Source organism: Zingiber officinale, chromosome 4B, assembly GCF_018446385.1.
Source record: "Zingiber officinale cultivar Zhangliang chromosome 4B, Zo_v1.1, whole genome shotgun sequence".
NCBI lineage: Eukaryota > Viridiplantae > Streptophyta > Magnoliopsida > Zingiberales > Zingiberaceae > Zingiber > Zingiber officinale.
In genome coordinates, this window is record NC_055993.1 from 133,493,873 (window position 1) to 133,624,082 (window position 130,210).

General features: G+C 39.0%; 2 protein-coding genes and 1 non-coding gene across 3 annotated transcripts; all 3 read left to right on the plus strand.

Moving 5' to 3' along the window:
- The first annotated feature begins 8,398 nt into the window (after positions 1-8,398).
- LOC121978718 (BAG-associated GRAM protein 1-like) lies at positions 8,399-10,157 on the plus strand. Its single transcript, XM_042531021.1, has 3 exons — positions 8,399-9,194; positions 9,844-9,891; positions 10,011-10,157. Exons 1-3 carry the CDS (start codon positions 8,982-8,984, stop codon positions 10,155-10,157), a joined length of 408 nt encoding a protein of 135 aa, XP_042386955.1. The 5' UTR covers positions 8,399-8,981.
- A 13,512-nt stretch (positions 10,158-23,669) lies between these two features.
- Positions 23,670-120,388, plus strand: LOC121978719 (BAG-associated GRAM protein 1-like). Its single transcript, XM_042531022.1, has 17 exons — positions 23,670-24,008; positions 24,657-24,715; positions 32,306-32,381; positions 57,843-57,971; positions 58,061-58,107; positions 79,999-80,104; positions 80,202-80,318; positions 92,843-92,872; positions 93,010-93,109; positions 93,210-93,316; positions 97,542-97,685; positions 97,753-97,857; positions 102,679-102,825; positions 102,932-102,985; positions 119,552-119,615; positions 119,719-119,780; positions 120,078-120,388. Exons 1-17 carry the CDS (start codon positions 23,670-23,672, stop codon positions 120,195-120,197), a joined length of 1,806 nt encoding a protein of 601 aa, XP_042386956.1. The 3' UTR covers positions 120,198-120,388.
- Positions 72,156-72,261, plus strand: LOC121978878. The gene has a single exon (XR_006111210.1). It is a non-coding gene; the product is annotated as a small nucleolar RNA R71 (small nucleolar RNA).
- Positions 120,389-130,210: the final 9,822 nt, after the last annotated feature.

Genomic DNA, 130,210 nt, shown 5'->3' on the forward strand with positions numbered 1-130,210 from the left:
CTCTGTCTATCTTATGAGCACCATAAGTGCCTCCACCACACTAATGCTCAACCCTTGAGTTTGATGACAATCAATTTCACCTTCATTTGATATAGAACTTACTTATAGTTGAAGATTCACTCCACTTTATTGATCCAATCAATAGAAATTTCTATTTGTGATGTACCAAAAAATTCAGGCAGATCAACTGGAAATCTGAGATCTCTATGTCGATCCTCTCGACCACGTACCTCATGATTTTCAAGATTATGTATCGCCACCGCTACACGCTGGGCTAAATTGTTGATTTGCGTCTGTAAATCCTCAATCTTCACACGTCGGGTTAAATCTACGATTTGTCTTTATACATTCTCAATCACGTCTTGGGTGCTACGACCACGGTATGAAACTTTCTCAGTCGAAACTTATCTGTCATGACCACGACAACCTTCCATTGAATTTGATGCTAAGCTTCCTCAATCAGACACTGTTAGCTCTGATACCAACTGACATCATGCAGGATAGCGGTTATTCTATGGGCTGACAAGAAGGGAGTTTTGAGAAGAAGACAAGAAGAGATAACCGCTTTCTTCATATCTTTTTGAAAAAAAAAGAAATTTTATTTAATATTTGAGGATTTATTTCTTAAACAATTAAACATATGTTTATATAAATTACAAATTTAAAAACTAAATAAAGAAATTTTTTTAATATATGTACTATAATTCTTAACTTACAAAGAAAGAAAAAAAATTCTACAAGAAATGAAAAATTATTAACACATTCACAATGCTAAAATTCTGACTCAAAATATAAAAAAATAAAATTGACCAAATCCTAAAATACTAAAAAATCCAAAATTATTAAAAATAATAATAAAAATCTTGTATAGGAGAGTGAAACTCTTGGAAACCTACAGGACAGCATCTTTATGCAACAAAATTGAGGTTGATACAAAAATTAAGACTTGGATGCATGTGAGTTATATAAGATTACGATTGATTGTAATCTTGTATAGGGTTTGCACTTTTGGGCAATAGCATTAGAGATTGTGTATATGACTATATGGGGGCTTATCTAAATGATAGTTCATAGAGAGCTTTCGGCATTGGCACAAGGTTCTGGGTTGTGATCTACATGTAAACTCAATCCCAAGCTTTGTGAATGCTTGAAAGAGAAAATTGGAGGTATGCTTTTGCATTGATTTTGATAAGGCTTTAGCTCCAGATGAACGGTTGAGCTTCTTTGAGATCCATAAGAGAAATGATCAACTGGCAAGATGGACTAGAAATAAAAAGAATGTTCAACTGACGATAAAGCACAATTGGTTGAATTGGATTTCACATATTAACATAGTTGTTACTTATGTAAGTGGTTGCTCTAATAAATCTTGAGGTCAATTTTTAATAGGTATAAAATATCTTCTTAGGTGTCTGATCTTCTTATACAAAAGACCGCTATACTAGGACAAATTACCTCCTACGATTTACTTGCTTATATTTAGTCGGGAGGCTGACGATATTGGACTGCTTGAGATCCTCTCAATTGGTTGAATGTTGAATTAGCATGATGAACTAGGAGGGTACTCAAGCGAGAAGGCCCAACATGTCGAGTGGTTGAGTGGGGCAGAATTGGTTGAGTGAACTAAATAGGTTAGCAACGGTCAAGTTGATTGGACTAAGCAAGTGGAGTAGGTGAGTGAACCAAACAAGTTGAGCAGATTGAGAAGGCTAAGCAAATTGAACGGGTTAATCATTAATCTAGTTAGATGGGAGGAGTGAGTCGAGTGAGTAGTACATGCCAATCAAGCTCAACAAACCAAGTTTGGAGGAACCTAATATGTTGGACAAATTGAGGAGGTAAACATATAAATAATTTATCTTTTCCTTCACCTTAACCCTTTATTTTCCCCCCCATTAATCTACTTATTTATCATCAAATCTATAACCTTTCTTTCCAAACTATTTAAGGAAATAGACACGCTTTAATTACTTTCATATTGCTTAAAAGTCACATCCAAACTTTTTATTATGGTCAACAAAAAAAAACATAAAATTGATATTTGTCCCTGCACGATTATTATAGTAGAGAGCGAAACCAAAATAAATGTGGTCTAATTAATGAAAGACTCCAACTAATACAACCGATGATGTCGATCCTTCTGCGATAATTGAGCTATTTTTATAATTGTCAATTTTGACTGAGTCCTTTGCCTAATTAAGCTGTGGTGTTTTATTCGACGACTTGCACACATGCAGAAGCAGCCAGTAATCTCAGTATCTGTTACTAACTATAATTTTCATGAAGGAAAAAGCTGTCGAAAAGTTTGCCCCGGAGAGGCGTAAAGAAGTAGGCATCGCGTAGTCAATTAAAAATAGAGAAAAGAACGAACAACAGAGACGTCTTACCTGCATGGTGCATCACAGCAGTTGGGGAAAAACACAGAAGACTTCTATCGTTGACCTTGATCTCAATTAGATTAAAAATATAATGGCCGGTGGCATCCAATGAGGTAGTCTTAATCTAATGACAAAAAACATTATAATTTATCTTCTATCTCTAACTGTGAAACCTCTCCCTTTCTCATGTATATACCCTTTCTCATCATTTTTAATCGACTTAATTGGAATGAGAACAGGGTCATTACTGATTGGGTTCGTGGATAGAAAGTATAACTTATCATTTTCTGGTTTCTTTATATTTGAGCATGGTTTCTCTCAATTCTTCATTTTTTTCCCCCTACTGATGGACTTCATGAAGAATCGCCTAATTCTTACATCAGTAGGTCCCTTGACCTTTCACATGTATATTCCAACGTCAACATGGATGTTATTGATTTGCAGAAGAAAATTAAGGAGAATCAAGATGTCAGTACCAGTGTCAGATCGAAGGAGTTTGTCAGCACTGTTTCTGATCACGAGTCTTCAATATAATTGATCCCAGGTTCAAGCGAATTTTCTTGTTCTTATATATGAACTAGTGGCTCCATTTTAATTATGCCAAAAATCGATAATTTCCCTTGGCAATTTTAGGATTTATTCAGTGATGCAGACTCAATGATGTTTCCAAGTAATCCGATCTGAGCAAAGTAATTGTTATTGATATATTTGACAAATAATCTAACTTAGGTTCGCCAATGTTACTAATGTGTGCATCGATTTTGTAGGGATTTAGAAGTGTACATGGAGTTTGATCCTGTTTAAAAGCTGGAGATGACGTGCTGGGTAGGTAATTGGGCGAAGACCTCTGGGTTGAATCGAAAACTCTTGGTTGGTGTGCTAAGCTCCCTGCACACACCCAAACGAGCCAACAGAATGTTAGCAGCAAAAACCAAGGAAGGAGTCCTTGGCGAAGACTCTCCGACCCTCAAGTTAATGTAATGCCCGGACGGGAAGTCAAGCAGTTGGAATGAGTAATAGGATGCACGTAGTGTAACGTATCAAGTGTGCGTACGTTTTCATCGGAGAGGACCTCCTGTTTATATATCACCTCTACGACCTCTACAATCATGAGGTGATAGAGAGTATCATGTGTCAGAAATTATCGTGCAGTGGAATATATGCATCTTGGAAGGCGTATAGCTAGTCCGAGGAATCTTCCGCTACTTGTGTACACCCTTTTTATAATTGATGTCATTAATGAGGCGGTTGAAGAAATATGCGGTCATAATGTGTTGACTGCGAGGAAACATAATTGCATTCCAGGAATGTTCCTTGTGCACCCTTTTTATAATTGATGTCATTAATGAGGCGGTTGGAGAAATATGCGGTCATAATGTGTCGACTGAGAGGAAACATAATTGCCTTCTAGGAATGTTCCCTACATCACCACAGAGGAATATTCTTTGACAAATGGTTATTATTCTTTGACAATGTGGTTCCCTAAGTATGTCTCATTCGGGAGTTGACCTGCCCGGGCGAATAATAAATGGAACCTTGAGTTTTATAAGGCTAGCCTTCACTTGGAAATGCTCTGATATACGTGTGTGGTAATGTTGGAGATCTGAGTGAGACACAACCCTGTCCTTAGGGTTGCTCGAATATATGCTGGGAGTCTAGAGATCTGAGGGAAGATCTGAGTGAAATACCGCCTTGTTCTTAGGGCCACTCGAGTATATGCTGGGAGTCTGGAGATCTGAGTAAAATACTGCCCTGTTCTTAGGGTTGCTCGAGTATATGCTGAGACTCTGAAAATCTGAGTGAAGCTATAAAAATGAGTCTATCAGGGTAGGACGGTTCTATGACTGTCCGGTCGTATGCTTGGGTTGTGTGCGTCTGGAGTATGAGGAATTGAACTCCAAGAGGCATGAATGACCTCTTGGTTGGACGACCCTATGACTGGAGGCTGGTTCTTGATTACTGAGGTAATATCTCGAGCTATTTAAATCTGGTCGAGTTTCTGAAAGTTACCTAGCCTGCTTTGTGGGCTAAGGGTACTGAGGCATGTAATTGATCATTCTTTTAACCTGGTCGACCATACATAGGAGGGTAGGAAGATGAACCAGAAAGTCGACATATTTGTGCGACCATATATGCGGTTGTACTCCAAATGAAAGGTTGGATAGCTAAGGCCCGACCAAGTATTCTCCCGGCCGTCCTTTGGGCCAGCCAGGACATGAATAGTGAGCGGTCGGATACACGAAGTGTTAAAGTGCCTTTGTCCCTTACGCATGATTGGCCCTTAGATTGACTACCCCTGAATTAAGGTACCTAAGTACTAGGCTAAAGGATAGGTCTCTTTCAAAAGTAACATTTTAATTGTCACCTCTCCTTGACTTAGACCGTTACCTTATCTTGACTTGGACCCATGTCAGTTTGGGATCCACTTTTAACACCCCCTATCACAGTTCATGACTCGATGAGATCAAGTTGTAAATTGGAGGACATGGCATGACAAAGTAAGATGGATTGGTTCTGTGTGATTTGAAAGGTGCATAACGACGTACGTGGAATCAGAGGTGAACAAAGAAGGATGGTATGAAACTACTAAATGATTGAAATTTTTTGGCATGGTGGACTTTAGAATAAAGGAGCATCGAATTGTTTAAGACTTAGAGGCAAGTTACTTTGGACAACATCATCGGGATGATGTTGAAGACCTAGAGGCATGCAAGTGTGTTTGAGCTAGCTACACCATTGAGGATAATGTGAAGGTTGAAGGTTTGGAGACAAGTGTCTTTAGGCAACATCAATCGTGATGATGAAGGTTGAAGACTTAAAGGCAAGTGTCTTTGAGTAACATCGTTAAAAGCTTGAGGGTGAGCGTCCTTAGGCAACATCATCCGAGATGATGTGAAGATTGAAGACACAGAGGCAAGTGCCTTTGGGCAATATCATTTGGGATGATATAATTGCTAAAGGCTTGAAGGTGAACCTCTTTAGGCAACATCATCAAAGACGATGGGAAGGTTAAAGACCTTGAGGCGAGTGTCTTTGGAAAACATCATCAACTTTGATGTGAAGGTTGAAGATCTAAATGTGAGGGTCTTTAGGCAACATCATTGAAGATGATGTAAAGGTTAAAGTCTTCAAGGTAAGCATCTTTGAGCAATATTATCCATGAAGACGTAGAGATTGAAGACTTGGAAGCTAAATGAAGAGTTGTGAGATTACACTTTTGTGCAACACCATCAAGGATGGTGTGTATGGCAACACAGGGTTTTGTCTACCTAGTGGTTAGTTGAGAGCCTTCGATGTAGGGCAACATATTTTGAGTCATAGCCGATGGTTGCGTTCAACCTCAAGTTTTACATAGGATCTACAAAGGTGTGAGGTTCTAAAAAAAATATAGATCCGTTACATTAACGGTAAATAAGTCGTTAGTTCCTGAGAATCGATCCCTGATCATTAGGTCAAAAATGTCATGTGTCTACCGTCTGTGCTACGTACGGGGTTGGAGGTTTAGTTGACTCAGGAGTTTATTAAAAATTATCTATTCTAAGAACATAATGCTTATATTTGGGCTCAATAAAGTTGAAACTTGAATGCGATCAGAGCATGTGATGCTTAACATGGACTCGGCCCACTAGCAACTATGACAACATGTGGATTTTTACTAATTAAAAGAAAGGCATAGTGTGGTTAGATTTGGAAACCATAGACTTGGTCAACTAGCTAAGTAGCTAGTAGTGATTGGCAATGCTTGGCTATTACAATTTTTAAGCTAGAATGATAGTCTTTGAGCGACAATGACGACTGAACTAAGTCATGCAAGGGTTTTTGGCAATCATGAAGTTGTCTTGCTGGACAGGCCGCATACATGGAATTAACAACTGTGGACTTGGTTTGCTAGCTGGTCAATGCATGTTGGTTGCCATTTACTCTCTTCATTTGGAGTCCTTAGTCCATGATGATTCAATCCTCAATCCATTTAGGACGTGTTTGGTTCAGGGTTATCGCTGATAACCTTAGTTGGTTATCAACGATAACCTTGTTTGGTTTAAGTGAGCCAATAATTAGTCCATAGGCAGACAGACCTCAATAATTGTGATAAATGAGCCAAACTATTACCCAATTATGGTGCGATTTTCCTCCAGTGAGATGATAAATTTAAAAACTCTGACCATTTGGATAGATTTCTACAAGTGCTTCTCGATTTACTTTGATGATCAATTGAAAATTTTCATGAGATCAGACCGATCATCTTTAGAATTAGTTGGTTTGATACCTGAATTATCAAAAAATAAAAAAATAAAAAAAAAGAAATGATTATTGTAGGATCAGTAACATAACTAAGGATATAATGAATCAAATATTTGTAATGTTTGGTGTTTGACTTAGGAAGAGTTTGTTTATATTCGTTCAACATATATAAGATCAATTAAATGAATAAACTTGAATAACTTATTAAACTAAATAAATAACTTGAATGCATATGTGTACATGAATAAAGATTGTGAATTGTTCAAGAATAATATTTATGAACAATATATCCGAACAAAACTTATGATCGATGCATGTTCATCAACATATCTTTATTAAACTCATGAATAAATAAAAACCCTCTCACTATGAACAAACAACCTTATGATATCAAGCTCGCTAACTAACTAAAGAAGTTTTAAAATGTAACAAGCTTGAATTAAAACCTCAATAATATTTAAATGAACTAAGATCAAGCCAAAGTTGAATCAAATTCAGAAAAATAAACAAAGTGAAGCTGGAACAACCATTTCAATGACCTAAATTATTTTAGACTTAATTTAGTTTGATTCAATTATCCTATGAAACAATATTAAACAAAATAAAACTTGACTCATTTACAACCTAACAAGAGGGGGTGTGAATAGCCAAAAACTTAAAAATGCAATAAATCAATTATTCTTGTGACAAAGTTAGACATATGAAATGGAAATATAAATTCAAATAAAAGTAATGGTAACACATTATTTTTTGATGTGGTTTACATTGAGATTCTACTCTATGGTTTATTGACTTGTTAGGTGAATCATTCTTTTAAAAAGCCATTAAAATTGTTCTTCTTCAAAAAGGAGAAAACCATGTGAAAAAAACTTTTCTTTTTACAAATATAAAGTTAGTAAAAAAAAAAAAAAGTAAGACTAGTATGCAAATAGAAAACTTGTAAGATCTCGAAGATAAAGATTTTAAACTTTTGGGTTTCAATAAGAGTATTTAAAAACTATAAAAATAACAAGAGGATGAGGATTTTAAGATGTACAAGTGTTGCTGTTGAGATCCCATTTGCTCTTCTATTTATAGGCTTCAACAGAGCCTGGACACAGTTGAATTCTATGCCAAATCTTTTGCAGTCGAATAAAACGTTGATCACAAATGCTTTTATCTTCCAATGACTACTCTTTAGTCGAATTAAAACTTGTTCAATTGACTTAGGACTATTGACTCAAATCCATAACAATAAACTCTAACTCAACTAGTCGACTCATCACATTCTCTTCAGATATTATTTTCAGTTGACTCAAACTAAGTTTAGTATCCAAATAGATTGACTCAATAAGTAGTCATTAATCTTATCCATCTCATAGATACTTTGCGAGTTAAACTCAAAACCTTTTCAGTTGATTCAATTCAAACTCACTTCAACTGGAAATTGAAATATTATGCGCAACTATCAGTGAATTGATATATAATGTTGACTTTTTGCTTAATTTATTAAATTAATATAAACAATTTATATCCAAAGGTGTGTAAAGAATCATCATGGTCTCATGCATTCGAATGGAGTGCTAAGTAACATGCAATGGAAATCACACAGTAGTGTCTTTACAGCAACACCACGCCATCGAGCTCCTTGCAGCACTTACCTTGTTCTCTCACCTTTCGGCTCTTGAAATCATTCCTATCAATACTTACTTTCATCACGCACATGAGGGCGCCACGCGCAGTTAAGTGTTTAATACTCTTTTCAAAAGGATTTAAAGTTGAAAAAGATCATCAGCAATGGAAAGGGGAAAAAAAACAGAAGTTGTCAATTCGCAGCCAAGCCTTGCTGCCACAGGGGCCGTGAGCTTGTGTCCGTTGCGGCTGTCGGTTCGCAGTCAGGATGTGTGCTTGTCGCCGTTGTGACGGTTGATTTGAGGCCAGGCTTGAGCTTGCAAGCTCACTGCGGTGTTGAGTTTGCTCTGAGAGACGAGATAAAAGAATGAAAAATTGGTTCTGTTTAATTTTGAGTAGATAAGAAAATGTTAATTCATCTTTTTAAAAATTATTTTTTCTGTGTAAATTAAAACATTTGAAAGATGACGCATCTAACATTTGAGGATTACATCTGAACATTTTTCAGAAAGAGCGTGACTATGTTCTAAGAATTCTAAAGAGAGAGTGTTGGAAATTTTAAAATAAGAGGTGTTTTCTGGGCATTTTTCAGAGTAAATGGCAACGTTCAGAAAACGTACTTTTGGCTATTTTTCGGAGAAGTGACATTATTTAGAATGGACATTTTATTCCCACTCACCCAACCGACGACGATTGGAGTTAGTTCTCTAGAAAGAGCCGTTTGATAGCGCAAACAACGAGGAAGTGCGAATGCTGCTCGATTTCCTCTTCCCGTCGTGTTGGGAGGTCAAGGTGGCGCTCTCCTCTGCCCTCCTCGTGATCGCTGCCTTCTTAACCTGGGGGAATACTTACGCGCACGCAGCCCTCAGTCGAAGGAGCGATCACCCTCGGCCTCGCCGTGGAAATAAAACAACGACGGCCGAGACCACAGAGATTGTTCTTGAACGCGAGGACTACAAGGAGGTCATGTTCTTGCCATCGCATTACTCTGTTAATTGGCTTTTGAGCTTGTTCTATTCTTTCTATTCCGTAGTTTTTCTTTTACTTTTATTGCTTTCTCATTTCAATTTCATCACTCTCATCTTATTGCTACTATAAACCAGTTTCGTAAAAAGTTTCTACACCTTTGAAAGATTTTCAAAAGGAGAAAATATAGTGGTTTTAGCCTTTTAGGGGACAACTCACCTTATGAGTACATAGGACATGGAGTAGGAACTAGAAGTTCTGAACCCAGAAAATATTTGTATTTATTCTAGCACAAGTTACTTGTCAGAAAACCATACCTTTCATACACTAGATTATTTCATCACGATTCTCTTGCAAAATAGTTCTCTATGAAAACATTTGTTTTCGCTGCATATTTTTTCAAATATCTTTCCGCTCTGTTTAAAATCCCTGATAAAAAAGTTTAAATTAAAATTCATTTTGATTATCCTGGTCACTACCCCTCTAGCGTCTATTTTGATAGAACAGAATCCTCTTTTAGAGGGTTTCATGACCGAGTTATTTGGCTATTGGTGTTTTTTCATGTGCCTAATGAGTTTGTTTAAATGTAAAAGTAAAAAAAAAAAAAACTACCTTTGTTTCTGATGTAAGTTCACTTGTTTTGTAGACGCTTCTGTCAGAAGAAGATTCACCGTATTCTGCATACTTGGTTAAGGTGATACTAGTTTTATAACTGTTACTTTGCAAAAAGTCTCATTTTTGACCTTTTAATACTGATACAGATTGGCAAACATTTTATCTTTAAACACTAATTAATATATGCTTGTAATTTAGTTGGAATTACTAGCTGGCAAGAACCTATCTGGATCAAACCTGGATGGCACATCAGACGCATATGCGATCATTACTTGTGGCAGTCAAACAAAATATAGGCAAGTGTTGTCAATTTTGTCGAGCATTTTAATCTTCTGCTATTCTTGAAAATTTTATGATCAAGTAGTCTGAATCTTACTCTCAGCAATTTTTTGTTTAACTTATCTGAAATTTGTGGCAAATCTAAAATTTGTGGCAAATCTATGTTTATGATCTGTTATGATTTACAACATCTAGTACCACATGAAGGTATACAATTAGGAATGTACCTATCCTCCTGAAATGCCTACTATCTGCTGCTTGTACAAAGAAATGCAATTTTTGCCCATTCTCTTTTATATTCTACCTGTTTTTGGTTAATATTGATATGCTAACCAAATCTAGGTGTTTCTCTTCTTTTATAGCTTACCCATAACTATCTTGGCAACACACGTCAATAGAGATTCTGTTCTTAGGAATGATCTGAATATCTCATATAATCTAAGATTCACTGTATAATATAAAAAAAAAAAAAGGAATAGAAAGTAGACAAGTCCGAATTTAGATATCTTCACAATGACATGATATTGTCCACTTTAGGCCTAAGACCTCATGATTTTGTTTTTGGGCTCTACCTAAGAGGTCTCAGACTAATGGAGATATCTTTCCTTATAAATCTATGATCTTTCCTATGTATTTTCAATGTGGGACTTTGTTTGTAACCTTGCAACCCAACAATCCCCCCTCAAACGAAGGATCACAGGCTTCCCACGTCTGATCCTCGTGCCCCTCGGTCTACCCGACATACTAGGACTTCCTTGCCTAGCCGCAACTAGAACTTCCTGCCCGGTGTCTGATCTTCTTGATTCAGACATAGGAGCCCCCACTTTCTAATATCTATTTACATGACTCAATTAGACCATAGCTCTTGTACATAGTCGGTGGTTAGACCTTTTGATACCAATTGTTAAGACTAAAAGGAATTTTGATATCTTCACAATGACATGATATTATCTACTTTGGGCCTAAGTCCTCATGATTTTATTTTTGGACTCTACCTAAAAGGCCTCATACCAATGAATATATCTTTCCCTTATAAATCCATGATCTTTCTCATGTATTTTCAATGTGGGACTTTGTTTGCAATCTTGCAATCCAACACCTTGAAACCATGACTAAAGAATAAAATATCATTTCATTTCAGTCAGTAAGAGCATACAATCCACCCTTGGAACACACTACAATAAGGTTGGTATAGCCCCCAGGGGTATAGCCGAGCTGGTCGCTGGTGAAAAAATTGCCACAATATAGCAAGGGCTGAATTTGCGACAACCGCGAAATACCCTCTCACTAGTTGGCTTGCTCGGTACCTGATTTACCCAGCTGTATCTAGCCGTGGGGCTAGCGATACTGGGCCTCTTGGGGTGAGCATCACTTTTTGCCACAATACAATCAGGTTGGTATAGGTAAAATCTACATGTTTCACTTGAGCTACTTAAAATGGACCTAAGTACTACCATGTGAGATAGAGTGGACAAGATATATAGAAGGTACAGAGGGCTCATAGTGGATGTGGAAGTTGAACAAAAGAAATATTCCAGCTGTCAGCTATGGATTTTTTAAACTAAAATTTAGATTCTCTCTCTACTAAATTTGAAAAGAAAGTGATTTCTTTCTTCCTCTCTTTCAATTTGGAAAGCAGTTAAATTTTCTCTCTGATGGGCGAAAATCGCAAGTCACGGCTGTCATCAAGTAATAAAAAGATCGATTTCACAAGGCTGTAAGATTGAGTACCAATCGAAATCGTGAAGCAGGTTATCTAGAAAATCACAATTCATAAGAGTTTGAGAAAGAAAGAAAATGAGTTGAGCATGTGTGAGAAGTCGAAGAAGAAATCCTAATTAGGGAAACTATTCTAGGATTTTGGTTTCGCCACGATGATTGGTGACCTTCTATTTACTTTCCTACCTCAATGTTTGTTTGCATACAGGTGGTCTATCCCGAGATACCAATATAGACTTTTGGAATTCTACCCGTGTGCCTACCCAAACTCGATGCCTACTTTCAAGATGACCTTATTAAAATGACCACTTTCTCAGGAGGCTATTTTCACAATGCCATATGGTCCTCTAGGTGCCATACCCTACTTCGTGACGTTGAATTGGGGCAAACCCATTAAGCTTCGTGATAGCCAATAGTGCCCTCAGATTTGGATGGTTAATGTGAGTTAACCAAATTTAATACTAGTCAAAATCTAGTCAAACATAATCAACAAAAGTGCTCAATACTAAAGATGTGTCAATCTGAATACTGAGAGCTGCTAGTCTAGTAAAGAAGGTGGAGGAGCATAACTCATGCTCCAAGACCTGAACATCTCCATCATCTGAAGATGTCGGGCTTGCTGCTTCTCCAATCTCTGAAACTTAATAACTACAGTCTGCTGAACACTGGTGACTGACTCATGAATATTGGTGACTGATCCCTTAAGTATGATCACTCTATCTTCTAAAGTAGGGGTAGTTGGAGGTGGAGGAAGCTGAGGAAGGTATGAAAAGTCAAAATCAGGTAACTCCTCCTCTGCTAGTGCTCGCTGAAGCTGAGACTAGTTTCTCGTTCTCCATAACCTGATATCATCTCTATCTACATGTAGCCTAGCTAATGAAATGTTTCTAACACTTACTAAGTCAAACTCATTTAGGGGTGTAAATCACCCATATTGATATCAATCCCTAATGAAGCTAATAGTGAAGTCAGAATATGACAGTAGGGCATTTGCACCCTCCTGCTAGTGCTGATGCGAGATGAGTATATGTGAAAACTAATATCTGCATCCAGCTTATGACAAAATGCATGGAATGTTCGTATCTTAGTAACATCCCTAGTGGTCAAGGGTAGAATGCAAGTCATTAAGACTCTGTGCAAGGTATATTCCTGTATCCTAAGTTTGATAGAATTGAATTGGCTCACTGGGTACCCTCTCCTAAAAAAAACACGAGTGCATCGTATCTAGTGTAATATGGGAGTAGAGATCACCAAATGACAAATCCTTAGGAGGGTAACAAAAATGTAGATGATGAATGTCTAACTCCTAGATGCTCCCTAATGATAGTAGGACAATATAATATCCCTACCTACAACTCTATTACTATAAGTGATGTCATCAATCTTAACCATACAACTCGACACACAATCCTGTGTTAACCGAGCTAGTACAATAAACTAGGTTAGCTAATCCATAATACTCAATAACCTTTATAGTAGATATGCATGACCTCCTGAAAAATATTCTATTAAGATATATGGTATGGAAAGGTATGTATGATGTAGAGAAAAACTTAACCCTAAGTTTCTCTGTAGGAAATCTAATATCAATGCTAGAAGTATTAAATGTACCAACCTCAGTGGTCTCTCTTAATCCTATCAACATAAATAGATAATTTATTTCTAAAATAACTTAAATGAAAACAAGAAAAGTTTGGATATTACCTAGGCATTTTTTGACAACTACTATAAGAACTTAGGGTTATTTGACGACTAATATTAATTAATAATTTTCATTTTCATTAATTAATAATTTAATTTTAATTAAATCTTAAATAACCCTAAGTTTTTATAATAGTCGTCAATAATGCCTAGGTAATATCATAAACTTTCCTTGTTTTCATTTAAGTTGTTTTAGAAATAAATTATTTATTTATGTTGATGGGATAAGGAGAAAGATCACCGAGGTTGATACTTCTAGTACTCCTAGCACTGATATCAGATTTCCTATAGAAGAACTTAGGGTTATATTTTTATCTACATCATACATACTTTTGCTTGTAGATATCGTTATAGGACATTTTTCGTGAGATCATGTATACCTACTATAGAGGTGATTGAGTATTATGGATTAGAGAACTTAGTTTATTGTACTAGCTCGGTTAATAGAGGATGTACGCCGAGTTGTACAATAACTTGGTTATAATTGATGACATCACTTATAATACTAGAGTCGCAGGTAGGGATATTATACTTTCTCTTGTTATCATTAGGAACCATCTAGGACTTAGAGATTCATTATCTATATTTTTGTTATCCTCCTAGGGATTTGCCATTTGATGATCTCTATTCCCATATTACACTAGATATGATGCACTTGTATTTGTTTTTTTTTTTTTTTTTTTGAGGAGAGGGTACCCACAGTGAGCTAATTCAACTATGTCAAACTAGAATACAGGAATATGCCCTGTACAGAGTCTTAGTGACTTGCATTCTACCCTTGACCACTAGGATGTTGCTATGATGTTACCATTCCATGCATTTTGTCATAGGCTGAATATAGATATTAGTTTGCACATGTTTCATACCATCATATACTCATCCAGCATCAACACTAGCAAGAGGGTGCACAGTCCTACTGTCATATTCTAATTTCACTACTAGCTTCATTAGGGATTGATGTCATGTAATGTTACACCCCTAAATGAGTTTGTCATGGTAGGTGTTAGAAGCCATTCATTAGCTAGGATACATGTAGATAGAGATGATATTACATGGAGAAGGGGAAACTAGTCTCAATCTGAGCCAGCACTAGTAGAGGAGTTACCTGATTTTGATTTTTCAGACCATCCTTAGCTTCCTCCACCTCTAGCTACCCCTATTTTAGAGGATAGAGTGATCATACTTAATAGATCAGTCACTAGTCTTCATGGGTCAGCCATCAGTGTTTAGCAGACTGTAGTTAGTGAGTTTCAGAAATTGGAGGAGCACTAGCAGACCCAACATCTTTAGATGATGGAGATGTTCAGATCTTGGAGCACGAGTTACACTCCTCCACCTCCCTCAGTAGACTAGCAGCGTATTCAGATTGACACCTCCTTAGTACTAAGCACTTTTGTTGACTATGTTTGACTTGATTTTTGCTAGTTTTGACTTTGGTTGACTCACATTGACATACAACCTAGTTGACTTCTTTCTTGACTTAATCAAATCGATCAACTAGGAGTAGTCTCAATCATATTTATGTTAAAATAGATGCATGCATTCTTGGACTATCGAATTTTTGTTTGTTGTTTCAAAAATGCCTAATACTTTGCTGCAAGTTTTAAATTCCATAATAATTCCAATATTCATGCTCAAGAAAAGTTTTTTTTTTAACATTTTTCAAAATTTCTTTTTAAAAATTTCCATTAATTCCTTTCTAAAATATCTTTTTAAAGTTTTTTCTTTTTTAAAATTTCCATTAACAATTTTCTATTATAATCTTTTTCAAATATGTTTTAAAATTGTTTTCAAAATTTTTTTCTCAAAATTCTTTCTATCTTCTTCGAACTTCCATTTAAAATCCTTTTAAATTTTTTTTTCTATCATTTTCTGTTTAACTTATCTATTGATTTTTTGATATATATATATATATATATATATATTGTCTTATTTTTCAAAAAGTCCAAGTATTTTTCAAAAATTTCTAAAATGTAAATCTCAGGTCTTAAGTTAAGGGGAGGGTTTTGAAAACTTATTTTTGCTTTATGTTTACTTAACTTTTAATCAGGTTGCCATAATAAAAAAAGGATGATTGTTGGTACAGGAAGCACCAGATAATCAAATATGATTTTAATAATGACAAGCTGTGTTGTGATCTAACAAGATTGATCAAGTGTGGTTCAAAGGAAAGCTTAGTGTGTCAACTGAATCAGATACTAGACAAAGGAAAACCTTAGTAGGTCAGTTGGACCGAATACTAGGCAAAGGTGGAAGACCTTGCAAATCGAGCACACTAGACAAAAAGTCTAGACTCGTCAAATCAGTTGGACCGAATACTAGGCAAAGGTGGGAGACCTTGCAGATCGAGACACCAGGAGGAAAGTCTAGATAGGTTAGCAGACCGGATGTCTAGCAAGTCGATGGGTAAGCCAGGACCAGACATCGAAGGAAGCCCTGAGGTTAAAGGATCAGATGCTAAATAGAAAGTCCAAACAGATTTGGAGGACTGATGTTTGAAGGGAACAATAGGAGTCGATTTGATCTAGGGTTTCATGGGAAATCCAAAGTTAAGACTGGATAGTTGTAAGATTGTCACCATTTAATATTTACATATATGCTTATTATGCTAACTCTATGGTGCAGAAACTTGAGATCAGAAGTTGGCCGGAATAGTGAACTCCTGGCGCCCGAATGGCCCGAACACAGGCTATCGTGCAGATGAGGTGACACTCTTCGATTGGTTTGCACACGTCAGCATACAGACGCCTGGAGATGGACACAGTCGGATATAGCTTCGTCAAGTTCATGCCACATCAGCAGTCTACTCTCTTGGAGATGGATAATTCACAATGGTGTCAAATTGGATTAGGCTGGGTTGGGGGGCTCGAGGTTGGTCCAAGCGCCAAAAATCACTTTTAAAATAGGCTTCAAACAGCAGTTTCAGCACAACTTTTGCTACTGTCTCATACTCTTGTTCTGCTTTGAATCTTTAACCCCAGAGCTTCCTTCGATGTCCGATCCTCGTTGACCCATTGACTTGCTAGACATCCGGTCCATTGATCCGTCTAGACATTCCGCGTGGTGTCTCGATCTGTCAAGTCTTCCACCTTTACCTAGTATCTAAGACCTACTATGACTTTGCCTAGTATCCGGTACAGATCTACTAAGGCTTTTCTTTGAGCTACTTGCACACTTGATCAATCTCGTTAGATCATAACATAACTTAATTTTGGACCTTCATCTATTATCAAAATCAGGTTCGATTATCTGGTGCTCCCTACACTAACGACTATATATTATTGAAGGACCAAGGATAAATCTCCATATATTAATATACTAATAAAGTGAGGGCATTGTTGAAGAAAGCATTGCTTAGTGTGGTAATTATTATAATTATTTTATCATTTTCTAAATGCAGTTCACAATTTATTATTTTAAATTTTGTAGGTTTTTATGGATGTAGTCCCTACCCTGGTTAAGTTGTCATTACTTGGCATCCCTTTACCTAGAGGCTGCACCTTAACCACCCACCAAAGACAACATCTTTACACACCTACAAGAGCATCATACTCTGGTGAATATCCTAGCTGCATTGTCCATATGAAAAGAATCCAAGAGTTTTCAATGCAGAATATGCAACTAAATAAAAGGCTTCAAGAATTAGTTGAAATTATCTAAAGAGAAGACTTAGACTCAAGCTAACCACCCTTTATAGTTCATCCTCATTTTGAACTAATTGTTTTTATACAGATGACTAAGAGAGGATATGACAGGAGTCACTATAACTAGGGATTTTGGTTCCTTTAAGCATGATATAATGATTTAAAATTTTGATCCGTGTCGAGGTTTTAAGACCGGAACGATACGATTTTGGTATCGTATCATGTTATGCTGCTACAATTTCAATATTGTTTTATTTTTTAAAACATTAATATATATTAATTAAAAATTATTGTTATTAATATTTAATTGTTATAAGTGCTCACTATTAGTTTTATTTTTTTTATTATTCTCAATACTTCAAATTATTTTTTTAAATTTAATGTAATTTTTAATGTAATTTTTTATATTTAAAAAATATTTAAAATATATTTAAAATTGTCGATTTAGTTTATTGATACGGGTTGGTATCGAGTAGGTTTCGGAGATGACGGGAATATTCTGGTTAAGGTAGTATGGAGGTAAAGTTGAGATAGGAAAGCAATCCCCATCTGGTTCAGTTGATCATCTAACTATTGGGTCTTGCTCAGATGACTCTAGTGTGAAATACTTGGTGGGTCAACTTGAACGAATATTAAAGTTCTTTGTGAACATCTGGCAAGGCAGAGCCCAGACAAACCCAGAGATACTTAACCTTATATATATAGCTCTCGATATGCGTTTGATCGGGTGAAGGCCAAACGGAAATAAGGTTCTCTGTGAACACCCGGTTGGGCAAAGCCCGGACGGATCAAGAAATGCTCAATCTTATATATAACTCTTGATATACGTTCAGCCGTGTAAGGCTAAGCGGGCAGAAGGTTTTTGGTACACACTCAACCAGACAAGGGTCGTGCGGGCTTAATAATATTTCGTCTCATAAGACTCTTTATACATACACCATCGTTCAGATGAGAATAGATTAGACATATAACTCTCTAAATATGCCTAGCCTGACAAAGGTTGGACGTGTTTAAATTACCCGAAGATATAGTATCCCTAAAATATAGTTCTAACATACATGCTTTATTATATGATTCCTCAAGTGAATTTATGGCATAATATGTGTATTATATTAGTTTCTAAGCAGGTTTTTATGGGAGCGGTTGAGATACATCTAGCAGGCAAATAACATACAACATTTGTTGGACCCAGATAGGCCGGCAAGAGGGGAGATGAACTGCGAAATAATTAAAAAAACCTTCCTCGACTTTCAACTCAAATTAGTAGTGCAGTTAAAAACAAAACAAATGAACAACTTGAAAAGAAGAGGCCAAAAGAGTTACTTGGTTACAACCGGGGAGGTTGTTAATCCAAGGCAAGTAAACGCACTAAAAATCTCTTTCTTTGAAGGCGGAGAAGCCTCTTACACTCGTTGGAAGCTCAGAAAGTAGCTAGGAAATGAATACAGTAGTTGTTTTCTATTTCCTAGGTTCAACGGTCTTTTTCTAGTCCTTGGAAAATCTTATCCGAGGCTGGAAGGAGCCTCCAACAGACTAGAAGGCGCCTCCAGCGAAGCAAGAAAGGATAAAGCTTTATCCTTTTCCAACGTTCACTTTTGTCCAGTCGAAGACGCCTTCCAATATAGTTTGAAGGCGCCTTTCATAAAGGCTTGAAGGCGTCTTCAGCAGCTGCTTCCGAGCTCCACTTTCTTTCTCTTGCTCTTTCACTGCTCCTCTCACTTAGGTGATTTAGGCCAACCGGAATAGGGCTCATCCGAACCCATTTTCGGATCTTCTCCTCGAGCAGACTTCCTCCTGGCTTCTCGTCCCTCGGACCGCCGCGCGTGTTCTTCTCGTCTATCGGTGTACTCTTCTACAGCACCTCATCCCTCGGATGCACCGAGCACCTCGACTCCCTTCCCATGCAATCCTTCTCGCTAGCTGCGTTTTCCGCTTGACTTCTTGTGTTCCTAAACTCCTACACACTTAGACACAAAGATCAAATACAACAGGATCTAACTTAACTTGGTTGATCACATCAAAACTACCTTAGGGTACCAACAATTTTCCCCTTTTTGATGTGGGCAACCCAAGTTAAGTTAGGATAAACCAACATAAAGCAAAAAATAATTAATTTGTAATTATTCAACAAAGTGCAAAAATTTTAAAATTACTACATTCCCCAAGACTTAATCTTTACTTCCCCCTTTGATCACATAAAAGAGGATACTTAAAAAAAATTAGTAAGGTCAAAAATAAAAGTTTAAGGAAGACAACCAAAAAAAACTTTTAAAGTTTACGCCTGAAAAAAAATTGAGTTAAGAAAACAAGTAGAAAACAAACAAAAAAAATTTCTTAAAAAAATTTCTAACTCTTTTAAAAATTTTAAATTTTATGAAATAATTTCTAAGTAAAAAAATTATTTCTAGATAATTTCTAATAGTATTTTTTTGACAAATATTGACAGCATTATTTTAATTATTATTACATGCTTATCATTTTGTCATTTAAACTTTCATTTCTATAATTAGCTTTCAGGCTGTGGCGAGGTACTAGGCCTTCTAGGTTATTGGAACTACAACTACTTTCTAGACAAAGCCTCTTAAAGAAATTTATGTTTAATTTTCTCTCTGAAAGTCCTAAGTCCATAAGAAAATTAGTCTAGATATGATTAAATTAGTCTAGATATGATTTTAGAATCCAAAATAAATTCCTTCTAACTTGATTAACTAAGAATTTCTTAGTTACATATTTCTTTGAAATTTTTCTAATTTGACCCTTATGGTATTTAAGATACCAATTTAATCCATTATATTTTCTAATATGTTGAATATTTGAGCATGCGTGATTTTTCAAATGCTCTATTTCTTTTTGCAATTTTTCATTCTCAATTTTAATTTTATCGAAGTTCTCTAATCGACAAGATTTAGCTAGAATTGATTTTAATTCTTTATTTTCTTTTTCTAACATACAATAATTCTTTGTTAATAATTTAACAAATTGAAATAATTTGTCAGGAGGAAGAGATCGTACCTGACTTACCTTGTCGATCCCGTGATCCGAAGCTCCCCCCTGAAGTACTGCTTTCTTCCGATGTCACTCCCCCTTCATTGATGCTTTTGATGCTCATTTCGGACGAGCTTGCTTCGTCTTTGTCTTCTTGGTGACTTGCTACTAGCGTAAGTCCGGCGAAGGCTTCTATCTCCGATTCGGACGACGTTTCGTCGCACGTTGCCTTTAGATTTTGATGCTTCTTTTGAATTGGTCTTTTTTCCTTGCTCTTTAATTTAGGGCAGTTGTCTTTCAGGATGCCCATTTAGGAGTTCTAGGGAATGCATTAAGTGCGTACTTTAGCGAATCTCAGTTACTTACATTTTCTCCGAGATTCGTGAGTCTGGTGATCAGCTCCTTAATTCTTGAGTGAAGATGAGCAACGGTTTCGCCTTCTTCCAGTTTGATGTTGCTGATATGGTTTTTGAGTAGATCCCATCTCGCGAGTTTCGTCTCCTAGGTTTCTTCGTGTAGTTCCAGAATTTCTCCCAGAGCTCCTTCACAAACTCGTAGGTTCCGATCTGGTTGACTTCTTATAGCGGTAAAATGCTTAGCTAATAGAATTCTGCTTTGCCGTTTGTCACGAAGTCGGCTTGCTCCTTTTTGGTCAAGTGGTATTTTTCTTTGCCTTCAGGTGTTACAAAGCCAAATTCCATTATTAAAAGCAACTTGAAATCAGTTTTAAAAAATACCTCCATATTTTTCTCCAGTTGGCGAATTTCCTCTCGAATTTTGATGGGTTGATGTTCGGTCCGGCCATCTCGTGTGCTTCGTTCGGCGGTTAGTCCTCCTGAAGCTGTTGGACTCTGATATCACTTGTTGGACCCAGATAGGCTGGTAAGAGGGGAGATGAACTGCCTGTTAATAAATAATAAAAATATCCTTCCTCGACTTTTAACTCAGATTAGTAGTGCAGTTAAAAACAAAACAAATGAACAATTTGAAAAGAAGAGGCCAAAAGATTTACTTGGTTACAACCGGGGAGGTTCTTAATCAAAGGCAAGTAAACGCACTAAAGATCTCCTTCTGTGAAGGTGGAGAAGTCTCTTATACTCGTTGGAAGCTCAGAAAGTGCTAGGAAATGAATATAGTAGTTTGTATCTATTTCTTAAGTCTAGGGGTTCTTTTATAGCCCCTGGAAAATCTTATCTGAGGCTGGAAGGCGTCTTCAACAGGTTTAGGGTTGAAAGCCTTCAACAGGTTGGAAGGCGCCTCTAGAGAAGCAAGAAAGGATAAAACTTTATCCTTTCCCAATGTTCACTTTTGTCCGATCGAAGGCGCCTTTAGTGTTTGAAGGCGCCTTCCATGAAGGGTTGAAAGCGTCTTCCAATAGTTTGAAGGTGTCTTCCATGAAGGCTTGAAGGCGCCTTCCAATAGCTTGAAGGCGCCTTTAGCAGTTGCTACTGAGTTCCACTTTCTTTCTCTTGCTTTTTCACTGCTCCTCTCATCACTTGGGTGATTTAGGCCAACAGGAATAGAGTTCACCCGAACCCATTTTCCGGCCTTCTTCTCGAGCAGACTTCCTCCTGGCTTCTTGTCCCTCGGACTGCCACGCGTGTCCTCGCCCACCGATGTACTCTTCCGCAGCACCTTGTCCCTCGGATGCACTGAGCCCGTCGACTCTCTTCCCGTGCAATCCTTCTCGCTAGCTGCGTCTTCCGCTCTACTTCTTGTGTTCCTAAGCTCCTGCACACTTAGACACAAGGATCAAACACAACAGGACCTAACTTAACATGGTTGATTACATCAAAACTATCTTGGGGTACCAACAACATTTTGACAGCCTAACATGATTGTCGGGGAATATTCCCTTGAAAACTCCTTTGAAAACTATTTGGTTTCCCATTGATGAATTAGTTATAACAACGTTCTCCTCCAACAACCTCTGTAATGGTGCGAACATAAACGACAAAAGAGGTACATCTGTGGATAGGAAAAAGATTCCTCGGACTATCACGAAACACCCAGGTTGTACTTTCTTTCATCACCTAACAAACTCTAACAAACTGGAGATCACATCACCATTGTGGAGGTTATGTGAGGTGATATAAAAAGGGAAATCCTCTCTGCTGGCAAGGTACGCAGACATTTGTATTTGAAGTCCTACGTTCTTGCACTTTCTCTACTGTACTTCTTCCATTGTCAAGAGAGGAGACTGATTTGAGCGTCAGAGGGTCTAGCCAGGGATTCCTACCGCGATCTTAGGTCACTAACGTTTTGTTGGCTCATCTGATTATCGTAGGATCGTTGAGGAGTTCCTTCAGATCTCAAGAATCTTATTATTCTTCAACCAACCGCCCATCGAAGCCAGCGCGCCATCTTATAACCTTTAGATAGGATCAAGTTTGGCGTCGTCAGTGGGAATCTTCTCTTGAATCTGAAGCTACAAGATGGAGGAGGTTGGAAAACTTAACACCGTCACCTTTGTTGGTGCAGCAGAGCCGGTAAGAGGGGGTGAATTGTCTACAAGAAAAAAATAACCCCTTCTCGTTCTTTTAATTTGATTAGTAGCACAAAAAAATAACAATAATAAAATAAATAACTACTTAAAAAGAGTAGGTAAAAGTTAGTGTTTTACTTAGTTACAATCTAGGTGGTTGTTAATCTAAGGCGTTGAAAAACACTAGAAGATCTCCTTCGTTGAAGGCCGAGAAGCCTATCCGTGGGTGATAGCTCAAGAAATGACTAGGAAAGTTAATACAGAAGTTGTTGAATATTTTCTAACTCCAGAGGCCTTTTTATAGCTACTGAAAAATCCTATTCATGGGTGGAAGACGACTTCAAAAGGGTTCAAGGCACCTTGAAGTGGATAAAGTTTTATCTATAACTTAACGGAAACAAACGGTTACTTGAGGCTAGTATTGTTCACTGAAAGCGCCTTCCAAGCTTTTGAAGGCGTCCTCGCACCCTTCATGGAAGACGCCTTCAAAGCCTTTGAAGGTACCCTTGTACTATTCATCCGAAAATGGTTAACTTCCCTTATTAACCATTTTTCGCTTCGCTTGCTTAGGTGATGCTTCGGCCGTCCGGAATTGAGCTCACCCGAATCCAACTCCGGTCTCCTCCTCGAGCAGCCTTCCTCCTCGGCTTCTCGTCCCTCTGACCGCCGTGCACGCTCTTCTCGTTAGTTGCGTCTTCCGCTCGACTTCTTGTGTTCCTAAGCTCCTGCATACTTAGATACAAGGATCAAACACAACAAAACCTAACTGAACTTGGCTAACTACATCACAACTACCCGGAGTACTTACAACCTTAACGCAGGAGGAGCTGGAGTTGCTCATCAACGGCAGAGCGTAGAAATTACTTCAACAACAACAACAAGCCAACACTGGTAGTATGTTGCCACCACCAAATCTGGCAGTATCAACTACCGCTCATCAAAGGGAGAGAGGGGTTGAGGAGGAGGGTCCTGCTCGCTTGCTCTCTGCGCCTCTCTCACCAACTCGACACCCCCCGAGCACTTCTCCGTACACTGTTTGAACGGATGGGCCAAGGAGTATTCCAGGAAGCACCTGTGCGGGATAAGCACAAGGGAAAGGCCGTAGCAAGCCATAGCTCCCCAGAGCGGATCGTCACCCCATTCTCTCAACGGGTATTAGATGGCCCATTGCTAAAGCATTATCAAAATCTGAATATAGGGGATTATTCGGGGACAACCGACTCAGAAGATCATCTTCTCAAGTTTGAGAACGCTGCTCTCCTTCAACAATTTACTGATGGCGTTAAATGTCGGATGTTCCTCACTACATTTGGCGGAGCAGCCCAAAGATTGTTCAAACGGTTGCCAGATAACTCTATTCGTCGCTTCAAGGACTTCCGCAAGGTATTTCTTCACCACTTCTCCAGCAACCGGCGATATCACAAAATCCCTTGGAGCCTCTTCTCACTTAAACAGTGACCCAAGGAGACTATTCGAGCCTACATCAAGAGGTTCAATCAGGTGGCTATGGATGTTTCCACGCCACCACGGAGATTTTGGTAAGTGTCTTTTCTCAGGGACTTATTGATAATGATTTCTTCATAGATTTGGTTGGAAAACCTCCAACCAACTTTGACCTGCTAATTGAACAAGCTATTGAATTCATCAAGCTGCCCAAAAGAAGGAGGGTGCTACACCCACTTCTGCTCCAGCCCTCGAGCGCCTAGTGGTACCTACTCCTCCACCCAAAGGACCTCGTGCAGGGCCGTTAAGATGATGTTAACGGAGCTAGTGCGAGAGATATTGTAATTGGCTATCACAGCCTTAATTACTAGCGCATCATCATGGGGTATTTCTACTCTCTCTAGATCTCTAGGCCCGAAGCTGATTTCGGGCTCAGTCGCCTGCTTTGCATTGTATCTGATTTCATGAATGACCAAACGCTGAGCGTGTGACTTCCTTACTTGGTTGGAGTCACCATCAGTTGGCCCCCGACTATCATGCTGATATTACCTCAAGCGGCATTACTACGATTTTCTTCTTGTCGGGCAGATGACTACTCTTGTTGCACTCGGGTGGGCATTTGGGCTTGCCCAGCCGGGAGTTGTAAGGTACTTGGTTGTGGCTCGGTCGCCCGATACTCAATCTTGAGCGGGTTATTTCGTCGTGGGTACAGTCGGCGATTTAGAGCTAGAGAACGACGACGATATCTGGGATTGCCTTCTCACTGATTTTGCAGAGTATAACAATCTTCCGTATTGTGAGTGGTTGTCTGATGATACATACACAACCTTCGTGGGGCTTCTCGAGGAACCCCCACGTGTTGTACGACTTGAGGTCATGACTTTGGATGACGATACTGAAGGACCTACACGAGGTCCTTTGGGTGAAGGAGTAGGTGCCACTGGACGCTTAGGGGTTAGAGCGGAAGCGGGTGTAACCCCCTCCTTTTTTCGGGCAACTTGAGCTTCTTCAATATTGATGAATTCAGTTGCCCGTTCAATCATCGGGTTAAAGTTAGTTGGAGGTTTTTTAACCAAATCTTTGAAGAAATCTCCGTGGTGGCCGTGGGAACATCCATAGCCACCTGATTGAACCTCTTGATGTAGGCTCGAATAGTCTCCTTGGGTTACTGTTTAAGTGAGAAGAGGCTCTTAGGGGTTTTGTGATATCGCCGGTTGCTGGAGAAGTGGTGAAGAAATATCTTGCGGAAATCCTTGAAGCGACGAATAGAGTTATCTGGCAATTGTTTGAACCATCTTTGATTGCTCTGCCAAATATGGTGAGAAACATCCGACATTTAACGCCATTAGTAAATTGTTGAAGGAGTGCAGCGTTGTTAAACTTGAGAAGATCTTCTAGGTTGGTTGTCCCCGAATATTCTCCTATATTCATATTTTGATAATGCTTTGGCAATGAATCGTCTAATACCCGTTGAGAAAATGGGGTGACAATCTGCTCTGGGGAGCTATCACTTGCTACGGCCTTTTCGTTGCGCTTATCCCGCATAGGTGCTTCTCCTAAAGATTCATGGAGTACTCCTTGGCCCATCCGTTCAAACTATGTGCGGAAAAGTGCTTGGGGCGCCAAGTTGATGAGGGAGGCGCAGGGAGCAAACATGACCCTCCTCAACCCCTCTCTCCCTTTGATGAGCGGTTGTTGATACTACCGGATTTGGTGGTGGCAACATACCACCAGTATTGGCTTGTTGTTGTTGTTGAAGTAATTTCTGCGATCAACTCCAGATCCTCCTACGTTAGATGGTATTGAGTTTTCTAACCTCCTCCATTTCGTAGCTTCAGATTCCCACAGATGATGCTAACTTGATCCTGTCTGAAGGCTATGAGATGATGTGCTGGCTCCGATGAGTGGTTGGTCGAGGAATAATAAACTTCTCGAGATCTGAAGGAACTCCTTAATGATCCTACGCACAATCATACAAGCCAACAAAGCGTTAGTGACCTAAGATCGGGGTGGGAATCCCTGGCTAGGCCCTCCGATGCTTAAGTCAGTTTTCTCTCTTGACAGTGGAAGAAGAATAGTAGAGAAAGTGCAAGGAGGTAGGACTTCAGATGCAAATGTCTGCGTACCTTGCCAGCGGAGAGAATTTCCCTTTTTATATCACCTCATATAACCTCCGTAATCGTGAGGTGGTCCCCGGTTTGTTAGAGTTTGTTAGGTGATGAAAGAAAGTACAACCTAGATGTTTCATGATAGTCCGAGGAATCTTTTTCCAACTCATCTATTGCCTTTCAATTGCCTATATAGTAATCGTGAATTCATAACATATGGATCATCAACCGAAACTCCTCCTCTAAATCACTTTACTGCTCTTGGGGAAATTCATATTATTCAATTTGCATATCACCAACTAAGAATTCTTATACATCTATATTACATTGTAATTGCTTTGTAATCCATATATAGGCTCAAAGCATTTAAAAAGTGTCATGCAAGTATTCGGAATCTCATCTTTTAGGTTACTTGCTTATTCATTTAGATCAAGGGTTGCTTATATTTCTATTTGTGTTCCCCATATCAGTATACCCAGAAGAGGATGGAATATTTGTTTCGGATACTTCTACTACATTAGCTCACTTCCCCACAGCAGAATTTGCATCAAGCAAATGATCGTCTCTGAGATATTCCATATCTCAGAAGAATTTCTTTAGCAATATGATCGTCCTCCAAAAAAAAATTACAAACTAAGTAAACAAAGTTACGATATTACAATCAAGTGTTGTTGTAATTCAAAAAGCAAACAAAAGGGTAGCCCAGTGCACGAAGCTTCCGCTATGCGAGGTCCTGGGAAAGGATCCATTGTACGTAGCCTTACCTTATTTTTTTAAGAGGTTGTTTCTAGGATTTGAACCCGTGACTTTTTGGTCACAAAGTAATAACTTTACCGTTTTGACCGAAATCCATTGATGGGCGTATGCTATTTGGATTTTTACAAACTTGCAATCACTAAGAAGGGTTGAGTGAGAAGAAAATACATATGGTGTTAAACTTTGGTTATGATCAAAGAATAACATGGGTATGGTGTCGGGAGATCAACACTACTACGGGTCTCGTCTGATCCTAGATTTGGCCTTACGTGAGTCTGATTTTTCGGAAACTAGGACCACGTTCTAGCTGAAAGTTAGCATAATAGTGGAGCACCTCTTGAGAGGCCAAAATAAGCAATGGACAACACCGTTGGACTTCTTGTATCCTCGGAAAGCTACTAGACCTAAAATAAATGCAATCGGACCTATCTAGGTTGGTTTTGATTGAAACCCACTAATGGGCCTAGAGTTTTTGGATTTCTGCAAACTTATAACCACTAGGAATGGTTGAGCGAGGAAAAGATATATATAATGTCAAACCTTGGTTCTGATCAAGGAAGAATGTAGGCATAGTGTCTGGAGATCAACACTACTACGAGCCTAGTTGGATCCAGATCTGGTCCTCTGTGGGTCTGATTTCCTGGAGACAATGACCACATTCTAGCTAAAAGTTAGTATAATAGTGGAGCACCTCCGGAGAGGCTGAAATAAGCATTGGAGGGCATCATTGGACTCTTTGTAGCCTTAGAAATCCATGGAACCTAAAATGAGTGCAATCTGACCTGTTTAGGTTGACGAGTGAGTTTTGATTGGAATCCACTGATGGACTTAGGCTATTTGGATTTCTGTAAATTTGTAACCACTAGGAACGGTTGTGTGAGAAAAGGTTCACATGGTGTCAAATCTTGGTTCTGATCAAGGAACAACATGGGCTTGGTGTTGAAGATCAACACTACTACGGGCTTGGTCAGATCCAGATCAGGTCCACTGTGGGCTTGGTCTCCCAGACACCATGACCATGTTCTAGCTGAAAGTTAGCATAATAGTGGAGCATCTCTAGAGAGGCGAAATAAGTAATGGAGGACATCGTTGGACTCTTTACAACCTTATAAACCCACGCAACCTGAAATGAGCAATCAGACCTATCTAGGTCGATCAGTGGATTTTGGTCGAATCCACTAATGGGCTTAGGCTAGATTTATGCAAACTTATAACCACTAGGAAGGGTCGAGTGAAGAGAAGGTACATATGGTGTCAAACCTTGGTTCTCATCAAGGAACAACACGATCCTGGTGCCGGAAGATCAGCACTACCACAGGCCTAGCCTGATCCGAGATTAGGCCCTATGTGGGTCTGGTCTCCGAGAAACTAGGACCACGTTCAAACCGAAAGTTAGTATAATAGTGAAGCACCTTTAGAGAGCCCGAAATAAGTAATGGAGGATACCATATTACTTGTGTTGTTCCAATCTTCCCTCACAACGATGGACAACATTAACACCATTTGTGTACATTGTATTTTTACACATTATAGTCCAATTTTACAAACTGTAGCAAATATTATACGTACATCACTAAATCTTTATCTGTTTTCTTCTCAATATTCAGTTCGTCAAATTTTTCTTCAACATCGATATTCTTCAACATCATTGTCCTTCCTCTTTAACGTCTTATGATAATACTCCCACTTTCTACTTACTCCCGCTTTTGCTCACTCTTTTGCAATCCCACCAAGCTGCATGAAGAGGTAAGGTAAGCAGGAAGAGGTTCGTGATGACGTTGTATTTATAAGGGTAGGAAGAGATATAGTAAGCATGGAGATCAATATCATGTAGCGGAGAGAGAGGGTGAGAGACATGATGAGATCACGTGTATCCGAACCACAGAAATTACTTTCGAATTAAATTTTTTGATAATTTGGCTTAAATGCATTGGAAACCGGCGTGTGGAAAGCTAACGTTGGTGGGAGGGTTAGAACGGGAAGACTAACTCAAATATGTGTGCTCTTTGGTAATTCTCAATCTATGGTGTGTGATTTGGGAATTTTCCAACTCTGCGTGTATCCTTTGGTGAATTCCCAATATTTTTATATGAAGATATTTATTTTATTTATTTATTATTTGTATTAAAATTAGATATTTTTCTATTTTTTTTATCAAATAATTTTCTTATATTAATTTAGTTAATAGTATAATTAATATTTATTGTGAATTATTTGTTCTTTTTACTATTAATTTTTTATAATGATATGTAATGATACCAAAATAACAATCTTATAATCCATCCTGGAGACACGTATGTTGATAAGATAATCGATTTTATTGGTAATGTTTGCATTGTGATATAATTGGATGTGATAGTGAGGTCACATGCTTGAAATAACATTTTGTTGGTGGATATTTAGATGTTTCTAAATGTTCAAAAGTTTCTTAAGAAATTTATTGTACAATAAACGAGGAACTTGATGACAAAAAAAAAATTAAAGTATAAAGAACAACGTGATGTTTCTTTAGAGAACCTGTCTATCAAACTCAATATGAATATAAGCAACATATATGATATAGTGGCAATATAGTTTGCGCTAGTGGAAGTGGCTCAACAATTACAATAACATTAGGTAGGAGTGCAAGTATTTGTGTTACTTTAATACAAGGTGGTATTAGTCGTTCTTTGCTTTAATGGGAAGAAAACGTACACATGATATTAATCCATTGGTATTCCCATACCAAGCTAGAAAACATACTAGGATTAATGATGCCTATATAAGGGAGGAGAAGAAATCAATCGGTCAATGTATTGTTAAATTTTTTTTATTTCAATCAAATTCCCCCAATCAAACATCTAAAAATTTGATTTCTATATTCAACCTCCAACTCCAAATGAAAGACATCAAGTGGATCCTATCATGCAAGAAGTAATGGAACTTATATAGGGTTACGTTTATGTGTGATAGCAGAACAAGACCTACATAGAGGAGCCTTATCAACTTTCTATTATACTACAATAGAAAGACAATATTTCATAAATCTATTGATGTAATTGTAGATTATCAAGAGATAGGTGTAGAACATGACTTTAAGAAGGATGGAGAGTTATTGGAGCAAAAGTATCAAATATTATTTTGGACACCATATGCATCACACTGTATTGATTTGGTGATGACATATATCGGTAAACTTAATATAGTGAAGGTAGTGAAAAGAGGTCAATCGTTAATAAAATTCCTCTATAATATCATTGGGTTCATGGATTAATAAGAAAATTTATTGTTGGGGAGATTTTTTTATCGGAAGCAACTAGGTAAAAAAGTCGAATTGAAGGCTATATTCACTTCTGAGGATTGGGAAGCTTCTCGATACTCTAACATGACTAAAGGTAGGGAAGTGCAAAAACTTATTATATCTGTTAGATTTTGGGATTATATTATAGATATTCTTATAGTTGTAGAGCTCTTTTACATCGTTCTACGTAAAGTCAATATGAACAAGAAACCACAAATGAACAACGCTTACCATCTAATGTATATAGCAAAAGAGAAAATTAAGAGACATCTACAATCACCAATTAAGTATCAATATTATATTGATATAATCACTGCAAAATGGGATAACCATGTGGGAAAATATATTTTACAGATGTATATTTTTTAATGATAAAGAATTTTTAATATTGCTATTAGTAATTATATACGTGTAATTATTTTAGGTTATTATCTCAATTTGACATATCAACATCGTAAATCTTGCCACATATGAAGATTTGTTAGTGGCTCGCAGAAATGTAATATCAAGAGCAAACAAATAGAGAATAGTTAATGAGATTATTAATGAAAGACAATTATTTCGATAGGCATATGGTTTTTTTAGTGATTCTTTAATAACGTCAGGTAGATATAAAATAGATGCAAATAAATATAGTAAAAATTATTATTAATTATTGTCAACAAATATAAATACTATTTAAATTTTGTTCTTATTTATGTTATAGTTGAGTGATGGTTACAATATAAATCAAACTTCAAATTTGAAAGGCTACGGTACAAATTCTCTCACAGACAATGTATTCAAGTGGTTGCAAAAAAAAAAAAAAAAGAAATTGGTTAATTTGTTGCCTCATCCATACAAAAGTATGAAATCATCTTTCTTATTGTTATTTGCAGAAGTTGGTCTACGCTTATTATAATATGCATCTTCAACTAAGAGCAATAACGAAAAGAAAGAAGAACAATAGACCTATTTGATATTGGATTTGTTCAAACTGAGGATGATCTAATAATGAATTGGAGGAGTATTGTTAAGTTTGAGAATATATTAATGAAACAAGAGATCTACCTCAACCATCTCAATTTCTTACTAATTGAAAAAGTATAAGTTAGACGGAATGTCGGTGAGGAAGATGATGAAGCTTTTGACTAAGAATTTAGATTTTCTAAATTTCGGCCCTGACATTCTCAAACATCCCAACCCTAAACTCAACCAAAGTTCGTAGAGAACGACAAACATAAAGCTCTTGCAATTTTTATTAAAGAGAAAGTAAAAGGCAAAACTCCTACATTTAAGGGAAGGTGTCAATTGAGAATTAGTGAAAATCCACTCGATGCAATTGATGAAGAACATGATGATAGTGATGAAACATCATCCGACTAAAAGTTTGAAATGATGATAGTGATGTCAATAACAATGCAAGTAAGTACTCATGGAAGTGACGACAATGGTGATGCATTTGGTGGTTGTAACATTTATGTTCCACTGACTTCAGCACAAGATCCTTGGACATGTGAGAAAGGATACACATATGTAACCCAAGATGATGATCATGGAATTAGAACTATTAAGAGTTAGTATCAATGTCTATATAAGGGTGACAAACAAAAGCAAGCTCATAATTATCGAGATGTTGGTGAGTCTAGCTAACATTGATTTTGGTCTAAGTTATACTCTCAACTTTCTTTTCGGTCTTGGATTGAAACCTCAGCATGGTCAAAATTTTAAACCATACTAGACAATGATGCAAAGATAATGGATTTGTATCAAATTGCAAAAGCATGATTATTTCTTCTGACTGTTGATTGATACTTTTGAAATTATCAATGTTATCAAAACCCATATTTCTTAGAAAATTGACAAAGTAACTTTAGTTGCAGTATAACTATTTGCACACCCAGTAAAATATTCTTGTTTTCTGTAGCAAAGCTATACAAATGTTTCACTGACCCTATTTTTGGCAAAATCTTGAGTTTGAAAAGGTTTTTTTGTTTCTGGAAAAATTTAGGTAGTTGATATAAACTTGTAGCCAATAGATCTCTCTTCTCTACTTCATTGAACCATTTGATGTTTGAATAAACATTTGAAGGCATCAAATTTCCCTCATGCAGCTCAATGAAACCTTGCTCTAGAGATCCGTTGTGGGGAGAAGAGTTCAATTTCTTTGTTGACAAGCTCCCTATTCAGGTTACTCAACTTCCCTTTCTGATATGTCTTTAAGGATAACATCTGAATACTTTATTAAGAATGCTATTATTGTCTCACAATAAATCCTATCTGTTTAGCAGATGAGCAATGTCTCTAAGTTTAATGCAAGAAAATTAAACTCAATCTCTATCTTATTCTAGTCGGTCAATAAACTGGTGATGCAAAACTATCTGGAGAAAACAAATAATCTATGACCCAATATGTAGGCCAATAATTACAAGTACAAAAAGTTTGAGTATTGCCAAGAAATTAGTTAGACCACATTCAGCTATAGTCAGTGTTTAAAGTACATGTCCATTACCGTAACAACCATTGGTTGACCAGTGATGTATGGTCGAACATTATGACTAGTGGTCAATACTTTGATCCTTGTATTCCTCTAGTTACATTCCACACACCATGTTTTATATGTCTATGTTAAATGAAATAGAATTATAATTGACGTTTTACATCATAAACACCAATATAAATATTAACATGATGACACTACTCATCTTATTCACACACTCATCTAAAATTCATTCATCTCAAAACCATTATACAAATATTTAATATGATGATGCTACTGATATTGCCCACCTAATACTGATCTAAAAGCTGCCAATCTAGTCGGTGGGAAACTTTCGTGGGACTGGCTAGTCACCTCCAAAATTAGTCATTTTAAAGAGCTGGATACTTGGATTACCACAAAAAAGCTGTCAATCTAAGACTCGTACTAAGTAATTTAGAAATCATTTGGCATCTTGGAGATTTTGATGGACATGCAACAATATCTTCCATATTCATTGTCATCCTCTTATTCTTGGTCACTAACTAATTTGGTTTGGCTATAAATTGGCCAAAGCAAATCCAAATCAACTCCTCCTATTCTAACCCCACGTAACCTTAGTCATCACACCTACTCGATTGGTTTAATTTAAACTCAATCCAAATTCTACGCAACACCCAAATTCTATTCATTTATTTATTTTTGACAAATTGGTTCTAATGTACCTGGGGAAGCATGTGCGGGTAAATAGTCTCTTCATCCCCCCCGCACGAGTAGGAACACCCTTCGGCCCCGCGCAGTCTAGATCTCTCAACTTAATGCTCGTGCACATGAACCGCCTCGAGCGAAGGCATCTTTGCCTAGCTAATTTTCTTCAACCTCAACCTCTAACAACTCTTGACAGTTGCAGTCATCATACCTTGCGACTCAAAACCTCCCCTGCAAGGCAGTATGCATCTAATGTGATATCTGGCCAACTACCCAACTACGCCAGGTGTAAGACTCTATCGCTGTCTCCCCTCATCAACTATACCATTCGGGACTACCATGGTTGATGCCTTTAACAAGTCTCGCAAGCCTTCACTAGTCACATTGCATCTCACTCTAGAATAGGTCATAAATAGCTGGTCAACAATGCTTTCAGTGTATGACCTCCTACATGACTCCTGCACGACCCTTCATGTACGTAATCGGCTTCTTGGTCCCGTAGACATCTTAAGAGTGGCCCCGCACTCCGTCAAGAAGACAGAACTGACCGACTCTATGCACAGGGTCACTAGGTAACCTTCTCCAGTCGAGCACTTCTAGTTTTGGATTTGATCCTAAATGAGGTAATAACTCCACCTGAGCCGCCACCTCTCAGGCGGTCCATTCCCCTAATGAGGTAGCTAGCCATGCCAGCTCATCATTTTTTTGCTCAAGACGCTTGTTTAGTAACACTTCCACGGAACTCTATTGCTTTACAATATTTCTGACACTTCTCATCTTTGATTTCAAAAACACCTTTTACTTATTGAACAACAAGTTGAGAATCCATATGTATTAGGACCTGTGTGACCTACATTATGAGTGACATGGAGTCCTATTAATAAGGCTTCATACTCTACTTTATTATTTGATGCATGAAAGTAGAGTCGTACGACTAATATAATTTTTTTCCCCGAGGAGATACCCACACTACTCCTCCACTACCTTTATTATTGGATGAACTATCCACATAGACCATCCATGGTTCTTATTTCTGCATACTTTCTACCAAGAAATCTACAAGGGTTTGTGTCTTGATCGAAAGACATGGTTGATATTCTATGTCATATCGCTTAGTTCAGTTGCGTATGTAATTAGCCTCCCTATCGCCTCTAGGTAGCTGAGGATATGCTCGAGCGATGTGTCAGTTACAACCACAAGCAAGCATGATAAGAAATAGGGGCGCAGTCACTGAGCTATCAACGTTTAACCCCATAGTTAGCTTTTCAAGACCAATATAATGAAGCTCACGCCTGTTGAATAGATAACGAAATATAATATATAGCGTATTGCTCTCCTTGTTCTTGCTGGATCAGCACGACACTTACAACTACCTCAGACATAACTAGATATACCCACAATTATTTGCTAGAATGGGGCTTAGTCACTATTGGCAACTTGACCAAGTATTCCCTCAACTCTTGGAAGGCCATCTCACATAGTTAATCCCACAGAATCAGGCGGTTTTTTTGAGGATCTTGAAGAAGGGAAAGCTTCTATCTACGGAGTAGGAAATGAAACGAGATAGGGCAGTGACCCTTCCAACCTGTCTTTGCACATCCGGAAGATTCTACGGAGACTACATTTGCTGTATAGCCTCTATCTTTTTTGGATTGACTTCAAGTCCCTGCTTGATCACTATATAGCTTAGAAATTGTCCCTTCCTGATGCTGAATATGAACTTTTCTGATTAAGTTTCATCTGGTACTTTCGCAAAGTGGCGAAGGTCTCCTCCAAATCGGGCACTAAGTCATCCGTCAACAAGGATTTAATGAAAATATCATCAACATAAACTTCGACATTACGCCCTCGGCGAAGACCAACCCAAACGACATGACAATATAGCAAAAAGAATCATCAGCGGTCATGAAGTTAACTTTATTCTGATCTTCTTTTTGCAAAAGGTGAAATAGGGTTGATAAAGTTAGCAATGCAAAAGAAGATCAAAATAAAGTCATCTTCATCAATAGTAGGTGATCGTCGTAGACTTGCATAGCTCTTTCTTTCCAAACTCGCAAAGGGTGAAAGGGCTCTCCACAGCCTTGGCTAATTGGGCTCCTTGCTGGGCTTTCTGAGTCTCCTCCATATTAATATACTTCTCAGCACGAGTGAGAAATTCATATTAGTCCATTCGGGGTTTCTTTGCTAATCAGCGGAAGAAGTCCCCCTCTCGAAGTCTTTGTGCGAAGGTGCTCATTAGGATCTCGGATATCGCTGAGGGTATTTCTAGTATGGCTCGAGTGAATCGTTGGACGTATTAACGCAGGGGTTCCTATGATTTTTGTTTGAAATTAACTGAGGGGTGGGTGGGATACCTCTTAGAGTCAGAAAAATAATGCAAGAATAATGCGGCAAAGTTGTCAAAGGATTGTATGAACCAAGTGTTAAACCACTGCTGCATTAGCTCGATTAATGTGGTGAGGAAGACAACATTTGAATCTCTCAGAATATTGGTGTAGCAGGGTTGTATACTTGAAGTGGCATAAGTGCTCCTCTGGTCAGTAGTGTCGTCGTACTCGTTGATATGGTGCAGGCGAAAATTGAAGATAAATCGGGAAGAAAAATAATTATTTTTCATATTTCTTCACCTAGGAATTATATCAATAAATATAAGATACAAAATAAAAAAAAAAAGAAAACTTAAGAAATAGAAATTCCTAAAATCAAAGATTATTTCTTGATTTTATGCAATAAAGATGTTAAAGAATATTTCCTGATTTTCAAATATTATTTCCTGATTTTATGAAATTAGGATCTCCTAATTTTCCAACACTCTTCCTCAAGTTGGTGTATAAATATTGTCCCCACGGGATGTCGGTTGGTTAGAGGGCGGTAGACTTGCTATAATAGGACAAGAGATCAATTCTCGGAACTTAGCGGTTGGCTAAAAGTTGACCTTGTTATTTATCTCCCTTCACATAACCTGGGGACGGAGGTTGTGAGGGGCGCCTGGGGTGAGTGTAATCACCTTTTTGCTACAATAAATATTAATTGATCCTGTCGGGAATCTGAGAAGACGGAACTGTCGGAATGACGTGTTCGGAATGCTGACCGCATCTCCATGACCCGGATGGTGAGCTGCCTGTTGGACCCCGTGGTAGTTTTGATGTGATCAACCAAGTTGATTAGGTCCTGCTGTGTTTGATCCCTGTGTCTGAGTGTGCAGGAGCTTAGGAACAGGAAGTCGAGCGGAAGACGCAGCTAGCGAGAAGGACGGCACGGGAAGGGAGCCGACGGGCTCGGTGCGTCCGAAGGACGAGAGAGCTGCGGAAGAGTACTCCGGTGGGCGTGAAGAGCTTGCGCGGCGTTCGAGGGACGTTAAGCCGGGATGGAAGGCTACTCGAGGAAGGCCAGAAATTGGGTTCGGGTGAGCCCTATTTCAGTTGTCCGAAATCACCCAAACAAACGGAGCTTCGGAAGACAAAGTGAAGAAGAAAAGGAGTCAAAAGAGGCGGGAAGTTACTGTAGCAGAAATTACTGTAGCAGGAACCTTGAAGGCGCCTTAAACACATTGAAGGCGCCTTGAATGGATTTAAGGCGCCTTGAGCAGGCCAGTTTGACCGTTTGCGCTGCGGATAAAGTTTTATCCGCAGATTGAGTTGGAGGCGCCTTAAACCGTGTTGGAGGCGCCTTGGACTCTCGGGATAAGATTTCCAGGGCCTATATAAAGGCCCCTGGAGCTAGGAATTCAAGAACAACTCAAGCAATCAACTGTGTAGTGTTTCCTAGCAATAGTTCTGAGCTTCCAAAGTGTAAAAGACTTCTCCGCCTTTAGAGAAGGAGAATTTTTCTACTGCGCTTTTTCTACTGCCCTGGATTAACAACCTTCTTGGTTGTAACCAGGTTAAAATCCTGATCTTCTCTGTATTTCTTTATTTAGTTTTTATTGCTTTATTAATTTATCACTATTGCACTAATTGAGTTGAAAGTACGAGGAGGGTATAGTTTAATTTTTGTTTTCAGCAATTCACTCCCCTCTTGCCGGCCTCCGCTGCACCAACACTGCCTTCTATGTTGACCAAGTCGTCAGAAGGTTGCCTTGGTCCCCGGTATCCCGATGCTCGAGGCAGGTTTCACGAATGTATAAGCGGTCGAATAATAGTAGAACAACAAAATAAATACAGGGTGAGTACAGTGACGTACCCTGGCTCTGGGGGGCGTCCTCAGATGGATCGGTGAGCTGGTCGCGATGCTGATCGAGTCGTCGCGACCCTGAAGGGTAGATGAATGTGGGTCAGCTGAGGAGCCAAATCTGGGAGTGACGACATAGAATCCAGTGCAGCATGGATCAAAAAGGGGAATGTCAGCCAAAATAGGACGACGACTCCTAAGCCGGAATACCGCAGTGGCTTGCAGGCTGGGACACGACATGCATGCCAGATAATACCAATAACTCATAATCATAATAGCGATACGAAATACAGTGGTTCGGTGGCCGGAACACAGCACACAGTGCAAAACGTGGGTCACAAAGGTAGAGTGCAATAGCAGTAGCCCGAAGGCCGGATTAGCGGTGACTCGAGAGCCGGCTCATCGCCCAATAGGAGTGCCAACAGTGATGACAACGCTGTGCCTCCGACGAACGCCGTGGGTCTGCTGGTGTCCGTCACTAGAGGTGGCATCGGAGGGCGGCAGCGGCCACTAGAGGTGGCGGCTGGACTCGGCTGCGGCCGCTGGAGGCGGCGGCCGCTGGAAGCGGCGGCAGAGGTCGCTGGATGCGGCAGAGCCGTCAGGGAGAAAGAGGACTGCGGACCTTAGATCTGGTCGGCGCTGGAGACGACAAAAGGTGTCATCGGTGCCGAAGACGGCGAAGGGGGCGTTGGCCTCGGAGAAGAGGGGAGGTGGCGGCTAGAGGTTGCTGCCAGCGAGAGAAAAGGGAGAGCATGGGTAGCGCCGGAGGGCAGGCTGCGTGAGGAAGGCGGCGTCGAATCCGTCCGGTGGCGACGGCGGGAGGAGGGGAGTAGCAACCGTGTGTGTTCTGCGGCGAAGGCGACGCCGACGCATGAGATGGCTCCGGTGTGCATGAAACAACATCGTGAGGGCAAGGGGTTGTCGGCGTCGGACTTGGCCGGCGTCGGAGGCAACGAAGACGACCAAGTTCATGCATCATCCTCCTGGCGGCGGAAACAACTCCCTCATCTCTCTCGATCAACAATGCCCCCTTTTCATACAAAAACCCTCAAAAGATAAAATGACTAAAATGCCCCCACTGCTTCTCCTTATTTCCCTTATGCTCTTATGCTACATCTGCATCACAAGCCTCCCCTTCAAGTCTAGTCGAAGGAGGCGTGAGTCCGACTGACTAGATAGTCTGTCGTAAAAGCTAAATCGCTCTCGATAACAGAACCAAATCGCTGAACCCCTCGTATAATGTCACGCAAGCGATCGCTATAGTAATTGTGTCGCACGAGTGATGGTAGCGATGTCGAGCGAACTGCGAAAAATAGTACCGCGTCGATAACCAGACAGATGCCGAGCGAGTGGCCAGGCGACAAGTGGGATGTCGAGCGGGCGATCGAAAAAGTGTCAATCGGGGTAGTCGGAAGAATGTCGATCAGGTGGAGAGACGTTGGGCAAGCGAGGCAGAGCATGCGACAGCGAAGATGCTAACCGAGGGATCAGGAGAATACTGACCGGGCCACCAAAAAATACCGGTCGGATGGCCGTAAAATGTGATCAGGCGACCCAAAAATGTCGACCAGGTGACCGTAAATGCTGACCGGGCGAACAAGCGGGCGATGCCGAACGGGCGACCGAGCAAGTGTCTACCAATCGATCATAAAATGCTGACCAGACCATCTAAAGAATGTCGAGCGTTCGACCAAGTATCTCAAGTGGGTGGCCGAACGGACGATTAAGCGATACCGGTCGGACGACTACAAGCGTGTAGCTAAGCGGACAATCGGGCGAAGGATCAAGCGGCTACCAAAGTGCCGACCGAGCGACTGAGAGAATATCGGCCCGTCGATCGTAAAATGCTGGCCGATAATCGAGTAGCACCGAGCGTGATGATGCTGAGCGGGAGAGGATCGCGAGAGATCGAAAAGCACAATGTCAGCGTCCCGAGTGGGTGCGAGGCTCATGCGACCGAAGGGCATGGAACCCGCAGGATACCTTGGTCTGAGATCAGTGAAGATATTTCAGTCCTAGACTAGTGGAGATACGATGGTTCGAGATCAGTGGAGATACTCCTGTCCGAGATCATTGGAGATAGCTCGACCCTGAACGGGGGAGATGGATGCTCTGATAAGCTGGTCTGTGACCAGTGGGAGATATGAGATGTGATAAGCTGGTCCGAGACCAGTGAAGACCGCTCGACCCCGAATGGGGGAGATATGAGATGAGATAAGCTGGTCTGAGACCGGTGAAGACCGCTCGACTCCGAACGGGGGAGATATGAGATCCGATAAGCAGGTTCGAGGCCAGTGAAGACCGCTCGACCCCGAATGGGGGAGATATGAGATGGAATAAGCTGGTCCGAGACCAGTAAAGACCGCTCGACCCCAAACGGGGGAGATATGAGATCCGATAAGTTGGTCTGAGACCAGTGAAGACCGCTCGACCCCGAATGGGGGAGATATGAAATGGGATAAGCTGGTCCGAGATCAATAAAGACCGCTCGACCCTGAATGGGGTAGATATGAGATGAGATAAGTTGGTCCGAGACCGGTGAAGACCGCTCGACCCCGAACGGGGGAGATATGAGATCCGATAAGCTGGTCCGAGACCAGTGAAGACCGCTCGACCCCGAATGGGGGAGATATGAGATGGAATAAGCTGGTCCGAGACCAATAAAGACCGCTCGACCCCTTATGGGGGAGATACGAGATGGGATAAGCTGGTCCGAGACTGGTGAAGACCACTCGACCCCGAACGGGGGCGATATGAGATCCGATAAGCTGGTCCGAGACCAGTGAAGATCGCTCGACCTCGAACGGGGGAGATAAAATATCCGATAAGATTGGTCCGAGACCAGTGATGGCCTTCACATGGGTTTAACGTCGCCGCTCGACGGCCTTCATAGGGGTTTAACGTCGCCACTCAATGGTCTTCACAGGGGTTTAACGTCGCCGCTCGACGATCTTCACATGGGTTTATAGTCGCCGCTCGACTTCTAGAGCCTGTGGCTCTAATATAATATAACCCCGGTCGATCGGCACGGGAGTCTTCGACATTGAGCCCGTGACTCTAATATAATATAATCCCGGCCGATCGGCACGGGAGTCTTCGACATTGAGCTTGCGACTCTAATATAATATAATCCCGGCCGATCGGCACGGGAGTCTTCGACATTGAGCTTGCGACTCTAATATAATATAATCTCGGCCGATCGGCATGAGAGTCTTCGACATTGAGCCCGTGACTCTAATATAATATAATCCGGGCCGATCGGTACGGGAGTCTTCGACATTGAGCCTGTGGCTCTAATATAATATAATCCGGGCCGATCGGCACGGGAATCTTCGACATTGAGCCCGTGTCTCTAATATAATATAATCCCGATCGATCGGCCGATCGACGTGTCCGGAATGCTGACCGCATCTCCATGACCCGGATGGTGAGCTGCCTTCTATGTTGATCAAGTCGTCAGAAGTCCTCTCTGGTCAGCAATACCTGTAGCCAGTGATCGGGTTGCCCCGGTCCCCGGTACCCCGATGCTTGAGGCAAGTTTCACGAATGTACAAGCGGCCGAATAACAGTAGAACTACAAAATAAATACAGGGTGAGTACAGTGACATACCCTGGCCTCGGGGGGCGCCCTCGGATGGATCGGTGAGCTAGTCGCGATGCTGATCGAGTCGTCGTGGCCATGAAAGGTAGATGAATGTGGGTCAGCTGAGGAGCTGGATCTGGGAGCGACGATATAGAATCCGGTGCAGCATGGATCCAAAAGGGGAATGCCAGCCGAAATTGGACGACGACTCCTAAGCCGGAATACCGCAATGGCTCGCAGGTCAGGACACGACACGCAGGCCGGATAATACCTATAACTCACAATCATAATAGCGATACGAAATACAGTGGCTTGGTGGTCGGAACACAGCACACAGTGCAAAACGCGGGTCACAAAGGTAGAGTGCAATAGCAGTAGCCCGAAGGCCGGATTAGCGGTGACTCGAGAGCCGACTCATCGCCCGATAGGAGTGCCAACAGCGACGACGACGCTGTGCCTCCGACGAAGGTGGTGGGTTTGCTGGTGTCCGCCACTAGAGGTGGCATCGGAGGGCGGCAGCGACCACTAGAGGTGGCGGCAATGGCCGCTAGACTCGGCGGCGACCGCTGGAAGCGGCGACAGAGGTCGCTGGATGTGGCAGAGTCGCTGGGGAGGAAGAGGACTGCGAACCTCAGATCTGGCCGGCGCTGGAGACGACAAAAGGTGTTGTCGGTGCCAAAGACGGCAAAGGGGGCGTTGGCCTCGGAGAAGAGGGGAGGTGGCGGCTGGAGGTTGCTGCTGGCAAGAGAAAAGGGAGAGCATGGGTAGCGCCAGAGGGCGGGCTGCGTGAGGAAGGCGCCGCCGAGTCCGTCCGGTGGCGGCGACGGGAGGAGGAGGGGAGTGGCAGCCGTGTGTGTGATGCGGCGAAGGCGACGTCGACGCATGAGATGGGTCCGGTGTGCATGAAACGTCATCGTGAGGGCAAGGGGCTGTCGGCGTCGGACTTGGTCGGCGTAGGAGGCAACGAAGACGGCCAAGTCCATGCATCATCCTCCTGGCGGCGGAAACAACTCCCTCATCTCTCTCAATCAACAGTGCCCCCTTTTCATACAAAAACCTTCAAAAGATGAAAGAACTAAAATGCCCCCACTCCTCCTTATTTCCCCTATGCCCTTATGCTACATCCGCATCATTAATCATACTCAACTTGCTTATTAACGATTCAAAGTTAGCTTTTGTAAGTCACTGATGTCAGCTATTTGTTGGTTAGAAGGTACAAATGATTCCAGCTTTAAGTTTATTCTTTATAAAATATTGGTCAATCTCAATGTGTTTTATTCTGTCATGTTGGACAAGATTATGAGCAATGATTAGTGCCGCCTTATTATCATAGTATAACTTCAATAGAAGTTCTATGGTCTTTTTGAGCTCCTCAAGTATTCTGTATATCCATAATATCTCATAAATTCCCTGAGCAATTGCTCTAAACTCAGCTTCTGCACTGCTATAACACTTTGTTTCTTACTTCTCTATATTACTAAATTTCCCTATACAAAGGTGTAGTATCTTGAAGTGGATCTCCTGTCATTAATCGATCATGCTCAATTTGTATCAGTAAACACATCAACCCTCCTTTGATTAGATTTTCTTAAAAATAGACTTTTTCTAGGAGTAGTCTTCAAATATCTCAGAATTTTGTAGACAACCTTAAGGTGTTCTTCAAATGGTGCATTCATAAACTAATTCACAACATTGACTGAAAAAGCAATGTCTAGCTAAGTATGAGATAGGTAAATGGATTTCCCAACTAACCTTTGGTATCTATGGGTATCAACAGGAACACTTCCTTTTTCCTATAGTTTTATGTTAGGATCCATGGGGTCTCTGTGGGTCTGCAATCACTCATTCCTGTCTGACTGCCTCCTTTAAGAGACCAAGGATATACTTTTGTTGAGAGACAACAATACCTTTTCTAGAGCGGGCAATTTTCATACCAAGGAAATACCTTAATGTTCCCAAATCCTTAATCTCAAATTCAATTGCTAGGCTTTTGTCTTTCCATTTCAATCAGATCATTACCTATGAGAATAATATCATCGACATACACTATCAGTACATCATTCTTTTCTTCGGTGGAGAATTTTTAAGAACAATATATGATATGTTTGTCCTTGAGTGTATCCTTGCTTTCTGACTGATTGATTAAATTTCTTAAACCAAGCTCTCGGAGATTGCTTGAGACCGTACAAAGACTTTCTTAATTTAGACACCTTTGAGCTGGATCTCTCATCAAAGCCCAGTGCACTATCCATGTACACCTCCTCTTCTAAATCACCATTGTGGAAGACATTTTTCACGTCTAATTGCTGCAAAGGCAAGTCTAGATTAGCAACGATAGATAAAAGTACCCTCACCGTATTTAGTTTTGCAGGAGTAGCAAATGTCTTAGAGTAATTAACACAATAGTTTTGAGTAAATTTCTCGAACCAAGCTTTTGGAGACTGCTTGAGATCGTGCATAGACTTTCTTAATTTACACACCTTTGAGCTGAATCTCTCCTCAAAGCCCGGTAGACTATCCATGTATACCTCCTCTTCTAAATCACCATTGAGGAAGACATTTTTCTCGTCTAATTTTTGCAAAGTAGCAAGGATAGATAAAAGTACTCTCACTGTATTTAGTTTTGCAATAGGAGCAAATGTCTTTGAGTAATCAACATCATAGTTTTTAGTGAACCCTTTGTCCATTAATCTAGCCTTATATCTCTCTCCACTGATCCGTATGAGCTATACTTCACCATGAAAACCAACTTACATCCCACAATGCTTTTTCCTATTGGTAATGTAACAAGCTTCCAAGTATTCTTCTTCTCAAGAGCTCTCATCTCCTCAATAATAGCTTCCTTCCACTTTGGAACTTATAGGGCCTCCTGTACATTTTTAGGAATATCTCCACTGGATAATTGAGAACAAAAGGTAACAAGAGATGAAGACAAATTTGAATATGACACAAACTTTAATATAGGGTGTTTAGTACCAAAGAGCTATTGACATGTCAGACTTAGATTGACTATCAGACCTTGGAAGAGAATTATTAGTACTAGTTTTGGAATGAAGATTTTCCCTTGACTCGGAATCACGGATATGCTATAGAGTTGATTCATCTTTCCCTTTCCTATGATTCTTTTTCAAGTAGACAATTTCCTTCTAAGTTTATTCCCCTTAAATCTTTTCGTGTCTCATCATGTTATGGCACTGACTAGGTTATTCACAATTTTATTTTCCAGACTTTTGATTGTCAAATGTAGGCCTGGATTAAGTAGAAATGAGACATCCTAGAAACCCTTTTTCATACCTTTCACCAAACATGTAGTACCCACATTTAAGCAATTCGAATTAAACAACCCAACTCCAAAGATTTTTTTTTTCCCAACATGATACCAAAAATAAAATTATGTTTGAACATCGTAATAGTAAATAATTCTTCATGAGAGAGAAAGTACAACCAACTAGTGAAAGAAACTTAAACCAACTATTAATCACATAACTCAGCTCCGATATTGGGACCCAATACATCCTAACACATGTAGAAACTTAGACAAATAAAAGAGGCCCTTCGGTGTGCACTGCCAGGTACAAGAAAGTTTATTCGTCAAGTCCTTCCGACTCCTCATTACCTGCACTATATGGATCTAATGAGTCAAAAGACATAGCAAGTTCAACCATTTATTGAAATAACATCCATTTGCATTTAAGAGAAATATTTTTTTTATATATAATTTACCATGTAATAAACAGAAAACAATGACATTAGTTTTATGAATTTCCTCCACATAAATTACAAGAATTCAACTTATCAGATGTAGTTACTTTATAATTCAACCTCTGATCGTTTGACTAAACTTTTATCTTAGTACTGGTTGGTAAGGTTCACCATACCCTTCTTAAGCTGGGTATGAGATTCCTAAACCTCCTTTATTTTGGTAAAATTCACTAGACCCTTCTTAAGTCGGATTCACCTACCCGTCACATTGTCACATACATATCACATTATTAAAAACAAGACATTATTACTTTTCGTGCATAAGAAGACATTGCTAAATAAATAAAATGATTTGCTTGCATGCTAAAACAAACAGTCAATTTGCGTGCATCAACATCCTACTAACAATTATGATATTATGCTAAAACAAACAGTCAACTTGCGTGCATCACCATTCTACTAATGATTATGATAATAGAGTTCAAGGTGCTAATAGATAGGAGGTAAATAAAAATAAAAATGCCATGATAAGGATCCTGCCCTCGTGCCCTCCCATCCACCCTTCTCCGGTCACTATACCTCACCTCGCACCCCCTCCCCTCCGACCTCCTTCCCTCACCCTGAACAACCCCTACAAGACAGTAGCAACCTCGAGCCCCTCTAGCATCCAGATTTTTCAACCAGAATCGGTAAAACTTCGTCAAATCTTCACAACCAATTTCAAAATTTAAATGCAACACACGTCAAAATATCATTCTACGATCCATATGGTGCAATAAATATAAAAACAATGAAAGGGAACCTTGCCTTGGTGTTTTTGCGTATGAAAGATAACCAACGAGACATAGGAAAATACAACCTTAAGCGAACCAAGGTTCTTTCTCTATCTCCTCCAAAGCTGCTAGGGTTCTGATGGGCGGTGTGGAGAGGCAGGCAACTTCAAGGGTTAGGGGAGAGAGAGAAAAAAATATAAGGCATGTATTTAAGAGGGTAAGCCGGATCAGATTACTAGCAAATCGAGCCGGGTTCGTTAGCCTATTAACATATTAATTACTTAAACCTATAACTCTTAATTTATTTAAGTGAATTGGCTTTTTTTTTTTACACTACAAGAAACATCACTTATTATGAGAGGAGTTTCAAAGAACGATCCTTGGCCATTTGTTTTTTGTGCAGAGGTAGTAGGCTCAAATTCAAATATATCATTTGACAAAAACAACATTAAAGTTAGTAAATGAATCTTCCCTTGAATTCTCCTCCTAAAGATGAATGTTTTTTTTAAAAAAAGGTTGTGTTTAAAAAAATGTGACATCCATTATTACAAAAAACTTTTTTTGATATTGGATCAAAACACTTATAACCTTTTTGCGTAGGGGAGTAATCCACGAAGACACATTTTTTTACCCTTGGCTCAAGTTTTCTTATTTTCCTATGTTTGTGAACAAAAGTTGTGCAACCAAATATTTTTAATGGTAAATTAACTAAAAGATGAGGAGTAAGAAAACATGTTGCCAATGTATTGAATGCATCTTAAATTGTAAAACTTTAAATGACATTCTATTAATTAAATATGCTGTAGTTAAAATAGCTTCACTCCATAAATACTTTAGTACTTTAGTTGAAAAATGTAATGCTCGGGCTACCTCTAGGAGGTATTTATTTTTTCTTTTAGCAATACCATTTTGTTGAGGTGTATTTTATGTATGAAATATGATGAACTATTCCTTTTTCAAGGAAAAAATTTTCTAAGATCATGTTAAAATACTCCTTTCCATTGTCACTTCTAAAAACCTATATGTTAGTTTGAAATTGAGTCTGCACCATATTGATTTTTTAAAAAAAACTTGTTCAACGCTTGATTTTTTCCTTTAATAAATACACCAAGCAAAGTTAAGTATGATCATTAGTAAATGTGATAAACCATTTCTTTTTAGAGGGTGGTGCTCATGTTATTAGGACCCCAAACATCACTATGAATTATGGTAAATGGTTTTGATGGCTTGTATGGTTGTGAAGGGAAAAATGTGTTGTGGTGTTTTGCAATTTCACATACTTAATGAAACAACGATGAATCTTTTTGTGAAATAATTTAGGAAACAAGTGCTTTAAATGTCGAAAACTAGGATGTCCTAATCTAAAATACCACAACACAATATTACTGTTCTAAACATAAATAGATTTAAAACATGAACATCTTGGTTGAGATTGTTTTCTTGATTCAGATCCATCTTCAATGAAGTAGAGTCCTCCATTCTGTTTAGCACTGTCGATAATCCTCCCCTAGGTTAAATCCTATAATACACAGTGAGAAAAAAAGAATTAGCATGACAATTTTGATTATGAACTAATTTACTGTCCGATAAAAGGTTACAAAACAAGTTTAGAACATGAAAATATCATTTAGAGGGAGTATCAGTGATACTACAATAAAACCTTTTCTTGTAATGGTTGAAAGTGAGTCATCTGCAATCTTAATTTTTTTGATTACTTGCGCAAGGACTATATGAAGAAAAGATTTGGCATTCCTGTCATATGATTAGTTGTGCCTGAATCAATGATCCGTGTGCGATTAGTATTGACACTAAGGAAGGTCGTTGTCATGCAACTACCTTTTTGAGCTATTCAACAAGAAGGGGTTTTCTGAGACTGAAGGAGCTAGTACAGTTGGTTTATTTGTTCTTTTGTGAAAGGAAGTAAGTTTGGAGTAGACTGCCCCTCTTGATATGAGATAGTAGTCCGAAGTGCTCGATCTTCGCTACTAGTTCTTTCTTCCAATTTTTGGGCTTCCCATGGATTTTCCAACATGTTTCCCACGTGGGCCATGAGCGCTTGCAATGGTCGTACCATGGTTTTTCAAAACTTTTGTCATCTTTCTTCGCTTCCTCTTGAAAACCTCTAGTAACAAGGACTGAACTTTCCAAACTTAAGTTAGTAGAAACTGAGGAAAATTTGTTAAGCATAACAGTTTGTCGAGTTTCTTCTCTTCAAACTTTTGAAAATATCTCATAGATCATTAGTAGAGGTGTCTTTCCCAAGATTTGACTCCTTACTTCATCTAGATCCTTGTTGAGTCCTACCAAGAACATAAACGCTCGATCATTCTCTTACGATTTCATAAAACGTATACTATCATCAACACACTTTTAAATATTATCATATCATAGATCTAGTTCTTGCCATAACCTTATCAACGCATTGTAGTAGGAAGTCACATCACGTTCCCTTGCTTCGCATGTCATAGCCTTGATTTTAGGCCAAAAATTTGTGAAGAGTTCTCTAAATCTGAATAAGTGTCTCTAGCTGCCTCTCACACCTCTTTAGTTGTAGGTAGGAACATAAATGACTTTACAATAGGGGTCTCCATGGAATTGACTAACTATGCAATAAGCATGGAATTTTCAGATTTCCATGCTTTAAATCTCGAGTTTCCATCAATTGGTTTTGTCACTTCTCCTATAACATATCCAAGTTTACTTTAGCCTTGCAAAATCAAGCGCACAATTTGTAACCATTTTATGTAGTTTTTCCATTAAAATGCTGAATATTAACTTGGAGTGAATTAAAGGTTCCCTCCGTCTAACCATTGTAAGATATCAGTGAGTTTAAATTCAAGTTGACAGTAGTTTCTCTAGACACCATCGAACCTCCACTCATAGTGCCGGTTAAGGTAGTCTTCTATGGATTTTGATTTTCTATAAAAAATCCTTCGATCAAACCTAGTGCTTTGAAACCATAAAAAGAAATTGGGAAGAAAAGTAATTATTTTTTATTTCTTCAACTAGAAATTACATCAATAAATAGAGATACAAAATACAAAAATAATAATAAATAAAAGAAAGGAAAGCTAAGAAATAGAAATTACTAAAATCAAATATTATTTCCTGATTTTATGCAATTAGGATTTCAAAAATTATTTCCTGATTTTATAAAATTAGGATCTCCTAATTTTCCAACGGTAGCTCTTCCTTTAGTATGTCATCCGTCAATGACATGCCATGCGACTACTATTTTTGAGGATAGCGGGGCAAGGCTAGTAGCGTGAGGCTAGCTGGCCTCTTATTTGCATGGTAGGTTGAAGTAACTCCTCGACTTCTGTGCGGTGGGTTCAACTGCTCGTACTTCTTTCGTCAGAGCCATAACCTCCCCTTCTATAATGGGAGTGGCTCAGCCTTGTCGGAGGGCCTCTCCAATTATTGTGACTACCATCCGCGAGAGCTACTCTCATGAGATTGGACTTCCAACCGTTTCAATCACGGAAGAGAAGGCCAACTAAAACATCCCAAACTTATACCAGAAAATAAATATTTGAACGAACAGAATATAAAACCACCCATCCGAAGGGCCCAAAAATTCATTTATTACACATACCGTCAGATCAGAATTCAACCAAAGTTGGAAAGGAAAAAAAATAAAATAAACTAAAAAAAAACACTAACATCCTAATGCGGACAATGACGTGATCTTAAATAGGCCATCGAGTGTGCACTGCCTAGTATGAACCAGCTCATCCATCAAGGCCCTCCGCCTCCTCATTACCTGCACCGTATAGATCTAGGGAGTCTAAAGACTCAGCAAGTTCAAACATTTAGTGACAAGTACTAAAAATTAAGTTCGCATGTTTTTCAAACACACACACACATACACATATATATAAGAAAATTCTTTGAACATTTATAGTTTCACCTTGATCACATTAACTCACATAAAGCTTTTAAACTAAAATAACATCAACCATTACCTTTCAACATCAACCTCTGATCGTTTGGCTAAATAGGTAAGGTTTAGTGGACCCTTCTTAAGCCGGATTCTTAGACCCCTCTATTTTGGTAAGGTTCATCGGACCCTTCTTAATCCGGATTCTCAAACATCCTTTGTTTTGGTAAGTTTCACCGGACCCTTCTTAAACTGGATTCTCAAACCTCCTTTGTTTTAGTAAAGTTCACCTTGACCTTTTTAAGCCATATTCCCAAACCTCTTTTATTGCGGCAATGTTTGTCGGACCCTTCTTAAGCCGGACTCCTAACTCGCCTCATTAATTGAATCCATCCATTAATCATCTAATGATTTATTAAACCAATCGATTAACTGACTTTAATTATATCCAATCAATCCAAACTACTTATGGGACATCACTTAAATATACCAACCATTAATAATTTAGTTCATTAACTAACCATACAAATCATTATTTTATCAAGCTGAGTAATTGGTTCAATAAAACGTGATTAATCATTTAATGATCCTCATAAAATATTCATGCAGCATTAATTAATAGAACTAATAACTAAAATCATCCTCTTACTCATCTTATACTGCCTTAATTAAATCATTTAATCTATTAACTAATCAACTAATAACTCAGATATATATATCAATTAATCAAATCAGTAATATTAAACCCAAATAAATCCTAATTTAATTAAATTAATCTCATGCTTAAACAATCCTTTAAACTTACTTAGTCATGTAACCTTTGTGATAAACTGTTAACAACTCCTTAAACGAATTACAGGTTATTCATTTATTTTAACATTAAGTACGTTCGTGCAACTAACTTATTAATTAACCTTAATTACCTTTATTCATTCAATGTCATTGAATTAATCCACCCCAAACCTTGACTTAATTAATTAAATGACCATACTAATTTATTTAACTTATAATTTACTGATCGTTAATTACAACTTACTGAACAGTAATTAAATAAGAAATCATTTAGCATGTTATCCAGTTTAATAAAACTCCGATACCTTAAATTCTAGTTACTTGTAGGTCACGGAACATTAGGCAATTAATCAAACAATTAAGTACGTTAATCAGCTCATTAAATGGTTCATACGTTTATCAATAAACTTATTAATTATCTAAAGTTACAGTTCGGTTAACAATCATGCAACCTTAATTAACTCATTACATTAGATTGCAAAATCGGTAGCCACGGACATTAATCCATTCCTAACCATTTCTAGATAAGGCAAAATTAACTGAAAGAGCTTCATAAAAAAAAAAAAAAATAACCAAAAGAGAACCTTAACCCCAACCCTCTCCCAAATCAAATCGGAAAAAGTACTTGACCCACATTGAAAGGTCGTTAAGAATTTAGTTGAATCATCAAAAAAAAGGAACAAGAAACGTATTTGTTACCAACAATCATGCTTCCGACTTCAAGACATACATAGCATAATCCATATAGTACCGAAATCAAATGTAGAAACTTGCCTTAGAGTTGAACACAAGAATTTCGATCGTAAAATTCTTTTCACCTCTCTCCTCCTATTTCCGAAAGTCCCCTTTAATATACATGCTAGGGTTTTAAATCTTTATTAACCACCAATTGAGTCGGGCCTGTTTAATTCATTAATTAAAAATCTTAATTAATCAGCCCCAATTAGCATGAAATTACAATTACTTAAATAACTTAAGTAATATTTCATGGCATTTACGTGACCCAGGGTTTGGACCCTACACCAACATTGCTCTTCTGACTCTTCGAAATGAGGTTCTACTGTTGTTCTTTGTGTACTCACCACCATTATAACTTTTTGTAATATTTGATGGAGTCCTTCGCGCTTAGGCCACTCCTCTCCCTTCTTCCTTGGAACTATAGCTCCGTCCTCCTTCCGGCCAAGTCTCGTATCCTACACGTTAACACAGGTTAGCGAGCGTCGGCGTGGCTTGTGTAATCCCTCTGATGGTCAAGTCAACACTGGGCTAAGAGCGGTAGCTAATAGGTGCGCAAGAGAAAGAAAAGACAAGTGATTTTAGAGCACTGAAGAGAAAAGAGAAGCCTTTATGTGTGAGAAGAAAACCATACTTTCAATTACTTTCGCCCGATCTTATATAAGCAAAGAGGAAGAAGATCCACGTGGACCAACACACAAGCTATGTAGGCCGCCACACGAGCCAGGAATTGACTGATCAGGTGGGGTATTGTTGGGCACTAGGGGAGACAACAGTGTAGTTCTATACTTGGTGTGGTTGGGTCGTTGGCCATGTGTCACATTTAGTCCAGATTGCCTCGTCAAGGGTGGTTTTAGGTCGCAAAATATAATGACTGTAGTTGTCAGCAGTTGCCGAAGGTTGAGGTAGAAGAGAATCAGCGTGGCAAGGATGCCTTCGCTTGAGGCAGTTCTTGTGCACAAGCATTGAGTTGAGAGAGACCTAGACTGGGTGGGACCCATGGAGGTCGTTCCTACTTGTGCGGGGTGATGAAGAGACGGTTTGCATACACAAGCTTCCCGGGTACATCAATAATCCTCTATTATCTGTGATAATATTTAAAGTTTATGGCATATATCTAACATTTCTAGTTTTGATACTCTTATACGTCTAATCATGCCCAAGTCTAAAAGGCCATAAGTTTGACATGATACTCACAATAACTGCGCAAAAAAATTTCTGGGCACCACTAGGTCAAAAAAATCAACTATGATCTAATAAATAAGATTCTAAAGTAAATACTATGTTTTTTGTTCCAAAATTAGAAACAAGTTAAGGTATTAGAAACTATTGGATTGCAAGGTTGTAAACATAGTCCCATGTGAGAAAGATAATGGATTTATAAGAGAAATATATCTCCATTGGTATGAGACCTTTTGGATAGAGTCCAAAAATAAAACCATGAGAGCTTAGCAAAGTGGACAATATCATACCATTATGGAGATATCTAAATTCCTTTTGGACCTAACAGAAACAAAGAAAATTTACCTCTTATCATCAACCATAAAATTTTACACAGCAACAAAATTAAGATAATGCAAAATACAGAATATCTTAAATAGTAGCTAGATAGATAGGAAAATAAGTGATACAAGAAAATGTAAAGCCTGAAATTCAAAGTTTACGAAGTGTCCTTACAGCCCCTAGCAATGATTAGATTAACCCATCTTAACGTAAACATTCTTTCATGGCAAGAGGGTTGATAGGAAGAGCAAGAGCTTAAGCAATCTGATGTAAATGATAAGATGTTTATAATGTCTAATCTTCTTCTTTAGATGTGCCTTCATATTTTTAACTTGATGATTAAACCTTGACTTTATTTTCTTTCTTTTTGGTCATCCTCTTCAATAAATAATAAATCATCTCGATCAACCACGCCTAGTCACGACCATTTTTTTTTTGTCATTTTAGGATATTTTGATATTTATAGAATATTTAAAAGGTTTAGAATTTTGGATTAAGGACAACTAATTTTTTTTCCTCTTTCATTTTTTAATTTTTTATCAAATAATTCCATTCCTCTAATAATTTCTTTCTTTCATCCGCGTCTTTTCTTCCTTCATTCATTTATAAAACAAACAAAGACTAAGAATTACTAAGAAAAAAAATTGGACAAAAATCAAAAGAGCATCCCAAATTAAAAGAAACCTCAAATGGGCATCCCTATTTAAAAAAAAAATAAAAATCAAAAGGGCACCCGATCGGATGTTTTATCCTTAAAATACTCTTTATTTCAGCGTTGTAGCAACTACCGGTAGCTGCTAGAAAAAAAATACCCTAGAATTCCTTCTCTCCCCCTCCTTAAATAACATGCTTAGGAATTATCTATTTGATGCAAATCGGTCTCGACCCGTTAATGCATTAGTTAAAACATTAATTATATAAATTACACCACCCACATTTTATTTAATTTTATTATTATTATTTATTTTTTTAACACTACAGTGTAGAAGCTGCCAAGTAGCTACTCCAATGTTCTTTATTTCCAGCGCTATTGTAGCAGCTACGACTAGCTGCTACAATGTGTAGAAGCTATTATGTAGCTGCTACTGTAGGGCCGATGCATGGGGGGGGGGGGGGGGGGGGGGGATCATGTGATTTTAAAAATTTAATTTTTACAGTTTTGAAATCAAGTACACAACAAAATTAAAATTAAACTAAATAAGAAAGCAAAAAAAAATGCGAACACAAGCGGTTACTTTGTTCGGAGCTTTCGGTTACTCTTACTCCATGACCCACGATCCCTCGGATCGTATTGATGGGCAATCCACTAAAATTCTTTTTTGGAACCGCCGGAAAAAAGAATCGAGTACAAGGAAGAAGAAAAGTGTAACAACCATATACTTTTCTTTTGCAAGTATATAAAGAAAATGCACAATAAAAATTTATTACCAACACTTAGAAGAATTGAAGTTGGTTGAGCTCGTGTGTTGGTGTCGGTCTGCTATTAGCGGTCGGATATCGCGGAGCAGTAGCGCAACAACAATAGCAGCATAGCAGATTGTACGTGGTCGGAGCAACAGAAGGATCTTTGAAGCTTTAGAAATGAGTTGTCTTTGTTCTGTCGGCCGAACACCTCTTTTATATAGCGTTGAGGTGGCCTCCAATCCCATCCGAGGCACCTTCAACCTTGAATCTGATCCCCATAACTTAAGACTTGATAACCTCCAATACCTTCGGTTTCTTTCTGTCCGAGGGCACCTCCAAGTGCTCCGAGGCATCTCCAAGCGCTTATCCGAGGCGCCTCTAGCGCACTCCAAGGCGCCTCCCCGCAGTGCAAACTTTATCTTCTTAAGGGCACCTTCGACGGGTCCAGGGTGCCTCCAAGCGCTGCTCCGAGGTGCCTCCTCGAAGCTCCGAGGCACCTCAGACACTGCTCATCCAAGGTTATTTTTGCACTTAACCCTAAAAAAAGAGTTAATCCACAAATCAAAATATACCCTGTAAAATAGAGTTAGCACAGTTAAAATATAATGATCATTAATTAGATTCTGTCTACCCAAGACTAGGATTTAGTCATGATATCAGCTTAAACTTTCAAAATGGATCTAAGCTGGATCAGTGCCTACAATTCCATTAGAACTCATCCTCATTGGATCACTCTCTTCCGGTGACTTACCTCACTTACCATTTGCAGTCTCTTGACTTGTCTCTTGACCCACCAGGTCTTCCTGCCAGTTGTTAGTCTACAGATCCAACTAGACTTTGGCCAATCAAGTTCTGCAGATCTAGCTGAACTTCTTGCCAGATATCCGGTCACTCCTTGACCTATCTGGATTTCGTGCCAGATGTCAGGTCCTTGATCCTGACACTCAATAAAGAGGTTAGACAAATATAACATCCAACTTTAAACGATTTGTCATTCATCAAAATCTGAGTTTGACCATTGATGCTTACTGCACCAACAACTACAGTGTATAACACCTAATACAATATTGTTGTTGTGTTATAGCAGATACTTAGTAGCTTCAACAACTGTTTTAAAGTGATTTTGTTAAAGTTTAAACAATTTTGATCAAGTCGGTAAAGAGTATTTTGATATAATAGTGTTCAGATTTTAGAATTTAGAGTTCAAAGTTTTAGAGTTTAGGATGTAGCTACAATGTGTAGCAACTATCAGTAGCTGCTACAATGTGAAAAGTCATCTATTTCACTTTAATCAAACTAAACTGTAAACTCACCTTAAATACGTTACAGCAGCTACAGAGTAGCTTCTACACGTCGTAGCAATTACAACGTTGCTAGAATAATGGGTATTTTTGGGATAAAATCATTGGAGGGGCCTCTTTTAATTTTTGCCCCAAAAAGTTTTTTTAATGATGAGAGTAGTGACAATTTATTAGAAAAATATCTATAGCAATCAAATACAACAACAATCAAATCTCATCCCATTAGGTGGAATCGACTAATAACAATCAAATACTAATAAAAATATTTTTTTAATTAATATATCTTACATTTAAAAAAGCATTGAAACAGTATCAATATGACATGATACGATACTAAAACTATATCATTCCTGTCATAAATTAAAACTATGACACAGTTTGAAATTTTAAACCTTGCTTCTTTTATTATTATTTTATCATCTTTTTGGCCCCACGGTGACTTAAGCATCGGATGAGTCTCGTCGGATAACGCCAACGACCTCTAACGCTTCTTGATCTCCACGCAAGTCCTTCCATATCACGAGAGGAAGTTTTGTCACTGATGCCCAACAAGGTGCCAAATTTTGGATGTATCACACAACTACATTTAATAGTTAATTAGCTTATATATATATTATGTTTTAGTATATATTGCAATTAATCTTAATACATGTTGAAGATACCCCATTATAAACATCATTTACCTTAGGTTAGAATCCAATGCAAATAAGGCATAACATAATATTAGTAGATTACATTAGATGTCGTTCTCATGGATTAAAATCTTGAGTCGTTACCAACACAAGAATGCCTGTGCCTGCGCCATAGACCATGATACACATTCCCTCTCCGTCATCTGTGAGAACTCCTCCATGGAGAAGAGGTTATGTTAGAGGTGGAAAATCTTGTCCTTTGTGCGTCAACACTGAAAGAACTTTCATTATAAAAATTTTATTTGGAAAATGTTTTACATAGAGACAACATTTTATGTGAAAAAAATAGATCCTAAGTTCAAGAATGACAAATTATAAAATCTGTTGAACTTGAGAGTAACATGTAAACACAAATGGACTTTGTATCAATTTTTCATGCAGAACACAACAATCAGGGAACAAAATTTCGTTCCGTGCCGGGCGGCACGGACGAAATTTGCCATTCCGCTTGACGCACGAACCGACACCGTGAGCCACTTTGTTTCGTGTGTCACTGCGTTCCTCATAGCAGTGACGGGAGGAATCGTGTCGCGTGAGTCGCCAGCCAAGAATCCTCGGAGGACGCGAGCGAGGCTCACCGGAGGCGAGGGAGGCTCACCGAAGGCGTCGCGGGACACTACCGGCGCCTCCGGATGAATCGCAGGACCTCCAATCCTCTTCGCAGAACTGCAGAAGATTTGGAGGCATCACAGGCGGGGTCGGAGGCGTTGCGGGATGCTTTCGGCGCCACCAGAAGCGTCGCCGGACACCTTCGACGTCGGTGGATGCCTCGCCCGCCGCCTTCGGCACTGCCCGACGTCTCGCCCGCCGCCTCCAGCGCCGCCCAATGCCTCGCCTCCGCAAGTAGCGTTTCTGTCTTCGCGACGCTTGTGAGAAAAAAAAATCCAACATTTAAATTAATTAAAAACTTTTGTGATATTTCTTTTCTAAACTCAGATTAAATTATCCAATAAAAATTAAAAAATATATTTAAAATTAAAAAATATTAATTAATATTTTGAAAATTAGTTTTATTGATTTAATTTTTTTTTAAAAATTCTATAAAAAATTAAAAGAAAATCTAAAAAATCATATTTACATTATGATAATTAAAAAAAAAAGATATTTTGTATTTTCTTTACTGTTTTACATAATTATTTAAATTATTTTTTAAATATATATTATTTAAATAATTGAGAGTTCTAAATTATATTCTGATATTATTTTTTACATATATAATTTTTTTATTTTAATAATATTCCCCTTAATTATTTTTTCTAACAATATCATGTTGTTCAATAATTGAGAATTTATACAAAATCAATATACAATTTATTTTTAAATTATACACAATAAACATATTTATCTAATAATTACTATATATATATATATATATATATAAAATACCGAAATCGTATCGGCACGACACGATACGATACCGAAACCGTATAGTTCCGGTCTGAGACCGAAACCTCGGCACGGGTCGAGATTTAGAACTTGACAACAATATGGCTAGTCAGACCTGATTGAGTTTTCCACCCTAATCATCCTTTTTGTGAATGTTATCAAAGTTGTCAGTGTTATTGTTGCATCATGATCTCGATGTCCTATTGGCACTTTTGTTTTACTAAATTCTGACTTCACTGTTGCCACTAACCATAGGGCTTGGTTTACATGGATGGATTACAAGGGGAGGGGAAGGTGGAGGAAAAGCCACACAAAAATACAAATGAGTGATCCAGGATCCATGCAATTTTGTTAGCCTTTCCCTCCCTCTCCCATTTCAAGTAAACCTAGCCTGGTCTGAAAGATGGATGGATTATTTGTAGTGGTTTGTTATGATAATCTTTAAGGTATGAAAATCATGAGTCTGAAGGCAATGTTGTATGAAATAAACAAATTGGATATGATTGTTTCATGGGTGATTAAACTTGTTGGAACTCGTCACAGATCAGTATAGCAATTCATGATTGGGATATTGTATGGCAATCCACAATCCTTGGTTCATTGGTTATTCCAATTGAGAGAGAAGGTCAAATTGGAGCAAACTGGTTCACTTTAGATAGCAAAACATCTAGTGTAAGTCCTTTTTTTTTTTGTTTTTTTTTGAAATTCTATTATTTTGTTGTTCTTACCTGAATTCCTTTTCTTATATGTTCTTCCTTCAGGTCTGTCTGCACATCAGTTCATTTAAGCTTCCTTCAGTTTTCTGTAGGTAATTGCCCTTTATAATTGTTCCTTCCCATGCATGTTGAAATGACATGAGATTTAAATTAAAACTTGACATCCTCTCTAAGTTTGTTGTGTGATTACTACATTCTTCTGAATCAGCATGTTACATTATCAACACTGCCTCTTATATGGGCATTTGGATTGGATTGTATTTGATAATTTGAATCTTAACATATAGCTGACTTAACTTAATTGGTGTAATTTTTTTGAATTACTAACACCATTAAAACTCAACATACAATTTCCTCGTTGCTACCATACAAAGCTAAAATAATGCAAGAAGGTTGGGTATATATTATAAAAGAGAAGCAAATTCCCAACTCTATGGAGTCTATAAGAATATTTTGGTGGCTAAATATGTAATAGAGATAAAATCCCTAGTTATAAGTTATAAGCATGTATTTCTTAATTATTAAGTTTCTTCAACTTCTAAGTTTCTTGGCCTTTATGTTTATCTAGTCTTAAGCAAATTTGGCTACTTAATGGTCTATATAAGTTTTGTTTCAATATTTTCAGATAGTGAACAGTGTACAAAATTTAGCTTATCCTGCGATTGCCAATCTCCTCCAAGTGTGATTGATTACATGGGAAATCCTTGATGTGGTTGCTTAGGACTCTATTCTCCTTCCTCCCTCTCATCTAAATCTAGGATGGCTCTACAGAGAATCACTAAATAATTGAGCTTTACTTATGGTTGTTGTACTAAAACTTCCTCTATCTTGCTTTATATAGACCTTTTAGTTGCTAAGTTTACTTGGGAGTTGGGACTAAGTAAAACTTGGAGGCTAGCAAAAATAGGAGCTAAAGAAATTTACTAAAAAAAATAAAAGCACGACACGAATGAGTCTGATGTTTCTAACTAAGGATTGTGCCCCTATTACATATTTATAGCCAAAATATTCTTGTGCTTTTATATTAGGTTTTTTCTTTTCTCTTATAGTATATTCTAAATCTTCTTGCATCAACGGGACTTGTATCAATCATGATATTGAATGATGACATCAAATTTTAGCTAATGGTGTGATTACTAATTTTAAGTGTGATTGTTTGGCAGACTCTAGATGTGATATCTAGATCCTTCATTCTCCTTCCCTAGGGTGCTCAGATAATTTTTATTACTTCCCAAGTGAGTATGCATGGTTAAAGGTATTCATGGAACCAATAACGATTAGATGACATTTTCTTCACTACTTGCTAAATAGAAAACATTTATACATCTAAAACATATGTTGCAAAATTTACATTTATAAACAACACAATTACTTATGTTGCAAAATTTACATTTATAAACAACACAATTACTTCGTCATGAAATAAGAAAATTCATTAAGTAAACTTGATTGCAAAAGACATTCATAAAGGATTTTATATACTATAAAAAATAAGTGAAACAAATCGGTAAATCTAGTCACTAGAGTGGCACAAGAAGGGATCAATATAAAAATTTGAGTAGGCAAAATTGTTAAAATGCATAAACGAAATGCAAGAAAATAATAAAAATCATCTGTACTAGAAAGTATAATATGAATAAGTACTATGTTGCATGAAAGTCAACATGTATAAATCAACCTATTCTTTGTAATAATATTATCCAATTACTATCCGCTAACATACAACAATAAACTACATGTAAATGTAGTTGGCTTTATTCATGGATATTACCCATGGACTCCCTCCTGCGATAGAGAGTGACATTATGTGCATACTTTGTCGGATGTGACTACCAAAGGTGGCCAAAGCTTATCCTCACTGTTGTATCTAATAAATGATCGAAAAGATAAACTACTAAATGATCTACCTAATGGGATATCTACAACATGTATCAAATTAAAATGCAATATAAACTACAATATAATATATATTATAAAATAATGAACTATTAAATGTAGTTTCTTATAGATACCACAAGATATGAATTCAGCATATAGAGCATTCAGATAAACTCCCATATGTATGTGCATGAAGTCTCTATGAACAAAGAATTTGTTAGAAGTATAACATAGAAAAAATATTTAGGTTTCCCAATAAGAATCAACATAAGGAATTCACCCTAAGCTCACTTAAGTCACAACTAACCGAATCCAATCTCATAGCTTCGTATTTAAGATACAACAACCACAATAGAAGAAAAATCCACTACCTTATAGAACATCAAGCCTTCATCTCAACTCTCCAACCTTGATACCCACTACATTCTACCACTTAAATCTTGCATTTTAGTTTGAGTAACACCTTTTAAAAATCACCCTTTATACACTGGCATCCCTTGCACCCAAATGCCTTCATTAAGAATCTCATAACTTGGCAATCTACAAGGAAAGCAAACAAGTATCTCATAATGTCTCACTTTCCCTATACACGATCACAACCTCGAGAACTTATGATCCAATATCCACTTAACCCCTCAACAACATCCTCTTACGATTCCACCCAATTCAAAAAGGAGGAAGAGGACCTATGCTATGGTTCATCAATCAAACACCAAAACACTGCTACAACCAATATCCACTTAACTCCTTGGGAACCTCCTTTTACACTTCCACCTTATTCAAAGGAGGAGGAAGAGGCTCATTGATCAAACACCAAAACATTGATACAAATGAAATATAAACTTGCTGTCACAAATGGTCTACATTCATCCACAATCACTAGAGATGAAGAACAATGAATATCTATGTCTATATAACATCTACACACATTGAAACTTAAAGATCACAACAAGGTATCGAAACACACAATGTGGCTCATACAAGGAAATTAAAGGGGGATGCTACACACACTGAGGAAGAGGGCAGAGGGCAGAGGGCAAGAGGTTTGTCTATTGCTGGTTGTGGAGGATGCAAAATTGCTTCAAATGACAACAATCGAAACAAAGATATGTGAGGCATCAATTGCAAGAATTGACTACAACAGAATGAAGGAGTGAAAGGTGATGATTGTTGGTGGCATTGTTGTTGTACACTTGCACAGAGGTGTCATGGCCTATAGGCAAAATCATGGTGAGCGGTGGTGATGAGGTGATAAGTTGACAGTGTGAGAGCACACAATGAACGAAATTGGGGAAGGGGTTAATGGCAAGGGCTGACAATATGCAGCAATTGGTGCGATAGGGAGGGTTGTTACAAAGGGGAGGAGGGGTTGAGAAGAGTGTGGGTTTGGTGTTAGGGAGAATGAGGATGAAAGATTTAGAGTTTTTAAGTTATCCTACTTAAACCTAATGATTTAACTAGACCAAACTAGTTCGACTCCATTCAACCAAAATTCAACCAAATCAACTTTAAACTTAGCCCAATTTTAGCCCAAAGTACACCTAAATTAAAATCCATTTAATAGAAACCTAATTTGTCCAAGATACATCCAAACGAAATCCAAATTGGATCCAAATACCCAAAATCAGCCCTAATGCTAAATGGCTCAACCCTAAATGCATCTAAGTACCTCTTAATAATTAACTCCTTAATCTCCTAATAGTTCTTTTCTTAAGGTTGCTACTATAAAAGATCCTGCATCTTTAAGATAATATGAAAGAGCTCAATCGGTAAATTTAGTGATAGCCTGCCTAATTGTAGGAACACATTGCAATAGTTGATAGTGGTGCTTTTTTTACAATAGTTGAGAGCAATGAAGTATTATATTAGTAATTTTCTTAAGGAGTATACAACAATAACCAAGTCTTATCCCACTAGATGGAGTTGGCTATATTGATCCTTCTATGTCATTAGGCTCTATCCCTTATTATATTATCATCTATACTTAAATAAATTTTATTTTATTTTATTGTTACTAACTAAGTCTTTTTTTTATCTACTATTGTTTTATTATAGCTAACCAAGTTTTTTTTATTTCCTCTTCCTCGTTTGATGTGCATATTTATTATGGTTTCACATCGCTTAACTAGAGCATTTATTGGTCGTCTAAGTACATGTTCGTATCATCTTAAACGTGTCTCTAAGAGTTTTCCCTCAATATATGCAATTTTGACTCTCTCTAATGCTCTCATTTCTTATTCTGTCCATTCTCGTATGTCCACACATCCCTCTTAACATCCTCATTTCTGCAACTCTCATCTTCTACTTATGTGCTCGAGTCATAGTCGAACGTTTAGCAACTTATAACATAGCAGGTCTAACCATCATTTTGTAGAACCTCTCTTTAAGTTTTAAAGGTACTTTACGATCACATAAAATACTCGAACTCTTCTTAATTTCAACTATCCTACTTGTATTCTATGTAAGATATTTTACAAAAATGATCCTAAATACTTAAAGTTCTCCGTTCTAGACAACTCATCATCTCCTATCTTAACAATGGTCTCACTATTTCTAATATTGCTAAATTTAAATTCCATATATTCTATCTTTACTCTACTAAACCTAAAATATTTCACTTCTAGTGTTTTTACCAAGATTTTAGTTTATCATTTACTTTTTTTTTCATGTGTCTCATCTATTAAAATAATATCATCTGCAAACAATATGCACCACGGTATTGTCTCTTGAATGTGTCAGTGAGTTTATTCATGATTTGTGTAAAAAGATAGGAACTTAAAGTCGATCCTTGATGTAACCCTATCTTTATTGGAAATATTTCAGTTAATCTGCCTGAAGTCTTCACTCTAATCATTATATCCTCATACATATTCTTAATTAGTTCAATATATGCTACGCTAACATCTCTCTTTTCTAAAATTCTCCATATAATTTCTCTTAAAATTTTATCATAAGTTTTTTCTAAGTTAATGAATACCATGTACGGAACTTGCTCATGCTCCCGATACTTTTCAATTAGTTGTGTGAGAAGATTAGGAGCTTCTATTGTAGACCTTTCAAATATGAACTCAAATTGATTTGCAGTCACTATAGTCTCCTTCCTTAATCTTTTTTTAATTATTTTTTCCTAAAGTTTCATGACATGACTCATTAGTTTAATACTCCTATAGTTTACACAATTTTGTATGTCTCCCTTGCTCTTATATAATGAAACTAGACTCTATTGATCAGTCATTTTTTTTATTTTCAATATCATGTTAAATAATTTTGTAAGTCATTCAATACTTTTTTCCCCGAAGTTTTATATCTCTATTGGAATATTATCTGGTTCAACGACTTTTCCATTTGCATCTCATTTAAAACTTGTTGTACTTTTGAAGTTGAATTTTATGATAAAAATTTAAATTTCTATACTCATTTGACTTATTTAAATTACCTAAGTTAAGTTAGACATCTAAACTTTCATTAAAAAAATGATGAACATACCTCTTCAACTGCTCCTTTATTTCTCTATCACTTACTAGTATCCTATTGTATTCATCTTTAATACATCTTGTTTGGATAAAATCTCTTATCTTCCTCTCTCTCATTTTAGCTATTCTATAAATGTCTCTTTCAACCTTCTTTTGTATTCAATTTTCGATATAATTATTCAAAAGTTTCATTTTTTGCTTCAGTCACTATTTTCTTAACCTCTTTCTTGGCTATTGTATATTTTATTAAATTTTTTTCTCGTTCTTATAAATATATAATTTCTTATAGGTTCGTTTTTTCTTTCACTTTCTTCTGTATTTTTTCATTCTACCATGAAAAATCCTTACTCGGTAGTGCATGCTCCTTTGACTCACCGAATACACTTTTGGCTACTATTTTAACTTTGATACCATCTTATTCCATGTTGTATTAGAGTCACCACATATTTCGTCTAATATTTGTACTCCTACTTTCTCCTTAAATATATTTTGTTTTCCATCCTTTAACTTCCATCACTTAATTTTATGAGTTGAGTATATTTTCCTTCTATTAATACCATGATTGACACGTATATCCAATACTACTAACCTATGTTGGATAGTTAAACTTTCTCCGGGGATAACCTTGTAATTTTTACAAATCTTTCTATCCCTCTTCCTAAACCATAAGAAAGACAATTTGCGATTTATTATTCTCACTTTTGAACGTGATCATGTATTTTTTTCTTATCTTAAAAAATGTATTAGCTAGTATAAGGTCATATCACAGAATCCAATATAGTTTTTCCTTCTTCATTTCATATTCGAAACCCATAACCCAGCGCCCTCTCATATTCCTTATTTTTTACTCTGACATGCTCATTTAGATCATCTCCTATTAAAATCATTTTATTTAGTGGAATGTTTTATAATACTCCATCTAGGTCATCCCAAAACTTTGATTTAGTATCTTTATCTAATCCTCTAATCCTATGTGAGGTGCATATATGCTAATTATATTTATAGTTTCTTTTACCACTACTATCTTAAGAGCTATAATTCTATCTCCCTTTCTAACTGCTCCAACATCTTCAACCTTTAACAAACTATCTATAACAATACCCACTTTATTTCTTGTTTTACTTTTTCTTATGTACCATAACTTAAAACTTGAGTTTTCTATCATCTTTGTCTTTTCTCCTATCCATTTTGTCTCTTGTACACAAAATACTAATTCTTCTCCTAATCATCGTATCTACTGCCTCCATTGTTTGGTTTCTATGTTCTATGTTTCAAATCTTAGACTATTAGTTTTCCTATAATATTTGTTCTTATCCAACCGAAGGTGTAAGAACTCTTGCTATTTAACACTACACTAAGTTCTCATGAAAATGTAGTGGTCTTTATCGATATGATACAGTTGGATCTTGCAGCATGAACCCTTGCATATTTAATACTATACCTTTCGGAGATGTAGAGGTCCTTGTCAAGATATTACAGTCGGATCCTGTAATGTGAACTCTTGTATATTTAATACTACACCCGAGTTTTGGAAATATAGAGGTTCTTATTGAGATGTTATAGTTAGACCCTGTAACGCATTCCTTCTTGAGAATAACCTAATATTTGTACAATAGTTTAATGGAGTTATTCATTGAATATTTGTCTTAGTTTAAGACTGGCCGACAACCTAACACAACCCTCCTTTATCCGGGCTTAAGACCGACCATGATGGGGTAATTCATCATAGGCGGAGTTAATTTTCTTAAAGAGTATATCATAATAAAAATAGTTTGAGAAGTTTTAGAAATATCCATAGATAACTAATAGATACGATAGCTAGATGAGCTAATTCTTTTAGAGTAGAATGTTTTATAGGCAGTGGGAGATCAATGGAACTATTAGTCAATTAGTCAATGTAAAAAAAAGTAATTTAATTAATTTGAATATTACTAGTTCTATAGTCATGAATAAAGCATAATAAAAGATAAAATTTACATAGTTGACCCAAATATTTTGGACAAATATGACCTATGATAGCAATGGTAATTGCTGAAAGAGAACTATTACAATCTATATTGAAATATATGGCTTGAAGATGACCAGCTTGGTTATACTGTTAATTGTAGGCATAGATGGAGATTTGTACATATACATCTTTTACTTATAAAAAAAAATTAGAAGATATATACCGAAAAGGATGCTTTGGAGATGAGAAATAAAATTATTAATTTATTATAGTGGTGGAATGAGAATTAAAATCAAGCTTTATGTCAACATTAAGGTAGGTGTTATGCTTCCGCAAGTGCACGGATTCGTCGTCAGTAATAAAAATATCGATCCCACAGGGACTGGCTATAAGCACTAGCAATCGCTCACTTATGGTTAGCTAGACTACCAAAGGTCTTTGAATAGGCTAAGGAAAAAGAACGGGTTGAGGGAGAGAATCGAGGGTCGCAAGGTCGAGATATTCACTTGGTGATGAAGAGTTCTAGGGGGTCGGTTTCGTCGTGGCCAAATTGATGTGTCTTAGTCTGCCCTACTCTCGCTGTCACTATTCATGCTATTGCCGGAAGCTAAGTGGGTATTCTTAAGCGCTAGAATAGGGTGATGCCCTAAGAAGTCCTGTCACGGTTTACCCCTGTCACTAGGGCACCTCGGCATATCTTGAGGTCATGACTCTAACTGGTAAGCTAAGAATAGTGAGTAAAGCCTGGTCTCTCGCTCCCTTGGGGAGAATCTGTCTTCCTCTCAAGGAGCTATCTAGACGTCCGTGAACGGGTTACCCCTATTACTAGGGCCCCTCGGGTGTACGATCCGGAGGTAATCCTCTACGAGGCTGACAAGTTCTTCGCAATCAAAAGTAAACGACGATTGAAACAAGGCATGAAAGTTCATCCAACAAGTAGTAAACACAATACGAGTTTTACATCAATCCGTACCACGACTACTCCCTATTCCCAGAACAAGGGATCTACTCCATGAATGCTAGAGAAATATCCGAAAACATAGTGTAGACAAACATAGAATTCTAAGTGAGAGGGAATATGCTTATCGGGTGTCGAAGAGTGGCCTTCGGATCCAATTCTCTGCTTTTGGAGTCGATGTGGTGGCAGAAGTTCGCTGGACGGCGGTCCAAAACGGCCTAGAATTACTCCAAGATCTCTTTCTCCCTGACGGCTCACCTCCCCCCTTGGCAAAAAGGGTTGAAACCCTTATATAGCCTTAGGGTTTGGCCGCGGCGGCACGGCCGTGTAAGGGTGTCACGGCCGTGCCCTCCTCCAGCTCTGGTGCGGCTGCACGACCGTGCAGGGTCGCACGACTGTGTAGCCCTTGGGCTCTGTCTCCTGGGGCACGGCCGTGCAGGGGTGCGGTGCACGGTCGTGCAAGTCTCCTTCTCTGCCTGGGGTGGCACGGCCGTGCAGGGTGCACGGCCGTGCACTGACTGGCTCCTGTTTGGTCACACGGCCGTGCAGGGTCGCACGGGCGTGTGTTCTCCCTCTCTTGTTTGGCCACACGGCCGTGCAGGGTCGCACGACCGTGTTGCTCGGTTGGTTCCGGTGCACCAATACTTTCCGTTCAAGCTCCGCAAAAATCTTTCCTGTCAACATAAAACCAAACAAAGAGCAGATATCCGCACAAAACGATAGATATGATGAATACAAGATAAAAGGTGCGATCATGTGAAGAATATATGTGCATAAGTCAAGTGAATGTGCGCTAAAATATGCGTAGAAGATCATAATATTTGCGTACATCACGCCCCCAAACTTGAATCATTGCTTGTCCTCAAGCAAAATGCTACAAACTATATCCATGAAATCCTGCAGTGTTCCATAATCCTCAGTGCTTTCGCCTAACTCTATCAACCGGTTTCACTGATAAGTATGACTGTGGAGTAACCTAAGCATGACCTAAACATAAGTCCTCTTTGGTGCAGTAGTAGCTCAAGCTCTTCAAGCTTCCATTTTCTGTCCTAGTTAAGTCGTCATACAATTGAGTTCCTAATGTTCCCGGTGATAGGCACTTACCTGCCACACACTTAGTTCATTTTCCTTAAATTACACAAGGTCTCAAAGGGTACTTCTCGGAATCAAGAGAAACATAACATTCATTTCCCCAGTAACCTAACTCGGTCTCAAAGGGGTGAATTGTTAGTTTCCACTCACGACAACTGTTTTTTATCCCTTATTAATTGTTTTTTTTATAGTGCATTTACTACACATGCGATGCATATGTTGGGATTTAGATTTTTCCGAATGAGCTTCCATGATCCGAGGTTATCCAGTAACCAAAATGTAAATAGGGAATCACCATGGGAACACAAGTACTAACCATTTTGGATGAATCATAACTATTTCAAAAGTATGTCTACTATTCAAGCTTAAGTACTTAAGTGTAGTGAAAATAAGTCCTTAAGGTTAGGCCAAAACTTATACTGAACTCCGTACAATACTTAGCTTATTTCATGCTACTGGACATAGAGAAAGGAGATACACTAAACATACTAACGCAATATGGACCACTCATGAACTAAGAAAGTGCTAGACATTTTGCTATTGGACAAGTGGCCAAAAGGTGGACGATTGATGTTCTCAAATATGCCACATATAAGAAAATGCGAATGATGTGCAAACAGAAACAAATAGATAAAAACTGAACTGAACAGATAAAAGAAAGCAAAAAAGCAAAAGAAAGACTCTCGACCAGACTCAGGTTGTCAAACAACACCCCCCCGACTTAAACTTTTCATCGCCTCGATGAAATCAATATAGTGGCGGGGGTGGGGGAAAAGGGGGTCCTTGATGTGGCCTCGGGGGAAATCTAGGAAAACCAGGGAGATGGCCTATGTGCTGATGATATTGATACAAGGCGTCTGCTTGCTGTCGAGTGATATCCATATCATCCATAAAGTTCCTCATTCTCTCCTGGTCCACCTCGTAATCTTGTACGAACCCCGTCACCTGACTATGGAAGTCTCTAGTAAACTGAAAATGATCTCGTACCTCCCTAAATTGGTCGTCAGGAAGCTTGAAGTGACCCTCCAACAACTGTTGTTGGGCATTGTGCTTCTCGTGAAGGGATTCTAAGGAGGTACGGAAGTCAGAAAAATCAAAACTAGAGGGTCCTGTGCCATAAGCAAAAGAGTGCCTATGAGGTTCTAGATGTCTGGAAGGCTGCGGGAAACCTGATGGCGAGGGTTCCTGGTGGTACTCGGGTTCTTCTACTATGGGAGGTACATTTTCGGGGGCTGGATCAATGATCACCCAATTTGCAAGATTGCGAACCGAAGTGCGCTCGGGATAAGAAAGGGGTAGAGGGAAAACAAAGGCCCTAGGAAAGGCAAACCCGTTCTCATCTCGACAAATCATCTTCATTGCAAGGCAAGAATCGATGTCGATCTTGTCATTGCCATGAATAACCTCTAGTCCGTCGAGTTCGCAACCTAAGTTATGTGCTATTGGAGTAATCAATCCACCAAACACAATTGTCCCTGAAGATACCCTGGTTGCCCTTACTAAGGTTTGCAGGAAATGGAATCCGGATTCAAAATCAACTTTCTTCAACATTGCCCAAAGACAATAGAGTTCAGTCTTTTTAATCACCCCGTCACTATCTCCTCGACCAAAGATTGTTCTGCTCAGCACTCGGTGCATGTATCTAAAGGTCGGGTTTTGCATCCGGGATGCCTTGGCTCTAGAGGGTTCATAAAGCTTATTTGATCCGGTTATCGACCTCCAAAATTCATTCCATCTAATCCCACTATCAAATCCTCGGGCACCTCCACTAGGTAAACCAAAACAATCATTAAAATCATTAAAAGTCCACCGAACTTCTTTGTTCATCATCCTAAAGGTTATGATCCCTATGTAGTCCTCTTCAGATGAATATTTAACATCAAGCGAACTCAAAAATTCAAGGACTAGACGAGGGTAGGTCGGTGCGTGACAGTACATTATGTCGTTCCAATCTAAAGAGCTAATCATCCAATCAATATCATCCCTGATTCCTAGCATATCCATAGTGGCGGGATCCATATACTTTGTGCATACAATTTTCCTCGCGACAAGGTTGTCATATCTAGTTTTTTGATCTTGATTTCTGAAAGTAATATTGAATGTATTTTCGTTACCTTCGTCGCGTGCTACCCTCTTCCCTTTGCCTTTTGATGACGAAGCTTTTCCTTTGCCTTTGTCACCTCCCGGTGCATCTCCTTCTCCAGATCCACCGCTTCCTCGACGAAATTTCGTCAAGATCTACGACATGGTGAGGGGATAAGGGCAGGGGAGAGGAGTAGGGGATTAGCTTCTTTCTCCGAAGTTTTGGCTTGGGGATGTGTTAGATCTAGATGTAGATCTAGGGAGAAGTGGACTCTAGGGGGAGAAATTAGGGTTAGATGAGGTGTATTGGGGAGGGGAAGGTTTTTGGGAGAGAGGAAGGTGGAGGCTAGGGTTTCTTGGAGGGGGTAGGCGGCGCCGCATGGGGTGGGTACAGTCGTGTCTTATAGACACGGTCGGGTTGGACCAGGTTGCACGGGTGTGCCGAATGGCACGACCTCTTCTTTCCTCCCCTCGGCCGGGTTCGCACGGCCGTGCCGAATGGCACAGCCCAGGGCTTCCTCCTCTCTGGATTCTCCTGCACGGTCGTGCAGGGTCGCACGGCCGCTTCCTTTCTCCTCTCTGCACCAACCACACGATCGTGCAAGGGTGCACGACCAGTGACTCCTGCCTCTCTGCAAGCTCCGCACGACCACCTCCTTTACGCGCAAGATGACTCCTCTGCCGTTGTTTTGGCTCCTCTGATGCCTCCACGCCCGTGAAACGCTCACGGCCAGCTCGTGGAGATTGTGCACACCCTGAAAATGAACACGAATTAAGTAATGTTACTCGACTAAATCTACTTAAAGAAATAAAGGGAAATAAAATGGATGCTGAGACATTAAATCGAACTGAAAAGAAAACCCTTGGGTTGCCTCCCAAGAAGTGCTTGTTTTAGGTCTTTAGCTCGACCCCATTTCAGTCAGTGTGGGCTGAACCCGTTGGAGGACGACTCTCCTTCTAGGGTTGATGCTCCAGCTTGTGCCTTCAGTTTCGCTCGTGCAGGACAGATGTATTTCTTACTGCTTGCTGGAGGGGAACTCTCATGGAAACTGCACTCTCCTTCCTTGTATGTGCCGATTTTGTGAGAATTTCCCTGAGAAGAGGGGTTGCATATGGAAGGATTGGACAAATCGAATTCAATTTTTCCCTCGCCGATCTCCAAGGACAACTTATGGCTTTTTTACATCGATGATGGTCCCAGCCGTGGCAAGGAACGGTTTTCCTAGGATGATCGGTATTTTGGGATCTTCCTCCATGTCCAAGATAATGAAGTCTGTGGGAACTATGCATCCACCTACTTCAACCGGCACGTCCTCCACTATTCCCATCGGGTATCTGCATGAATGGTCAGCTAGTTGTAGTGCCATCGTTGTCAATTTAATGTTCTGGAAACCTAGCTTCTTGCATAAAGAATACGGGAGCAGGCTGACACTGGCTCCCAAGTCACAGAAAGCTCTTGGTATAAGTTCAGAACCAATTCTGCACGGTATGGAGAAGCTTCCTGGGTCCTGAAGCTTGGGCGGAGGATTCGCCATGAGGAGGGCGCTGCAATTCTCTGTCAGTGCCACAGTCTCGAAGTCGCCCTTCTGCCTTCTGTTGGATAAGATTCCCTTTAAAAATTTCGCAAACTTCGGCATCTGGTGCAACGCATCTAACAACGGTACTTCAACGCAAATCTCTTTGACTTTCTTCAGAAACCGGTGGAACTCTTCATCTCTTTGGGATGCTATAAGCTTTTGAGGAAAAGGGATTGTGCGATTTTGTGGGGTAGTCTGAAAAGCTTCTTCAGTTTTTTTAGTGGCCACTCCTCCATCCCTGTTTTGCGTCTGATTGGGCATTAGGAGAGTGGGTTCCTTTTCCGAGTCAAATTCCATCTGAGTCATGATTTGGGAACCACCCACGGTACGTCCGCTTCTCAGCTCAATGCGATTGCAATGTTCTACCGGATTTAAATCCGGCTTACCGGGGAATGTACCCTGTGTTCTTGAGATGGACTGAGCTATCTGGGCTATTTGGCTGTCTTGCATCTTTTGGTGCTTTTCAGAATTTTCTAGCCTCTGGGTCAGTTGTTTGATCTCGCTCTTCATCTCCTTTTGCTCCGAGAGAGCTTCCTCGAGCATATTTTCAATCCTAGACAGTTGTGTAGGTTGCTGCTGTTGATGAGTCTGCTGTCCAGGTTGGTATGTTTGACGTGCCGATACTTTATCTTGATTATTCCTGTACGAGAAATTGGGATGATTCCTCCATCCAGGGTTGTAGGTATTGGAGTATGAGTTGTTCTGCCTCTCATCGTACCCAGTTATTGCATCGCATTGCTCAAGTTGATTTATCTGTGCCTGCATCGACCCAAGGGGGCAAGTGTCTTGAGCGTGGTCCGCGCTCCCACAGACGTCGCAACCACATGCTATGGCATTAGCTGTGTTGCTCCCCATTGTTTCAAACTTCTTGGTCAGGGCGTCCAGCTTTGCAAACGTGAGCGTAAATGCGTCCACCTCGAATTTTCCTGATGCCTTCATCTGATGTCCTGAGAACGCTCCACCTGATCTTTCAGATGCCCACTGATGGTGGTTCTGTGCCACGTTCTCTATTATTTCTTCTGCTTCATCAAGGCTCTTGTTCATCAACGCCCCTCCTGACGCAGAGTCCAGGGATACCTTCATGTGATAGTTAATTCTATTGTAGAAGGTGTGCAGAACTAGCCACTTCTTAAGGCCATGATGAGGGCATTGTCTCAGCATATTCTTGAATCTGTCCTAGGCTTCGAATAAGGATTCTGAGTCTATCTGTTTGAAGTTGGCAATCAGGTTCCTCATGTGGGCAGTCTTGCTTGGTGGGTAGAATTTGTCTAAGAATTTCTGCTCACACTGCTCCCAAGATGATATGCTGTCTGCTGGAAGAGAGTTCAGCCACTGCTTGACCCTGTCTTTTAGAGAGAATTCAAAGAGAAGTAATCTCACTGATTCTGGGGGGACGTCGTTCACCTTCATCGTGCCACATATTTCGTAGAACAGCTCTAGATGATGGTTTGAGTCTTCGTGCGGTCCTCCTCCGAATTGATTCTGCTGGACCATGTGAATTACTGCAGGCTTGATCTCAAAGTTATTGGCTTCAATAGGAGGTCGGGTGATGCTGGACCGAACCCCTCATGCATAGGGTGCCGCGTAATCTTTCAGCAATTTGTCGGCCATTTCTGACGGTTCCTGTGCAGCTTGGAAGGCCTTCTGTAAGTTCCTTCTCCGCAGAAAGGTCCTGTCAATCTCTGGATCGAACGGAACAAGCTGCCCTGAAAGGTTAGCACGTCGCATGCAAAAGAAAAAAAAAGTACAAGCTATGGCAATACGAAATAAAGGATGAAAGGGGGAAGAATAAAAAAATGCAGTAAATAAAGAGAATAAAACCTAGTCTGATCCAATATGAATATACTAATGTTATAGACACAGTCCCCGGCAACGGCGCCAAAAACTTGTTACGCTTCCGCAAGTGCACGGATTCGTCGTCAGTAATAAAAATATCGATCTCATATGAACTGGCTATAAGCACTAGCAATCGCTCACTTATGGTTAGCTAGACTACCAAAGATCTTTGAATAGGCTAAGGAAAAGGAAAGGGTTGAGGGAGAGAATTGAGGGTCACAAGGTCGAGATATTCACTTGGTGATGAAGAGTTCTAGGGGGTCGGTTTCGTCGTGGCCGAATTGATGTGTCTTAGTCTGCCCTACTCTCGCTGTCGCTATTCATGCTATTGCCGGAAGCTAAGCGGGTATTCTTAAGCGCTAGAATAGGGTGATGCCCTAAGAAGTCCTGTCACGGTTTACCCCTGTCACTAAGGCACCTCGGCATATCTTGAGGTCATGACTCTAACTGGTAAGCTAAGAATAGTGAGTAAAGCCTGGTCTCTCGCTCCCTTGGGGAGAATCTGTCTTCCTTTCAAGGAGCTATCTGGACGTCCGTGAACGGGTTACCCCTGTCACTAGGGCCTCTCGGGTGTACGATCCGGAGGTAATCCTCTACGAGGCTGACAAGTTCTTCGCAATCAAAAGTAAACGGCGATTGAAACAAAGCATGAAAGTTCATCCAACAAGTAGTAAATACAATACGAGTTTTACATCAATCCGTACCACGACTACTCCCTATTCCCAGAACAAGGGATCTACTCCATGAATGCTAGAGAAATATTCGAGAACATAGTGTAGACAAACATAGAATTCTCAGTGAGAGGGAATATGCTTATCGGGTGTCGAAGAGTGGCCTTCGGATCTAATTCTCTGTTTCTGGAGTCGATGTGGTGGCGGAAGTTCGCTGGACGGCGGTCCAAAACGGCCTAGAATTGCTCCAAGATCTCTTTCTCCCTGACGGCTCGCCTCCCCCCGACAAAAAGGGTTGAAACCCTTATATAGCCTTAGGTTTTGGCCGCGGCGGCACGATCGTGTAAGGGTGGCACGATCGTGCCCTCCTCCAGCTCTGGTGTGGCTGCACGGCCGTGCAGGGTCGCACGGCCGTGTAGCCCTTGGGCTTTGTCTCCTGTGGAACGGCCGTGCAGGGGTGCACGATCGTGCAAGTCTCCTTCTCTGCCTGGGGTGGCACGACCGTGCAGGGTGCACGGCCGTGCACTGACGGGCTCCTGTTTGGCCACTCGACCGTGCAGGGTCGCACGACCGTGTGTTCTCCCTCTCCTGTTTGGCCACATGGCCATGCAGGGTCGCACGACCGTGTTGCTTGGCTGGTTTCGGTGCACCAATACTTTCCGTTCAAGCTCCGCAAAAATCTTTCCTATCAACATAAAACCAAACAAAAAGCAGATATCCGCACAAAATGATAGATATGATGAATACAAGATAAAAGGTGCGATCATGTGAAGAATATATGTGCATAAGTCAAGTGAATGTGCGCTAAAACATGCGTAGAAGATCATAATATTTGCGTACATCAGTAGGGTAGGTAGAGTAGTCACATCAAACTCATAGCACCCCCAACTCTTGAAGGGGAGTATAAGGATCTAGAGGGCTTTGTTCCACTAAAATGGAAGGTCACTAATTTTTTTTTAAAAGAGGGTTCTATTTCCTTAATGAGCGGTTGACCTAAGACGCTAGGTTGATTGACTGCTCATTGCAAGTGCTTTCCGATTTACCTTGATGGCCGATGAAAAATTTCTGTGGAGTTGTCACCCTAGGATTAGTCGGCGTAAACTGGATAAAAAAATGTCACTATTAACACAACATGAAGTTGATTTGATACCATATTGATGTAGCATACTGGAAAAAGAAATGTGAAAGAATGCAAGATAAGGAAGAGAGCAAGAAGTGAGATGGAAAGAAGGAAGAGGGGGTATGCAGTTAGGGAGAGGCAAAAAGTTTTTGTAGGTTTAAAACTCTAACTTAAGCCATTGAACTCAACTAAATCAGCTGATTACACTTCAGTTCAACTCAAATTAGACCCCTTTGTGCTTAAATTTGATCCAAAACAAACTCAAATTTCAACCTAAATTCGCCTTGCATGCTCAAGATCCTCTCTAATTCCACCCAATTTATGCTCCCAAAATACTAAATTTAATGGAATCACCTCAAATTAACCCCCAACCTAAAGATTTAACTCTAAATTGAATTTAAAAAACTAAAAGAAAACAATGACATATTGAAGCAAAAAAAATCCAAGTCATAGGAGGAAACCCACTAAATACTAAGATAAGGGGGATGAAATATTATATTGTCTTTTTTAAAAGAGGAATGTTATACCACATGTAGAAGACCCCTATGAGTCCCTGTAACTGAAATACCTAATGTGGAACTAACCCTACAATGCAACTTAATAACTTAATAGATCTAATACAAAACAAAATTTGTAGAACTTTGATCTAAAATCATTTAAAGGAGTAATTGAAAAATCCTTTAATGCAAAAAGGCAAATTAATCAAACAAAATTGTTGACCAATAAGTTTGCATTAACAAAGTCGCTCTTCTTATAAAAAAAGGTAGATCTTCTACCTTAACGGTCCCTAGTGCCGACCCTAAAGATATGGAGGGATATAAGTGCAGGTACACAAACGGGAGCCGCATGGTGGGGTAAACCATGCATGTCATTACTTCCTTGGAATCGATCCTTGGTCATTACGCCAGAAATGTCATGCGCTCACTGGCTACTCTACGCTAAGTCACTCTTCTTAAAAGCCTTGACAGATAGTGTATGCATCTCAAGTTTAGCGTGCAGATTTAGTGAAGACTATAATATATTGTTATATATTATGTTCATCCTAATTCAACTTTGTTCAGCTTAAATTAAACCTATTTGTGCTCAAATTTGATCCAAAACAAATGAAATTCAACCCTAACCTAAATCTCAATGCCCCAAATTCTCTCTAATTCCACCCAATCCAAGCCCTAAATCTCTAAATTTAATTGTCACCTAAGATTTATCCTAAACTAATTCCCAATAATGCAGAAAAAAGTAAATTGATTAAATAGAAGACCATGACATATTTTATGAATAATAATTTTATTCTTGATTATTAGTCTCTTAGAACTCCGCCAATGTCGGTCACAAGAATGGATGAAAAAGGGTGAGGGTTGTGTGTTAGGTTGCCAGCCAACGTAGACTTTCAGGTAAATATTCAACGAACGGATCCATCAAACTATTGTGTTAATGCTAGGTTGTTCTCTAGAAGGAACGTGTTGGAGGGTTCGATTGTAACGTCTCGGTAAAGACCACTACACTTTCATGAGAACTCATGTGTAGTGTTAAATATATAAGAGTTCGCTGACTATAACATCGACAAGGACTGCTACATCTCCGTGAGAACTTGGGTGTACCATAGGTTGACTAAGAATAAATATTATAAGAAAACTAGTTGTTTAAGATTTGGAACATGGAATCTAGGAATGTTCATTGCTAAAGTCATGGAGGTAGTAGATACAATGATTAGAAGAAGAATTAATATTCTGTGTGTACAAGAGACAAAATGGATAGGAGAGAAGGTAAAGATGAATAGAGAATTTGAGTTTTAAGTCATGGTACACAAGGAGTAAAACAAAAAATAGAGTAGGTATTATTGCAGATAGTTCGCTAAAGGATGAAGTAGTAGTAGTTAGAAAGGGGACATGATTATAGCTCTCAAGGTAGTGGTGGTGAAAGAAACTATTAATGTAATTAGCATATATTCACCTTAAGCAAGATTAGATGAAAACATTAAATCTATGTTTTGGGACAATCTAGATGAGATATTACAAAACATTCATTTTAAGAGGAGGCTATCTAAATGAGCATGTCAGAGTTAAAAATGAGAACTATGATAGGGTGCATGGGGTTATCAGTTTAAAACAAGAAATGAAGAAGGGAAAACTATATTGGATTTTGTGATAACATATGACCACTTGGTCACATTCAAAAGTGAAATAAGACATGAAGAAGGTATACTAGCAAATATGGTTTTCAAGAAAAGAGAAGAACACTTGGTCATGTTCAAAAGTGAAAATAATAAGCCATAAATTGACTTTATTATGGTTAGGAAGAAAGATTTGTAAAAATTGTAGGGCGATCCTAGAGAAAACTTAACTACCTAACATAGGTTAGTAGTATTGGACATATACCTCAAGCATAGTAGTAATAAAAAGGCAAATATGCATGACTCCAAAAATTAAATGGTGGAAGTTGAGAGTAGGAGAATAAGTATTAGGAGAAATACACGACGACTCGAATATGATATGGGATAAGATAACATTAAAGTTAAAAATAGTAACAAGGAGCGTACTCGGTGAGTCAACGGGGCATGCACCACCAAGTAAAGAATCTTGGTAGAATGAGAAAGTACAGGAGACAGTGAAAAAAATGAATAGTCTAGAAGGTATTGTACACTTATAAGAACGAAGAAAACTTTAAAAAGTATACAGTAGCCAAGAAAGAGGATAAGAAAGCAGTGAATGAAGTAAAAAAATGAAATCTATGAATGCTTACATCGAAAATTAGATACAAAAGAAGGTGAAAAGGATATTTACGGAATAACTAAAGTGAGAAAGAGAAAGACAAGAGATCTTATCAAAATAAGATGTATTGAAGATAAATGCAATAGGGTACTACTAAATGATGAGAAAATAAAAGAGCGATGGTCATCAACTTTTTATTGAACGTTTAGGTGAACAATTTAACTTAAGTAATTTAAGTATGTCATAAGTGTAAAGATTTAAATTTTTATCATAGAATTTAAACTTCAGAAATAGAACAAGCTTTAAATGAGATGTAAAATGGAAAAGTAGTTGAACTTGATAATACTCCGATAGAGGTATGGAAATGTCTAGGAAAATAAGGTATCAAATGATTTACAAAGTTATTTAATTTGATAATGAAAACAAAAAAAATGTCTGATCTGTGGAGGGTAAGTACTCTAGTTCCCTTATATAAGGAAAACATTTAAAATTGTGCAAACTATTGAGGTATTAAACTAATGAAAAGGAGACCATGGTGATCAAAAATCAATTTAGATTTGTCTAGAAGGTTGACAACAGAAACTATACATCTTCTCAGGCAACTAATTGAAAAGTATCAGGAATAGAAGCAAGACTTACACATAGTATTCATTGACCTAGAAAAAACTTATGATAAGGTCTCAAGGGAAATTATATATAGAATTCTAGAAAATAAAAGCGTTAGCATATCATATATTAAACTAATTAAGGATATATATGAGAATGTAATGACAAGAGTGAAGATTTTTGGTAGATTAATCGAAACATTTCCCATAAGAATAGGGTTAGATCAAAGATCAACAATAAGTCCTTATCTGTTTACACTAATCATGGACGAACTCACTGACACATCCAAGATACGGTATCGTGGTGTTTGTTGTTTGCAAATGATATCGTTTTGATAGATGAGACCCATGAAGTTTTTGTAAAAGATTTTAGGCTTAGTAAAGTAAAGATAAAATATATAGAATTTAAGTTAAATAATATTAGACGTAATGAGACAATTGTGAAGATAAGAGATGATGAGTTATCTATACTCAAGTATTTAGGATCATTTTTGTAAAATGATGAAAGGATTGAGAGAGATGTGTTACAAAAAAATAGAAGCAGGATGATTGAAATGGAGGAGAGTGTTAGTTGTTCTTTGTGATCGGAAAGTATCTCTAAGACTAAAAGGAAAGTTTTACAAAATAGAGGTTTGACCTGCTGCGTTATATGAAGCTGAATATTTGGCTATGACTAGAGCACATGAGTAGAAGATGAGAGTTGCATAGATGATGATGTTAAGGTGGATGCGTAGACATACAAGAATGAATAACATGAGAAATGAAAATATTAGAGAGCACCTATTGAGGGAAAATTCCGGAAAACACGTTTAAGATGATACAAACATGTATGTAGATGATCAATAGATACTCTAGTTAGATGATGTGAAACTATGACAAATGTGCACATCAAACAAGGAAGAGAAAGACTAAAGAAAACTTGGTTAGTAATAATAAAACAAGATAATTTATTTAAATATAAATGATGGTATAGTAGGAGATAGATTTCAATGACGTAGAAAGATCTATATAGCAGACCCCACCTTGTGGGATAAGACTTAGTAGTAGTCTCTTAGATTTGGAGATTTTGGTTCCTGGTTGGAACGATACTTTTCGTGTTGGTTTGATCTGTGCTAACAAATCGTAATCACTCTAGTGAGGAGAGGAGGGGAAAGAAGAGAGCAGGAAGAGTAAGAAGAGGAAGAGGAGGGGAAAGAAGAGAGCAGGAAGAGTAAGAAGAGGAAGAGGAGGGGAAAGAAGAAAAAGAAGAGGAGAAAGAGGAAAGAGGAGTAGGAGACAAAGAAGCTTTATGGAGCGGAGAGACATCACTAACACAAATAAACATGAATTGCAAAACACTATTTTTCACTGGAGAAAGGTGAGTCATGACACGTGAACTAGTGCTAGATGAGGAAGTTAGGATTTCTGTGGAGGAGGGTTTGACATAAAGGAACCAATGCGAAGCTTCTTGTGTTGTGACATCTGGCAGAGGAGGAGGAGCAAGCGTAGAGCATTGCTGCAATGAACAATTCAAAGCTTCTTATATGAGTTCTTAAAATAGGAACTGGATGCAACAAACTATTGCAAGAGGTACAAACTTCTCATGAAATGCACTATCAAAGGAGAATCATCTCACAACGAAGTTGAAAAGGCAAACATTAGGTTCCGCTTTCTATATCGAGGATTTTGTAGCTTCTCGTGTGCCAATCGGTAGGCGGAATGAAAAATATCACCCAGGTAGGCCAACACTGTTCGAGATTTTAATCCTTGGTCTTTTTTCTCAGTGTAATATCTACAGAGTAGGTAATATTTTACTTGTAGACAATCTCATTCAGTATCCATTTTTGAACTTGAGTTTTGTACATTCTAGCAAGTAATTATCTCTTAAGCTTCCCAAACTTTCTTGCTTAAACACCAATGACAATGTTCTATATCTACTTTCTTTTCCATTTGATTGTTATAATCTTTATTCTGGTCAAACAAGCAGAAATTGTTGTTAGTAGAAGCTCCAATTGAAGTCTACTGAGTACTGAAATATTTCTTTTCTTTTTTTTAGGACTTTTAGTAATTTCATCATAGCAGATGCCCGCAGAAGGAAATCTTCAGAAATTTGCTGTAAACCTGGTCCTCTACAAACCATATTTAACCTTCCTCTGGATGAGGCAACTCTTTCTACTTTATGAGAAACCCTCCTAATACATCACTTTTTCTCATAATTTATAAGCTTATATATTGATTTTGACATTAATTTTCTTTCAGGTTCTTTCTCATAGTTTTTCATGTGCTCTGGAAAGGTCATTTTTGTACCATGGGCGCATGTATGTCTCTACCTGGAACATTTGTTTCCATTCTAATGTTTTTTCCAAGCAGATGAAGGTCTGCATTCCCTTTTCTTAGAGGTGTATTTATCAAGTATATAAATTTTCTGTAGATTGTATATCTCCTTTCATTTGTGAAAATTGTTGTTGCTTAGTCAATACATCATAGAGGTTATAACACAAAAAACTGGATCCATCAATTAATTAATTTCTCTTTATTAGGCATTGGGTCATAGAAAAGCTAATTCACAATTATATAATTTATTAGAACTTTGGATGGGGAAACATTTTTGTGGATGATAGGAATTGGTCAATCCAATGTCAAGGAAACATAAAAACAGATGTTTATGGGAAAGAAAATAGGTTAGAAAAAAACTAAATAGGTATTATTGGTTTTTGTATGAGTATGAGTTTTTTATTTAGGGTTTTTGATGTACTAGATTTATTCTATATGTATATATTATATATTATACATATGTAAACTAATATTTTTTTCCCCTAAACTTAATATGGTTAGCATTTTTTTTTTTTGAGTTAAGATTTTCATATTTCCCTTATGGGAGACCAACACCATCAACGGTGCTACCAAAAGCCCTCCTCATATCGATCTGTTCTCTCCTCTCCTTTTCCGATGAACTATCGATGAGCTATGGTCTTCTTGGAAGTGGAACTTGTGCTGAGATTGAGACACGTCATCATGTTAAGCTTCTCCCTTGTTCAAGCATTCCAAGCATATCTATGCTCTTGCATGCCCATTGAGCATGCATTTACTAGTAGGTTGTTATGCCACTATTGCCATTCTATTTCGAGTTCTTAACAATGCCTTCATGTGACAACTATCACCTCGGAAGCAGAGAATGACTTCTCTCACAGCTGGCGTTGGAAGTTTCCTATTCTTTGCATCTCGACTTCTACCATGTCCGCTGCTGACAAGATTTCATCCAAATATGCGATTAGTAAGATTCTCTACAAACTTTATTTGAGCACTGGTTCCTTGTTTTTCAACAAACTCCATTAAATTTAAATTGTTTGTTGTATCCTCTGCATTTTCAAACATTTATCAACATTGGGTAGTTTCTTTCTTCAACCACATTTTAGATACCTTCTTTCTTCATCCACATTTTATATGCTTTAGCCTGACTACATTAATTCCTTAATTCTCTACAAACTCAATTTTCTTTCGTTCTTCTAGATTTCTAGATCATCTAGCTTGCGAAGATTTGAACAAAGAAAATTCCTATTCAAAAAATTGCTAGGCTGTGTTATTCGTTGTCAAAGAAGACTTGAATAGAGAAGTCTTTTTCTCAAATTTGTAAGAAAAGGTTGAGTTGTACTTTTAATTCCTAGTGAAAACTTGAACAAAGAAAACATTCTATTTTTAGTTTGTTCATTGTGTGGAAGTAATTACCTTGTTAGGGTCCCCACTAATATACAATTACCAATAAGGGCCCCTTTGTTGAGGATTTTTTGAATAAAGTTCCTTTAATTGCCTTGTTAGGGTCCCCACTAATGCAAATTCCCAATAAGGGCACCTTTGTTGAGGATTTTTTGAGTTAGGGTCAATTTTGTCTAAAAAACACCCTCTCAAGTTGTTTTCAATGAACAACTTGACTAGATTGTTTTTCCTAATTTTAAGTTATGACCAACTTATACAAAAGCCAAAGGGCATGAATGTAGGGTTAATTTTATCTTAAAAACTGAACAACTTGACTAGATTGTTTTTCTTAATTTTAAGTCATGACCAACTTATACAAAAGCCAAAGGACGTGGCATAGTGCTCAAATCTTAATTGATAGTGTTTTGGCATTTTTGGTGTAAAAAAACATGTCTTGTCTTGGGGTTGTAGTTTCTCACTCACAATGAGGTACCCCACTTGGTGGCAATGTGATGTAAGGGAACCAAGAGCCAACCAAGGATGTACTAACTCAAAATAATTAGGAAATTCAATGAATTTTATAGATTTTATATAATTTTTTTTACAAGTACAGATAAAAATAGTAGGTGAACAAAACAAAAATACCATGCAAAAATCAAATTAAGAATCAAGTGATCAAGATCTCTGAGCAACTTAATAGTTGAAACCAACTATGATATCAAAAGGATGCCTTTGCCTGTAAAATTGGAGGTTAAGGAAAGCAGATAGTAAATACAAAACTGCTAAGTGGGTAATTAGAAAAGATGTGCAAAATTTAATATTGTTTAGGAGGTCAAAGAACTAAAGTAAGTCACCATTTCATATTACAATTTTAAATTCTTCTTTAAGTTCTTTAATTTATACATATATGGTTATATAAATATGTCATTAATAATTTGCTATTTTTATTTTGATTGTTTATCAATATTTAATGTTAATATTATCATTATTTAATCAACATGTATAAATGTCAAAGTATCAGCATATATGATAAAAGTCTGCTAGCTAAATGAACTATTAGTAACTCCAAATTTTAGTTCAGTTTGCAATGCCAACACATGGGGTCATTATCAAGAACAATGTAAGAGTGCTGATGAGAATGATTCTCGGTGTGGTAATTCAACTCAGTCGAATTCCAAACCACATGGGGATACCCTTATTCCAAAGGCTACATTTCATGACAATCCTGAAATCAGTTTGGGGCAGCAGGAGGTTGGCCAAATAGATAATCGAAGAGAAACATCGTAGTCTCAATGGGATGGCTCTTACCTGAGTAAAGGCAAGGAAATTGTACCTGTTTCAGGAACTCTCCGGTTTAATTCAAAGGCCACATTGCCTGACAGTCTTCATATCAGTTTGGCACAGCAGGGGTCAGCCAATTATCAAGTCAAAGGGAAGGATTGAAGCCTCAGCATGATGGAGTTCGGCTGGATAAAAGGTAAAGAAATTGTACTTGAGAAAAGGGTGGTTTAGCAATATGGAAGAAGGAAAGGAGGCAGAAACAACAACATGGTTTGGTACAAATTGACACAAATTCGGGATCTGTTGCAGCAGTGCAAACCGGCACAGGTACAAAAAAGCCCATTCAGAAACTGCAGATCCCAGAAGTCAGCTCCTATGACCCGGAGCATGTGCAGGGCTATGGGTGCCACAAAACCTTCAGGTAAGCAAATAGAGATGGCGAGCAAAGGAAAACAAATAGTAGCAGCAGATACAACAACAGGACCAAACCGGTTACTGCAAGAGGGTATCTGATACTGAACCTAGTGGGAGAATACAAAGCGAATGGACGTGAGCAGCCTGACAACTGGAATGAAGATTGCTAACTGGAATATACGAGGCCTCAATAAAGGCCTCAAGTAAAAGGGAGTGGAGAACTTCCTTTATACTAATAAATTAGCAGTGTTAGGAGTGCTGGAAACTAAACTATCAGTACTAAGTTATCAAAAATTGAAATTGAGGCGATTTCACCATTTCAAGATGGAACAACTGGATGTTCCAGATGGTCGGAGTATGATATTGTTGATATGGGATGAAGAAAGGGTTGAACTTGAGGTACAGGAATGACATGATCAGTTTGTTCTTCATTGTAAAGCGACCTGCAAAGTGACACGCAGACCGATAGCTATCACCTTTGTGTATGACAAATTGACTGCTCTTGGAAGGAGACCATTATGGGAACACCTGCGGATGATATAGCTTTGCCTTGGGTTGCCATAGGGGATTTCAATGCTTACCTATCAATAGAGGACAAGCATGGTGGAATTCCTCTCTCACAAAACAGTCTTACTAAATTCTAGGATTTTGTTGCAATTACCGGTCTCGAGGATTTAAATCATACAAGTTGCAGATATACCTGGTCCAACGGCTACATGTTGATTGAACACTAGTGAATAAATGTTGGCCGGAGGCTGAGCTACAGAGTTTTGCTAACTTCACTCCCTCGGGTTTCCTGTCAGATCATTCGGCCTGCATTGTCTGTATTCTGAACAGTGACATTCAAATCCTTAGGTCATTCAAGTTTTTCAATATGTGGCCTTCCTGGAACTGGTTAACACCAAATGGACAACCTATAAGCAGCAGATTGGTCGGGGAACAACCCAGCACAGAATTGTGCAGATTGTCAAACTTCTGAAATCAGACTTGAAAGGTCTGAATACTGTATTACCGTGCACTTTCAGCACATTTCGGCACAAGCAGCAGCCACACGACTGAGATTGGAGGAACTCAAAGAAGCTGGACTGTCCTGTGGAACTATGGTTACCAATTACAAAGAAATTCAATAAGCTGCTTCCCGATTAAATGCTGTTGAACACAACTTCTGCATGCAGCGTGCCAAGCTAGATTATTTCAAACAGTGGATCATAACTCGTTTTTTCATGCTATCGTAAAAAGAAATAACAAGCGCAATGAAATCACACTGGTAGAAGGGGAGGATGGCAATTTTACTAAATCTTTTGGGGGAATTGTTGGAGTATTTACTAATTACTTTCAGAACCAGCTTGGTACGCGAATAGACAAGACTGAATTCCCAATATGCTGCTTGCAATTTGGTCAGATTCTTCAAATGGCTCAGCATGATTAGTTGGTCTGCCTTCCTACTGAGGAGATCAAGGAGGCACTCTTTGACATAGGGACCAGCATGCCCTGGGCTCTGATGGCTATGGATCGAGGTTTTTTAAGCAAGCTTGGGACACAGCTGGAGGTGATTTTTCTGCTGCAGTCTTGGAATTCTTCAATAGCGGGAAGCTACTTAAGAATTGGAATCATACTTTGATTTCTCTAGTCCCGAAGTCTTGCCATATGCCAGTAAAGTGATGGATTATAAACCTGTCTCCTGTTGTATAGTCTTCTACAAGGTCATATCGAAGTTATTGGTAGGTTGTCTAGCAAATATCATGGACAAGTTCTTACATCAGTCACAAGCTACATTTGTAAAGGCAGGTTCATTACAGACAACATCCACTTAGCTTAGGAGTTTTTTCGGAAATACAACCAAAAGCGATTGTCTCTGAGATGCATCATGAAGATTTACCAACAAAAGGCATTTGACTCGGTCGACTAGGATTTCTTGAGGAGGCACTTATGGGGTTGCAATTCCCAGGGAAGTTTATAGATTGGATTATGGAATTTGTGATCACTACCTCATACTCACTTGCCATTAATGGAAGGACTTTTGGGCTATTCCGTGGAGCTGGGGGTTACGACAAGGAGACCCACTGTTACTATATCTATTTGGCATCTGTATAGAAATCTTTAGGAGACAAATTCAGCAATGTATAGTTGGTTCGATCTTAAGATTTCATCCCTGGTGTGCAACCCTGGAACTAACTCACCTAACCTATGTTGACGATCTCCTTTTCGGTAAGGGTGATGAAAATTCGATTGTAGTCGGCATGAATTTGGGAAAATAGCTAGCCTTCGGGGTTAATAGGCTGAAATCATGCATTTTCTAGAGTTGAGGATAGATTCCGCATGAGGTTGTCCATCACGGGCTTTGAGGAGGGATCTATACCATTTAGATAGGGATGTAAATGAACCAAATGGTTCGCAAGCTATTCGGAGCTCGATTCGATAAAAAGCTCATTCGAGTTCGTTCGTTTATCTTATCGAGCCGAGTTTGAGCTCGATTTCGAGCTCGATAGTTTTATCGAACTGAGCACGAGCTTAAGGACATTCGGCTCGTGAGCTCGTGAACATGTTCGTTTATAGGCTCGCGAGCTCGGGCTCGAGCTTGGCTCGTTTAAAGGGTTTGAGCTCAACTCGTTTAAAGGGCTTGAGCTCGGCTCGTTTAAAGGGCTCGAGAATATGTTCGTTTATAGGCTCGTTAACTCGAGCTCGAGTTCAGCTCGATAAAGGGCTCGCGAACATGTTCAATGATGTGTTGAGTTTGGAAGTTTAATGTAGTAGATTGAGATGTTCAATGATGTGTTGAATTTATATTATTTTAATTATTAGGTTTGTTGGATATTTATTCAAATGAGTTTTCGAACTCGCTTGACAAGCCTGCAAAACAAGCTCTAAAACGAGCCTTAAAACGAGCCAAAAAAAATGAGCTCTAAAATGAGCCCGAGCTCACTTAACGAGTTAGGCTCGTTAACTATGATAGACGAGCTAAAAACGAGCCGAACTCAAACTATTCGCGAGCTTGGTAATTCCAAAACGAGCTGAGCTCGAGCCTTATGATAAAAGTTTGATTCGAGCTCAAGTTGAGCTCGAGCTCGAATATAACTTAAATGAGCCGAACTCAAGCTAATACTGTTCAACTCGATTCTACTCATTTACATCCCTACATTTAGATATGTTGGGGTTCCCCTTGTAACTGAGCGACTTCGTATTTCGGACTATAGCTCTCTCCTTGACTCCTTGGTCCAGCGTGTCAACGGTTGGCCGAGACACACTTTGGATGTCCATCTTACTAGTACCCATAGGGGTCATTGACTGTATCTATAGCATTTGCAGATCTTTTATATGGACATCTAAGTATCCTCCAGTATCTTGGGCTGATATGTATAAACCAAAGGAAGAAGGAGGCTTCGGATTCCAGGAGTTAAAAAGTTGGAACTTAGCTCTGCTAGATAAGGTACTTTGGCGGATTGAGGTGAAAGCAGATGCTAGTTGGATCAAATGGGTCCACCACAGGTATCTGAGGTGTGCAGATGTGAAACGACCCTAAGTTTTTTTTTTCGTTTACGTTCCATGCACCATATAACATTCCAATAACTAAGAAAACTGTTTGTAATTAATAAACCAGTCAAACATCCCGAGGATTTAAATTGAGTACTATTTTATTCTCTCTAAATCATAAATGTTGTTTATTTATTCTTTATGCGGAATCGGAAGGTCCTCGGGAGTGTACTGTCCAACCCAGTCTGGTCAAGGGTCCAAGCCTCCAACGTCGTCCATTTCTTTACCCGCCACAAACCAAACCTAATGAGTTTAACTTAGCACCTCCAAACCATAGCAGCAAAATTCCTTAGCCAGTCGCATGCATCATTAAATCTACCTTTACTTGGAATTTATTGTCAAACATACAAGTAAGCAGGCATAGAGGTATTTTTCCATAAAACATTAAACTGTGAGTATCACACAACATTATTTTGAGTATCCTTCAATCATTACATTATGGAGCATTTTCCTTTAGCATTTATCATATATCATTCTTAGGTGGAGATGCATTAGTCATCCTTTATCCTTTGTTCAATTGATCAATCTGTTTAACCATGGTACCAGGTGGCAGGGCGTCAGCAACTCTCATCACTGGGCCGTGGCCAAATATGGAAATATGATGTTGGGTCCCTTGGGGCCTTGTCCTAAATGGGGTCCCTCTGGGACCTTGGCCCTCGCAGAATTTCCTTTAATCATATATATATATATATATATATATATATATATATATATCCTTTCCATTAAGGTAATCATGCATCATAACTCTAACATATCCTATTAGACTACGTAAAGTCTAATAAACATACATATCATTAAACTTTGCAACGTTCAATAAACATGCACATCATTAATCTACAAAAAGTCTAATAAATATGTATAACATTAATCTACATAAAGCCCAATAAACATGCATATCATTAATCTACAAAGAAGTCCAATAAACATGCATATCATTAATTTACATAAAGCTCAATAAACATGCACATCATTAAACTACGTGAAGCTAAACAATCGTTTACAGTACTCGTTTATTTTATCGTGTTGCGATTACTCATGGCAATGCCACGACACCTATCTTCCTCGGGCAAAAAGGTGGCCAACTATTCGTCAAAACCTGCTGTTCACTCTTCTCAACAACCATCCGAAAATCTGCTACATACTACCCTCGAACACCCCTAGAAATATGCCGCCCACGATCTCAAACAACCATCCAAAAATCTGCTACATACTACCCTCAAGCACCCCTCAAAATCAGATACACACGACCTCAAACAACTTTCCAGAAATCTGCTATGTACCTCCCTCAAGAACCCCTCGAAATCTGCTGCACATGACCTCGAACAACCTTCTAGAAATCTGCTACGTACCCCCCTCAAGCACCCCTCGAAATCTGTTGCACACGACCTCGAACAACCCTCCATAAATCTGCTACTCTTAGCCTTCAAATTCACCTCGAAAACCTGCTGTAAATAACCCAAATATCTCTCAAAACCTACTACTTGAAGCCCTCAATCCCCCTCGAAAACCTGCTGTGTATACATGTTCAAAGGCATAGAAAGAAAAGTCGAAAACCTGGTGTGTTTACAGATTTAAAGGTATAGAAAGAAAACCTACTACATTTACAGATTCAAGGTGTAGAAAGAAAAGGGTTTAAGAGGTGCCTTGCTCGGAGGCTTGGTGTTGGTGCAGGTGATGACGAGGAGCAACGGTGGGGCATCTCTTTGGCCTTGTTCTTCCTTCCAAGGTTGAAGCCAAGAGCTCTCCCTCCCCCTTCTTTTCTTCCGCCGAGAGCCCTCCTTTCTCTCTCTTTTTTTTTCCTCTTCACCGCCCCTCTTATAAGAACTAAACCCTAGGGTTAGTTCCATTTCTCACCAATTGGGCCGAGCCCATGTGTCCATTAGTTAGTTATTAGCAATTTAGCCTCCCCCCCTAAGTAAAATAAAGAGCCTATTATCATGCTCCCCCTTGATTTTTTTTTTCTTTTATTTTTTTAAAGTCGAGCCTTACAAGATGTGTGGTCTTGGGAAGTATCCCCTCAGGTTCACCTTTGATTAAGAGGTTACTGCTAATACGAGACCGAATTCTTTCGGATGCGGGCTTAGCGCCTGATGCTAGATAAAGACTCGCAGGATAGTTTGCATAGGATGATGGAGTGGCACGGACATATGATTTCTTTAGATGTCCCAGTCCTAAGAAGGTATGGGTTCGAATGGTGTGGAAAACTTACTTGCAGCTTAGCCATGCTGCCGCTTGTTGGATGCTGGCCTTGAGGCATCTTTGCACTAAAAACAGGCAGAGTAGTTGGAGGATAAGTAGTGTGCATTTTGTCGACAGGTGTTGGAGATACCGGAGCATTTGATTTTTGGGTGCCCCGTATTTCTAAGTAATGGAGGAGGGTTAGAAACTGGTTTCATATATGATAGGAGATGTCCTCTTTCAGATGGGTTCTAAAAGTGTTTGAGAGATGCTACCATGGGAATAGGGTATTAACGAAGACTGACATTGTCTTCGTTAATACACTATGTATAGATAGTCAGAAATAAATCTATCTTTGAGGGTGTGCAATTATGTGTTGAGAGGATATTCAAGAGTGTGTGTATATGTGTATATAGGTGTTTAGGGGTGTACTCTAATGTGTCAGTCATGAGTAGCCACTATAGACCATTTTCTGTGCTCTTGAACTATGATATGAAATTTGTTCTTATCAAAAATAAAAAAAAAAAAACTAAGCACTAAGAAGTAGGTCACTAGAGCTAGTGGCCTGAAAGTGTAATGTCATCATTGAACATATGGATTAAAAGTCCCTCATCGATGGTATACAACAATATAGCACAAGTGCACAGATAAATATTGACTATAGGTGACTTTGGTATAAGGCTAGATTTAGAATTTTCACTTTTTAGTACTTTCTTTTATCCATTTAACATCTTTATTATTTTACTTTAATTTTTTTTTACTATAATTATCCTATTCTAACTTCACTTTTCATCAATTAGTTTAAACGACCAACCTAAACCAACCTTTTAGTATAAATTATATGAATTTAATGATGTTTCATCATAGGGTCTATAAATAAGAGCCAGCAATAGGAAAATTCAAGTCTCTATATTTAGATCAAGTAGTATAGAAGTCAAGTAATCTAATGACAAGTATCACTAAATTATAATTTAGAATATCCATTTTAATTTTTAAAAACAACGCTTTCCATCTTAACCCCTATATGAACCGACATGTGAACATAAAAGAATATTAATTTTTATCCACCAATGATTTAAAATGACAAGTATCAACTAAAGTATAATTAAATATCCATTATAGTTTTTAAAAACAACACTTCCCATCTTAAACCCTATATGAATCCACATGTGAACATGAAAGAATATCAATTACTTATCCCCCAGTGGTTTAATTATTTTTAAAATATATTTCATATTTTAGAATATTATTTTAGTTTGCTTTTCGAAAATAGTTATACAAACATATATAATTCATTTTATCTATTTATTCATGTATAAGGAAATATATATAGAAGTAAAAAGATAGATTTACCCACCTCTAAATATAGCCATAAACTCTCGAATGTTAGCAATTAATGAACTCCAGTTGAACTCATATCTACAAATACAATATGGAAATAATTTAGAATTTAAGATAAATATCCAATAATAAGAGTGACACAAAATTGGATTAAAAGCTCAAAGTCGATAGATCAAATTTTGATCTCCTACAACCTCGGTTGGTCGTCATGAGGGCCACTGCGATATCATGGCCATTCGCACGTTTATGGAGTTTTAACGAAAAGAATCGCAAACTATTGCTGCCCAATCCTCATTAGTCATCGACAAACACTTCTCTTTGATTTTTGTTTGTTCGTTTTTATTGGCTCCATGCTGAATCCGATGTCATGTCAGTTAGCAAACGAAATGATAAATTTCTCCCATGTTGACCAACATGACATAAAACTTTAAACAGTGGGACATAACACCATGGTTTGAAATTTTGTATCATGCCAAGCAAAATAGTCGAAACGTATTATTCCGATAAATCACCAAAACTCGATACCACTCAGCACTAAGGTTTAAAATCTTGAGTTGTGTCATAGTTTCAATCTTTGACTAGATCGATTCATTGATGCATGGTCGCGGTTACAGATTGGAGGTTAAAGAAAGAAGGAGATGAAATAAAGGAAGATGACATTGTCTGTGCTGAGTGGTATTAAGTTTTGATAATTTAATGAAATGATATGTTTCTATGATTTCGCCCAACATGGTACAAGATTTAAAACATACTCAGCACGGACAATGTTTCCTTTCTTTACAATATCTCTTGTCATCTTTAACTTCATTACATGACTAACACCATGCATTGAAATATCGACACGATACTGAAACAGTACAATTTCACTTAAAGACCGAAACTTTGACAAGGCTCGAGATTTTGAACTTTGCATAACACTATGTCTAAAATACTAAGATGGGACTAAACTTGCTTCAATACTCCTATTAGTACTAGTACCTTTAACACTTACCACCTCTTGCAGACACATCTAAGCACTTTGATTATAATATTGTTAATTTTTTACTTCATAGTAACCCATACACCGTAGAATTTCCTTAACCATTTTCCTCTTATACATTGATTTCACGGTACAACAACACCGTATATGGATCCTTCCATGTCATTGAGCTTTACCCTCTACTATATCATCTATATTTAAATAAATTTTATCTTATTTTATTGTTGCTCATCAAGTTTTTTTTGGTCTTCCTCTTTCTTGTTTGATGTGCATATTTGTCATAGTTTCACATCGCCTAACTGGAACATTTATTGGTCATCTAAGTACATGTTTATATCATCTTAAATATGTCTCTCAGAGTTTTTTCTCCCTGACTTTCACTCTAATGTTTTCATTTTTATCTTGTCCATCCTTGTATGTCCACACATCTACCTTAAAATTCTCATTTCTGTAACTCTCATCTTCTACTCATGTGCTCGAGTCATAGCTCAATATTCAGCTCCATATAACATAGCAAATCTAATTGCTGTTTTGTAGAACTTCTCTTTAAATTATAGAGGTACTTTACTATGGAACACTCGACGCTCTCCTCCATTTTAACCATCCTACTTGTATTATATGTAAGACATCCCTCTCAATCTCTCTATCCTTTTACAAAAAATATCCTAAATACTTAAAACTATCAATTTCAGACAACTCGTCATCTTCTATCTTAATATTATGTCATTATGTCTAATATTACTAAACTTCAATTCTATATATTCTGTCTCTACTCTACTAAACCTAAAACCTTTCACTTTCAATATTTCCTATCAAGATTTGAGTTTAGCATTTACTCCTTCATATGTCTTATCAACAAAATAATATTATTTGTAAACAACATGCACCATGGTACCATGTCTTGGAAGTGTGAGTTCGTCCATGATTAGTGTAAAAAGATATGAACTTAGAGTTGATCCTTGATTTAACCCTATTTTTATAGGAAATGCTTCGGTTAATTTGTTTGAAGTTTTCACTCTTGTCGTTACACCCTCAAACATATTTTTAATTAGTTCAATATATGTTACGCTAACACCTCTCTTTTTTAGAATTCTCCATATAATTTTTCTTGGCACTCTATCAGCTTTTTCTTGGTCAACGAATACCATATCTAGATTTTTCTTTTATTCCCGAAATGTTTCAATTGGTTGCCTGAAAAGATGTATAGCTTCTATTGTCAACTTCTGAGGCATAAATCTAAATTGATTTTAGATCAGTTTCCTTCCTTAACTATTTCCCTCTTATACATTGATTTCACGATATAGAGGCAAAATTGTGACATTGTTTCATTTGTAGGATATTCTCCTTTTATCTCCATTGTTGTTATTTTTCTTTTGAGTAACTGAAAATCCACATTAACAACATCGCATTTGCATAAGTATCCTTTACTGAAAAATAAGTTTTAGTAATAGGTGTTCTCATCTTTTAACTACTGACTTTCTAGGTGGTTATTCCCTTTGGTGATATCTATGAGGTACGATGATTTTTACTCTGCTTTTTCTGTGCTTCTATGTACGTTATTATAGTTGGTACCTCCTTTTTTGTTTATGCATTAGATTCACTGAGTACGCTTAGAATGCTTAACTTTAAACTAATGTTGTACAACTACAGATGCAAACGAGCCAGCATGCTTGTATAAATCCTGCAATCACAATAATTCTTCAGAATGGTTCTGGTGGACATGGTGTACCGCCATTAATAGGTCCAAGTGGTAAGATGTTTCTTTCTAGTATCCTTAGTTTTTGACAATATCCAAGTGTGATGTAAAGATTAATGTATTTATGCAGAATTCACAAACCACTTGTTTTCAGGTAGAGTCAGATATAAATTTGCATCATTTTGGAATAGAAATCATTCATTCAGAGCTCTGCATCATACACTAAAAATTTACCGAGCATGGGTGGAAGCTGAAAAGAAGGTTTCTACTCCATTTGTTGTTTTAGTTGATAATTCTTGATACTGAAGATACTATTTTTTTTTCTTTATTTTTTTTGTCTTAAAAGTATTACAGGATAAAGATTCAAATATTAGTATGGCCCTTTGAGTCAAAATGATTCATTTAGTTAGATTCAAACATGAGAGGGTGCTTGTGAAAGAGTTATTTGATTAAAAGAAGATAGCATTATTCAATCAAACATAAGCTAACCTGGGACCTTGACCGGTTGCCATATTAGAAGCAGAAAGGTTTCTTTTTGTACCTTATGATAAATATAGTAATAATGATAATGAACTCTTTCCATGCCCCAAACTGAATAGGGATGCACCACTTGCAAGTTGCTGCAAAAGTTACCATGGAAGTAGTTGTAAAGGTTAAGTGAGTAGCCACAAAATATGTCACAACCCCCGCTTAGATGAGAGAGGTCCATTAACTGAGCTTGTAACTTCTCAGGCTCAATCACTAGCCTAAAATGCTTAAGCTAAGGTAATAGTACATTTAAACTTACAAAGCTTCTTCATTATCCCAACAATTCACCATGTGAGACTAAATTGGTGTGTTACAATCTCCCCGACCTAAGGCTTCAAAACCCAAACTCTAGCTCATAGCCCAGAATAATCCTACTTTTCAGCATATGAGGCCCAATGGCAGCTACACCATTACACAAATAATTGATTCTGACAATTCACCATGCCAAAATTAAGTCTACTGTGGTGGCAATTGTTATGACACACGTAGATGAAAGAATTGACCTATTAACTTGTCAACCCAGCCACTGGCCTAGAATTCTTAAGCCATGTTAATAGTAGCTATCTTATTTAAGCTTATAAAAGTCTAGGTGTTAGAAAATTGAAGGAAATAGACAACTTAGTAAAATTTGAAATTAGCCATTATGTTGAGGCAATAGGGACAATGCAATATACTTGAGAGGCTAGAAAGTAATGGCATAGTCATATGTATAGTAAAGAGATGTCAGAACTTCTACTAGCATAGTGCCAATAAAACGTTTATCAATCACAATGAACATTGGGAGGATGTGAATCCGCCCACAACATAGACACTAGACGCATCTAAAAGAAACCAAAATTCTCTGTGTGCTTATCATGAATGCAGGATGTTTTCTTGCATGGGAGATCTATAACTTTTGGAACTAAGCCTGATAAATAAACTGAATAGTTTTGAATCCCATCTTGGGTTGGATAGGCAAGCATGTGGTATCATTGGATATATGCTGGTAGGTACAATATTGTTGACTCAATGATGTTTCTTGCTACCAATATGGTAGCTGTTACAGGGGTAATTTTCAGCCTTCAAAAATTCCCTGTGCGGCAATCAAGGCCCACACTTGACTCAGCCTTCCAACGAATGCACCATCCAGGTGCAAAGGATGCCCAATGCAAAGGCACAACAAAAGCCACAAGTAAGCAAACAACACCAACAAGTACAAGAAAACTCCCAACCTTTATTATCTCAATAACAAAGGAATACAAGTGGAACAATATAGAATTTCTTACAAATCGCTCATGATTTGCCCATACAAATCCCTCACGATCTTGCTCACAATTCTTCACGATTCGCCTAGATAAATCCCTCTTGGACTTTGCCTAGATTTTGCCCATGATTTGCCTCTCTGCACCCTCCCGTTGCCAATGACCCACCTTGCCTATTTATCATGCATAGGCATGCGGTTACAAGGGAAGTGACATGGTAGTTGCCCCAAACACCAATGTCACATGTACAAAACCGACTCAACTTCAACAAAACTGTTTTGTCCACATGTCTTGGCTGCATTGGCACCATACCAAGTGGCAGCCTGCACACCTTGTGCTTTGCCCCATCATCATGCTGCATTAGTCCATGCCAAGTGTTAGCATGCGTAGCTTGTGCTTCGCCACATGGTTCTGCTCCATTGGTCCACGCCAAGTGTCAGTTTGCATGCCTTGTGCTTGACCACGGTCTGGCTTCTTTGGAACCACATACAAGTCTGTATGTCCGCAATGGCTCTACTTTTGTTGCACCACGGACAAGTCCATTTGTCTGCCTAGTGTTCGGTCCATGGCTCCGCTTCTTTGACCTGGGCCAAAGTCTGTATGCACGCTAAGTGCTCGGCCCACGACTCCATTTCTTTGGCACCACGGACAAGTCCATCTGTCTGTTCCTTTGGCACCATAGACAAGTTCATCTGTCCGCTCCTTTGGCACCATAGACAAGTCCATTTGTCCGCTTCTTTGGCGCCACGGACAAGTCCATATGTCCGCCCAGTGTTTTCCATAATCTAAGTCTTTGCTTTTGCTTGACTTGGGGTTAGGCAGCCATGCACGCTGCCACACCTTTGTTGCTGCTTTGCATGCCTAGCATACATGCCTTGCTTGCATAATCACCATGTCTGCTCTTGCATGGCTGGTGCTTTGGACAGCAATCTGCGCACTGGCACAATTCTCCACTGTTTGGTATGCCTTGTGCACATGCCCTGCTCGGGAGATTGCCAAGTTTGCCCTATGCATGACTTGGGCTTGGGCAGCACCCTGCGCACTGTTGTATCCGCTACTTTAGTGTGCCTTGTGCACAGCCACGCCTGAATCATTGCCAAGTCTACAAGACTTGGGCTTGGACAATCCTATGCTGCCACTCCGTTGCTTGGCATGCCTTGCGCACATGCTTGGCCCGCTGGATTGCCAAGTCTTTGCCTTTTGCATAACTTGGGTTTAGGCAGCCCCATGCTGTCTTCCACTATTTGCTTGGCATGTCTTGTGCGCATGCCACGCCCGCTTGTTTGCTGAGTCTTTGCCTTCTGCATGACTTGGGGTTAAGCAACCCCACGCTGCCGCTCCGCTGGCTACTTAGCATGTCTTGCGCACATGCCACGCCCGTTGGTTTGCTAAGTCTTTGTCTTCTTCATGACTTGGGCTTAGGCAGCCCCATGCTGCCACTCCGTTACTTGGCATGCCTTGAGCACATGCCAGGCCCGCTAGATTGCTAAGTTTTTGCCTTCTGCATGACTTGGGCTTAGGCAGCCCTACGCTGCTGCTTCGTTGGCTGCTTGGCATGTCTTGCGCACATGCCTCACTCGCTGGGTTTGCCAAGTCTTCCTCCCGCAAGACTTGGGCTTGGACAGTGCCCCGCGCACTGTCGGTTCACTTCTTGGCATGTCTGTGCACATGTCAGGCCTGCTGGTATGCCAAGTCTGCCTCCTGCAAAACTTGGGCTTTGGACAACTCAGTGCTACCCGAATTCCTTGCGTCTAGCCGAGCCACCAAGTTAGGGGGCTAACAGTAGCCAACCTGTAAAATGAACACAATTGTAATGAAGGAAAGCTTTCAATATTCTTGGGGATATATCATATACTGCTGGGCGTAAGATAGTCTCTATCTTCCATTATCGTACCTGACCCCAAACCAAATAGTGATACAAGTATGAATCAATGATGTTGATCACTGGGAATAAGTAAAATCTTGCTTGTAATCATTTTTTGTTGCCCCGTGACTTTATGTCTGTAGTAGATTGAACACTTTTCAAATTCCTCCCATGGTAGTTCTTGTCGTAATGTATTCAGTCTGTATATATCCACGTCTTAAGAACCATCATACTTTATAATCATCTTTCTGCATTTCAAATATTTTAATAGCTACCTGTAAGATATTGCTTATCTATGCTTCCAGTTAGCATAGATCCAACCTTTACGCGGCTTACCATACAGGAGCAAGGTTTTAAAACTTCCATGCCATTCGAGTATTGAAAACTATAAGCATTACAGAAATTATAGATGATGAGTTTGAGAGAAATTTTATAGATTTGAGGGTCTTTTTTGAGTGATTTGAAATTTGGCAAGTTAGTGCAGTGGGACCCTTATATAGGAGCTCCCATCGGCTTATGGAATAGCTACCACTAGCCATAAAGTAACTAGCTGCTGGCCAAGCTAGAATGGCCCAGATTACCCAGTCACTAAGGCTTTACTGACAATTATTTGTGATATAAATGACAGAAGATATTATACGATGCGGTATAAGTTATTCCCCAAGCATATGGAGCATTTGTACAGTTAGTCACATACATAGGTGTACAGCTCAGAACCACATGGTAGGCAGTCATCAAATCAGATCCTGAGAGTTAAATGTGGTTTGATGTTTTACTATTTCAATTGACATTTTATACTTCTAGTGATGTGAAAATATTTAAGAACTTGGCTCATTTGTATTATTTGCAACAGGATAAAGTGAAATCTGCACAGGGTGTACGCAGCAATTCTATCCCAATTGACAAAAAGTGTACAAGCAAAGTTCATCGAAGTATTGCCAAGGCTAATGAGTCACAAGCTTTTGTCAATGAAAAGATTCTAGTTTGCTCTATAAAAGTAAGCATAAGATAGACCTATATTAACTTTTTTGTATTGATAACTAATAGTGCATCTTCATCTCCAGGATAATTTCCCCTGCACTGCAGAACACTACTTTACTTTGTTGTTAAGTGATGATTCAAAGTTTTTCAAAGAGTTTCTGTTGGCAAGAAATGATGCCGATATATGTGTAAGTGTTTGAAAATGTCATTGCAGCTGCTATCCACATAAGCAGAGTAAATGGAGTGCATTATCCAATTTCTTATTTTCTTTGCCGGTTCTCTATGCCTAGATTCAATTATTTCCTAGTTATCTTATTGTGCATATTAATTGTACTTCTTTATTAAGAGAAGAATCATTATCAATGGATTGGAAATAATAGGTCTGCGGATGAATAAATTTTATTAGACACTGTTTTAGCTAACTATGAGATATATCTATGTTTGCGTTCATAGCAAATGTGCATCATTAGGCAGTCTTTTTAACCAAAACTTCACATACCACAACTTGTCATCCAAAAAATGCATGAGAGACCAGCTTAGGAGTTATATATTTTCAAGTTTGTTCTTATTTGATGCAAATCACATGGTGAAGATTTGGGAAGTATTCTAAGAAAAATAAACTTTGAAATCAAAATACTTGATGACTTTTCTCTGATCATATTTTAACTCGTTGACCAAGTTTGAGTTTTTTTGATATGGATACATCATGCTTTTTGATCAATCAAAATCCATGTATTGCTATCTATGACCATGCCTATGGTAGACAACACGTCTCACATTGCATTTTGAGGTTGTTCAATCACTACCTGTGGATTGGGTCTGCATCATCCATCACGTGCTCAAATTATGCAATGATGGAGTTCGCCACTTATAGAGTGGAATATATCTATGCATGCATTGGTCATATGCTAAGTAGCATGAGATTCATGTGCATTGGTAGATGAAGACAACAAATGTGCTACATTGGACCAGTTCATACACACTTCAGCGCTCACTACAAGATGGGATCCACGCATATAGCAACCATGCTTGATCAATTGTCATGTAGACCTAATCCACAAGTCGATATTACAAGTTGACGTGACGTAATGTAGATCATGTCTACAAGCACACAACAATGGCACACATAGAATGCATTCAAACGATGTTAAAATGTTAAATATGATATCCAAGTCCATAGGACTGTGGCTTCTTTTCAAATTTCAGAATGCTGAGGACTATGATAGAGTATTGCGTGGAGGACCGTTCATAGTGTTCGGATGCCCTGTATCTAAAGTCACTCCCTATGGGGTTTTTCTTTTAATGAGAGGAGCTTCAACGGTTACTGGTCTGGGTGCAAATATCTAACTGATGTGGTAACCGCAAAGTGCACAATTATGTCGTCAAGTAATAAAATATTGATCCACAGGGGGTTGTTGATTAAGCACTAGTTGAGTTTGCAAAGCAAGTTATCTAGAAAGTTGAATTTGTGTGTGATCACGAGAACAAGAGAGAAAGGTTTGGAAGAGAGCCTAGAGCAGAGGTGGTCAAGGGAAGGCGAGTGGTCAAAGGGAGAAACTGAATTGGGGGATGATTCTAGGATTTTGGTTTCACTACAATGATTGTAAACACCTAATCTATGTTTGGTTTCCTATCCTCAATGGTTATTTGTGTAGGTAAACTATCCTATGGTATCCGATGTGAACTTTTGGGACTACAATAGTATATCTGTTCCAATTCATCGTCTACTTTTAGAACGATAGAGCTGATGGATTGCTTTCTTAAGGAGATCCCTGACATGTGATCCCATAAACCTTGAGTTGCCTTCTCTTACTGCATGGCGACGAATTGGAACTGATCTATTAAGATCTATGATAGTCTATTGTTTCTCGTGGCATACCGATCTACTTTCGTAGGCGACTCTCCACGTCTCGGATTTCTACAGCTCGAACGATTGGATTATCCTTTCAGTTCATCCCCGCACCTTATGGGATACGAATCTTATTCTTTTGGCATCAAGATCGTGCGTACATAGTAGACCCGGACACAAATGCACATGTCATTGGATAAGAAACATTCAAACTCAATAAATTTAACAAAATAATGTTTACATATCAAAAGGGCTAGTCTCTAACCCTAGAATCAAGAGAACTACTTCATAGCAAAGGAATTACAAGCCAAAGATACTGAGAAAATCATTCTTACAATCCAAAACAGAGAATAAAGAGAAAGAAATGCTTAGTGAAAAGATTGACGGTGTCTTTAGAATGAGGTTCCTTGCTTTGGAGGTGGATGAATTGTCACGGCGACCCTTAGATACTGGCTATAGGGTTTCCCCTAGAAGGGGAAAACCATCCCAAGAAAGGTTTCCTTCACCCTTTTATACCTTCCCAAATTGTCTAGATCTGCTAGATTTGTTAGGCTCCGCCAAAATTGGTTTTTCACCCCTTAGACCTGATATTCTCGGGTTGGACCTTGAAGCAAACTTGTAGAGCTTGAGATTATCTACATTTTGATAGGTCACATGACCCATGGCTCAGACAAGTCGAAAGTTATAATCGTTCGAAGTTTGGTCTGCAATTTAGGTCGAAGGTTGACACAACCATGGCTTCCGGCAGGACCTGGCCTTGGTTAACATTGGAAAGACCAGAATTGACACAGTTATGCCCGCTAGCACGACTGAGCCATGGTGGAAGTTGTTCGCTCCATTTTAGCACTGTTTTGTGCCCAATTTCTTCCATATGAACACGCTCGTGTCATGGGACACGGCTGGAGTGTGTTTCTTGATTAAAACTTTATTTTGATGGTATTTTGAATCCCTATTTCTTCCCGAATGCTTCGTGTGTTGGCTTGATGATGAGGCTTAATGATGAGGCATGGCCACTCAGTGTTGAACCTTTTCCCACTTCATTTTTCGTCTTTCTTGGCCATAGGAGTACACCCATGTCATCGAACATGGCTAGAGCATGCTCCTTGCTTCAACTTCACGTTCCAAGAGATTTATATTCCATTTTTGCTCTGAAAACACATTCTATCAATGAAAACAAGAAAAAAGCAATTCTCCGAACTAAAAGAGTAAAAGTAATGAAATCACATAGAAATAGGGTGTGTGAATGCAAATCATGCTCATGAAATGCAACAAGATATGTGCTAAATGATGCTTAAAAATAGATATAATCTACACACATCACTAACCTGCCCTTGGAATGCTGGAATGTTCATGCACTGAGTAAATTGGCATGGTCGGCCCTTATTCACTGACCAATTGACGAGGCAATGGGGTCGTATCAACTATGTGCGTGTGTTGGTGAAGGTTGATATCACAAAAGAACCGTTGGATATTCTCCCTGCAATCCTTCCAGGTGGCGTGGAGGTAGGATCTTCCCCTTCATTTTGAATCTAAATTAAAGTTTTGTTTAAAATGTCAACGTATGGACCACTATCACACACAATGTGAAGGGCAACTTCCGAAGGTAGTCTTGTGTCCCTCTTCAAGGTCTGAGAACTTCGCCACATGGTGCAACTGAGCTAAAGGAAAACGCAATTGGATGGGCAGGCCAGATCTACTGAAATAGTGTGTGCTGCTGATCAGTCATTGCCTAATTTGGTGACTGAAGGTGATGAACGTTTGCACATAGAAGGGAGCAGGAGCTGTACATAATACAGTGATGACAGAGCCGGTTGAGGCCAACCAAATATCAGAACTAGTAATGAAAGGGGCGCTTCAAGCTCATACGGATGCTACTGCTATGTTGGATGTGGAAACTCAGAAAGTGGGAACCTGCTGTGAAATCAGTTATGATGGTGTTAAGGAGAAATGGGAAGTCCAATACAAGAGGGGTGGACACAGAAAGAAAAGACAGGACGCTACTCTAGTAGAGAAGCAACAACTGTAGCCCTTGCCGATCGTCCCATCTTTGCCAGCACCTACTCAGCAGCCTATTTGACCCAGCAAGGGAAAGGCTCTAGCCACAGTAGCATCAGTACAGGTGGATGGTAAGAAAATTGCAGAGTCTGAAGTACATAGTTCTGCAGGGACATCCTCTAGGGGAGAAGATGCAGCAGCACCTATCAGAGGAGGGAGAAAATCAAGCATTTCTAGACGGTAAAAACCATCTCAGACATGATGAAGGTCGGCTCGTGGAATATTAGAGGCCTTAACAAAGGCCTCAAGCAGAAAGGGGTGGAAAACCTCTTTCAAATGGATAAACTAGCTGTTTTGGGTGTTTTGGAGACAAAACTCACGGATGCAGGTTATCAGAAATTGAAGTCTCAGAGGTTCCAACAATTCCAGGTGGAACAACAGGTTATTTCAGATGGTAGAAGTCGAATATTATTGGTGTGGGACGACCATAAGGTCAATTTGGAGGTGTGTGAATGGCATGAATGCTCTGCCTCTGTGATCACCAGAACAGGAGGGGGAGATAATGCGACTTATAAAATGCTCAATCCCAACCTAACATAACCTAGTCAATTGAACCCATTTAATAAAACCATTGAAACCAGTTTGATTTAGTCCAAAATGGGTTCATCCCTAGAACATCCAATTTAACTTCAATCCAGACCTAGTTTAAGCCCAAAAGAATTAAATCAAACTAAATCACACCAACATTCTAAAACAGCCTATGTAATCACAAATAACTACAAAAATCAAATAAAAAGTGTTATATTAGCTTTTAAATAACTGGGTTCAGCCATAAAACTCCCAAAGTCTTATTAAATCACAATTTACCCCTATCTATACCTATTGAAATTAAAATTTCGAGAATATAACAACTTGTACATTGGGAGTGACCTGAAAGAGCTAGAATTTGATAGCTCAAAACTCTTAAACTCTGAGACAGATCTTTGTTTGATGCTTCTCTAACTACATTTTAGTTAATTGGTTGTGCGTTGGCATTTTGGCATGGGAATGACTGATATATCAACTCATCTGTATTGTCTATGATTAATATTTAACCACAGAATACTTGTTTGACTAGTTTAATTATTTGTGGAAGATATGAAAATTTTATATGTGATATTACCAGTTGGGCTATTGGCACACTTCAGATGAATATGAGGGGATAGTCCGTGAAGTAACTTTTAGGTCACTATGCCACAGTCCATTATGCCCACCAGATACTGCTGTCACCGAGCGGCAACGTGCATTTCAGTCATATGATAATACAAGCTTGGTGTGTGGTTTGATGCTAATTTATTACCTTTCTATTTTTCTTATAAGTTTTTATAACCACCTAATATCTTTTCTAATTTTTTTAATTCAATATTTCCATTTTCTAGGTTTTTGAGACTGTACAGAAAGCTCATGATGTTCCATTTGGATCTTACTTTGAGGTACTTCTGATTTAGTGACATAATTCTGACCATTATATTTTTTCCATCTGTACACTTTACGTATTTAGACTACCAGATTGAGGCAGAAATATTGAGATTTTTTTATTAGTACATGCCATTCAGGAGTTTATTTGTGTGTTTGGTAAGTTGTGATGGTATAACATGATCTTATTTTATTCATTATTAACAAGAGATAAGTCCCCTTGAGGATTAGAACAATATAGTGAATACCCTGTAAGATATGACATATAAGAGATTCATCTTAGTGTACCTAGGGTCTTCTATATCAATGCAATATATAAGAGAGCAGAGAAGGAAAGGTCTAGGATAAGAGAATTGAAATGAATGACGCTATATAGTAGATGATGAAGAGTATAGGAAGTGGGAATAAACGGGACAATCAAAATGGATGGTGGGAACTATGAGCTTTGGTGATGGATTTGGCAATTTAAAGAGTGATGGACCTAGCAATTGAGCTGATACCTCTCAGCCCTGGAATGGGAACTTGTTCTGCAGATGATCCTTGTAGATGGGAATCTTCTCTAAGAGTTGGTAGGTGGCTGGACTAGATCTTGAAGCTGGATTAAGGTTTGGCAATGGAGTTGAAGGGGATTTTCAGTCACCTGGGCAAGTTCATTCTGATCATGGAGAGAATGAAGTGGATTTATAATTCAGCTTCCCTAGTAGTTTGCTCATGGTTTCAAGTGCCAATTTGTATCAATCGGCATGACCAAAATAAATTGTTCTGATCACTAACCAGGAGTAAATGCCTCCGATATTCAGATTCGCCAGTTACCCCTCATACCTGTTTCTCGGTCACCTAGGTGAGGACGAGGACCCCGCATTGTGTGGAGTTAGTAGGTGTCTGAACTAGGTGTTGGAACTGGATTGAGATTTGTCAATGGAGTTGAAGGGGATTCTCAATCGCCTAGGCAAGTTTATTCAGATCATGGCTTCAAATTTGCTGTGGTCTCGTGGAGAGACTGAAGTGGATTCAAAATTTAGCTTCCCGAGTAGTTTGCTCATGGAGTTCAATGACATTGTTCACCCTACATCGTGTGGAGTTCAGTGACATTGTTCTCCAAATGTTCCTAGTGGATGGGAGTCTTCTCTGAGAGTTTGGTAGGTAGCTGAACTGGGTGGTGAATCTGGATTGAGGTTAAGCATTGGAGTTGAAGGGGATTCTCAGTCACCTGGTCAAGTTTATTCTGATAATGGTTTCAAAATTTCGGTGGTCATGTGGAGAGAATGATGTGGATTCATAGTTCAGCTTCCTTGGTAGTTTTCTCATGGAGTTCGGTGACATTGCTCTCCAGATGATCCTAGTTGATGGGAGTCTACTCTAAGAGTGGGTAGGTGACTGGACTAGGTGTTGGATCCAGATTGAGGTTGGGCAATGGAGTTGAAGGGGATTCTTATTCACCCGGGCAAGTTTATTCTGATCATAGCTTGAAAATGTTGTGGTCTTGTGGTTTCTGTCAGGATCAATGTAATAGTGACCAGATAGCTAGAGGGGTAATAGCACTTGATCTGAAAAATGCAAAACTTTCTTTGACAAAACCAAATGTAAAAAATAAGTGCAGCGGATATATTAGAAATATATAGCAAGAGAGAAAAAAAAGCAAAGTGCTCAAAAAAAGTTTACGTGTTTTCAAACCCTGATTCCTACTTTACAGCTTATGGACTCTAAAGGTGAGCTATCCCTAACATTGCCACAAATTTCCCTCTTATCAGAGATGGATTATACAAAATATATAAAGCAAAAAAAACACAACAGTTGAGTATAAAAAGAGATAAGAACTTAGAGGTATAAACCTAGTCCTCAACATTAAAGACTTATAAAATAAAACATGGCTTTGTAGAGCCGAGGAATGATTTGCGAATTATGGCTTTGTTGTTATCTTCCTAGCTCATCTTGCCCCTCTATTTATAGCCTTCAGTCCATGCTCAGATAATCATCATTGCTATCACTTACCAAGAGATACCCCACTTGGTGATAGTAGTGTGGAAACGAAGGAACCAAGAGTATAAATAGATACTAATTCATTCAAGATAACCAAGAAATTTGACAATGTTTATATATATTGATGCGGAGGTAATTGGAGGGTGTCACATGGTTAAGACGAAGTCAATAGTCTTGCTGAGGTGGGGTCAAAGTCAATAGAGAAGTCAGCTCCCCGACTCCATGCTGTTCCCGACTTTGGATCGTTCTCGACTCCATGCCGCTCCCAGCTCCATGCAATCTTCGTATTCGTACCGTTCCTGATTCCACTAGCGACGCATATAGTTGTTGCTCATGGAAGTTACGGAGAACGTAGTCGTTTTCTTCAGGGAATGTGAGAAAATACAACCATTTATTCCAGGAAACGTAGGTAACGTAAGAGGGAATCTCGGAACACGTGGAGGAGGTGAAGGTGCAATCATGGTGGCAAAAGGCGACTACGCTCGCCCCAGCGCCCTGCCAATCCGTCCTAGGATCAATACGGAGGAGGTAAATCACGGGTGGTTACTAGCCCTTAGAATAGTGACTGACGCATGAGGGAGGCATTTCTATGTCGAGATTCGAACCCTAGACCTTATGGTGGAAGCACCTCATGCGCTAGCCACTAGACCGTCCCGAGGGGACACGTGAAGGCGCAATCACAACTCTATAAAAGGTCACCTGCTCTTGCAAGCGCAGGTACGCGCATACACACCTAGACTTCGAGAAAACCCTAAACTACTATTCTGCTTCTGCTTCACTCCCGGGTTTGAGACTTACTTGAATGTCGAAGTGTCTGCATTAGAACCCCTGACTGTTATTCTAACCTTCTCGTTCTCTTCCATTCGGGCTTTAGCAAACCTCTTCACCCATCCCTGTTAGACTTGGGAGATTGGCGACTTGGTCAATATTGACGTCAACTCACTGGTGGCTCGTTCGTTGGCAATCTCAGGCACGATCAAATTTGGCGATGTCCGTAAGAACACTAAGTTAAGACTTGAACTAAGATGTTGAGATGGATGACACCGGGAGGCCCAACGTCGTCACCATGGCAATGGACGATTTCAACATGCTAGTTGCTGCCACAATGCAGGCAGTATTGCAAGGACAACTCCAACAACCGGCACCGCCAACACCCAACCCTCCATCGTTCAAGATGTCGCCCCAGTCGGTTGAAGCGCCACGACCGACTCATCAAAAGTCACGAGTCGGAACGCCTTCGGCTGCGATCACTGCTACAATAGAGACATTGGCTATGCAGGCGTCATCCTTGGAATCTTCGAGAGAAACTCCACATTGAGATCCTTAGAGGGGAAAAGCCCCCGCACTTAGCGAAACAAAGGCCTCATAGGGCCTTCCATTTTCAAAGAACATCCTTCAAGATGAATTACCATGAAACTTCCAAGCGCTGCAGATCGGGAAGTATAATGAAACAACTGATTCTGAAGACCATATTTATAAATTTGAAAATGCCTCTATGCTATATCAGTACACATGACATCAAATGCTGAGTCTCCTTGACGACTCTCTCAAGCTCTGCTCAAAGGTGGTTCAATTGTCACCCTGCTTGATAGGGAAGAGTTTCACCCTATAAACAACTCCCCGTATGGACTCATAGGGCATGAAGTGCGGCCGCTCGGCCAGATTGATCTCTTCTTTTTCTTCGAGGAATAACCGCTGATAAGGATATGATGTACGCCATTCATCATCGTAAATACAACCTCTGCCTACAACGTAATATTGGGAAAACCGGTGTCAAGTGTTTTGTAAGCAGCAGTCTTTACTTTGCATCAAAAATTCAAGTTCTCTGTGGAAGACCGAGTAGGAGAGGTGAAAGGGACTAGTCGGTGGGCAGAAAATACTACGCTGACATCAGTAGGACTGACTCAAGCAAGGCCCGCCGAACTCAGGATACCTCAGTGCAAGTTGTCCAGGAGATGTCGATGCCTCGATCGACAAAAGGCCAAGTAAACATACAGATTCATCCCGATCAACTGGAGGGGATCACCGTAGCTGTAGATCTCTCATTGGAACTCATACAAAACTTGATTTCATGTCTCATGCAACCATGAAATATTCGTTTGGTGGCTAAAGAAGTCATAGGGGTATCTCCAACTGTGATGCCCCATCGATTGAATACGCTTCCAGACATTGTGTAATGGCTCACCAATTGTGATCTCCAATTGTGATGGCTCACCAATAGCACTCTCGGCTGGGTGCTAACAAATCTGGAAGCCTTAAGGAGACTGATCAAATGGACCACTGAACTGAGCGAGTACGACATTCAATATCAGCCACGAACTGCTATTAAGGCTCAAGCTCTGGCTGACTTCCTGACTAAAGTTCCTAACCAGGAAATCGAAAAAACATGAAAAATTTATATGGATAGATTATTCACTCGGCAAGGTAGTGGTGGTGAGATATTATTGATATCCTCTCGGGAAGATGTGCTCCAACTCTCTATCTGACTCAACTTCTAATCATCCAACAACGAAGCTGAGTATAAGGGTTTGCTTGCAGGACTCCAGGCAACAAAGCAAGTTAGGGCTTCCCATGTTGTCATTCACTTGGACAAATGGCTGCTCATCAGCTAGAAGGAAGATTTGAGATCAAGAATGATTGATTGTGGCATTATTCGGAGATTTTTGAGAAATTGAAAATTGACTTCCAAGAGGTCACTATTTAGAAGATTTCCCGAGCTGAAAATCAAAAGACATGAACTAGCTAACTTGGCAAGTACACTTGCTACATGGATCCTAAATGACTCGGTGGCTCAGACTCTGCTGATTGCTCAAATCAATCAAGTATCAAGCCAGACTATGCTTGCTAATTGGAGGACTCCTATCATCACTTTCCTTGAACGAGATACTTTGACCGCTGATCTGGAACAAGCCCGACTGCTGAAGAGGAGAGCCTACTAATTCACTCTAATTGGTGATTTGTATATTGGCGAGCCTTCTCATGCCCCCTCCTCAAATGGCTTGACCCCGATTACATAGATTATGTCTCGAGGGAAATTCACGAAGGTATTTATGGAAACCATGCTGGGGATGAATGCTTGCTCGAAAGGCACTATTGACTAGGTATTTTTGGCTGACTATATAGGCGGATGTCACCCGGTTTGTGGGCTTGCACTCATTGTCAGAAGCATCAACACCTCTCTCACCTTCCGATTGAGTTCCTAAAGACCTCCATAATCTCTTACCCCTGTAATCAATGGGGCATGGATATTATAGGCTCCTTCTCAATTGAGCCTCAACAGATGAAATTTATTCTTATGGCAGTGGATTAATTTTCCAAGTGGGCATAAGCCAAAGCCAAAGCCTTAGCCCGAATAATAGAAGACGTCAAGAAGTTCCTATGGCAGAATATTGACTATCGATACGGACTACCTCGGAGGATCATCTTTGATAATGGTCGACAATTTTAGGGCTACAAACTTAAGGAATGGTCTGAAGGATTCGGTATCCAACAAGCTTTCACCTTGATGGCCTACCCACAAAGCAACGGGCAAAAAGAGTTGGTCAACCAAGAGATCACCCAGGGGCTCAAAATTAAATTGGATCATGTTAAAGACAGCTAGGTGGATGAATTGTCGAGCATCCTTTGGGTATACTGAACCACCCCTTGGGAAAGCATGGGGATGACACTATTCCACCTGGTTTACAGCAGAGAAATAGTCGTCTCTGTAGAAATTGGCGAAGAATCTACTCGACGAAGCACCTATGGTCTAGACAACTCCAACTAGCAGCTCCTCAACCTCAACTTAATCACCGAGACTAGGGAAAAAGCAGCTGCCCAACTCATATCATCCCAGCAAAGGATGTGTAGAGACTACAGCAAGCGAGTCATTCCTCGCACCATCCAAGTCAGGGACATGATTTGGAAGAAGGTCAAGCTTGTTAGAGATGCCAACAAGCTGGATTAACAATGGGGAACCCTTTCGGGTGATTCGCAAGCTGAGTTCCAAGGCAATCACTCAAGGCATATTGCCTGTAAGATTTGAACAACAAGAAACTCGATAGACTCTAAGCGCTAACCACCTGATGCAATTTATTGCTAAGCAGTTCACGTATCCTTTATTTATCTTTCATGCATTGTCGAAGTTTTGTACTTTCCCTATTTATCAATGAAAAAAAGTTCCTTTCCTTCCCCAAACTCCTCCGATTCGGATATAGTCGGAGTCGAGATCCAAGGCTCTATGATATCAACCTCCCCTTCGTATACAGGTTGAGCGTATATCGTGTCTCCATCGATAAATGTCATTTTCAGAGCCCAAACTCCCCCGACTTGGACATAGTCGGGTCAAGATCCAAGGCTCGACGATATCAACCTCCCCTTCATACAAGGGTCGAACACATATCGTGTCTCCATCGATAAATGCCCTTTTCAGGGCCTAATTTTCTTTACTTGGATATAGTTGGGGTCGCGATTCATGGCTTGATGATATCAACCTCCCCTTCGTACAAGGGTCGAGCGCATATCGTGTCTCCATCGATAAATGTCCTTTTCATGGCCCAAACTCCCCCGACTCAGACATAGTCGGGGTCAATATGCAAGGCTCGATGATATCAACCTCCCCTTCATACAAGAGTCGGGTTAGTTTTAATATAATCAACCAGGTTAAGTCAGGTCCTATGTATTTGATCCTTGTGTCTAAGTGTGCAAGAGCTTATGAACACAAGAAGTCAAACGGAAGACATAGCTAGCAAGAAAGATGGCTTGGGAAGGGAGTCGACGGGCTCAGTGTATTCGAAGGACAAAGTGCTGAGAAAGAGAACACTGGCAGACGAGAAGGACGTGCGTGGCGGTCCGAGGGATAAGAAACCGGGGAGGAAGGCTACTCGAGGAGAAGGTCGGAGTTGGGTTCGAGTGAGCTCAGCTCCGGTTAGCCGGAGCATCACCCAAGCGAAGAAAGATCTACTAAGGAGTTGATCTGCCTCTTGGAAAGCGCCTTCCATGGCTTGGAAGGTGCCTTCGATAAACAGTGTCGAAGGCGCCTTCCAGGCTGTTAAAGGTGTCTTCACTAGCAGTTAACCGAATATAAAATTTTATCTTCGGTGATAAAACTTAACTGATTGAAGGTGCCTTGAATCCTCTTAAAGGTATCTTCCACCCTCAGATAATATTTTCCAAGAGCTATAAAATGACCCCTGGAGTTAGGAAATATTCAACAACTTGAACAACAAGTCTTGTACTCTTTCTTAGTCATTCTTTTGAGTTGTCAACTTCTGTAAGAGGTTTCGCCGCCTGTAGCAAAGGAGAATTATAGTGGAGCACTTTCAAAACCTTAGATTAACCTAGGTTATAACCAAGTAAATTTTAGCTTTCTTACCTCTTTCTTTTAGTTGTTCATTTTTATGTTTAATATAATTATGCTACTAATCTAATTCGAAAGAACGAGAAGGGGTTAATTTTTATTTCAAGCAATTCACCCCCTCTTACCGGCCCCACTGCACCAACAAGCGGTATCAGAGCCAAAACGCTTTAGAAAGAACTGACTGCTGCTAAAGCAACGAGACGATGGCCGGTGCAAGTATTCATCCACCAAAGTTTGAGGGAGACTTCGCGCAATGGAAACGCCGGATGGAGTTATTTTTTAAAACGGATTTTGAAATTCTTTTAATTATAAAATATGATTTTATAGCCCCCAAGGACCAACAAGGAGCTGAAAAAGAAAAGTATTTATGGACAAAGAAAGAACAAGCTGATTTCGTGGTGAGCGGCAAAGCGAAGCTTTATCTGCCGAACGTTCTTCCACCCCATGAGGTCAATCGGATCGGCAGCTATGACTCCGCCAAAGAGCTCTATGAGAAATTCCTAGAATTTCACGAAGGGACTTTAAAAGCCAAGTTAGCAAGGTGGGACATCCTCCGAACTCAGCTAACAAACCTTCGGATAAACAATGGAGAGAAGGTAGCGCAAATTCAAACACGGATCAAAGAACTTATCACTCAGCTCAACAATCTTAGAGAATCGATAATGAATCAAGATTCAATCCGGTACGCGCTCAACGTCTTCTCGAGGAATCCAGAATGGTCATCTTTAGTAGATGCATACTACATCTCTAAGGACCTTGAGGTAAGTATACTGGAGAATTTATTTTCTACTTTTGAACTTTACAAAACTCGATGTGTAGATCCTAAAGAAATCAAAAAATTGAACCACAATCTTGCCTTGAAAGTAAAGAAGGAAGAACCAGACTTCAAAGCATCAATCAATGAAGAAGAAGCTGCCCTAATGGCAAGAAAATTTAATAAGTTTATTAAAACTAATAAATTTAATAAAATGTGGGCTAAGAAATAATCTCGGAGCAAAAGAAAGGTCCGATGGTACAACTGCCAAGAAGAAGGGTACATTAAGGACGATTGTCCTAAATTTAAGAACAAGAGCAAAGGACCAACAAAATCGAAGCTCAAAACCCTGAAGGCGACATAGGACGAATCATCGTCATCAGAATCAGAAGTTGAAAAATACGCCGGACTAGCCAATTTAGCGGACCACCATAAGCATCGATGAAGGGGGAGGATCTTTAGAAGAAAGCTGCGATAAAGGGGGAGCATCACACCACGAGGTAAGTGAGGTACATGCATTACCCCCCGAACAATCTTTTGAATTTATCAAGATGTTATCGAAGAATATAGTAAAACTAGAAAAAAAATGCTAAGATAAAAATGAACTTACCTAATTCATGCCCCTTAATAATGTATGATAATCTAAGAATAAAAAATGAAAAACTCAAAACACAAATAGAGAGACTAGAAAATGAGTATACATGTTTGAATTCAAATACTTTTCAAAAGTAAAAACTTAGAAATTATAATAGAATCAACTAGTACATTAGAAATCACCAAGGACAGATTAGGAAAATCCCTAGGCATTATGTACTTAGGTAGGAACCTATATTGGGCCCCTAAATCTTTTTTAGACTAAAATTCCCAAAAAAAATTTAATAAAATTGTTTTAATTAGAAAAAGTCTTTTTCAAGTAATTTTTTTGTTCAAATTTCTTATTCAAAATTTTTATACTAATAGAACAATAAACTTTCTGCTAGACTAAATATTTTCGAATTTGTTTGATCTATAATAAATTTGTTATGAATTAATTATTGAAAAGCTATTTTTAATGCTAAAAATTCATGAAAATCAAAATTTAAGAATTTCAATTTTTTCTATTGTTATACAGATTTAGAAAAATTAACAAAATTTTTAGATGTCAAAATATATTTTTAAATATTGGTTTTCTAAAAATAGGTTACTGTACTAAAATGATTTATTTCTGTTAAACTCCAAAATATTTTTTAGTGAAATTTTTATACTGATCTGACGTTGTTTGTTTGAGTTTGACAAAATTTTCAGAATTTTTCAAAATCAAGAAGTAATTTTTAACATTATTTTAGTCAAAATAGAAGGTTGATTGGTAAAATTCAGATATTCTTGAAAATAATTTCTGAAACAAAGTTACTTTACTGGATATTCTTTTACTAAACCCTCAGAAAATTTCTCAAATTTTTATAACTATTTTTCATATTTTTCTCTTTTTTTTATGCGATCAAAGGGGGAGAAATAAGTAAAAGTTAAGAGAAATTAAAGGGGGAGTTAGGATAAATTTTATAATTTTTATCCCTGTACTTATTTTGTTATTTTATAAACTTGGTTAATTCATTGCATTGCAATTTTTTATTATAATTGCAATTTACTATGTTATCTCATTTTTGTTTTAACCCTAACTTAACTTGGGTTGATGCATATAAACAATGGGAGATTGTAAGTACCCCGGATTAGTTTTGATATGATCAACTAGGTTAAGTCAGGTCCGGTATATTTGATCCTTGTGTCTAAGTGTGCAGGAGCTTAGGAAAACAAAAAGTCGAGCGGAAGACGCAGCTAACGAAAAGGATGACATGGGAAGGGAGTCGACGGGCTCAGTGCATCCGAAAGATGAGGTGTTGCGGAAGAATACATCGGCGGACGAGAAGGACGCGTGTGGCGGTCTGAGGGACGAGAAGCCGGGGAGGAAGGCTGCTCGAGAAGAAGGTCGGAGTTGGGTTCTGATGAGCTCAACTCTGGTTAGACGGAGCATCACCCAAGCGAAGAAAGATCTGCTAAGGAGATGATCAACCTCTTGGAAGGCGCCTTCCATAGCGTGAAAGGCGCCTTGAACCCTCTTGAAGGCGTCTTCCACCCTTGGATAAGATTTTTCAGGGGCTATATAAAAAGGCCCCTAGAGCTAGAGAATATTCAACAACTTAAACAACAAGTCTTGTACTCTTTCCTAGTCATTCTTTTGAGCTGTCAACTTCTATAAGAGGCTTCTTCGTTTGCAACAATGGAGAATTCTAGTGGAACACTTTCAAAGCCTTGGGTTAACAACCACCTAAGTTGTAACCAAATAAATTTTGGCTTTCTTACTTCTTTCTTTTAGTTGTTCATTTTTATGTTTAACATAATTATGCTACTAATCTAAATCGAAAGAACGAGAAAGGTTTAATTTTTATTTTAGACAATTTACCCCCTCTTACCGACCCCGCTGCACTAATAATATTAACCTCCCCTTCGTACAAGGGTCGAGTACATATCGTAGCTCCATCAACAAAACTCACCTGACTCAAACATGGTCAAGGTCAAGCTCAAGGGCTTGACGACTTCAACCTCCCCCTCCTCAGTTGGGATAGGACGTATAAGGTAACATCCACCTAATACTTATGATAGCATGTAAACCTACATGGAATGTAGGAAACAGGACAAATTTAACATTGTCCAATTTGGGCCTCAACCTACCCTCGACCAGGGTCGAGCACTTATCTTCTCATGGATCTATCCCTCGTCACCCTCTCCCATCGACAAGATTTCTATCTCTAGACTTCGCCTTGGGATAGACCTAGATTGGCATTATGATGGATCCAAATTCTCCTGGTCAGTTACTCGGTCGGTGACGGACGGATCTTTTATCAAGACGCTAGGCTATTAAGAAGTCGGAAGAGGGACAACAAACATTCCAAAAGCTTTTTTACATCAGGATGTTGATTACAACCATTAAGTTATCAACAAGCAAATGAAGGAACATCAAGTTAAGTCGGGTAGGTCTTCTTCCGGGATACTTTCGGTAATTTTGGATAAGTTGATGGTGGGAGGTGGCACATCGGCTAGAAGGCTCTCATTCTCTAGCAGCTCCTTCCATCCCGTATTGCACCATCCTAACCATGCGGGTGTCGAGTAGAGTGTAGAATTCTTCATAGAGCAGGAATTCTTTCTTCTTGGCAGCCTAACGCTCGCCTTCTCCAGCCTGATACTCCTGGAGTTCTGCCTCTTGGTTCTCCAGTTGACCCCCAATTCCACTTGCAGCTCTAACTTTAAGGTCTTCAAGGCCTCAGATCCAACTTTAGCTGCCTATATCTCTGCTCGGGCAGTCTCCCAATCAAACAATCAAGCCTCAGCCATGGCCTTAATTGATTCAGTCTCGGCTTTGGTGGCTCCTATTTCCACCTTCAGAAGCTCCGACTCAGCGTTGGCGTCCCCCAATTCGACTTTGGCCACCTCCAGCTCAGTCTTATGCACTCAGATGACACCTTTAGCTTTTTTATTTCCTTCCGCTGCTTCTTCCTTCTCAACTTCAATTTTTTAACCTGGGCTCCTAGGGACTCCTCTTGTCCAGGTCGTACCTCGTTGTGCCTTTCTCTGTTGGTCGACTACTGCCCTCTCAGTCGGTCGATCTCCGCCTGAGCTAAGGTAGGGTCAGCTATCACCCTCTTCAATCGATCAGTCTCCACCTGAGTTAAGGCTAAGGCCTGGTCAGAGGTAGCCACTTGAACCTCCAATTCAACTAGTCGTGCCTGCATTGTTCGACGCTTTCCCCATCACTCAGGAAATCACTGTCCAAAGGATACCAGGCTGGCCAGTCCTACAACGTACATCAAAAACATCAGTACCAATAATTGGGAAAAAAGACATTACCTTGATATAATGAAGGCTCCCTCACTTAACCTGGTTCCTTGCAACACTAGTGAGTTAGCTAAAGCCTTGAAGGTTTTATTGTCGATCGCTTCCTTGATTTCCAACCACATGCTTGCCAGAGGCCCCAGGGCTGCACTCACGTTCGCCAGAATGGCGTCTCCACCCCTTTGCTCAGGGATTGCGTCCACAGTCTCTAGGATGGCGTCTCTGCCCCTTTGCTCGAGGACTGCTTTCGTAATCTCCAATATGATGTCTTCCCCCATTTGCTCTGGGGCTGCGTCTGAGGTCACCACGAGGGCCTCCCCACCTATATCAGTGGGAGGAAATCCCACTAGTGGGCTACCTCGGGGAGCTCGGAAACCAAGGCCTAGGTGTGGGTATGATGAACTGGCCCATCTTGGAAGCCTCCTAACTTGACAATTGAGGTTGGGGTCAGGAGCCTCATTAGGTTGGAGTCCTTGGCGAACGACGCCTCTTCCTATCCTCAAGGGCATTCCCGACTCGCCCGAGGTGACCGATTCTATGAGGCAACTTCTGTTAGAGACATAGTGGGGGCAGGTGAGACCCTCTCCTCAGGCACGGATGCCTCCCCAGTTAGATCGATGATTGACGCGCCATGAGCCTCCAACTCAGCCTCCGTCATTTTCACCACTTTGGTGACAGTGGCTTTAAACATGGTGACGGTTGTAAGAATCAATAAGTCTTCAGTTAGATACCAAAATTTGTGACGGTGAAAGGTCTTACCGAAAGGAGCTTTGAGAGAGATCAGGATGGGGCTCAGCTTGAATTTGTGAATTAACCCCTCCTCGAGTAGTGAGTTGCTATCGAATTTCATATCTTGTAGTTTATGAGATGCATCAAAACAGCCCTGCTCCAAATGATAATTTTTCAATGTAGGAGCTGCATGTAACTCGAGTTGCCATCAAGTTGGCCAAGACACGGGAATCGGAGGCTTTTCAAAGAAAAAGTGGGGTGGAAACCCCTTGTGAGAAGATGATAAGTTCTTCAAGAAATTGAACCCGACTTTGGGGCAAAAGAATAATACCCCATCTTCCATTTTCTTCAAGGTAAAAGAAATAATGAAAGACTCTAGCAAATAGGGGGATTCGATATAGTCGACATAGGATGACTACGCCGATGAGGATTCGGAAAGAGTTTGGACCAAGCTAGGACAAAATACAGAAATATTGAGACACTTCAAAAAAGAAGGCTGGGATAGGAAAGCGAAGTCTGTTCAATAAATGACTTCGGAAAAAGATCACGAAACGAGGAAGAGGGCAATCTAGACGATCATTACCATTCAAGACTACTATGTGGTGGTCGGCAGGAATCCTATTGGTCATCCTTATTCGATCCAATTCACCTCCATTAAAATCCAACTCAATGGATCAATACCAAGGAGTAGAAGACAACTCTATAGCCATCAAAAGGTACAATATAGAGAAATGAAAGCTGAAATCGGGGGCTAAAAGATCAACAGTTGATCAAAACGGAGGGCGAAGGCAAGAGGTAGGCACTGGCTGAGAAGCTAGACATAGAGTACTTGGAGACGAAGAAGATGAAAGCAGTGGTCGTAGAAGCAACGATTGCGCAATAAAAGCAATGACATCTTCTTTCGACCTAATATATCGTTGCTTGTCCGATCATGATTGTTGGATCTCTGCAATCAAAATGGCGGAATAGAATTTCAGCCATAGGATTAGGCACATGGATCAAAACCAAATCTAAGTAATCATTGTGATTTGGGTGATGCTTCGTTTTCTGCATATGGTCACATCACATTAATAGACGCAACCTCGAAGCTTTACCACCAGCACACACTCAACTCAAAGATCGAGGCAAATCACACATGGTGCACATTTAATAAGCATGAACACATTTAATACACCATGTAATTTGGATCATGCTTGAGATTTGCCGTGTGGCCGATACAGACGGGGCACAGATGTCACCTTATCTAATTGCACAATAGTCCAAGCAATCAGACTTTTGCCTCCTTCAACTAGACTTGAAGGGAAGATGGATGATACAGGAAGTAATTGGAGGGTGCCACGTGGCTAAGAGGAAGTCAATAGTCTTGCTGAGATGGTGGTCAAAGTCAAAAGTAGACAGCTCCTTGACTCCATGCCATTCCCAAATTCGAATCTTTCTCGAATCCACCCTGCTCCCAACTCCGTGCAATCTTTGTATTCGTACCATTCCCGATTCCACAGGCGAGGCATGGAGTTGTTGCTCACAGAAGTTACGGAAAACGTAGCTATTTTCTTTGGAAAATGTGAGAAAACACAACCATTTATTCCAGAAAACGTGGGTAGTGTAAGGGGGAATCTCGGAACACGTGAAGACACAATCACAACTCTATAAAAGGTCGCCTGCTCTTGCAGACGTAGGTATGTGTACCTACGTCTGCTCTTGCAGACGCAGGTATGTGCACACCAACCTAGACTTTGAGAAATCCCAAACTACTCTTCTTCTTCTTCTTCTTCACTCCCGGATGCCGACTTACTTAAGCATCGGAACGATTGCGCTAGGGAACCCTCGGCCATCATTTTAACCTCCTCCTTGTTCTCTTCCATTTAGGCTTTAGCGAACCTCTTCACCAGCCCTTGCTAGCCTTGGGAGATTGACGACTTAATCAACATCAACATCAACGTTAACTCATCGGCATTTTAAGTTGTCATTGTTACTTTTAAGTTATCATCATTTGGTCACCCGTTACAAATTTATAACTAATACTAAAATCACGAGTAAATCTAGACCAATAAATCTGCTAAGAAGTGTATCATTGAAGCCAATGTCTTAGAGTCTAGTAACATCATCTCACGTATAGACTAAAGCCCTCAACCAGTGACATACAATAATAGTGTCCTTGTGCAAATAAATACTGACTGCGTTGTTCGTTGCTATCACATCCTTTTGTGGATAGTCAGATACTCTCGACTCTTCACTTTTTAGTATTTCTTTTCTCCATTTAAATTTTTAAATCTTTCACTACAATTATTCTATTCTGGACTCACATCTTATCGGTTAGTCTAAACGACTAATTTAAATCAACTTTTATTATAAATTAATCTAATTTTTTACATATTAACATGTGGTCTCTAGGTACAACATAAAGATGTGGGTATCAACATCTAAGCCAATAAGAATGATGAAAGGTAAAGGAGATCTAATGATAGATATCAATTGAAGACTAAATTAGAGTATCCATTTTAATTTTTAAAATAACCCTTTTTGTGGTAATCCCCATGTGAAATCCTTGTAAGACCATGAAAGAATATCAATTTTTTAAGGGATAGATGAGTATATCATTGCAATATAGTAGTATGCTTGATGCTAAGGTTTCTTATAATTGCTTGAGGGGAAGACTATTGATGAGCTTACAGGTTTCTTACTGTTGTTAATTGGAATTTGTTTTTGGTAGGCTGTCTAACCAAGGCTTAGGAATTTTATATGGAAATCACTTACGGTAGAGTTCTTATTTCTTATTGCATGATTGCTATTCTAATTTGTCTGGTAGAGGCATGTTTGATATTTTAACTGTGGTCAGGATTTGGAAGGCTTGCAGCATCTAATTCAAGACTATTCATTGGTAAGGAGGTTTGGAGTTTGATGAAAGCTGAAAGGGGATGGATATTTAATCTTAAGGAGACGTGTTTTTTTGGCAATCGGTTGGGGGAGGGTATGTCCTTTGGGAAAGCTGAAGCTGCTCGAGTAAAAGCTGCCATTTATATTTTAATGAGGCGCATTTGGAGAAATAGGAAGAAAGAAGTATAGTCAAGGGGCTTGCTTCATGAATCTTTAGTGAAGAACATTTTAGCCGGGGAGACTGAATTCAAGAGGTTGTTGATACTATGGCACAAGGGCTAGGGATCTTAAGAGTGATACAGGCTGGAAAAATGAGTTTGATGTATCATCTTATGGATGTGCATTGCAGAAAGGAGCTGGAAAGGCTATTTCAGTTAAGCGATGTTTTTTTCAGGTTTCTATTTCTGTTTTGCACGGAAAACAATGGGCAACAAAGAAGTCTTAACTTACTATGTTCCTGTGTTGAGTGTTCCAATCTTTCTGATTTTAAAATAGCTATAGGGTGCTTAAATGAGTGTGAGGTTCCTTGGCTTGCTAAATTTTCAGTTGATGGCTAAGTTCTTCTTAAGGGTGTATTTAAAGTGGAGTTAATGTATGTTGTAAGTTTTGTTGATGGTTTAATGAATTAATCTGCTTTTTTTTTTCTTTTTGAAAAGAAACGGGTAGAAATAGTAGAGGTAAAGTGTAGCAAAAAAACAATATTTGATCTGCGAGTTTAGAAGGGAGACAACTAGGTCAAGAATAAAAAGATAGAGAGAAGGGATGGCGAACTTCTTGTTTGTTTTGCACCAAGTTATCCCATCATATGTGAAGCATACAAGAGCCCTCAAATGTTTTAGGTCAAGCCATAATGATCCCTCAAATACATTTACTCTAAACCATAATTCCTACAAGTCATAGGAAGTTCCAAGACTGCAACAAAGAAGTTAAATGCAAATCTAAACATCTTCTCCAATGCACAGTGTAAATGCACTCTCTATGATAGTGACTTATTACGGTGTAAATCCTTAAAGTGTTTGGTTGGAATTCCATGAATGTCTACAGATCCACAGTAGATGGATATTGAACACAAACATTGGGAATTCCTGTTCCATCGATGTTAACATTGGTATGATGCTTTCCACCTTTTTCTTTTTAGTGATAAATTTTCTTGAATGTTTGGGTGCAAGTTCTGTTGAGATTTCATTTTAGAAGACTGGTGACATTTTCAGGCATAAATTTTAGCAGATGGTGCATTTTGCAGTCGAGAATAAGGTCTGGAGCTACTAATCAGGTGTGCAATTAATTTTTCATCTACTCATTTCTGTATTAAAACACATGAAACTGAGTGCACATCGTTGATATAAAGACACATACAACTTTTGCTGGAAATGCTAACTTTCTGTGTTCGAAATCAAAATAGTAGGAAGCGCCAATAAGCTAAGCTATTAATCTTATAGGATAGTTTAGTTGATGACATGAATCAAGTCCTTGGTAATGCATGTGTAGATGGAGCTCCTGTGTTTCAAAAGTATTAGTATCAGTTCTAGTAACAGTGTGAATAAGTTTACCATTCTAGTGTTGTTGGCAGCAAAAGAAAGAGGTTGAACGATTCTTGGAGAGTGCCCGTGCGTTTCTCCTTGTCTCCAAGTATTCAATCAAGGGGATGGATGAGGAATCCAAACATCCTTCCTCAGCTGTGGTAGGATGACTCGATGGTTTATTGCTCCATCTCAATATTTTAGTTTGGTAACTTCATGTTCCTTATTAAGCCTTACAGCCTTGGATGCCATTGCTAGTTGGTAATTGTCAAGTTCTAATTTATTGTAGCCTCACAAGGCGCTCACATAAGATTTTTAATTTCAACTACAAATCCACAACTGCAATAATAACTTTGCTATACTAATTTCAAATACATGCACACCTTTGCTATTCAATAACTTTGCCTACTCCAAATTGGATATATTTGAGTCATACTAGACAGTTATCCACCTTGATTCAACGTGTTAATAATGTGATGTTTTCATCCCGACAAGCAACAACATCCTGAGGAGCTAATGCAGCTTAGAACCCGATTCTTGGAATTGAAGAGCCTTCATTCATTGATATGTTATTTTAAATCATTCTCCGATCCTATGGAACATTGGAACCTGTAAACTCTCGGTAAATTACCTCATTGCGTTTGACATCAACATATATAACTTCAGTTTTAGTATGCAAAGGTACATTGCCGCACTGATGGACAAATAATCTGTAGTTTTAGGGAGAGGTTGAAATCCCCTGGTATCTGCCTTCAAAGTGAGAACACTGAGAACAATGAGAACAAGGGTACTGTTTGGAACTGAAATGGTTGATTTGTAGTGAAAACTGCATATAAATTACTAATGTTTGGGCCAACAGTTCTCGTCAGATGGACCAAGTTAGGGACACTTGTACTTCCAAGAAATTCAGTATTCAATCGGTTACTCATCCAAAATAAAATTCACACAAAAAATGGTACTGCAGAGAAAGAAAGTCCAAACTGGAGATGCCTGCTGCATTTCCTGTAACACCTATTTTGTGATTTTCTTTATAACAAAATTTACCAACGCCCAACCAAAAGCCAATGTCTTCATAATTTTTAAAAGAAAAATCACGTGCAACCAAAAAAAATTTTTAAGCAAGAAGAAAAAAAGTCCATCTGACAACACGTGAGACTTTGTTCTACCCTTTCTATTTTAAAGGTGCTGCACCAGATAATTATTAATTTCGTTGATTTACATAGGAATATCTAAAATGATCCACGCACGAATAACAGGAAATAGGCATCTTAAAACTACTCAGAACTTTAGGAAAAATAATATTATTATTGATAAAAACTATCTTACGACATTAAACGTGATGCTTTTATAGGCTTCAAATTTTAAGACTTAAAGAAATAAAAGAATTCCTCACATATGGACCTAAATTCTTATTTTGTAAAGAAAAAACGTTCTATAATAAACGTAGATCGTTGAAAAAATCCGATTTCAAATCCAAATAAAAAATTATGGCCTCCAACAAATTATTCTATTAAATCTGAATCAAAATGTCAGTCACATTTGCAACACAAGATTTATTATTCATCAGGTACTTGATGGAGTGAGTAATCACTTCAATAAAACACAGGAGATGGTGGCGGATCGTCGGGTCCAGGCAATGGTATTCTCTTCCTTGGGAGCATAGGAAACTTCATCTCTTTCACTGGTTTTGAGACTGACAACGAGTGAACCAGCGAAGAAGAAGAGCCATCGGCAGATTGCGTCAAGGGGCGCGCACAAGTCATCGAGCAGAGCAGCACCAGAATGACTACAATCGCAGCCATGGCACGGCCATGAAGGCAAAGAGCAGAACCAGAGCTTGCCATGCTAGGGATCTCTCTCTCTCTCTCTCTCTCTCTCTCTCTCTCACTCAGAGATATATATAAAATATGATCCCTTGAATGTACTCCTGCGGCGGGGGTATAATCAAGCCCGGCTCATAGGCTTAATAGCCTATACCTAGGGCCCAATTTTATTGGGCCATTGATTAATTAATTAATTAAAGATATTAAAAAAAAAAAAAATTGGATCATTAATATTAATTAATTATAAATATTAATTTATTAATGATATCTTATTAATTAACTCATTATCTATTCTACTTTCTATTTATACCTTATATCATCTTTATTTCCACATTAATTGTCTTCCATAATTTTATATGAGATTATATTATACCTTAAATATAATTCATTTCTTAATTGACATATTTCTTATTTTATTATTATTACTACTATTTTACAATTAGTAATACTATTCTATTCAATTATATGCCTTATAAAACCTAATAAATATTTTTCTCAATATAAAAATTCTAGTCATTCTCTCATCTTTAAGTCCTTTTTCTTTTCTCATCAGAGATTTTATATGTTTATATTTTCTCATCGATGATATTTAAAATAATATTTCTTCGTTCTCTTTCCATTTCTTCCTCGATAATAATATGAATTAGATAATAATATGAATTAGAGATTTTTTTTTTATCAAATAAAATGTTTTATCAAAAATAAAATTTTTTTAAATTAAAATTAATAAAGTCTTATTTACATACTAACTAGAAAAATTAAATAATTTTAAAATTTTATAAATAAAAATAAAAGTATTGTCAAAATATTAACTAGAAAATTAAATTTTATAAAAAAATTATTTTTTTAAAAAAATAATATTTAATTTTAAAAAAAATTAAACGTATCATTCTGGATCCAAATTCAAATGAAAAATATTAAAAAATAATTTTAAAATATATTTAAAAACTTTATTTTTTTTTATTTATTTATTTTTGCCTAGGGCCTCAAGTAACTTGAGACGACCCTGGGTATAAGAGTTCAGATCCTCTGTCCCCATTTCTCCCTGTCCCCGTGTCCTATTACCGATCGGACAGATCAGATTAAATCTTAAGGATGCTTTGCATATCACGAGGATACTATACATATATTAAAAATGTCATGATACCTTGAGATTTAATCTGACCAGTCCGATCAACAATGGGACACGGGGACAAGAAAAAATAGGGACAGAGGATCTGAACTCCTGGGTATATATATAGAGAGAGTACATGATTGTGCGTGTTGCAGTATATCAGATTTCTTTATTTTTTTTATTTTTTTTTATTTTGAATATATATATATATATATATATACACATGTGATACTACAATACACGATTGTGCGCGTTGCACTATATCATATTTCTTTATTTTTTCTTTTTATTTTTTAAATTTTGAATTAAAAAATATTTTTTAAGATTTAATAAGTAGACTTCAGGCTACAAGTACCTATTTTTATTGCTTTAATAGGAAACTTATTTCACCATGAAAGCATACATTGAATGCATCTAATATTTTTAGTGAAACAAATTGTTTTATCACATAGTTTTAAAAAATTATTCTCGAGCTAAATACACAGGAATTTTTTTTTTACCACTTATTAGTTATGTCCATAGAAGTCCTTCTGGAGGATAAATAATAAAATAAATAAATTATTCTTGCTAGGATAGGCATGGAAGAGAAAAGGAAAGAAACAAAATAAAAAGCCTACCTTAGTTAAACTACGTCTAGAAGAAAAGAAATAAATTAATTACGAAGGATAGATAATAAAAAAAAAATAGAGAGGGGCTATCCACACCTCATGGATCACTAAACATATCCTATCTTTTTTCTTAAAATATTCTTAAGTAAAAAGTCTAAAACGTCTTTTTTATAAAATTTATATCTCCTTCCTCCGTCCTTCTCTTTTCCTCTATTTTTTTCTCTTTATCTAAACTTTAACAACCTAATAGTGTCCAAAATTTTATTTTTATAACAAATCAAATATGATGTACCATGAAGATCCAATTCCAACGAACAAGGTAGGCTTATCTTTTCATTTTTTTTCATACAGTATAATTATATATTTATATCATTGCGATTTGAACTATAACAGTTTGAAAGTTATTCAAACGCGCAATGTTCGGTCATACCAAGCCAAACACTTTGAGCAATGTACGATTTTTAAAAATCGAATATAACGAAATATGTTCGGTTGATTGTTTCATAACATAGCTGAATATGTTCGATATCTTAGTTTCGAACATGTGAGTCATGTTCGCCCATTTGTAGCCGAACACTGGATGAACAATACTAATGCGTATTTTTACATTTTGTAAAGTTATATTTGTAATGTTATAATATTTTCTGATTTTTATTAAGAATCAAAAACACGTCCTAGGAGGGTAGTGTCACTGGTCCTATGAATAATGAGATAATAGTGGATTATACAATGGTGTTCACTATGAATGAATATTTTGAATCTCATGATGCACTAGTTGCTTGGGAACATAAGGTGGCAAAGGAGAATAGAATGGTTGTAGTAGTGAAAATGTTAGACAGTGGAGATAGTGAGAGACGAGCTTGGTTGTTTTTGGCATGTGAACGAAGTGACCAATATTGTCAGCCCAAAGAGAAATTGTTTGAAGAATGATGTGAGAATATGAAAGATGAAAAGAATGTGGTCCGAAAAGTAAGGAGTGAGCTCAATGATGTTATACATTTCTCCCTCTGCGGACTCCCGTGGTTTGAGCCTTCAAAATGTATTTGTATTGCACTGAATGGAAATCATTTTGTTCAAGTACATTTATTTTCAGTTCAACAATATTTCTTAATTTATAATTTGTTGCATTACTAGTTATTCATTTTTTGTATATAGGTTTTTTTACGCGAGGGTCATCCATTACCTCCCGTTGTTCACAAGTGATATCGATGTCATTTTTCATGCGCAACAGGATGAGATATTGTGTATATTCATCAACTTGCACGGTGTAATCATATGTTAGGAAATAGTAGCATAGTTCATAGCATAGACATTGTTCATTTGGATGATCATTGAAATTGTTATTCATTTTGGATGATCAATGTTTGACTTGATAACAATTTGGATAATCATTAAGATTGTTATTTATTTGGATGATCACTGTTAAATTTAGAAAAGAACATGTTATTGCATGCTAAGTGTAAACTATTCATTTTGGATGATCAAATCTCTTTCTTCCTTTCTCTCACCTATTAAATTTTATGCAATACGAATTAATTTTTTCCAAAACCTCTAAACCACCATTAGTAATATCAAAAATAACAATGATGAGCATATTTAGACTTCTTGTAATTTTAAAAATTCACAGAACCAGAAATGGTTGCAATCTGAGGTCTCTAGGTTGATTAGTAGGTTTCCACTGATCAACCTAGAGACTTCAGATTATAACCATTTCAGGTCCTTTGGAATTCTAAAATTACAAGAATTCTAAATATGTTCTCTATTGTTATTTTTGACATTCCCCGTGGTTATTCAAAGGTTTAAAAAAATAAATTTCCTTTTTTTTCTTCTCTTTTTTTTTTTATTTTTTTTCAACCCTATTATAGGAGATCATACCCACATTGGCCCTGATATCTCTTCATATCAAGCTCAATGTGGGCCTGATATGGGGAGATAGCAGGACCAACAATAGAAAAAAAAAAGATTTATTTTTTTTAAAACCTTTGAACAACCAGTAGGAATGTCGAAAATAACAATGGAGAGCATATTTAGGCTTCTTGTAATTTTAGAAATTCACATGACTTAAAATAGTTACAATCTGAGGTCTCTAGGTTGATCAGTAGGTTTCGACTGAAATTCATCGATCAACCTAGAGACCTCAAATTGTAACCATTTCAAGTCCTGTGAATTTCTAAAATTATAATGAGTCAAAATATGTTCTCCATTGTTATTTTCGATATTCCTACTGGTTGTTCAAAGGTTTTGAAAAAAATAAATTCTCTTTTTTTCTTCTCCTTTATTTATTTTCTTTCTCAACCCATCAACCCTATTATAGGAGATCAGGCTCACGTTGGGCCTAATATCTCTTCATATCAGGCCCAACAACATAAAAAAGAAGAAAGGAAAAAAAGAAAGATTTATTTTTTTTCAAAACCTTTGAACAACCAGTAGGAATAATGCCTAAAATAACAATGAAGAGCATATTTAAACTTCTTTCAATTTTAGAAATCCACAGGATCTTAAATGATTGCAATCTAAGGTCTCTAGGTCGATCAATGGGTTTCGATCGGTCTAGACTCCTATGTTCTGTGCCTTCCATCAGTCCGCAACCCACAACACCCGTGACTGTCGCGGAGTCCCTGCAGTCGCTCAGCCGACTCCCAGAAGTTATCGCCGTCGATCAGCTTCCCCCTAACGACGATATGGGCGGCCTAGCACCGGACGGCGAGAGGAGATCAGGCGGTCATCCGAGCGGCGGCATCATCATCAAGCAAGAAGCAACAATCGCACCCAAGACTCACACGAACAAGACAGGCCCTCCGCTCGGGAGGAGGAAAATCGAAGTAACGCTGCTCGGGGAGTCTCAAATAAAAAAAAGTACTCCTTTCAGTGTTTGTTGGAGGAGGGCATCTTGTCAAAGAAGACCAGGCCAATGCGGGATTGAAACAGGTAGGTGCCCAGCTCAGATTGTTTGGGGTAGTAGAAATAGTGGAAGACCCGAGGGGTCAGTGGGATGTTGTGCACGTGAAACAACACTACCACGCCACACGGCAGGCGAAAGGAGTTGGGGACGAGTTGGGCGAGTAGAATTCAAAAATAATTACAAACTTTGGTTATGAACGAATGGAGGGGAAACCGGAGACCGGCCACTAACTGATCTCGGAAGAAACAAATAGTGTCGGTTGACGGGTTGTGTGGCCAGTTGGATGGGCCGGCTAGGACACTCTCGTGGTCAGGCAGAATGCCAAAGGCATTAATAAGAGTCGCCGCGTCGCATGCGTCACCCGCGTCAAACCTGATCTCCATGGTGGTGTACCAGTGACCAGGGGTAGGGTCGACTGGCTGGGAGGAACCGACCATGATCGGGAAACGAAGAAGACGAAGATGTGAAAGGAAAGGTGGCCGAAAAGAAAACAAGACTGGAAAAAACGGCGATGGAAAAAGAGCAACAGGGAAACAATAATGGAGGGGGCGAGAGAGAGCTTACAAGGGGGAGGAGATCGTTGGACCACTGAACAAAGGAAGATCACTGGAGCACTGAACGCGAGCAACCGCCAGAGCACACGAACACGAGGGCAGCAATTGTGGAGCAGAAGTCGGCGAGGTGGCTTTATAAAGATGGAGCTCGGCTAAGCGGAGCCATCCGATCTAAGGCACAGGAACCGAAGTACACATCCGACCGTTGAATTCGAACCGTCAAACGTCGCATCAACAGCTGTCACCTCGGAAGTGCGGTGACTGCGCCGGCAACACGTGGCACCCTCCCACAGGGCAGGATTTAATGGGCGTGTGCTCGGCCTTAATGAAGGTGATTTGCGCGTATCACGAGGATCAGATTCGGATCGCGCCAGTATTAACGGACCGGCTCGCACCCCTTCAAAAGCGGCAAGGGAAAGTACCCAACATATCCAAGGACAAAAACATGAGACACCGACCGAAGGAGAAAGATCAGTCCTACAGAGACCGAACGGAAGCCCATTCATCTACTAGCCGACCGACCAACTCCTCACCAGGCCACTTGTCTAGTTAGTCGGACTTGCAACCTCCTTCGACTAGACTTGAGAGGGAGACACGTGATCCGGTTGTAAGACGAGGCCCGCACCCGCACTGTGAGGAGTCAAAGGAGTCAGCATCCAGGGTAAGTGTCCGACCAGGCTGGCTACCCTCCCGATCAACAGGAAGAATAGCCAACCTGGCACCTCGGCAGCTCGGCCTGACGCCGAGTTTCCGACGCTCATAAAGCAAAGAAAGAGACGAAGGCCGAGCGGCCATCCCGCTCAGCTAGCAAGAGACACGACATCGACCCAACAGTTAGGGCTCCCTCGCTTGACAAGGTGGGGTCAGGCATTAAATCGTCGGCCGAGCGGACATCCAGGTTTGATCTAGATGTCATCTGGAAGACGTTGGCCAAGCGGTTCCACCTCTCGGCCTGGGGGAAGCGCTAGCCGAGAGGTTCCCCCGCTCGGCCTGGTAAGAGACAAAGGGAGTGGTTGGCGATATCTTCCTAGGGACCGGTGCCATCGACAAGAGGCATGGTCAACAACATGGTTAGACAGAGAATTGTACGGTGGAAACTTCCACTGTCACGTCAGAGATATGCTTGTGTTATTAAGGTATGGTGCCAGACATGCTTTTCTGACAAGTCCATTCCAGATATGCTTTGAGGAGCGTGCACGCTTCGGGGAGCGTGCGTGCGCCTCTGGGGAGCCCTATATAAGGACCCCCAGATTTCGACTGAGGTATGCTCACTTCTTTACTGTAGCTACAATTCTCATTTCTTCTTTGCTCTACTTCTTTCTGCCGGAGATTTGACTTGAGCGTCGGAGGGCCATCGCCGGGAAATCCCTCCCCGACTCGGCATTGTGTTTATAGGTTCACGGAGGTGAAGGATCTACGTCTTCGGAGTCTTCGACCAGTCAACATGAGCGCCACATCCCCAGCCTCCATCGACTTAGCACTCGGATAGGATCAATACATTTCTAAGGGACATAACTTTGCTAAGTTTAATTTTAACTTAGCATTTTCTTTTTCTAGATTTCCTAGATCCTTAGAAAGAACTTTAATAAATTGAAATAATTTTCCAGGAGGTAAGACATGTACCTCACTTACCTTATATTCTGATTCTCCCCCTTCGTCGATACTTTCTTTAGAGGATCCTCCCCTTTCATCGATGCTCATCTCTGAGGAACTTTCAATGTCCCTTTGGTGATCTGCCATCAGAGTTAGTTCGGCGTAGGCCTCGATCTTGGACTCAGAGGACGACGACTCTGAAGTTCCTTCGTGCTGCTCCAGGAACTTCTCCCAAAGTTCCTTTGCTGATTCGTAATCTCCGATCGATTTACTTCTTGGGGTGGAAGTACACTGAGTAGGCAGAACTCAGCTCGTTCGTTCGCTACGAAGTCTGCTTGCTCCTTCTTGGTCCATTGGTGCTCTTCCTTTTCATTTCCTTAGGAGTCTTTGGGAGCTACAAAACTATATTTAATTATTAACAGAATTTCAAGATCAGTTTTAAAAAATACCTCTATGCGTTTCTTCCAAGACGCAAATTCTCCCTCAAACTTCGGTGGGAAGATTGTCGGTCTGGCTAACGTTTCGGTGCTTCAGTCGGTGGTTAGTCCTTCTAAGATAATTGGACTCTGATATCAATTGTTGGTGCAGCGGAGTCGGCAATAGGAGGTGAATTACCTGTAAAATAAAATGTTTTTCTTGTTCTTTCAACTCAGATTTGTAGAAACAACATAATTATAAAAATTAAATTAAATAACCACAAAATGAAAGAAGAGGGACAAGATTTACTTGATTACAACCTACGTGGTTGTTAATCCAAGACAAATGAAAAGCTCTAAAAAGTCTCCTTCGACGAAGGCGAAGAAGCCTCTTACACTCATTGAATGCTCAGACGTTGCTAGGAAATGAATACAAGAGTTGATGCATAATTCCTAGATTCAGAGATCTTTTTATAGCTCCTGGAAATTCTTATCTCTGGCTGGAAGACCCCTCGAATAAGCTGGAAGGCGGCTCTAGCAAGACAAGAAAGGATAAAACTTTATCCTTTGCCAACGACACTTTTGCCCAGTTGAAGGTGCCCTCCAAGTTAATTGAAGGCGCCTTCCGTGAAGGGTTGAAGGCGCCTTCAAGCTATTGAAGGCACCTTCCACTAGAAAGGCACGAGGGCACCTTCAATCCACTTGAAGGCGCCTTCAGCAACTTCTTCCGAGCTCCAAGTCTTCTCCTTTGGCTCTTCCGCTACTCCGTTCACTTGGGTGATTCGGCCAACTGGAATAGGGCTCACCTAAATCCATTTTCCGACCTTCTCTTCGAGTAGTCTTCCTCCCCGACTTCTCATCCCTTGGACCGTCGCGCTCTTCCTTCTCGTTCGCCGGTATACTCTTCCGCAACACCTCGTCACTTGGATATACCGACCCAATCGACTCTCTTCCCATGTTATTCTTCTCGCTAGCTGCGTCTTCCGCTCAACTTCTTGTGTTCCTAAGCTCCTGCACACTTGGACACAAAGATCACATACACAGGACCTAACTTAACTTGATTGATCTTATTAAAACTACCACGGGGTACCGACAAATTGCAGGTAGGAAGATAATGATAAGATTTTGTCTGGTTTTTAAGGTCATTAGAAAGGGTAATATAGGAATTTTATG

Bases quoted from the DNA above. Each gene is read 5' to 3' on its own strand.
- LOC121978718 (XM_042531021.1), top strand. From the start codon at position 8,982: ATGCTGCTCGATTTCCTCTTCCCGTCGTGTTGGGAGGTCAAGGTGGCG. The intron at 9,195-9,843 runs GTCATGTTCTTG...CTTGTTTTGTAG, and splicing joins AACGCGAGGACTACAAGGAG to ACGCTTCTGTCAGAAGAAGA. The intron at 9,892-10,010 runs GTGATACTAGTT...CTTGTAATTTAG, and splicing joins ATTCTGCATACTTGGTTAAG to TTGGAATTACTAGCTGGCAA.
- LOC121978719 (XM_042531022.1), top strand. From the start codon at position 23,670: ATGGGCCAAGGAGTATTCCAGGAAGCACCTGTGCGGGATAAGCACAAG. The intron at 58,108-79,998 runs GTAATTGCCCTT...TCTTTTTTTTAG, and splicing joins CTTCCTTCAGTTTTCTGTAG to GACTTTTAGTAATTTCATCA. The intron at 119,781-120,077 runs GTGTGCAATTAA...TGTTGTTGGCAG, and splicing joins GGTCTGGAGCTACTAATCAG to CAAAAGAAAGAGGTTGAACG.